Source organism: Triturus cristatus, chromosome 2_2 (assembly GCF_964204655.1).
Source record: "Triturus cristatus chromosome 2_2, aTriCri1.1, whole genome shotgun sequence".
Taxonomy (NCBI): Eukaryota; Metazoa; Chordata; class Amphibia; order Caudata; family Salamandridae; genus Triturus; species Triturus cristatus.
This window is the reverse complement of record NC_140582.1, coordinates 380,443,514-380,587,692: the sequence shown is the minus strand read 5'-3', so window position 1 is coordinate 380,587,692 and position 144,179 is coordinate 380,443,514. Positions and strand designations below refer to the sequence as shown.

Below are 144,179 nucleotides of genomic sequence, written 5' to 3'. Positions count from 1 at the left end.
TCAAGTGGTGCCAAAGTTATTGGCAAAACAAAAAATGCTTTTCCTATTGAAACTTTGGTCCTAACTGTAACAACCTTATGGTGACTGTCAGTAGGTAATATACACATACATTACCTACTGACAGTCACCTGGGGTGGCAGAGTGGGCTAAAGAACGGTGATAGATCAAACCCAGATCTGTTGACTGGGTGTGAGTGTTTGATTGGTTCTGATGCTCCGTCCATCACCACCCCCTTTTGTACCGCTTTGTTCGCCATAAGTTGGCAGGGAATGCTCAGACGTGAGTCCCTTGCTCACTTTGCCACTGAATTCAAGCAAGCCTGGCTGAAGACGGCTGAAATGCCAGAAACCGGTCCTAGGAAGCTTGTTTCCGGTCCAGGGAAGGCATGGCTTGGCAGTTCGGGCTGGACTGTTCCCATGAGGCACAGGGTCAGACTGATTTGCATATGGCCATGTCTGAACTGGGGTGGCAGAGTGGGCTAAAGAACGGTGATGGATCAAACCCAGATCTGTTGACTGGGTGTGAGTGTTTGATTGGTTCTGATGCTCCGTCCATCACCACCCCCTTTTGTACCGCTTTGTTTGCCATAAGTTGGCAGGGTATGCTCAGACGTGAGTCCCTTGCTCACTTTGCCACTGGATTCAAGCAAGCCTGGCTGAAGACGGCTGAAATGCCAGAATCTGGTCCTAGGAAGCTTGTTTCCGGTCCAGGGAAGGCATGGCTTGGCAGTTCGGGCTGGACTGTTCCCATGAGGCACAGGGTCAGACTGATTTGCATATGGCCATGTCTGAACTGGGGTGGCAGAGTGGGCTAAAGAACGGTGATGGATCAAACCCAGATCTGTTGACTGGGTGTAAGTGTTTGATTGGTTCTGATGCTCCGTCCATCACCACCCCCCCCCTGTTGTACCGCGTTGTTCGCCATAAGTTGGCAGGGTATGCTCAGATGTGAGTCCCTTGCTCACTTTGCCACTGGATTCAAGCAAGCCTGGCTGAAGAGGGCTGAAATGCCAGAAACCGGTCCTAGGAAGCTTGTTTCCGGTCCAGGGAAGGCATGGCTTGGCAGTTCGGGCTGGACTGTTCCCATGAGGCACAGGGTCAGACTGATTTGCATATGGCCATGTCTGAACTGGGGTGGCAGAGTGGGCTAAAGAACGGTGATGGATCAAACCCAGATCTGTTGAGTGGGTGTGAGTGTTTGATTGGTTCTGATGCTCCGTCCATCACCACCCCCTTTTGTACCACTTTGTTCGCCATAAGTTGGCAGGGTATGCTCAGACGTGAGTCCCTTGCTCACTTTGCCACTGGATTCAAGCAAGCCTGGCTGAAGACGGCTGAAATGCCAGAAACCGGTCCTAGGAAGCTTGTTTCCGGTCCAGGGAAGGCATGGCTTGGCAGTTCGGGCTGGACTGTTCCCATGAGGCACAGGGTCAGACTGATTTGCATATGGCCATGTCTAAACTGGGGTGGCAGAGTGGGCAAAAGAACGGTGATGGATCAAACCCAGATCTGTTTACTGGGTGTGAGTGTTTGATTGGTTCTGATGCTCCGTCCATCACCACCCCCTTTTGTACCGCTTTGTTCGCCATAAGTTGGCAGGGTATGCTCAGTCGTGAGTCCCTTGCTCACTTTGCCACTGAATTCAAGCAAGCCTGGCTGAAGACGTCTGAAATGCCAGAAACCGGTCCTAGGAAGCTTGTTTCCGGTCCAGGGAAGGCATGGCTTGGCAGTTCGAGCTGGACTGTTCCCATGAGGCACAGGGTCAGACTGATTTGTATATGGCCATGTCTGAACTGGGGTGACAGAGTGGGCTAAAGAACGGTGATGGATCAAACCCAGATCTGTTGACTGGGTGTGAGTGTTTGATTGGTTCTGATGCTCCGTCCATCACCACCCCCTTTTGTACAAAATACATTATAAAGCATTTTTGGTAGCAGAAAATAGAGTAAAATATTGCAATAGATCAACAAATATATAAATGAAGATATATATATAAAATATATGAAAATCAGAGCCAGGGTAAAAGGTACAATTACACTGTGTGAGACACGAATGTGACCACAATGGCTAACGAAGGATAAAATATATAAAGACAAAAAAATATTGACAAGACAGGATAAAACATAATGGATAATCCAGCCTCACAGTGATAGGCTCAAACACCGTTAATGTCCTGAAATCAAAATGTGAATGCCATCACAAATAAATGCAAATACAAAAATCATTCAGCATTCCCTAGCTGATTATTGCAAACGAGTCCCTTCTCTGAAAGTGCATTGATGTGTGCAAATAGCAATAACTGAATTGGTGCAAAAATGTCAAAAAAATAGCAGCATACAAGCGAGAAACCTATAGTGCAATCAGTATACTATTGATAAACCAGACAGTAGTTAAAGAGCAAGTGCTAGATAAAACTGTGCAAAAGGGTGTAAATACTCAACATCAAATGATCACATAAATGGCAGCAAACCATGTGTCAAACAATGGTCCTCCCAAAACTGATATGCCAGTACATCAAATAGAAATAAGGCTCAGCCAGAAAAGAAAGGATAATGCCTATATATATATATTGTCTTCTTGCTTTGGCGTGCTGTCTCTGAGCTACAAGAACGCTGGTGATGCTTGTTTTGCACCGATCCGCCGCACGCTGCAAATTAAGTCAAAAACTCTGGTTCCTTGTGTCAAGTTTTTAAGAAACCACAGCACTCCAGTGCTGGTATATTCAATGTTCCTTTATTTATGGAAGAAGCATCTATGGATTTTGGTGCTCATGCACCTTGGTCACGATTTAGATTATTGCATTCTTTCCTTATATAATGAAACAATGCAATGATCTACATCCTGACCAAGGTGCATGAGCACGGAAACGCTTAGATGCTTCTTACATAAATAAACCACAGGAGGTGGCTGTCCCCAGGGCAGTGGGGGCATAGAGGCCCCCCATTTATAAAATAAGATGTCCCGAAAGGTGGACGTCCCTGGAGCAACAGGAGAGGCTGTATGGGTCTCCCTTGCATTTTTTCTAAAAGACGCCCCTGGGAAATGTTGCTCTCCTGGGAATTAGTAAGCCCCAGGAGGGGGGCCCTGCACCCCCCTCCTATAATTACAAATGCACCTGCAACAAGGCCCATCCAGGGGACAATATTGACCAAAACAAAAGAGCCCACACCTCTTCTTAAAAAAAAAATGTATATAGCAGATCCACAGATCCAGACAAAAGTTTTTAAAAATATATGCTTCTTTTACCCTATGGAGTCCCAGTGGGACCCCCTAAAAGACTTAGGGGGACAGAGTGTTTCTACCCTCCCCCTTTTCTTTTTTTATACATTTTTGTGGGACTCAGTTAAGATGGCTGCCAACACTTCCTGGTTGAAGTGTTGGCAGCCAATCAAATTTCAGTATGGTTTCCGTAGGATTTTGAGCTCCCAGATATCTATATTTTTTCAACTTATATGGTTCTGAAATTACTGAACAGATTTTCACCACATTACAAAAAAAGAGCTTTTTGGGCCAACATCTAGCTTTCTACCACATTTGGTGTAATTCTGTTTAGAGGTTCAGGCTGGAGTCGTATTCAAAAGATAAAAAATCCCCATAGACATACCGTGAGGAAAACACATTTTGGGACCCCCCTCTTTTCTTGACGGATCACCCAGATCACCCAGAAACTTATGAATCAGCAGCTGGACCAAAAAGGGGACGTTTTGTGAACATTTTGTGAAGATTCGTCAAGTGGTGCCAAAGTTATTGGCAAAACAAAAAATGCTTTCCCTATTGAAACTTTGGTCCTAACTGTAACAACCTACTGGTGACTGTCAGTAGGTAATATACACATACATTACCTACTGACAGTCACCTGTCACCTGTAGGCAGATAAAGTTAGGACCATGTTTCCATAAGAAAAGCATTTTTTGACTTGCCTATATCTTTTGGCGCCAGTTGGCGAATCTTCACAAAACTTTCCCAAAACATGCATGGAAAGTTTTGGAGTGATCCATCAAGTGGGGGCTGGGAAAAAGGGGGGTCAAAAAAGTGTGTTTCCATGTTAATTCCCATTGGGTTTTTGAACACGACTACAGCCCCAACCGCTGGATGGAAGTACACTGAAGAAAAAGCGCTGAACATCTTGTGATTCTGGGCAAATCTTTTGATCTCCCATGCCTAACAAAAATGAATGTGTTCTCATGTAACGCAACTGGTGCTCTGTAAAGCGCTCTGATACCCGATACCATCGGGTCAAGTTTGCGCTATATAAAACTCTGTATAGCAAAAAATAAAATAAAAATAGAAGGGGAGGGTATCAATCCCCTAATGCTCCAGCCTTAGTCCTGGAGTCCCAGAGGGAGCCCGTCAGAGCAAAAAAAAAATGTTTTAATTAATGGAGAAATTCACATATATTCATGAATATCTCTGTGAATTAAAACTAAAAACAAGCGCAGTCTCCCACACTTGTTTTTAATGTAGACCTTGTGTTGGCCAGGCCCAGGGGGTATGCAGAGATTTGTAAAACTTGGAGTGGAGCGCATGGGACACCCCTCCAAGAGCATATTTATGCCAGGGGGACCACCACCTCCCCGTAGCTTAAATTAATTATAATCTGGGGGCCTCACACACCTGCCAGGCCCCAGTGACCACCACCTCTCTGGGTCTATAATTTAAAAAATAGACAATGGATGACCACGAAGACCACCTGGGCCCCAGGGACCACCACCTCCCCAGAAGTACAGTAAATATTAAAGAGGGGGTCCATGTAATTATGATCGGGGGTCCCATTGACCCCCCAGACTCCACAGACCACCAACTCACGGGGTCTATAATTTTAATACTAGACAAAGGAGGAGCGCGCAGACCACCCTGGCCCTATGGTCCATCAACACCCCATGGCCAAATATTCTTTTTAAATGAAGGAGGGGGGCTGTGCACCCCCCTTCCTGGGTCATATACAGCCCCGTGGATCACCACCCCTCAGAGCCTGCCATGTCCCAGGCTGCCAACCCCTGGGACATAGCTGTTTGCTTTTGCTTGGCGGCAGCAAGCTAAAGCAAACACTCCACTTTCAACAAGCGGCAGCTGTCAAACCTCTCTCGCTTGATCGAAGTGGAGTTTTTATCTCTTTCCTTGCCCACAGACATGGAGGCAGGGAAAGAGATGAAAGGATTGCTCTTGAATGCAGGGAGATGCATTTCCAGCAGCTCCCTGTGTGCGACAGCAATGCTGGCTCCCTCTGGAGGAGGGGAGCTGGCTGGAACTGCGGGGGCCTTAAGGGTTCCCCTGTGAGACCAGTAACCCAGGGACACATGGAGGGGCCCCAGGAGAGGGGGTTCCCAGGGCCGAAATCAGCCGGTGGGAGGGGGCCATGTGACTCCCCTTCCCCTTTGAATTAAGGCCCGGTCCCGGGGAATGGGATCCATGGGCCACAATTGGCCTTGGGAGGGGGGACGAGCGGCCCTTGTCCCCCATTAAGTTTTGGCTGGGTCCTGGGGGATGGAGTCCCTGGTGCCTTTTTGGCCCTAATACACATTCCACAGAAATGATACCTCAATGGGAGGCACTTACAAATATAAACACACCAGGTGCCCCCGCTGAAGCTCCACTTCTGTAAAGGACATATGATCCTTACTCCTGGGCTTTGTGGAGGCAAAGCAAGTATGTTTTCTCTGCAATTCCATATTGAAAAATGATCTGAAATGCTTTGTGGAGGTGAATGCACCATTGATGTAGTGGGACACAATCTGTATGTGACTGTGACAAGTGGGTTTCTTTTTGTCCTGTCCTGGTGAGAGCAGAGTCCATCGTTCTCCCTTTAAATGACTACAAATATGTAAATGTGCAAATCATTTGGAAGCTTCGCCCATTTGGCCCCACCCAGCCTAGTATTATGCAAATGTCTTCTCAAGTGGCTGACCAGCACATTTCCTGCCGATTTTGGTGAGTTCTAGATGCCTAGGAATATGAGGACATCTCCACCAAACAAAGAGGCAACTTGCTTCATATAGTTAAGAGGAAGGGCCTTCGTTTTGTGGAGATTCACTTCTTTGTACTCCGCTTGTGATAAACTGTGGACTCTTTTTGGATAAAGCAAAAGGTGTGGTTGGGTTGTGGCCCAATCAGGGGCCCAATCAGTGGCACAGCTATTGAGACACCCACACATTCACACACCCAGGCACTCACATACCCAATAACAGACCCAAATAACTAGTTGGTTTGGAGCACTATTCAGTTGGTGTTATATAACCACAATCACAAGGTCACGCTGCTGGTTCTGGCACTAAAAGTTTTAAAATTATGCATAGAAACATGGAGCATTGTAGGTTTGCTCATTTTAAATTTTTAACTTATTTATTATATTCTATTAGTGTTTGTTGTTTTTTTAGTTGGTTTATGCAGATGGATGGTGTTAAGCTGGGGTGCACTGCAGGCACGGGGTTAGAGTATGTATATTGCTGCATTGCATTATGTGAATACAAGATACGATTTGGATTTTTGGGCACACATTTTTCTGGTGGTGGAACTAGGGGCATGTTGAGTTTGTGAATATCGATTTTGTGCACAGCATATGTATGGTCTTAAGGGAATATCTACGCACGTAATTCTGGGAGATTGAGTATGTTCTCTGATAGTTTTTTTATATTACAGCTACCCCTGATGAAGAGCTGGGCAGCGCAAAATGCATTGGGTAAATTCTAATTTCATCTGAAATGTGTCGTGAATTTGAAAAATGCTTTTGAAAAAGGCATTTCTTGAGCATTTAAAGTTTACAAATCATGTTGTTTTTGTGTGTACTCAGTAAGTACTGACAAACTTGGATAAATATCAGCTAAAAATTGATTAAATTTGGATTATGGACAAAAAATGTTTCAAGTAGATTGAAGCTTATGGCTTTTACCTACATAGCTGTGTGGTTAGTTACTGGAGCACAAAGACGTAACATCAAGTTTTGCAATTCCTCAATGTTCTTTTGGGACAGAGCACTAAGACGAGCCACAACACTTATACCTTTGCCTTTGAGCATCTCCAATCAATGGTCAATTCATGAAAATATGGTGTGCTTTCTGTCATTTGCTTCAAGTATCATACTTAACTCTCTGTTTCATATCTTTGTTCCAGATTCAAATGTTTTCCTACCAATTTTATGTTTGTTTAGCCCAGAAGCATTTCAGTCCAGTGGCGTACTGAAACTTAAGGGGGCACCCCTGCAAAGAACATGGAGAAGGGGGCCCAGGGACCGTGTCAAGAGCTTTCACCCATGCACAGTGCCGGAGGACACCCCCTGGAGTTCAGGGGCTGTGGGTGCTAATGTTACACAACTATTAAATGGTTGTTTTTGTACCACACAGAACCTGGTGGCTAACAAATTCCCAAAACTTAACGGAGAGAAGGATAAGGTATTGGTGTCTTGTCAACTGGTTTTTAGGCCAGTTGTTTCTTTCTAGTTTTGTTCAATGAAGATCTTGCAACATCCATGTGCAAAATGCCTGGGCTACAGGTATTCTGCAGCTTAAATCTCTGCTCAGAGGGTTACTTTCCCTGCCCCTTCTCTGTGTTCCACATTAGTAACTACACGATTTGTGTTGTCACTTCTAGACTGCTGTAATTACATCTACCTATCGCTTACTGATAAAGCTGTCGACAAACTTCAAGGACTGCAAAACCTTACACCAGGTTAATGGGTGGGGACTGCCGTCATGATCATGTTTCTGTAGCATGGTGGGCTTTGCATGGGCTGCTAGTCAAGTAACGAATACAGTTGAAGACATGTTATGGTGCTGTAACCCCATGTGCAAGTTTGGACTGGGCTAAAAAATAGACCTGTGTGTTGAAATAAAATGTGCCCACATTAGTGAACCAGATAGGTAAAGAAGATGCCCCATTTGCAAATCAGGCCATTTTTGAATTTGTTAAGACACGCTGTATGAGTATTTTGTAGTATATAGGAGAGTGAATGCATTTGTGTTTGCTGCAGGCAATGTTTCTCTTAATATCAGAGGAATCAAAAGTAAAAATCTGCCCACTTGGCCATAAAACAGGCCCAAAAAGGCTAAAAAAACAGTACACCCACTGATTTGTGACAACAGCCTATCGGGCACTGCCTGATTTCCCTATAGACCAGTCAACCCAGCACATATGTTCTTAGGAGAGCACCACTGCCTACTGAGCTGCTCCCCATTCGACCATGCCTGTTGCAGCACAAGATCATTTAGAGATCTGTGGGCTGACAACCTCACTCCAGCCTAATAAGGACACTGTCCTTTCACCTACAAATGATAGTTCGCAGTGTAATATTCTAATTAGTGCAATAGAGGAATATTGGAAATGGGGCTCCCTAGTTGACAGAGGTAGGTGCCTTTGTCCAAGTAGGGACCCTTCTTCCTAGTCAGGGTAAGGGGGATAGACTTCTAAAATAACCCCTGCTCACCCCCTTGGTAGGTTGGCACAAGTAGACAGGCTTATGTCAGAGGCAGTGTATAAAGCATTTGTGAACACATAGAGTAAAACAGTGAAAACACTACAAATGGACACCACACCAGATCAGAAAAATATCTAAACTTTATCTAAACCAACAAGAACAAGAACGACAAAAAAATCCAACATACAATACCCTTAAAAATAGTTACTGTGAAGAATAACCTTGAAATTGCAGGAAAAACGTTAAAATACTGTTCCTCCGACTTGGTAGCTCAGTCTGGGGCTACCGCGATACGGAAAACGACAGAATCTAACAATTCCAGCCAACCACGTCACTACGAGTTAACAACAGTGTCAACAGACTCAGAGACAGTACCTTTTGTTCTTGCGGCCAACAAAATGGTACGACACGGTCCGGGAAACCATTGTGGTTGCATTGTGAGATGGAAGCGTTTCAGCCCGCGGTCTCCTCAAGGCTCGGTGCAGGCAGCGGCTCATTGACGGAGATGGTGAGACCAAGGCTTGGGTTGAGGGTGAGGCAGTGCTGTATCCGGTGCTGGCAGATCACGATGCTGCAACGGAGCCAGTCAACTTTTGAGTCGGGCAGCGACAGAGTCGATAACATCCGGGAAGCGTGTAGCGAAACATTGTGGAGTGTGATGCTCCCATGACGCGGAGCAAGCAGCGGCTCCTTGACAGAGTAAGTGAGACCAGGTTTGCATTTTGAAACAAGTTGGTGATGCTCTCTACGGTGCTTTCAGGACACAGAATACTGCAACTGACTTGATGACGGAGTCGGTTACCCTTTTCTTCCCCAGGCAACTGAAACCAGAGGTCCCAGAGATGGTGCCCAGAGGTTTGGTGAGGTCTTTGATGTTCCTGAGACCTGCTGAACAGGGGGCAAGCTCAATTCAAGCCCTTGGAGATCTTCCTCAAGCAGGGGGACACAGCAAAGTCCTTATCTCCTTTCCTTGGCAGCAAGCAGCCATTGCAGGCCAACGCCAGACAGCAGACAGCACAGCGGCAGTATTCCTCCTTAGCAAAGGTTCCTCTTGACTCCAAGAAGTGATCTAAAGTACTGGGGTCTGTGCCCCAATATTTATATCACAAAATCATTTGTTCTCTGGTGGCAGAGAAGCGCTGTGCTTGGTCAAAACCGGTTCTATCCTCTCTGGTGCAACTTCCTGAACCTACACAGAGAACCCAGAACCAACTCCAGAGCCATTAACAAATCCAACCTTAAGCAAATTCCCATCACTCAGTGGATACTAATCTATACATAAAATGCAAGCTACTCAACTGCAGATGAGCAGTGAGACACACGGAGGACATAGTTGACCTCATCCTTGCACATTAGCTTGACCTCTTAATCCTAACTAGTCTCACTTAGCTATGACATCATAAGATTAGAAAGATCTAGCAGACCAGGTGGAGGTGTTGCCTGCATACACAATAACAGTCGCACAGTGAAACAGTCACAAACTGTTGATCTGTCCTCTTGCCAGTACCTATGTATGAACATTATGAGTAACAACAGGCCACTATGAAAACTGCAAGGGATATACCATCTACCAGGACACAACCTTTCATTCATAGAATAAATTATCGAAATCATCTCAACCATTGTGGGACACCAATGCACCCAGATCTCCCTCAAAGTTTTCAACCTTCACAGGAACGACCTGAATGATGCTGCTGTGAGCAGCCACAACCCCTTCCTAACAGACCTCAACCTGACCCAAATCTGCAACAATCCTACACACATCATGGGTCAACCCTGAATCTAATTATTGCTAAGGTCAAGTGCATTCAACTTGAATCCATCATCCCCTGCAACTGGACAGACAATTACTTCATCACCTTCCTTATCAAAGAATTCACGAGGAATAAAATACTCAACTAAAGAAACCCAGACACTGGGAAAGGAGTATGCGAAACATAAACTTGAAAAACATTATATCCCTAAGCAATACCATCTTGCTTCCTCCTTTGGACATGTCACATGTCCAAGACCTTACCGATCACTACAATATCTCCATGATGAACATTCTTGATTAGATTGCACCAATACAGCTAAATAGAATGCCAACTAAAGACTCCAAACCTTTGTTCAGTGGTAGCCTAAATTCTGAAAGATGCAATCTGAGACTAGCTGAGAATTTGTGGAGACTCTCATCATTCATCAAACACCTTAAAAACTTGTGATTGATTAGGAACATTTATAGCAAAACACGTCAGAAGCTGGAAAGCAAACTTTTTTAGAAATCAACATGATAAAGCCAGAAACTGCCCCAAAAAATTTGAACTAGTCAAACTACAATCTAATAGGCAACACAACCTTTCCCAAATTGGTTCCAGTCCACAGCCAAACTGCAAGGAATTTGCCTCATTTTTCCTGGAAATGACAAAACAAATTGAAAGTGATTTGTGGTCTGCATTGGAGCGCCTTCTTCTCATACTACATATCAGCCCCCCTCCCCAGGGCAATCAGCCCCCTTGTTTACCAGGGCACATCCCAAAAACAATGCATCATGTAACATATTAAAAACCCTTTGATAAAATTGCCATTCTCAATATTCTAACATCACTGAAACGTTCAAAGCACTTCAGTGACCCTCTGCCACTGAACTTCTTTAGTGAGATGAAAGCATCTATACTTCCCCTTTGGATCAAGATAGCAAATGCCTCCCTCTTTCAGGACACTATTCCAGACTGCCTAAAGGTAACCCCTGATGTGAAAAAAAAGATGGCAGATCACAAGGACCTAAACAACTTCTGTTCACTCTCTAAAATTCTGACTCTGGTGAAGCTTTTTGAGAAATGTTTCCCTATCCAACTATGCAAAAACATTGAACAATTCTGTATTTAGGATCAATTCCAATCCGGCTTCTGTCAGGGCCACAGTATGGATATAGCTCTCACTCACATAGTTGACGACACACTAAAAATGCTGGATCATAACAAATCTTGTTTTCTAATCCTCCTTGACCTCTCAACAGCTTTTGATACAGTCAAACATGACAGCCTCCCAGACCTACTGGAACTCAGGCAGGGGTTTTCAGGGTCCGTCCTAAACTGGTTCTCCTAGTATCTCCATAACAGAATGCAAAGAATCACGATTAATCAGTCCCTGTCTAATTCTACACCGGTCACATTAGGGGTCCCACAGGTGCCCATGCTCTCACCTACTCTGTACAACCTGTTCAGCCTTTAACTGAAATTCTTGAAATTATCTAACATCCGCTAGCACAAGCATGGCAGTGACTCCAAACTATTCTTTAAAATCTCTTTCTCAAAGATATCAAGGGCCTGATTTAGCTATTGGAACTCACAAACTCTACGCATGGGCCCACAATTTGGTGCAATGTTTACACTCGTTCAATACTCTCCTGTTAAGTCCTTGTTTGTGAATCTGTCGGCCTGGTCTTTGTGGGGGTCTCTTCTATCACTTTGGGTGTGACTAGATCATATACCGGTCTCGAATAAGATTGTTTGTTGTGTTTAGCTCTACCTGCTTCACCTTTCCTGACTACTTGTAAACAGGGTCAGATTGGGATCACAATTCGGCCTGGGCACTCCGCAAAAAAATTGACTCATTACTGGATCACACCCGTTCAGGAAATAGCATTTGGCTAGTCTGATCTGGCTCATTTTTAGAGAAATGTTTGATAAATTATGTATTTTAAAGCTCAAAGAGCGAGAAACATTGGTGAAAACTAGAAGCACTACATTTTGGCGGGGCAGGCAAAGTGAAATAAAGTGGCCCAAAGGCCACAACTCCTGATATGGCTATGTTTGTCACCAGGCCCTTTTTTTAAACCAGCAATGCCAGTATTGTAATGCCCTTGCCAGTACGAAAATGAAGAAAAACACCTAAAGCTGGTATTTTCTCCAGTGAGCGATATGTACTTTAAAGTTTGAACAGTAAATATAATGTGAAAGGAGTTTAAAATGTGGTCTGAAGCTTTTTTAATGATCTGTGACTGATAGTTAAAACTAAACAAAGGAAGAAAAGCCATGTTAAGAAGGAATACAGACTTTTTTATTATTGAATAAAGAATCATCTCTCATTATTAAGTTCCAGCCTTTGCGGGTTCTTACAAAATGAGCAAACAGAAGGTTATGTTTTCTATTGTAGTTTCATATAGAGTAAACTTGGCCGAAGTGCACAATTATATCAGCACCAGTTACATTACAGATGATCAAATTCATTTTTATTTTAGACCTTGCACAATTAAGTCATTTGCCCAGAATCACAGGATGTTGAGGCGAGGCTGGGACTTGAACCTATTTCCATAGTTCCACATTCGGCAGCTCTGACCCTAAGATTACATTATCTAAATTTTCTGCACTCGGAAAGGTGCTTTACAGCGAGGTTTATGCTAACATACACCACCAACAACCCCTCCCCACCCCACCTTCACACACACCACCACCAAGGTCTAAAAGATACTGTGGCCGAGGTGCCAATGACAGGCCCTCAGCAAGGCCATTCACTTACTCACCCCAGCCAACTGTAGCCACAGAGTGATGGCCTAGCAGGGGAGGGGTGAAGAAAAGCACTGAGCTGTGGCTGCTTCAGGGGAGCAGAGTTGATAATGGCCCACAGCAAGGGAGTGTCACATTGCTTCAGAGCGTCTGTGCCAGCCCCACAGAAGGCCAAGATAAAGTCTGCAGTGGACAGAACAATGTTGGCCTAGCGAGGCTGCTGAAAGTAACCCCCTCAGAGCCTCCGTGCTCATGATGCTGCCCCCCCTTAGAGTGGCCTGGTGGGGAAGACAATAAAGCTCTGTGGGCCGGTTGACAAAAACCGGCCCACTTGTGACCCTTAGGCATCGGCCCATTGTCCAAGGCCCGACTGCCCGCCTTCCCAAACCCATGCTGCTTGTAAAGCACTCTGATACCCTCAAGGGTCATGTTTGCATTATATAAAACTTTATAAATAAATAAATAAACCAATGTTCACAATGGGCAAATGTTAATGCATTAGTATGTCCTGAATTATAAGTGGACAGCATTTATGAAAGATTGTTTCATTTTTAGACACAGATTGGTGAATTTTTGAGGTGCTTCAAAACAGAGTAAACTGTTATCAATGTCCCACCAATATGTATCATCTACAAAGTGATATATCACATTTGTTTTGAATAGCTTAGTGTTTCCTATAGACATTAGAAAATATATATTTGTGTCTGGCCGTTTTTATGATGTTGCTTTCCATTTAAATTCATACTTATTGTTGTGTTTCATACATTCATATATTCAAAGCGCAACCAACTTCAGGGTGTGAAAACGCATGGAAACACCCACAAACTCTCAGTTGTGTAGTTGTGTTCAATATGTGACGAGTGTCAAAGCCTGTAACGTCCGCTCTCCATGCATTAAGGCAGATTTACTGCCCACTAGTATTACACCATTCTGTAAACTATGAAGTGTAAGTAAATGGAATTACAAGTGTAAATTCAAGTTTTGTGACTATAGAACTTAATTTGCTCTCATCAATCAAGAGTCTTGTGTTTTAAAGTCGAAATTAGAAAAAAACGACTTAGTGATTAGTGTTATTAGAATGCATCGTAGTAGAGATTCACAAACATCCCAGTGGGTATTCCTGGAAGTGTATAACAATGTGCCTGAATTAATATGGGAACAATGTGAATTTAATAAATGTAACTTTTATTTTCTCCAGAAAGGCATTTGTTTTTCCTCTAGAGTAACGTCTCGTCTCACCCATGAGAATCTGTAGGTGTTCCCTTGTCAATCAAACCCTGGAAAGATGGTTACTCCGATCTTTTCTTACAGCAGCATCATGAGAGCTTCCTGGACGTGAATGGCCCTTCAAAAATGTTTGTCTGTACTAGGCCTGGGCGAAAATTTCGTTCCGTTCGCGGAAATTGCGATAATTTGACGTTTTCGCGTTCTGCGGAAAGCGCGAAAATGTCAAAATTTCCGCATTCCGCAGCTTGGCGATAATTTGTTTCTTGCTCGCGCTGTAAAATAGTACATTCTCGCGGGCGCGCAATCGCCTTACCTGAATCCCTACGTTCGCCGACAAGTTTTCTTGATCCGGTCGCGTTCTCCATGAGATGTTGTATTGTTTTTAGCCATTTGTGCTGTCTCGCGACAGTTCGCGCCCGCAGTGACGTCATGCGTCGCGCGATCACGTCTTTCTTCTCGCGATAATGCACCACGAGACAACTGAAAACAAGATGGCCGCGCCCGCGAGCAACCACATGGGTAAGTTGGCGAGCCGCAACCATGCAGAAAATCTCGCGAACATGCGGGAAAAAAACATCCGCATCTTCGCGATATTTCTGCGTGTTTGCGATAATTTTTAACATTTTCGCGATAATTTGCGAAAGTGGATTTCGCAAATTCCGCCCACCCCTAGTCTGTACTCACAAACATACTGATCCTTCTACTGGAAGGAGGTACTCAGGAAAAAGGGGGGCTGGCATTGCTTATATCCCCCACATAGATTTCCAGACAGAAAGGCCTTGCTGCCAAATGCAAAGGTGTATTCTAACCGCCCCACCCAAATGAACCCTCCATGGTTCAGCTCCCCCATATTGCCTTGTTTCTATCATTCCTAGCATCCCCAATATTTATGGTAGGGTGCAGTCTGCCTATTCAATATTCACTTCTCCATGTTGGTCATCCATGGACTTGTTTGAGCAGTAAATGGTGGATGACTAGTGGGACTGAGCCTTTAAACGACACATCACATTCTCATAGGAAAATTGGAAAAAAACCTTATTACCCATAAGCATGATTTTCAGGACTTAGCCTGCCTACACTTGCGTCATTACTGTGCATTGTTGTGCACAATACTAGAAAATAATGTATGCATCGGTTCCTTTGAGATCTATTATCAACTGGGGGCTCCTCTGCTAAGTTGGAGGAGCATCGCCCACAGCTATTTAAGCAGTGCAAAAAAGAAAAAGAAAATGACATTACCAGGATATTAATATTATTTTATTTGTCTATGCAGGAGTGGGGAGGGGCTGGCTATGTGACTCCAGAGAAGGGGAGGAGTGATTTGCACTCTTCTAAGTGCACATGACAGTTTGGTCGGCCCACTAGAGCCGGCAAACCGATAAGCGCACTTGGTAAGTTCTCCGTTGGACAGTGTGGCACAGCCCAGTGAAGAACATGCCCAGCCTCCCCAGGCACTGTCTGAGTGTCCGTACAGAAGGCTCAGACCAATCACGATGCGTGTTGTTATTGGCTGGGAGAGCCCAGAAGCCTGAGTGCTTCCGGTCCTGTAGCAGACCTCAAGAGGACGGAGGAGAGGAAGCGGCGGCGCCGTGGCGCGGTGGAGAAGGTAAGCTTATTTTTGTATTTGCTTTTAATCCACCACCCCAGTCCCGAGTGACTCGCAACTGCTATTATGCTAATATCTCAAAATACCTTTGTACAGGGTATTCAAAGCGTCTACGTTCTGCCCATCATAAAAACATACTATGATTGCTTCCAGGCATTATTGGAGTATAAGTGCCCCAAAGGTGGAACATATTGAAAACGTCTGTACTGCTCAATATCAACCACAGAAATATTGCGGCATCCTAATATTGAGAAAGAATATCAAGGAACAAAATATCGAAAGACAATTGCATGAAGGGAAGTACAGATTTATTATTCCTCTCCACAACTATGTACCTTGAAGATATATGTGCCTGGTAGATACATATTTATGTGGAATTAGGTATAGAAAATCCAGATTTACCTGTTACTATTTCATTTCCAATACTCTGTCCTCACAGTTCTGCCCCACCAATATTGTTTATTCAATGTTCAAGGAGCACACCATTATAAACAAACACTGTAGAGGCTTATTTACAAGCCCCTTGCGCTGTTGGTATATCTCCATTTCCCATATTAAAAATGGAGCACCAGCGGCGCAAGGGGCTTGTTAAATAAGCCCTGTAATTTTTTTAGCATCTTTGCAATGCTTGCGTCAGGCACGCCAGCTAATTAGAATACAAAAAGTAGGGCACCTTAGAAATCAGGGTCGGACATGCTTATAGGTTAATTAGGCAGTGCCCGAAGGCTAGTAAAATAGATTAGTGTGTGGGTCAGTTTCTTTGAGGTTTTTGGGCCCTTTTATGTCTGGATTTCTCTGTACATTTCCCCACACATTGCCTGCAGCAAGCACAAATGCATTCAGTCACCCATACCTTACCAAACACTTATACAGCGTGTCTTTAAATGTTCCAAACTGCCCTATTTGCAAATATGGGCCACTTTTTTAGCTGGCTGATACTTTACTGGGGGCCATTTTTCTTTTGATGCCCGGGCCTATTTTCTGCTCCAGTCCGACCCTGGTAGTAATCCATATGTGTATCAATGATTGCTGAGGCACTAAGCTCGTCTGTAGCCAGGGCTCAGCAGCTCTCTCTTCCTGCTTTCGCATCGATACTCACCATAAGGATGATTCTAAAAGGCCATTGTTGCATGATTTTATTATTTTTCAACTGAATAACAAATGGGAGTCATATAGGATTCCCGTGTGCTATTTAAAAGGATACTTTTGTACTGCGTGGATCGTCTTTTGACTACCATACAGATTTATGGACAAACCGTGACGCAAATGAGAGATTCTTCAGAGGGGAAATCTGGGGCCAGGGTCTGTCTTGGAGCACGAGAAAGCCTGTGCAAGAAACTTTAAATAGGTAGGTTCAAGCTCCTAGGTACTAAGGACTGCAAGGTAATAATAAATGTATTGCAATGAGGATCATATTAAAGTTAATTGACTTTCACAACCTTAGAGGTAGTTTTCATTTTAAGGAATGAAAATAGTCACAGTAAATGCACCCTTTCATTTATTACAACACGTAGCAGAATGTTCAGACTGTGCAGACCAATCAGCATGGTTAGAACCAGGGCATTTCATTGCTCTCAGTTTCCACTTTCTAATATTCTTTAATGCGGAAATAAAGTTACTCCAGCAATCAGAATGTAACTCTCCTGAACTAGGTCGCTGCTGCTTTGCTCAACTCAAGGAACACATTAAGATATGATAACACTCTGCTTAGCAACTGAAATGGCTTATTGTTACTAGGCAAATGTAAGACACAACAGAATAACATTGGTTGCCTTTTCTATACGGTAGGACTTACTAAGACACAGAAAGAATGTGTTAAACTGTTACTTGTGTTCCATTAATGTGTGGATATTCATTACCTTTTTCTTGACCCCCTACTAGCCTGAAAATAGTTGAGGCCCAATTTTGAGTTTGACGGTGCGGCGCACCGCCAAACCCGGGAGAGGACCGCCCACCCTATAATGAATTATTTTTTATTGGTGAGCATTTCCTTTGCCCTTCCCATGGTGTTGCCTAGAAAATAGGCACTGCAATGGGAACTTCGAAGGAAATTCCACCATGGCATGAACTGAAAAGTCCATGCTGTGGTGGAACTTCCGTGCATGCATACAGGAGGGCACATGTTGTGCCCCCCTGTGTGTATCCACAAGACACGAGACACAAGGGGACCCTGCAGGGCCCCCTTTCTTTCCTCACCGCCATTCTTTTCATGGAGAAAAGACCTCAATGAAATCAGTAGCAGTGATGAAAGTTGCAATATCTTGGTGGGACTGCGGCGGACCCGCAAAGCATATAGATGCCTCTGGACTACCGCTCCACTGCCCGGGAAAGTTTTCTGGTGGAGTCGGTTGAACCAGGGTGGCAGGACCACTAGGGTCATAATGTGGCGTCCCAGTCCAGATTCAGATGAAACCACATCACCGAGAAAGCCCTCATCGGCGCCACAGACGACATCCTCCTGGACCTGTCAGCTGCCTTCGACACGGTCTGCCACCGCACACTAAAGACACGCCTCCAAGAAGCCGGAATCCGAGAGAAGGCCCTGGACTGAACCACGTCCTTCCTCTCTGACAGAACCCAGAGAGTCCGCCTCCCACCCTTCCGATCTGAAGCCAACATCATCTGTGGCGTACCCCAGGCCTCATTCCTCATCCCGACCCTGTTCAACGTCTACATGGCCCCCCTCGCACAAGTGGCCCGCCCGCACTACCTCAACATCATCTCCTACGCCGTCGACACTCAGCTCATCCTCTCCCTCACCAAGGACCCGCACACTGCCAAAACCAACCTCCACGAGGGAATGAAGGCCGTCGCCGAGTGGATGAGGAGCAACCGCCTGAAACTGAACTCGGACAAGACAGAGGTCCTCATCCTTGGCCCCACCCCCTCTGCCTGGGACGACTCCTGGTGGCCAACCACAATGGGAACAGCACCGACACCCACGGACCACGCACGCAACCTAGGATTCATCCTTGACTCCTCCTTCTCCATGTCGAAGCAGGTCAACACCATCTCCTCAGCCTGCTACAACACCCTCCGCATGCTCCTCAGGATCTACAAATGGATCCCGACCGAAACAAGAAGAACGATGACCCAAGCCCTCGTCAGCAGCAGGCTGGACTATGGCAAGGCACTCTACGCAGGAATCCCTGCCAAACACCTACGACGACTACAACGCATCCAAAACACCTCCGCCCGACTGATCCTCAACATCCCTCGTCGCAGCCACATCACCCCCCCACCTGAGATACCTACACTGGCTCGCTGTCAACAAAAGGATTATCTTCAAGCTCCTCACCCACACACACAAAGCACTCCACAACACCGGACCAGCCTACCTGAACAGCAGACTCAGCTTCTACACCTCCACCCGCCAGCTCTGCTCTGCCAGCCTCGCCCTCGCAGCCGTCCCCCGCATCCAACAAACAACCTCCGGCGGCAGATCCTTCTCCTTCCTCGCCGCCAAGACCTGGAACACCCTCCCTACCCACCTGCGACAGACCCAAGACTTGCTCACCGTCAGAAGACTCCTCAAGACCTGGCTCTCCGAGCAGTAGCAGCATCCCCCTCCCCTCTGTGCCTTGAGACCCTCACGGGTAAGTAGTGAGCTTTACAAGTGACTGATTGATTGATTGATTGGAGGTCACAAGTGTACCATCACCACTCCACCAATCTGGTAGTTCAAGGACCACCAGAATCGTAATTGAGTCACAAGAGTTTTAATCTCATCAAACTATTGCCTGGGCGTGACTAGACAATCAACAATCCTACAATTGGAGGACTCCGATTGGAGGACCTTGAGCTATCCAATAATTGTGATGGTTAATATAGCACCACATGTCACTATGCATTTTTAGCTGTGTAAATGATATTCACATAAATATTTGCTAAGTTGGCAAAAACAAATCACTGCAATGGGACAGTATTGCTGGACAGTCCACAGGATGAGGTGATTGCTATTCTGTCCACGCTTGCAAGCAATTGGTGTGTATTGGTTGTCTGAGTGGTAGTTCGAATCACCCAGTACTTTGAATGACCATGTTGGTAATATAAACTCTGGGCCAAATGTATGAACATTTCATTTTGTTAGTCTCTGAAGGAGACATTTTGAGACTTTCAATTAGAGACTTGCAAAATGAAAAGTACTAATGTGCAATTAATTTGCGACTGCATTCCGGTCTCGAAACAATCGTACATTCCCCTGTGACTCGCCTTTAGGAAAGGACAGCCTGCGCATGGCCATTCCTAATAGCTACTCGCAAACCCTGTATTGCGAGTTGTTCATAGGTTACCAAATCACAAAATATGGTTTGTATATGTGACCGGTAAAATGTGTCGTTCATCTGGCCCTTTGTCCAATGCAAATTCTGCCATTGGGACATGGTATTGTCTGCTTTGTATTATATGACGGACTCATGTTCAAAACAGTGATATCAAGCAAAGGAAGCCATGGCAATTACCAGGCATTCACTGTAGTACTATCCCCTCAAAGTATAGATTTGCCAGAAGTGGCTGCTTATACCTTTGTATGATTTTTTCAAGATGGTGGTAAACTATGCCGTGCCAAATGCTGTTAAAGGCTCTATAGTTAGGGATAAAAGGCATATTTTGTCAACTGACCTTTTCATTTAGATTAAATGTTTGATTTATTAAAACTCAAAAATGTATCCTGCTGTGACTCTTTTGGGACAAATCTTACTGAAGACTTTTGATACATTTCTAGCTACATGAGTTTAATAGAAAATAATGATCACTGCTCAAGTTTAAAAGAATAGTTTTGTATTTGACATTTTGATCACTGCTCAAGTAAAAAAAAAAATAGTTTGGTATTGAACATTTTAAATATTGTAACTAAATGCAAATCATCTACAGAACACTGCAGAACATTTTATGGTCAAGACTTTTGCAAAAATAACATTCTTGTTTTCTTCAAATAATTAATTAGTAGAGGAAAGATGACACAACATGCCCTATGAATGATAATTCCATAGGATGCAATGAGGATGATTAGGATATTCAGGTGTGTAGGTTAAAATAGGTTTACCATTTAAAATCCCCTCATTTAAAACAAAAAAATAAGACGGCGAAAAGGCAGAATAAAAGGTGTAAATACTACCTAAAATAAAAATGCAATTCGCCATTTCTCCCCATCTTCATTAGCTGTAAATGATGGCTTAGAAAGAACCAGTGACCTTTTGTTGTTTATTCCTAAACGGTGAGCAAGGATGCTGCACTGAGCACATTGACAGACAAAATACAGAATACTGAAAAGGTCAAAGTAGTATGGCATGCTACTAGTCTGTAATTAACAGAGCACTTTCTCTCATCTCAGCATGATAGCTCATCCCCGTAGTTAATGTAGCTCTTACTAACAACATGTGGAGATTAGGAAGCTGTCAGGGAAATATCATGAAAAGTCCAGAGAACTCGCTTGGGAGCAACACAGTTTTCGAAACCTTTTCCATCACTTTAAAAAGTACAAGTAAACTATCAGCCTCATACATGCAGTTAAAGGGGGAATGCATAGTTTATAGGAAACTTCGAAAAATGTAATTTAAAGTAGATACAAGCTATGTGAGTGCAGCAGGCTGAGGTCGACTCAACTTAATGAAAAGTATTACACAAGTACGGTGAATCTATTGGCAAATGTGTGTATGAAGGTGTAATGATATGTATATTTTATTGGTTTGGGAGTTCGACAAAAAAATATGGTATTGCAAAATTTGATGCCACCAGATAGGTTCAAACTCAGCACGACACCCAACAACTCTGTGTACAATGACCCTCAAGGTGGCAGAATCTTTCCCACTTTCCTGTGATCACAGAAGCAGACAAACATGACTGACTTTAAAAGATTTATTAATTGACTATTTCTGCAATAACTGATGGCCTATTCTTTTCTTATCTGTTTGATTGTTTGACAAAACATTGACAATTGTAATGTCTAAAAACACCAATTAAAGGGCAATCGTGGTCTGGACTTTCCTCAAGACATAGGGCCTTATTATGACTTTGGCAGTCTTAGAGCAGGGCCGCCATGTCGCCGTCCTACTCCAAGACCACAAAAGCCATAAGAAACCGCCCAGCAGATTACATATTTTTTGTCTCTGGAGAGCGGTTCTTTGGCAGTCCCACTGCAGCGCCTATGAAAAAGGCACCGCAATGGGAACATCAAAGGCAGTTCCCGCAGGGCATGGACTGTAAAGTCCATGCCCTGCAGGAACTGGGAGCGCATGCATACAAGGGGCCCACCATGTGCCCCCTGCATGCATCCCCTGGCACAGAGCCCAAAGTGGGCCGTATAGAGCCACCTTTGTATCCTCACCACCACACTTTTTATTGCAGGTTCACCGCCATGAAAACTGTGGCGGAGAGGAAACTCCTAATATGCCCGGCGGCGCCGCAGCGGCACTACCAGCATAGTAGGGGCCTCAGACCACTGCAAAACCACCAGGGATATATGGCGGCCTGACCACCTTACTTGTTATAGGGCAGTCGAACCACAGGTGCGGCGGTAGCTGAACTGCCACCGTGGGTCTGGGCATCCATCGGACTGCCAAATTCATAATAAGGCCCATAGATTTAGCCAATGTATTGAAATAGTCATGTACTGGATGTGGTTTTAGGAAAATAGCAGCCATCTAGATGTTTAAACATGCCTTCTGATTTTGCCTGTACATACCTTATCCAGCGCCAATGGGTTTATTTGGGGGGATGAAAGGTATACATTAATCAAAAAAATATTCCATGAAATGAGAGTACCTTCCATGCTGACGCACATCATCTGTGTCATGCTTGTCAGGAACTCTGAGCCTCAAATTGGCAGAAATAAAGACTATGTACAGTCTAATCTTCACTACATGGCCCAACTGGAGAAAAGGTAGAGAAAGATTGAATAACGGTCTTTGTTTTACTGCTGTTCTAAGCAACTAAACAAATTGAACTTGGAACATAGGTGGAGCCTGAATAGAGGAATGCAACGTGAAGGAACAACATGAATAGTAAACCCGCACTTTACCAATTAGGCAACCTGCAAAGTCAAAGTTCAATGTTGGGACAGAAGAGTCCTTCGCATGGTAACAGGCATGAACCCTTGCATTGAGAGCCCCAGCTGTGGTGATATGTGGTTCCTTGTAACAATGATTGAACAAGGATCATACATGTACACTATGACCAAGGACTGTCTCATGGATTGCGGTCTTAAGACTAGGGCTGACAAATAACTTGCTGCCCTCATAGGGGAGAAAGGCTACTGCCTTTATCCAGAGCTAAGTAACATTAACACAGGAGTGGCACCATACTGTTTGGATGGGACAGATAAGGAAATCATAAAGAGCAGGGCTAGGGGCCTTTGTAATCTTTTGATAAATGAAAATCATTGATGTTGACATCCAGGTTTGGAACTCAAGTCATGTCTATGCCTGTGTCTGGGGCTACCAGATTTGGAGACACTCCTGCTGTGACAGACTGTTCTCCGGAGAAAGACCCAAACAGGGAAGTTGGCACTTACAAGTCCCCCAGAACACAAACTTCAAAGACAGAGACATTAAATCGGATTTGTGTCTGGAAAAGGATTATAAAAAGGGGGGCTTGAGACTCCCACATTGTCACATAAAGCTGTGCATCAGCAAGGAGAAGCTCAGCACAGCTCCTACCTAGTATGATGTGGACTTGGGACTGAGGGTCTGCCAGGGATCTGACCTGAGACTAGTGTATCTGGTGAGGAGAAGGAGTTCCCCTAGGGAATGAGGTATAGTGAGGATCCTGCCGAGATTCTGGTTCATCAGTATCAGCATACCGATGAGGAGGGCTACTTGTATGTGCTGTTGTGAACCCTGTACATCTTGGTGAAGACTGGACAGCCACACTGATCAAGCTGTCTCCCTTTATGCACTGTGTGACCCCAACATGCTAGGTGGGATATGAATAAGGCTGCTGCTCCCATTTAAAACACCTCACCCCACCTAAACTCCACCATCCCTGAAACCTAAAAACACACACTGTCTTTAAACACCAGCCATCCATGACCCATACAATCTCCTAATCCCCCTAAACTACTCACCCCTGAACCCTAAAAGCCATTTTCTGCATCTAGACTCCACCATCCCTGAATTATAAAGACTCTTCACTACCCCAGCCTCGACCCATAACTGAACCTTAAAAACCTTCACCAGCCCTTAACTCCACCCATCCATGAGACCTAAAACCCCCCAACATTCCCACACTCCACCCATCCCTGAAACCTAAAAATACCTCACACACCTAAACACCACTCATCTATGAACCCCAAAAATCGCTCCATCCATCTCTGACCCTTAAAACCCCTTTCTGTGCCCAAAATCCAATTATTCCTGGCCCCTAGAGAAACCCTCATCACCCCAAACTTTACCCATTCCTGAACCTGATAATCCTACAACAGTCCTTACCTCAACCTGTTTATTGTAGTTTAGATTTTTCCTTAAAATTATGTTTCCTTAAAAATGTTTCCTTTAATTTCTTTTTTTTAATTTCCTTGAAATTGTCTTTCCTTAAAATTGTTTTATCATGATTTGGTTTCCTTTAATGTGGTTTCTCAGTTTTCATTTTCCATTAATTCACACACATCACTTGGATCCTGCTTGCCTTGTGGCTCTCTGAATGGGCTTCTGATACTGAATAAAATCAGGATACTTTTAAGGTTAAATAATATGTTGCAGACAGTTACTCATGTACCCATCCCTTGTTTGGAACAAAAGCAACGAAAAATCCAAGCCACTTTGTAACATTGCACAGTATTTTCTGAGAAAAAAATTGCCACTGTGAGGTAAAGCCCTATAGAGGCTGGCACTTGGATGATGTGCCAAATGTGTCACTTTGTAGCCCATTCTAACTCTCAGTTGCTGTTTTTTTCTAATTTAGGGATATTTCCCAAGAATGCATCCAAGACATATTACATGGGATTATATGTTCACATTAACCAAATTGTCCAGTTCCAAGGAGCTTAATGTCTTCATTTCCTCAGATATTCTCAGACCTCACAGCCATGCATGATTCCAATCCAGATGTTGTCAAATGCTCAAACAGCACCCCCTTTTTAAAGAAAGTTTTGCAAGTACTATGTTACAATTATCTAGTCAATTTATAGCATCCTGACTTGATGATGCTGTAACCTCCTTGCTAAAAGAATGGCCAGTCACAATGATTAGTTACAAGACAAATATTTTCATCACAATATGTGCATAGTAAAAAGTTAAGTGAACAAAGGAGAACTCACACAACATAAATAATTGACAAAGTATTTGTAATAAATACCAAGTGTCAACTAAGGGTACTAAAATTGCATTTTTAGTACACAGTTATAAACTTCAACTTATCACCAACAGAGTGCTATTTGTAATCAAGCATTCACAAACAAGAATGGTGGAACTTTCTTGCAGGAAAGCTAAGACAAATTGCATCTTAAGTGAAGATTCTGACTTGGGCCGATCACTCAAATAAAAATGATGGCTTATAGTGTGCAGGCCAGGATCACATAGTACGATGAATCTTCCTCAAAGAAATGATAGACTCTTGCTATAAAAAGATGAAACATATTAATAACAGGTTCTCTAGCTAAAATCTTACAACACTTTCTATACTGTATGCAGTCACTATTGATATCAGTTACCTTATAATTGCGGTACACATAATTCACAGAATGAAACATGTGGACACCTCGAAATTACATTGAGACGTCCATTTCCAAGTGTACATTTTTGCTTCCAAGTGTTTTTCCTCTGCCAATCTGCTTTGTCTCTTGGCTTATGGTTACTCTTTCACAGAGCATTCAACATTTGGATGTATTGTACTTTTAAGTGTAAAGGCTCACACTGCAAGGAATGACCTTGTCAATGAAAGAGGTTAGTTGGGTTCTCACCATTGAATAATTGCTGTCGAACACACAAGGATAAATGGGATGCATATGCTCACCAGTCAGAGTCAACACTCAGCTCACGTGCACATGTAGGATTCATATTAATATTGAGATACATCCCTCTAAATTTGGGGATGTGTAAACAGGGCTTCTTGGACTTGTAGATCAAGGTCTCTTGTCTCCTTGGGTAGAAGCTGGCTTTCACATAAGCTAGGAAGAAGTAGCAGCAAGGCAGAACATCAGATTTTTAGCAGTGCATTTGACTAAGACATCCCCTAAAGAAATTGGATAGCACAAGATTTGCATTCAGCACACACCTAGACAAGGTCCATACAGTTCAATTAAGTGCTGTTTTGTAGATTAGGATCTTATGTCCAGAACAGACCCATTCATCAGCATTTCCGTGCTATCAATAACTATGATATTGCTAAGTAGTACTGGCTGCTATGTGACACCAAGTAAGGGCTTCTCATGCCAAGAAACACATGTATTACCTCCAGACCATGCCTGATAAAATATGTATGGATTAAGCTTTAAAGTTGTTTGTTTCATTTCTGTGGGAAGTACACATTGACAATGTTGTTCTTATCAAAACAATGTTTGTGGTGATCTTTGAATGGGTCTTATCGCAGGTGTACTAGGTATGATTGAGATAAAAGTACCAATTGCACTTACTTTAGGGATGGGATCATAAATGTGATATCAAGCACTGGCCTTAATAATAAAGGAAAATAGAAAAAAGCTGATTAATATCAGAACTCACTTGACTAAATTTAAATGGAGACAATAGAGGTCATCCCTGGGGGACTGCAAATCAAAACTCTGATATAGTGGTATCAGTCATGATGAATGATAAAGGACTGAGCGATATAACTCCTCATGATTATGGGCTAGGATACTGGTGTAGGATCATGTCTGTTCCAGATCTTTCAGGGTCCTGTTGAGAACCAGATTTGCAGATCAAATGGTGGTTTGGATCATGAGATCCTCAAGTCCAGCCAAAAAGCCAAAAAGCAAAACATTCAATGTTCCTTTTGGGAACATGTTGAATAAGTGGCGAGATACTACTAGCACCCAGCTATGGACTTTGAACCTCACAGATGTTTATATTTTTGTTATGTGTGTGGTATTCAGTACTATATTTAAGCAGGCGTTTGTTGATGTTTTTTTCTATCCTTGATCAGAAGAATTGTGAGTGGTGTATTTGCCAAACATATATATATATATATATATATATATATATATATATATATATATATATATATATATATATATATATATATATATATATATATATATATATATATATATATATATATATATATATATATATATATATATATATATATATATATATTCACTGAAAAAACCATAGGTTTCACACACGTTATAGTTAGGAATTAGCATTTAAAAAACCTTGCTAATTCACTTAAAAAACCATAGGTTTCACACATGTTATAGTTAGCTGGACATTTCACTCGTGAAAAACCATTGAAATTCCCCCGTTATAGTTAGTGCAGGCAACTATAACTCACGCGACCGCAATCCTCTGCTGATGACGTCAGATATTACATCACTGTATTTAGACACTTATTTACCCATGTCTTCTTCCATTAATCTTTAGATATACATATATTACAAATATTTATTTTTCAGAAAGACACATATGTCATCAGTGATGTAATATCTGACGTCATCAGCAGAGGATTGCGGACACAAAGAAGTCATTAGGAAGCATTGGTAATGTGAATATTTGGTCATTCTTTGAGTACAAAGAACTCACTACCAATATGAGACAAGCAAACAATGAAGAATATGGAAGTATTCTAAAAGATATCAGAATTGCAATAAAATTCCAAAGAGACAGGAATGATTATATGCAAGGTAGAGTGTATACCTTCTCAAAAAAATTTGAAAACATACGAAGACAACAATTATCTAATACTGCCGAAACACTACACTAACACACAGACCCTAGTGTGTCTGAATTGAGCTCTGAAGTGGAGTCAGAAACGGAACAACTGAGTGACATGGCTTTAAGACGCAAACCGCCGACAGTAATCCAGGAATTGGGTTTTTTACGTATAGAAAGACTGACAAGCCTGCGCCCGCGGCCCACACGCCAGGACAAACAAAAAGAAACATCCCAGGAACAACAAAGAGTAGAAAGAGAAAAAACAGGTGCTGGGGCAAGCGGCACACAAACACAACAGAAATCAAACAAACAACAATACAGAAGAAACAAGCGCAGATAATGGACAAAGATAATTATCATGCAAGCAGAGACAGCGAAAACACAGTTATAAATCTAACAACGATGGATCTCACTGAAATTGAAGAAAAAACTCTTGCACTTGGCTTATCATACTGCGAAAAATCTAATTTTGACTATTCACAAACACGGATAGACCTTTTTCAGTTTGTGATAAAATTAAAGCTGCAAAAATACTTTATGAATAGTAGCAACAAAGACTCACAACAAATGGTCTTCGATGTAACTCACACGCAAGAATCAATGACGGACGAAACTCTGTTAAGGGATCTTCTACTTATGCAACAAGAAAATCATGAAACAACAGATGTAGATACGATCATTGCCCTTCAAGAAATACGTAACCCCATCCCCACACCTTTCAAACCTAAATCCGTATTTACACCGATGATGCCCAAGGATGGTTTGGATATTTTTGCGGAAAACGTGATAAAAGATCTTAAAACATTGGCGCTCAAAAGTGATAAAGAATTCGCCAAGACACACAATACTAACAGAACGAACTACAACAAAGTTATGAGTAAAATCAAGGAACATCAAGATATAGTAGTCAGATGGTCAGACAAAGGGGGTAATGTCGTTCTGTGGCCCCTAGAGGACCATAACCTGGAGGCAATGAAACAGCTTAATGACAAGGATTGCTATTGCAGGATAGCGCCGACGGTTATAGTAGGCATTAAGGAAAAATATCATAAAACCTTATACGAATGGAAGAGTGTGAATTTAATCACTAAATCGGAATTCGACTATCTGAAAATAGACTATCCAGTAACACCGCAACTGTATCTAATTCCTAAGATTCATAAAAACGCAATCAATCCACCTGGCAGGCCAATCATTGCAGCTATTGGGAGCCTATTTGAAAACACTTCTCGTTTTATCGACTTCTTTTTACAACCACTGGTCTGTGAATTACCATCCCACATCAAAGACACTGGTGATTTCCTAAGCAAGATATTCGATGTAAACTGGAAGGAGGACTATGTTTTGATGACCCTTGACGTCAACTCGTTATATACGAGCATTAGACATAAGGATGGCCTTAATGCTTTGAAGCATTATCTAAACACAAGACCAATTCACATGCAAGAACATTCCCTTATGTTACTCTGTATGGCAGAATGGTGCCTGGACAATAATGTGTTTATTTTTGATAAACTGTTTTACAAACAACTACAGGGCACGGCCATGGGTACTTGCTTCGCCCCCAGCTATGCTAATTTGCATATGGGCTGGTGGGAGGACCAAGTACTCATGAAGGGACACAAAACTGCCATGACTGAAAATGTGAACATCTATGTACGTTACATCGATGATATATTCATACTGTGGCAGGGAACTGAGGAAAGTGCAAAAGTCTTTGCTAACGAATTGAATAACAACAGTCTGAACTTATCATTCACTAGTCACACCAGTAAATACTGCATCCAATTTCTTGACATTGAAGTATACATTGAAAACAACTGTCTACAGACCAGAACATATAGGAAAGACACCGCAGGGAATGCCATCCTTCACGCAGATAGTTTCCATCATAACAGCGTTAAGGAGGGCATTCCTTATGCAGAATGTCTCAGGATGAGACGTAACTGCAGTACAACAGAAGGTCTTATGAAATCTACTAACGAATTGTTTAGTAGACTACAGAGCAGAGGGTACAAAACAGAAACCCTAGAGAAAGCCAGAAACAGAAGTGAGTTAAAGACACGGGAAGATCTTCTGTTTAAGAAACAAGAACAGAGTGCAAGCAAAGAGGCAGGCATCCCGAGATTGATCACAGGATTTATTGCATACCACACTACACTGAGAAAAATCCTGCACAAACATTGGCAGACAGTCCGTAGTGATCCGGTTTTGGGACCAAAATGCCCCAAAACCCCGGCAATTAGTTACAGAAGAGCTAAATCCATGCGGCAGGAATTGGTACGCAGCGCACCTTCTGTAGCGAAAAGTCAATCTTGGCTACAATCACCTAGAGGCTTTGTTAGGTGTAGTAGATGCAAAGCCTGCAAACACGGCAATAACACCAAGTCTGTTATAATGCCTTTCAGACATTCACCATACGTTATCCGTGGCAGCTTCAACTGCAAAACGGACTTTGCCGTGTACGTGCTACAATGCACATGCCCAAAACTGTATGTTGGCAGTACGATCCACCAAGTCCACGTTCGCATTTTGCAACACCTGAGAGCAATTGCGAATGATGACCAATCATACCCAGTGGCACGCCATATCAATCTGTGCCACGGTGGGAAGACCCAGGACCTCTCCTATTTTGTGATTGATAGTGTCCCTAAAAATCCTAGGGGAGGTAACAGGCAATTGGCATTGAGGAGATTGGAATCAAAATATATCATTCTCCTCAACTCCAAAATCCCACATGGGATGAATGCCGATGAAGCGCTTAATGTCCATCTCTGATTCATTATTTGAGAAGATTGGCCTCTTCGTTTGAACCCTTTTCTCGGAGCATGACTGTTCTAAACCTTAAAAATCTTTTCCATTTTTTATGACATTTCACATTTACCTGTAAATACCACCCCACTATACATGTGCCTCTATTCCTGTATATTCTTTGTTCAAGTACAGTAGGAGGGCAATAGGTAATTCATTTCCATTTCTGGCCTGCCAATACAGATCGTATTTATTCTTTTTGCCCACTTGGGCGGAAGAATCCCTTAGCTTTGTATGTACTCCTTATCCCCTGGATTAGCACTAGGGGCTCTTTATGGTGATATTTAACCCACCCTTTTCCTTTTAATCTTTAAACAGGTAGTGGCACTTGTCATCTACGCTGTTCCCTTCATGTGGATGTAAGGAAATTCTCCAAGTGGCAGTCCCCACATTCTTTACTTTGCATTACGATGTATTTGTGGTCTTGTATTCTGAGACTGTACATACTAGCGTAGACTGTGCAGGCCGGTTAAGTTCGCCTTTATGGTTGTATGATAATCATATGTCACATTCCCTCCTCTGCACGCCAATACAGCCACATTGGTTTAGAGCAAATTACATGGGACACACTGAGACTGGATGTTCCACCTCTATTCGAGCGGTACTCCTAATCACTTTTGTGTTTTTCTATTTTTAGAGTGACTTTCAAACTCGATCTTTATTTAGGAAATAATTTGCCTTAAGATGCGAATATATATTGTTTAAATTACCAATGTATGTTATTACATATGTTCACGCACAAATGTATTTTGCAAAGTCACGGTGAAAAAACTTTTATGTCTATGACATGTACTGGTTGTCTAGTCAACCACAGGTAAATGGTGGAGGTATTTGTTTGGCTGACACTGACAGAACATTTCATGCAGTGAGCAAGGCGGTTTTACCGCCGAAACGCGTCTGACCTGAATTTGAAATAAATCGCCGTCTGTGCCATAATTCTTCACGGTGTTGGTGCCTGTTTGTGGAAAGACGATCAGGGTGTTAATATATATATATATATTCACTGAAAAAACCATAGGTTTCACACACGTTATAGTTAGGAATTAGCATTTAAAAAACCTTGCTAATTCACTTAAAAAACCATAGGTTTCACACATGTTATAGTTAGCTGGACATTTCACTCGTGAAAAACCATTGAAATTCCCCCGTTATAGTTAGTGCAGGCAACTATAACTCACGCGACCGCAATCCTCTGCTGATGACGTCAGATATTACATCACTGTATTTAGACACTTATTTACCCATGTCTTCTTCCATTAATCTTTAGCTATACATATATTACAAATATTTATTTTTCAGAAAGACACATATGTCATCAGTGATGTAATATCTGACGTCATCAGCAGAGGATTGCGGACACAAAGAAGTCATTAGGAAGCATTGGTAATGTGAATATTTGGTCATTCTTTGAGTACAAAGAACTCACTACCAATATGAGACAAGCAAACGATGAAGAATATGGAAGTATTCTAAAAGATATCAGAATTGGACTACTCACAGAACATGCCAGAAAAGCTTTACAGAGTCGATTGCTACATAATTTATTTCCAAGTGAAGAAATAGTTGAAACTATAACGTCTGTGAAACCTATGTTTTTTTCAGTGAATATATATATATATATATATATATATATATATATATATATATATATATATATATATATATATTATCTACTGGCGGTCGCCAGTAGATAGTTATAGTTAGGACCGTGTTTCCATAGGAAATCCGCAACATTCTATTTGGAATAACTTTGGCGCCGATTGACGAATCCTCGCGAAATTTTCAAAATAGGTGGGGCGCTCCGCTCCTTCCCTGAAAGTCTCGGGGGGATACATCAAGCGGGGGCTGAGAAAAAGGGGGGGTCCCAAAACGCATTTTCCCCATGCATTTTTCCATAGGACCTTTAGTCCAAGCTACAGCCCGAACGGCTTTGAAATTCTCCAAGTAGTTCGTCCTCTGAACGCCATGGATTAAACAACTGTAAAAGTGCCAAGTAGTAAAATTCCTTTTTGTCAGTAGTGTCACAACTCAGCTTCCTGTGATTAATCAAACTTCCTTTTTTTTGCTTCACTAAACATCCTTCCTCACCAATGACTTTATATTTTCCATTGTTGATGTCTTCTGTGGCTTTCCGTGAAAAAATGTAGTTCTGCAGCACTTCATAGAGACACATGTTCTCAAGATGATGACTTCTTTTTGGGTAATATGTGTCCAACATGTTTGTTTTCAAAATATCTGTACTTTCTGGGTCGTTTTCGGCCAAATATTCAATTTCTCCAACAGATTTCAGTACCCGATTTCGCATTCCTGCAAGGCCTAAACTGACCCAAATTATTCTCCTGGATTTCGAGTAAAGACTTGCAGAAGATAATCTATCTGAACATTCGTAGGATCCAATTTCTCGATGTGATAACATCTTTAAACTAAAACTGTACAGCTTCTTACTGACAGTCTTCTCGTGAGAAATCTCTTCCCACATTTCCTTCAATTCCGTTTTCTCAGATTTAGTAATGTACGATGTGACATACCGAGCAACAGCAATAGAATTGTCTGCCACATACTGAATATCCATGTTTGCATTCCACATGGATAAAATGACTGGGTTGTAGTCATTTATATATTTTGACTCTTTTTTTCTTCTCAGGTTGTACGTATTTTTGGGAGATTTTCTTGTAATAGTATGTCGCACAGCTGACATAAAACTGTTGACTCTTCCTTTTGAAAGAACAGGTCTAGGAAATCCAAATCGACATTTTGTGTAGAATTTATCTTTGGTCTTGTACAACGACAGTATTTTCCACACCGATGACTTTGGAAACGTAAAACTTGCTGTTTTAACTTTTTCTCCTCTGTGCTTTTAGGTATAGCACCTGTTGCATATTGTTCAATGAAAGATAACACTGCTTCATCAGCATCTGTTCCAAATTTTGGCGCATCCTTGATCCACAACAGCATATGAATGTGAGGAGCACCTCTTGCTTGGTACTCTTTTCTCGAAAAGAAATCCAAAACTTCTCCAAGTGGTGGATTTTTTTTGTTGCAGATAAAGGACATCATAGCCTCAAATCTATGATTGAAATATCTGCAAACATTAACCGGATCCAATGAGCACAGTTCTCCTGCTGTCTTGTATTCAATGTTTTTAATGTTTGAATTTGCCTCTCGTAGAAAATCCAGTAAATCATCCCAAGCGTATTCGGCGCAGCTTAGGGTTAGGAACCATGTTGGAATTCCTAAATTCCGTAACATACATTTCAATTCTCCATGGCGTCTGTACCAATATTAATTCGTCCCACGCTGACAAGCCATCAGATTGATCAATTGTGATTCCAAATGATCATCTCGCTGCTGCACTTTGTTCATAAAATCCTTAGCAGACACATTATGTAGATGTGTTCCACTTTTTAAAATGTGGTTTACTGCATAAGATAGTACAGACAAGTCACTTTCAAATAACAGATGAAACAAATAAGGAATACTTTGACGAAATCTGGGATCTTCTGCATATAATCTTGTAGTCCGATACTCAGAAGCAGGAATCTGAACTGGACGTTCATCATATCGTCCACCTTCTCCTGTAGGAAACAGCTGGGGAAAACATTGAGCTTCCAAACTCTCCTCCCATACACTCACAGGAGTTCCTTGTGCTTTTTTCATTTGAAATAGATCAATGGTGTTTGCCATTACTTCTTTTGAATGAAGAGGATGTATGCTGAAATGTTCATAAATTTCTTCTTCTTTTGACTTGTCAACTTTTTCAATTTGCCCAGTTGGTGTGTCTGTGTCTCCTACTAATTCTTCTTCATCTTCATCCATATAAATGGCTTCATACCATTTATTATTCCTTTTCAAATATAAATTTGCTCTTTGTACTTTCCGAACATCTACCAATTCCTGCCAAATTTTCTTATTCTTTGTAGGTACACCATTAACCAGAATAACTAATGGTTCAGTTTCCAAATTTTCTGTGTCAATAGTTTCCATATTTTTTTTCAAATCCAACGGTAAATAGACAACTCTTCCTTTTAAACCTCTCTGTAAATTTGCCTGTTTTTGGCTCCATACGTACTATGGTCTGGAACGGATGAACACATTGAATGAGTATAGACTCGTACGTATTTAAATCAGAAAGTTCAGCAGGAACTTCAACCAATTCTAAATTATTATGTACAGCTCTAGCTGGCATTTTATTTTCTTCCAACTTGTTGTAACAGTATTTACAAATACGATGATCTTCACCCAAATCAAAACAATTGTCAAGAAATATATATGTTATGTTATGTTATGTTATGTTACTAGGTATTTGTTAAGCGCGCGGCTACTCCCAGGAGTGTCCCGGCGCTGAGCACGAGACCCGTAACAAAACCAAAAAGAAAGCTAGCTGAGAAAAGAGCCCTAGAAGATGTTAAAACAGCAGTGTCTTAAGTTTGCGGCGAAAGCATAAAAGATCTTTTTCCTGGCGAAGATTGACAGGGAGTTTGTTCCATAAAGACGATACCAAAACCTGAAAGGAACGGCCGCCCTGTCGTGAAAGGTAAAACCTGGGCGTACAGAGCAAGTGTGCAGAGGAGGACCGTAGCGAACGTATAGGCACGTAGTGAAGACAGCGGGCTCTTAAATAGGGAACACCGATGTTATGGGAGGCCTTAAAGGCAAGAACCAAAGCCTTAAAATGAATTCTTTTACGAATCGGCAGCCAATGAAGTGTTCTCAGAAGAGGGAAAGTATGTGTGCGTCGATCAGCAAGAAAAATCGCTCGAGCGGCAGCATTTTGAGCTACTTGGAGGCGGTTAAGAAGAAATTCCGGTATTCCCAGGTAAAGGACATTGACATAATCAAGTCGGGACAGGATCAGAGCCTGCACCACTGTCCTTCTATGGGATAGTGAGAGTAGAGGAAGAAAATTCCGCAACATCCTGAGCAGGGCAAAGCAAGTGCCTACCACAGACTATACCTGGGTGCTCATAGAAAGTTTATTGTCTAGTTTAACCCCAAGATTTTTTACAGTGGTAGCCAAATTTGTGGGCGGAAGCATGTTAGATGGCCACCAATCACGCCAATTTTCATCTGGAGGACCGCCATAAAAGATCATTTCAGATTTATCTGAATTGCATTTCAGGTGATTGGTATTGAGCCAACTGAAAACTGCTGAAAGGCAGAGCTTGATCTTGTTACCATCTAGGACTTGATCCCTGGCACAGGTGAAAAGTAATTGAGTATCGTCTGCGTTCGAGACGATTTTTGCATCGAATGATTCAACCAACGTTGCCAGGGGTGACACAAACACATTAAAAAGGGTAGGACCCAAGATGGAGCCCTGAGGGACTCCAACATTCATAGCATCTATGTGAGCCTCAAAAGGAGGGGACCAGACAGTTTGTTGTCTGTTTGTGAGATAAGACCGAAACCACTGCAAAGCAAGAAGCAAGATATCCGATATCCGATATGTTGCAAAATCCTTCCACTATAATTATCTTCTTCTTCACTTTTTTTGTAGAAATCAACATTCCTTGTTTGGATTTTGTAATGGCTTCTCCGGCAACAAATACAAGTAATATTTGGTCTTTCATTAGAGATGATAGCAAATTTTGTAATTTGATCTTCAAATTTCTTACTTACGGAGGGTTCTACATTCTCTTCCACATTTTCCTCAATAACTGTGTCATTCCCTGCACTTTCTTGTTCTGGCCCAAAGTAACAAAACTGAATCTCATCAGTAACCTTCTCAACATCTGATACAGATCCACGAAACAGAGCCTTATTCAACTCATTTAACTTTAGTGCTGGACTTTTAGCAAAATACAATCTTCTTACAAATTTCCTAATTTCAGTATGATGAACTGCCAGCATCCTAAAATGATGAAAAACACTTTGACAAACTTTCCTAGATAAACAAGCCAGAGAGTGACCTTGCAAACCAGTATTCTCTCTCACTCTGCATGGATCTAGTCCTTGAAGCACCTTAATCTTCTGTTTTACACCCTTTTTACTATATTCTCTTAAAAACTCACGTAATTTATCAATAGATTCCTGTCGCAAAGTACAAATACTACTACATGTCCAAGTATACACTGGAGCTTTAGGACGTCTACCCATAGCCTCATCTGCAATCACTTCTTCCTCATTTCTTGGAACCATTTTCTCCTTTTCCATTATACAACCATCCTTAACTTCATATGCTCGACCACTGGTGTCAACTGCATGCAGCAAACTATTACTTTGAAGATAACTCTCTTCATTAAAAAATGGTTCAGTACTTGAACTATGCATCCATTCTCCTAAAAACACTTTACAAAAGTTATTTCTTTTTACTACTCTTTTCTTTTTGCTTTGTGACTTCATTACATTAACTATTTTTTCTAATGTACGCATCCTGTTCAAAATTAAAATGAATAGTTTCCTTTTTAAATTTAAAGCCTTTTCTACAATGGCTTCAATATCTTTTTTTCTCTTTAAAAATTTTGCTCTTTTCTTATATTTTTTCACATCTTTTAGCAAATTGGACATCACTCTTCTCTGAAACATTTTCCTACGGATCTCTTTAAATGCTGATTTTTTTTTCAAGTTAATTATTTTAGCTTCTGCTTGTACATTAGCATTTTGTAAATGTTCACTATTCTCCAGTTGTTTTCTACTTGAAACAGTTTTTCCAATGGGGGCATTTTTAAAATGTTTCCTTTTTTTGAATATATTTTTAAAAAATTCCTTTCTCTGCTTACCAGAAGACTTTTTCTTTTTCCCAACATGAGCATCTTCAACTAACTTGGGTCCTCCAGTTGTCTTCAAATAAACCTTTTTTTTCTGTTGTTTTCTTTGTCTTGATTTTATAGGCATCTTTTATTTTCTTCACTGCTCTGCAGCAATACCAGAAACAAACTAAAAAAAAATACCTTTTTTGTAATTTAAATATATTACTATTTTTGTTATGATCATTTCTTTTCAAATAACACTATCTATCCCTTTCCTACAAGTGAAAAACACAAGAAAACCAACATGAATGTAATCTTTAAGATCTATTCCTGTTTGCACACAGACTCTTGGTGAAATTCTAGACAGAACACGATATTTCTTTTGCAATTCAAAAGCACACTTTTTTTTTTTTGCAATTATTAATTACTCTAACAGTCTGACACATTTTCTTTATAGTTTACAGAGGCAAAAAACCGCACATGTGCAATCTGCTTTTTCCGAGCATATACATGTGTAACCTGGCATACTGACGGCACTCCTGCAAAGATAATGAACCTTGGTGATGATGAATGCATTAGCATTTGTCAGGGGGTCCAAAAATGCCATAAAAGACTCATGCTGTGACTTTACGCAGAAAATCAAATTTGCTTGCCAATTTCAAAGCACAGTTACTACTGATTTTTTCCTGCAAGCGTTAATTACTCTAACAGTCGCATACATTTTCATTACAGTTTTCAGACACAGAAAACAGCACATGTCCAAACAGCTTTTTCTGACCATGAATATGTGTGACCTTGGTGACTGACTACACTCCAGCAAAAGAAATCAGCCTTAGTGATGTTGAATGTATTAGCGTTACTCACTGCTACCTGAAACACCAGTCACTTGTGAATACTCAGCCTGATTCTACAGGATAAACTGCTGGGTGTGTGCTAACAGTCTGCTTATGCAGACTGTGTATTTTCAGTTGCAAGAGACATACGCATGGTTACTTCCCAAAAGAACCAGAGAGACTCCAAATACCTCTGTGACAGCAATTCCACTATGCTCACAGCCTCATGCTGTGATTTTACGCGTAAAATGAAATTTGCTTGCCATTTTCAAAGCACACTTACTACAGTTTTCTGTGTTATTAGGCAGAAAACGAAATTTGCATGCCATTTTTAAAACACACTTAGTACTGTTTTTTTCCTCCAAGCGTTAATTACTCTAACAGTCTGATACATTTTCATTACAGTTTTCTGAAACAGAAAAGAGCACATGTGCAAACAGCTTTTTGAGACCATGTACATGTGTGACCTTGGTGACTGACTACACTCCAGCAAAATAAATCAGCCTTAGTGATGTTGAATGTATTAGCGTGACTCACTGCTTCCATGAAACACCAGTCTCTTGTGAATACTCAGCCAGATTCTACAGGATAAACTGCTGGGTGTGTGCTAACAGTCTGCTTATGCAGACTGTGTATTTTCAGTAGCCAGAGACATACGCATGGTTACTTCCCAAAAGAACCAGAGAGACTCCAAATACCTCTGTGACAGCAATTCCACTAAGCTCACAGCCTCATGCTGTGATTTTACGCGTAAAATGAAATTTGCTTGCCATTTTCAAAGCACACTTACTACAGTTTTCTGTGTTTTTAGGCAGAAAACGAAATTTGCTTGCCAATTTCAAAGCACACTTAGTACTGTTTTTTTCCTCCAAGCATTAATTACTCTAACAGTCGCATACATTTTCATTACAGTTTTCAGACACAGAAAACAGCACATGTCCAAACAGCTTTTTGAGACCATGTACATGTGTGACCTTGGTGACTGACTACACCCCAGCAAAAGAAATCTGCCTTAGTGATGTTGAATGTATTTGCGTTACTCACTGCTACCTGAAACACCACTCACTTGTGAATACTCAGCATGATTCTACAGGATAAACTGCTGGGTGTGTGCTAACAGTCTGCTTATGCAGACTGTGTATTTTCAGTAGCAAGAGACATATGCATGGTTACTTCCCAAAAGAACCAGAGAGACTCCAAATACCTCTGTGACAGCAATTCCACTATGCTCACAGCCTCATGCTGTGATTTTATGCGTAAAATGAAATTTGCTTGCCATTTTCAAAGCACACTTACTACAGTTTTCTGTGTTTTTAGGCAGAAAACAAAATTTGCTTGCCAATTTCAAAGCACACTTAGTACTGTTTTTTTCCTCCAAGCATTAATTACTCTAACAGACGCATACATTTTCATTACAGTTTTCAGACACAGAAAACAGCACATGTGCAAACAGCTTTTTGAGACCATGTACATGTGTGACCTTGGTGACTGACTACACTCCAGCAAAAGAAATCAGCCTTAGTGATGTTGAATGTATTAGCGTTACTCACTGCTACCTGAAACACCAGTCACTTGTGAATACTCAGCCTGATTCTACAGGATAAACTGCTGGGTGTGTGCTAACAGTCTGCTTATGCAGACTGTGTATTTTCAGTTGCAAGAGACATACGCATGGTTACTTCCCAAAAGAACCAGAGAGACTCCAAATACCTCTGTGACAGCAATTCCACTATGCTCACAGCCTCATGCTGTGATTTTACGCGTAAAATGAAATTTGCTTGCCATTTTCAAAGCACACTTACTACAGTTTTCTGTGTTATTAGGCAGAAAACGAAATTTGCATGCCATTTTTAAAACACACTTAGTACTGTTTTTTTCCTCCAAGCGTTAATTACTCTAACAGTCTGATACATTTTCATTACAGTTTTCTGAAACAGAAAAGAGCACATGTGCAAACAGCTTTTTGAGACCATGTACATGTGTGACCTTGGTGACTGACTACACTCCAGCAAAATAAATCAGCCTTAGTGATGTTGAATGTATTAGCGTGACTCACTGCTTCCATGAAACACCAGTCTCTTGTGAATACTCAGCCAGATTCTACAGGATAAACTGCTGGGTGTGTGCTAACAGTCTGCTTATGCAGACTGTGTATTTTCAGTTGCAAGAGACATATGCATGGTTACTTCCCAAAAGAACCAGAGAGACACAAAATACCTCTCTGTCAGAAATTCCTCTTTGGTCACAGACTCATGCAAAAATCACCACATACATCCCCTCTCAAACTCATAACTCACCTTTTAAAATATTTAGTTGAGAAAGAAATGTGGCACTCAAACTGCAGACTATCAGACTCAGAATATCAGAGCTGTACACCTCTCTCCTCTGAGCAGAACCAATTAATGGCAATGTTTCCCTCTCTTTTTTCACACATATACATGTTAATTACAAATCTCAGTGCTTCCCACTTTTTTTCAAATGAAATCACACATTTCTATTGGTTGAAAACTTCAACCCTTTTCCAAAAGTACCCTTCCCCCAACTTGAATTCTGCCTGCTACCATAGCAACAGCTCATGGAACACTGCTGTGAGGAGTCAGGTCAGAAGTTCACCACACAATGTTTCATTTCGAAAGAGCCAGAGTGCTTCACCTTTACAACCTAACAGCAAATCCAAACTATTCTTCTGTGGGAACACAATTTTCTGAACCAATACAAAACATGCTTCTATAAATTTACACATACAGCCTAGTTTTTAGTGTAGAATGGTGTGAAACAGCCAATGAGTTCTTTTTATTTTAAAAAAATATGTATGCCTCCATTTCCAAACTGTCTTTCATTTAATTTTGCCATTCTACTGAAAGACACCTTCAGAGTGCATCCAGATCTCCTTGAAAGATGTTCACAGTGTGGATTGTAGGTCACAGCTATGTCTTCTGGAGTGAAAAGTTTGCAGAAAAAAGAGGTATGGTGAGAGACCTTGGTTTGCCAAATGTAGACATTAAATGGATTGGTCAGAGAGGGTTAAAGTGGCATCAATTAATGCCTTTGGTGAAAACCTTTCTACATCTCCCACACCCTAACCTTATTATTGTGCACTGTGGTGGAAATGACCTAGGCACTTTAACTGGTGTAGGTCTGGAAATGCTTATTAAGGACACCTTTGTGCAATTGATGTCTCTTTTTCCTCATTCTGCCTTTGTATATTCTAACATATGCCAAAGGCAAAAGTGGAACTGGTCCTACCAATTTTGTCCGCAGATTGGCAAAGCAAGGAAGCACGTCAACAAATCTGTTTCTGCTTTCCTCAGAGACTATGGTATGGGTTCTATATACCACAACAACTTGCGTTACAACATGCAAGACATTTATAGAGGAGACGGTGTACATTTCAATGATGAAGGGAACAGAGTCTTCCTCTTAAACTTTAGACTCTGCATCGGTACTTACTTGTAGGTACCAAACGCGTACGGTAAGCTTACCATACGCGTACCCCGCGATTTAAAAAAAAACCATTTAAATGTATTTTTCATTCTTTTATGGCCTTCTTGGACCCCCTGACAAACGGTAGGGGGTCTGCAACTCTCTTCGTTGCCCCCTTTCCACATTCTCCTCCTTTTTTTTTCAGTGTGAGACACACAAAATGGAGGCCGACACTTCTTGATTTCGACCGATTCGAATGTTTACTGTCATTTAACCACCAATCAGAATTGAGCTCGCGCATGGCACCGTGCGCGTACGGTAAGCGCTCGGAGCTCGCCTATAGATATATATATTGTTTCAAATGCTATTTACTCAGCAAATACTGAACACATTTACACCAGACCTACAAAAGGCACATCCCTGACCTGAGGACTACCTCTCTGCCAAATTTCAAGGTTTTCTGTTCAGCCGTTCGGGCTGTAGCGCGGACTAAAGGTCCTATGGAAAAATGCATGGGGAAAACGCGTTTTGGGACCCCCCCTTTTTCTCAGCCCCCGCTTGACGAATCCCCCCGAGACTTTCAGGGAAGGAGCGGAGCGGAGCGTCCCACCTATTTTGAAAATTTCACGAGGATTCATCAACCGGCGCCAAAGTTATTCCAAATAGAATGTTGCGGATTTCCTATGGAAACACGGTCCTAACTATAACTACCTACTGGTGACCGCCAGTAGGTAATATATATATATATATATATATATATATATATATATATATATATATATATATATATATATATATATATATATATATACAAGCTCCAAGTGTTCCCACCAGTTTGCCATGCACTCCAGCAGCAGAGATTCCACGCAGGTCACACAATGCACAGGCTGTAGCCGACGCGTTTCGGAGAGATTCCTTTTTCGAGGCTGGTTCACCGGATGCACAAAGTTTCCAAACCGCACCTCTTATTGCCATATCCGCCTGCTGATAGACTGATCGGTCAAGCTTTAATGAAGCAATGCCCCAAGGTCTTCTGGGACTTGAAGTGCGGTTCTTGCTACCGCAATCGGTCGAGTGCATCTGGGTCCCCTGATCAAAACCCTTGGATGGGTCCCGTGATATGTGGGCCTGATGATTCTGGGGTCTGCTGTTCCCAACAGGCTTAGCTGGATGCTAAACCATGGCCCGCTGTTTCCGCGGTGGTGCACGGACCGCGGCTGGGAGGCCGCGTGAAAAATACAAGCTCCAAGTGTTCCCACCAGTTTGCCATGCACTCCAGCAGCAGAGATTCCACGCAGGTCACACAATGCACAGGCTGTAGCCGACGCGTTTCGGAGAGATTCCTTTTTCGAGGCTGGTTCACCGGATGCACAAAGTTTCCAAACCGCACCTCTTATTGCCATATCCGCCTGCTGATAGACTGATCGGTCAAGCTTTAATGAAGCAATGCCCCAAGGTCTTCTGGGACTTGAAGTGCGGTTCTTGCTACCGCAATCGGTCGAGTGCATCTGGGTCCCCTGATCAAAACCCTTGGATGGGTCCCGTGATATGTGGGCCTGATGATTCTGGGGTCTGCTGTTATATATTCACTGAAAAAAACATGGGTTTCACACACGTTATAGTTAGGAATTAGCATTTAAAAAACCTTGCAAATTCAGTGAAAAAACCATAGGTTTCACAGACGTTATAGTTAGCTGGACATTTCACTCGTAAAAAAACAATGAAATTCCCCCGTTATAGTTAGTTAAGCTAACTATAACTCGCGCACCCGCAATCCACTGCTGATGACGTCACATATAACATCACTCATGACATGGTCACTGACATCACTCATGACATCACTGATGACATCTCAAATGACATCACTGATGACATCACTGATGACATCATCCAGTGAATGTGTGTTTTTCTGAAAATTAAATATGTTTTATATATGTATATCTCAAGGTCGATGGAAGAATAAATGGGTATATAAGTGTCTAAATGGATGATTTGTTTTTGAAAAATTGATTGTGTAACTGACTGATTAAGTGTATCATAGTAAATACATGGCTTAATGAGTAATGTTTAAATATGTAAATATCTGTATCAGTCTCTCACTTTGTGTATAAGTGGCTGCATGGGTTGGTGAGTAGCTACATGGGTGTCTCTATAGGTTAGTAGTTGGCTTTTTGAGTATCAGTCTCATGCCTGCATGGTTCGGTGGGGGGTATTACATAGTGCATAGGTGCATGAATGAGTGACTCACTGTTTGTATGTGTTGAAGACAGCATGTGTGCAGGACTGTATGGGTGGATGAGTGTGTGTATGGGTGTGTTAGTGAGTGAATGACTGTCTCAATAGTGTCTTTAAGAGTAACTACATATGTTTTAAACTAGTATATGTGACTATTGGTGTATATAAGTGAGTATATGTGAGAGTGAGAGATTGAAAGAGTTCCTGTATGAATAAGTATGTGTTTCTATAAGTGATTGTTTAAAAGACTAAGTATGTGTAAGTTTCCGTAGAAGTGAGTGTGGTGGTGTGTGTATAACTGTATATGCAAGTAAATGTATGTTTGATTCTTTATTAGCATGAGTGACTATGTGTGTGAGTAACTGTATGGATGAGTGGCATTGTGTAACAGGATGTATAGGTGTATGAGTACATATGATGAGTGAGTACATGTATCAGTGACTGTATAGGACTGTTGGTGAATGAGTGGATGTGTATGTGGATCTTAGAATTACTGAAGAGGTTGTTGTAACTGGTATTGGTATGTCCATTGTTTTGAAAATTTTAGTCTCTATTTTTGAATGTGTGTATCAAAGGTTATATTAGGGTGAGAGGAGGTTTGCCACTCTATCACAAGGATGTTGTCATCAGTGATGTCATTTGAGATGTCATCAGTGATGTCATGAGTGATGTCAGTGACCATGTCATGAGTGATGTTATATGTGACGTCATCAGCAGTGGATTGCGGGTGCGCGAGTTATAGTTAGCTTAACTAACTATAACGGGGGAATTTCATTGTTTTTTTACGAGGGAAATGTCCAGCTAACTATAACGTCTGTGAAACCTATGGTTTTTTCACTGAATTTGCAAGGTTTTTTAAATGCTAATTCCTAACTATAACGTGTGTGAAACCCATGGTTTTTTCAGTGAATTTGTATGGTTTTTTAAATGCTAATTCTTATATTTAAAGTGTGTGAAACATTTCTTTTTTTTAATCTTTGCAAGGTCTTTTACATTTTTTTTAAAACTTTTTTTTTCCCTTTAAACACTATGGTAAAATGTAATGCATTCGGCAATATATAAATTTTCACCTTTTTTAAAAAAAACAGGTAAGATATAGTAGTAAAACATAGTGAATCTTTTTTAAAAAAAAGAATTTTTGAAAAAAACTAAAAAATTCCGTGCGCGTTCGGTAAGCTTACCATAAGCGCACGTTTTGCTTTATGTACGTAATATTTCTACTCTGTTTGCGTATGGTTACGCAATTTGCGTAGACGTCCGTACTGCGTACGTGACGCGTAAGCGCATACTCACGCGTACGCGCGCGCGCACGTTACGCGGAAGTGTTCGAGCGTGCCTGTTATGCGCATTCGTACTTTTACCGTAAGCGCTCCGTAAGCGTAACGTACGCGCACGGTTGGTCATGTGATCAAGAAACAACACTTTTGATGGGTTTAAACTACTTTCAGTTCTAGAACCTTCCTACACCACACCCATTCCCCTCATTTCTGCTTGTGATCCCTTAGGAGAAGGAGCTGAGTTGTCTTTGTGATACGATGGCAGAACAGCAGTCCTCTTCTGAGAGTGAGCCTGGTAGCAGCATCATCAGAGAGAGAAGGAGGAAACAAAAGACTTCTTTTGTATGGGAATATTTTACCTATCCAGAGGGGCAGAAAAAGGTAAATGCTCCTTTAGTCACCTGCTCACTTTGTGAGCGTGTCTTATCTAGAGGGAATCCAAGGAAGAAGTATTCCTTTGGAAATCACTCTATGGTTAGACACATTAAGGATAAGCATCCCAGGACTTATGCTCGACATACTGGAGAAACATCTCCAGTAAGTCACCCGAGCACACCTGCAGAAGCTCAGCCGAGTACATCTTCGGCAGCTCAGCTGAGCCCTTCCTCTGCGGTGGGAGCATCACCCTTTTCTGCTCCTCTGGATATAAACCCTCGTTTTGGGAGGGTTACAATGAGGTGCACAAGATGTCATGGCCTTATTGTTCATGCGGAGACCAGTGTTTCCCTCATAAACAATTGGATAGACCAGCACATCTGTGGTCCTTGTTAGTATTCCCATTCTTTCTTTCCTCTTTCCCTTTATGAACACAACGGTTCTTTTAAGAGCCAACCTTACCTCTTAACTTTTTTTTAAATTTTTTAAATGACTTTTTTATAAAAAAAAAATTTTACCGTACGGTACGCACATTTTTTTTTTTTTTTTTTAAACAAAAATTTTTTAAACACCCTACAAGGTCCTTGAGGGACTACTACAGAAATGAGAAAAGCATAGAGAAGAGTAGTGAAAAAAAGTGAGCATTAAAGTAAATGTGTGATAATTCCAGAAATTTCACACTTACCTGACAAGGAAAATAACTTAATTAAAAATAAGTGATTTATTTAACTTTATATAAAGAAGATTATTTTTCATATTTTTCCTTTCTCAATCTGTAAAAAAAGAAAAAGGTATTAATATTTAACAATACATTTTAGAATACAGTGCACATATTTTCATATTTCAACAATCATTTTTTTGCCCTTTTTTTGCTGTTTTCAGAATATATTGCATTTCACTGTAAATCGTAAAAGCAATTGCATTCATCACTTAACAGCGGGCAAAAAAAAAAAAACAATCTGAAAGATTGTTTAAAAAAAGCCCAGAATCTCTTCTCACTAAAACATACCGTAATAGAAATGTAACATTTGCAATAAAAATCTCACCTAAGAACAATAACTAATTCCAGTAAATATCGTCTGAAAATTGTGTTGCATAAGCATAATCACCAAATTAATTTGAGTCAAAGAAGTCCACAATGCAAATTATTACCTTTCCTTTAGGCCAAATGGTAATTTTTAAAATATTTTTGGATGACATTTCCAATGGTAATCCAATTAAATTGTAATAATGTTTTGTACAGATGTTGCAATTTCTGTCTAAAATTTTGGTTTCAGAAAAATTAAATAGGAATTTGCTAAATCAAAAGGCAAACGTTGCTTGAAAACCAATTGAGAATCATTACACAGTGTCCAGCCTTTTTCACATTTAAGAAAAACTGTGTAATGACCAGAAGTTACAATAGGTCCATCATGGAAAATTATTGCAACTGTGACAAAAGCTTTTCCAGAAATTGATAATTGCTGTCCTGTAAATTTCTTTATTAAAGTGTCCAATTTTGTTCCATCAGCTCTACAACGTTGCATCATTAAAATTACATACTGTCCATATTTCTTTAAAAATAACTTTGAAAACATGTCTGATTTACATTTAGAACATTCCATGTTGTGATTGGCATCTTTAACTAATTTACTAAAAGTCACTGATTTAGTCTCTGGCAATGTTAAATAGATAAACCTTTCTGAATCAACATTAGAGCTGCATGTGTAGAAACAGTTTCCACAACTATGTTCTCATTTATAACAGAGACCAAACAAATTTTCAATTTCTATCCCTTCATCTTCAAGTACCAAAAGGATATACATCAAGAATTCCTGTGCATCTTGCTGGACATTTTGAGAAAACTGTATTCGTCCTGAACAAACATCTAATAGATTTCTAATTTCAGTCGCACTTTCTCTTTTAGATTTATCAATACTCAGCTTCTCATAAAGAAGACTTAGCACAGAACAGAATCTTTTTTCATGATTTTCTATTATCTGCTCTTGCAAACTTTCAAGATAAAATACAACATTCAGCACTACATTTGCGTAGCAGTTGACACCAGAGCTATTTTCAAAATGGCAACCAACAACCTCTTCAACATTGTCCTTTTTCTTTTTGCTTTCAATCACATGACTCTCTTTTTGTTTTCTCTTCTGTACATCCTCATTACAGATATTCTCAATTCTCCTTTTCCGACAAACAACATGTTTCTCCAACACAGGATACTGACCTAAATGAGGAGCATAGGTTCTTCTTAATCTATTATACTCCTTAACACAATTTGCATCAGCACTAACTTTTGAGTCATCAAAGTCTATCATGAATAAACCAGATAATGTTTTCACTCGTGACAAAGCAACATATGCCATACCTTCTTTGAACACAGTAGATCCAATGTTTACAAATGCACTATCAACAGTTAATCCTTGACACTTGTGAATAGTTACAGCATATGCTAGAGAAAATGGAAACTGCTTCCTACGTACATATAAGTCTTTCACAAGCAAAAAATGGACTGAACAACAACTAATGTCTTTTACCTCTTCAATCTGATCAAATTTTATTTTTAAAAACTCAATTCCTTCTTTTTTCTGGTAGTTAACAAAACCCACAACTTTACCCATAGCTCCATTTACTAAACCTTTTTCAACATCCAAATTTCTCCTTAAAAATACTCGACAGTTCATGCAAAGATATAGATTTTTTCCTAATCCAGCTGTTTTCGAAATGTTCTTCTCTAGAGAATCCAATTTATTTTTCAGTTCGCCTGTTAATGTAATAGTAATTCTTTCATGTTGGATTTTGTCCACTGCTTCCATTTTCTTAATCTCTTCCTTTTCCAATTTCAAAAGTTCCTCATTAAATATTGAGCATTCACGTAGTGTTGGCATTAAGCAGATTACAGTATTTTTTTCTGCAATGTTCTTGTATATTTTCTCTGCAACTATTTCTTCACTTGGAAATAAATTATGTAGCAACCGACTCTGTAATGCTTTTCTGCCAACTTCTGTGAGCAGTCCAATTCTGATATCTTTCAGAATACTTCCATATTCTTAATCATTTGCTTGCCTCATATTGGTAGTGAGTTCTTTGTACTCAAAGAATGACCAAATATTCGCATTACCAATGCTTCCTAATGACTTCTTCGTGTCCTCATGTGTCACAGTATTAAACACTGGTTGTCCTTTAACTGGAGTGAGCTGCATGAGATCCCCAAAAACAATAACATGTTTTCCACCAAATAACACGTCATAGTCTCTTTTTAGAATTTGCTGCATTCTTAAATGCAGAAAGGCAAGCATTAAGTTTGATACCATGCTTACCTCATCAATAATGAGAACTTGCATCTTCTTCAACACTCTTGAAACTTCAAAACATGCTTCGCCAGTTAGCTTGTGATATTCTATTTTGTTCTCATGCTCCACTGGTAACATTAGCAAGCGATGGAGAGTAATTCCTTTAATATTATATGCTGCTAACCCAGATGGAGCAGTAACAACACAAGATAAAGTTGAATCAGTTTTTTGCTGTAGGTAGCTTCTGATGACTTTAATTAAGAAACTTTTCCCAGTTCCAGCTTGTCCACTCACATACAACCTAATTGGTTCAAATGATGTGCATGTGCACTCTTTATTTTCATGTAGTAATCCGTGATCAATTTTTTTTCTGACTTCTTCATAAATTTGTCGTTGTTCTTCATTCAGTTGTTGTTCCAAATCTGGTAAGTCTATTAAATCTTCCTGAGCTTGATTCATAGCCGTTTCCACTTCAGTCATGGCTATTGCAGCTTCATTTTCTACGATTGGCTGTCCTAGTGGATCTTGACTGAGCGTTCCAGAACTTTGGCTGTCTTGAGAACTGTCTCTAGCTACTTCAGCTGCAATTGTAGCTTCCTGTTCAATTTCTTTGTTTAACATTTGGACATAATTCCTGAAAATACTGCATTCAATGGTATCTTTACATGCATTAAATGAATCCTCATAGCTTTGAAATTCTCCAAGTAGTTCGTCCTCTGAACGCCATGGTTTAAACAGCTGTAAAAGTGCCAAGTAGTAAAATTCCTTTTTGTCAGTAGTGTCACAACTCAGCTTCCTGTGATTAATCAAACTTCCTTTTGTTTGCTTCACTAAACATCCTTCCTCACCAATGACTTTATATTTTCCATTGTTGATGTCTTCTGTGGCTTTCCGTGAAAAAATGTAGTTCTGCAGCACTTCATAGAGACACATGTTCTCAAGATGATGACTTCTTTTTGGGTAATATGTGTCCAACATGTTTGTTTTCAAAATATCTGTACTTTCTGGGTCGTTCTCGGCCAAATATTCAATTTCTCCAACAGATTTCAGTACCCGATTTCGCATTCCTGCAAGGCCTAAACTGACCCAAATTATTCTTCTTGATTTCGAGTACAGACTTGCAGATGATAACCTATCTGAACATTTGTAGGATCCAATTTCTCGATGTGATAACATCTTTAAACTAAAACTGTACAGCTTCTTACTGACAGTCTTCTCGTGAGAAATCTCTTCCCACATTTCCTTCAATTCTGTTTTCTCAGATTTAGTGATGTAAGATGTGACATACCGAGCAACAGCAATAGAATTGTCTGCCACATACTGAATATCCATGTTAGCATTCCACATGGATAAAATGACTGGGTTGTAGTTATTTACATATTTTGGCTCTTTTTTTCTTCTTAGGTTGTACGTATTTTTGGGAGATTTTCTTGTAATAGTATGTCGCACAGCTGACATAAAACTGTTGACTCTTCCTTTTGAAAGAACAGGTCTAGGAAATCCAAATCGACATTTTGTGTAGAATTTATCTTTGGTCTTGAACTTCCGTCGACAGTATTTTCCACATCGATGACTTTGGAAACATAAAACTTGCTCTTTTAACTTTTTCTCTTCTGTGCTTTTAGGTATAGCACATGTTGCATATTCTTCAATGAAAGATAACACTGCTTCATCAGCATCTGTTCCAAATGTTGGTGCATCCTTGATCCAAAACAGCATATGAATGTGAGGAGCACCTCTTGCTTGGTACTCTTTTCTCCAAAAGAAATCCACAACTTCTCCAAGTGGTGGATTTTTTTCATTGCAGATGAAGGACATCATAGCCTCAAATCTATGATTGAAATATCTGCAAACATTAACCGGATCCAATGAGCACAGTTCTCCTGCTGTCTTGTATTCGATGTTTTTAATGTTTGAATTTGCCTCTCGTAGAAAATCCAGTAAATCATCCCAAGCGTACTCGGCACAGCTTAGGGTTAGGAACCATGTTGGAGTTCCTAAATTCCGTAACATACATTTCAATTCTCCATGGCATCGGTACCAATATTCATTCGTCCCACGCTGACAAGCCATTAGATTGATCAATTGTGATTCCAAATGATCATCTCGCTGCTGCACTTTGTTCATAAAATCCTTAGCAGACACATTATGTAGATGTGTTCCACTTTTTAAAATGTGGTTTACTGCATAAGATAGTGCAGACAAGTCACTTTCAAATAACAGATGGAACAAATAAGGAATACTTTGACGAAATCTGGGATATTCTGCATATAATCTTGTAGTCCGATACTCAGTAGCAGGAATCTGGACTGGACGTTAATCGTATTGCCCACCTTCTCCTGTAGGAAACAGCTGGGGAAAACAACGAGCTTCCAAGCTCTCCTCCCATACACTCACAGGAGTTCCTTGTGCTTTTTTCATTTGAAACAGATCAATGGTGTTTGCCATTACTTCTTTTGAATGAAGAGGATGTATGCTGAAATGATCATAAATTTCTTCTTCTTTTGACTTGTCAATTTTTTCAATTTGCCCAGTTGGTGTTTCTGTGTCTCCTAGTACATCTTCTTCATCTTCATCTATATAAATTGATTCATACCATTTATTATTTTTTTTCAAATACAAATTTGCTCTTTGTACTTTTCGTACATCTACCAGCTCCTGCCAAATTTTCTTACTCTTTATAGGTACACCATAAACCAGAATAACTAATGGTTCAGTTTCCAAAGTATCTGTATCAATAGTTTCCATATTTTTTTTCAAATCCAACGGCAAATAGACAACTCTTCCTTTTAAACCTCTCTGTAAATCTGAAGGAGGTAATTTGCCTGTTTTTGGCTCCATACGTACTATGGTCTGGAACGGATGAACACATTGAATGAGTATAGACTCATACGTATTTAAATCAGAAAGTTCTGCAGGAACTTCAACCAATTCTAAATTATTATGTACAGCTCTAGCTGGCATTTTATTTTCTTCTAACTTGTTGTAACAGTATTTACAAATACGATGATCTTCACCCAAATCAAAACAATTTTCAAGAAATATATATGTTGCAAAATCCTTCCACTTATAATTATCTTCTTCTTCACTTTTTTTGTAGAGATCAACATTCCTTGTTTGGATTTTATAATGGCTTCTCCGGCAACAAATACAAGTAATATTTGGTCTTTCATTAGAGATGATAGCAAATTTTGTTATTTGATCTTCAAATTTCTTATTTACGGAGGGTTCTACATTCTCTTCCACATTTTCCTCAATAACTGTGTCATTCCCTGCACTCTCTTGTTCCGGACCAAAGTAACTTAACTGAATTTCATCAGTAACCTTCTCAACATCTGATACAGATCCACGGAACAGAGCCTTATTCAACTCATTTACTTTAGTGCTGGACTTTTAGCAAAATACAATCTTCTCACAAATTTTCTAATTTCAGTATGATGAACTGCCAGCATCCTAAAATGGTGAAAAACACTTTGACACACTTTCCTAGATAAACAAGCCAGAGAATGTCCTTGCAAACCAGTATTCTCTCTCACTCTGCATGGATCTAGTCCTTGAAGCACCTTAATCTTCTGTTTAACACTCTTTTTACTATATTCTCTTAAAAACTCACGTAATTTATCAATAGATTCCTGTCGCAAAGTACAAATACTACTACAATTCCAAGTATACACTGGGGCTTTAGGACGTCTCCCCATAACCTCATCCGCAATCACTTCTTCCTCATTTCTTGGAACCATTTTCTCCTTTTCCATTACACAACCATCCTTAACTTCATATGCTCGTCCACTGGTGTCAACTGCATGCAGCAAACTATTACTTTAAAGATAGCTCTCTTCATTAAAAAATGGTTTAGTACTTGAACTATGCATCCATTCTCCTAAAAACACTTTACAAAAGTTATTTCTTTTTACTACTCTTTTTGTTTTGCTTTGTGACTTCATTACATTAACTATTTTTTCTAATGTACGCATCCTGTTCAAAATTAAAATGAATAGTTTTCTTTTTAAATCTAAAGCCTTAGCTACAATGGCTTCAATATCTTTTTTTCTCTTGTAAAATTTAGCTCTTTTCTTATATTTTTTCACATCCTTTAGCAAATTGGACATCACTCTTCTCTGAAACATTTTCCTACGGATCTCTTTAAATGCTGATTTTCTTTTCAAGTTAATTTTTATAGCTTCTGCTTGTACATTAGCAGTTAGTAAATTCTCACTATTCTGCTGTTGTTTTCTACTTGAAACAGTTTTTCCAATGGGGGCATTTTTTAAATTTTTCCTTTTTTTGAATATATTTTTAAAGAATTCCTTTGTCTGCTTACCAGAAGACTTTTTCTTTTTCCCAACATGAGCATCTTCAACTAACTTGGGTCCTCCAGTTGTCTTCAAATATACATTTTTTTTCTGTTTTTTTCGCTGTCTTGATTTTATAGGCATCTTATATTTCCTTCACTACTCTGCAGCAATACCTGAAAGTAAGTAAAAAAAAATACCTTTTTGTAATTTTAATATATTACTATATTTGTTATGATCTTTTCTTTTCTTATAACACTATCTACCCCTTTCCTACAAGTGAAAAACACAAGAAAACCAACACAAATTTAATCTCTAAGACTCTTGGTGTGATTCTAGGCAGAACACGATATTTCATTTGCAAATCAAATCAAAAGCACACTTATTTTTTTTTTTTGCAACTGTTAATTACTCTAACAGTCTGACACATTTTCTTCATAGTTTAGAGAGGCAGAGAAGAGCACATGTCCAATCAGCTTTTTTAGAGCATGTACATGTGTAACCTGGCTGACTGACTACACTCCAGCAAAGATAATGATCTTTGGTGATGTTCAATGCATTAGCGTTCCTCACTCCTACCTAAAACACCACACAGTGCTGATTAGTAAGCATGAGTGTACAGGAAAAACAGCTACCTCTCTGCTAATAGTGTGGTTCTGAAGACTGTCTACTGTCAGGTGCAAGAGTGACTTGAATGGACCCTTACATAACTGCATAAACACTGTAAACATGTATATAAGACTACATGTGTGGTAAGGGTTAATATGAGTTTTTAGCATGTAGCAACTACATGACCCATTGCAAGAGTGGAAGAAAAATCTACCATGTTGATTTCAAATATGTTAGCATTTGCCTCTTATTTGAGAAACTGTTTTGGGCTGAATGCTAACCACCACATTTCCAGAAAACAAGCTTCCCCTTTCACACGAAATACATCTCTGACAGCAATTCCTCTGTGCTCCCAGACTCATGCTGTGATTTTACGCAGAAAATGAAATTTGCTTGCCAATTTCAAAGCACACTTACTACTGTTTTCTGTGATTTTAGGCAGAAAATGAAATTTGCTTGCCAATTTCAAAGCACACTTACTACTGTTACTGTGATTTTAGGCAGAAAATGAAATTTGCTTGCCAATTTCAAAGCACACTTACTACTGTTTTTTCCTGCAAGTGTTAAGTACTCTAACAGTCGCATACATTTTCATTACAGTTTTCAGAAACAGAAAAGAGCACATGTGCAAACAGCTTTTTGAGACCATGAACATGTGTGACCTTGGTGACTGACTACACTCCAGCAAAAGAAATCATCCTTAGTGATGTTGAATGTATTAGCGTTTCTCACTGCTACCTGAAACACCACTCACTTGTGAATACTCAGCATGATTCTACAGGAGAAACTGCTGGGTGTCTGCTAACAGTCTGCTTATGCACACTGTGTATTTTCAGTTGCAAGAAACATATGCATGGTTACTTCCAAAAAGAACCAGAGAGACACGAAATACATCTCTGACAGCAATTCCTCTGTGCTCCCAGACTCATGCTGTGATTTTACGCAGAAAATGAAATTTGCTTGCCAATTTCAGAGCACACTTACTACTGTTTTCTGTGATTTTAGGCAGAAAATTAAATTTGCTTGCCAATTTCAAAGCACACTTACTACTGTTTTCTGTGATTTTAGGCAGAAAATGAAATTTGCTTGCCAATTTCAAAGCACACTTACTACTGTTTTTTCCTGCAAGTGTTAAGTACTCTAACAGTCGCATACATTTTCATTACAGTTTTCAGAAACAGAAAAGAGCACATGTGCACACAGCTTTTTGATACCATGAACATGTGTGACCTTGGTGACTGACTACACTCCAGCAAAAGAAATCAGCCTTAGTGATGTTTAATGTATTAGCGTTTCTCACTGCTACCTGAAACACCACTCACTTGTGAATACTCAGCATGATTCTACAGGATAAACTGCTGGGTGTGTGCTAACAGTCTGCTTATGCAGACTGTGTATTCTCAGTTGCAAGAGACATATGCATGGTTACTTCCAAAAGAACCAGAGAGACACGAAATACATCTTTGACAGCAATTCCTCTGTGCTCTCAGACTCATGCAAAAATCACCACATACATCACCTCTCAAACTCATAACTCAACTTTAAAATTAGTTAGTTGAGAAAGAAATGTGGCACTCAAACAGCAGACTATCAGAGTCAGAATATCAGAGCTGTACACCTCTCTCCTCTGAGCAGAACCAATTAATGGCAATGTTTCCCTCTCTTTTTTCACACATATACATGTTAATTACAAATCTCAGTGCTTCCCACTTTTTTCAAATGAAATCATACATTTCTATTGGTTGAAAACTTCAACCCTTTTCCAAATGTACCCTTCCCCCAACTTGACTTCTGCCTGCTACCATAGCAACAGCTCATGGAACACTGCTGTGAGGAGAGAGGTCAGAAGTTCACCACACAATGTTTCAAATCGAAAGACCAAGAGTGCTTCACCTGTGCAACCTAACAGCAAATCCAAACTATTCTTCTGTGGGAACACAATTTTCTGAACCAATACAAAACATGCTTCTAAAAATGTACACATACAGCCTACTTTTTACTGTAAAAAGATTTGAATCCGCCAATGAGTTCTTTTTATTTAAAAAAAATATGTATGCCTCCATTTTCAAACTGTCTTTCATTTCATATTGCCATTCTACTGAAAGACACCTTCTGAGTGCATCCAGATCTCCTTGAAAGATGTTCACAGTGTGGATTGTAGGTCACAGCTATGTCTTCTGGAGTGAAAAGTATGCAGAAAACAGAGGTATGGTGAAAGACCTTGCTTTGCCAAATGTAGACATTAAATGGATTGGTCAGAGAGGGTTAAAGTGGCACCAATTATTGCCTTTGGTGAAAACCTTTCAACATCTCCCACAGCCTAACCTTATTATTGTGCACTGTGGTGGAAATGACCTAGGCACTTTAACTGGTGTAGGTCTGGAAATGCTTATTAAGGACACCTTTGTGCAAATGATGTTGCTTTTTCCTCAATCTGCCTTTGTATATTCTAACATATGCCAAAGGCAAAAGTGGAACTGGTCCAACCAATTTTGTCCGCAGATTGACAAAGCAAGAAAGCACGTCAACAAATCTGTTTCTGCTTTCCTCAGAGACTATGGTATGGGTTCTATATACCACAACAACTTGCGTTACAACATGCAAGACATTTATAGAGGAGACGGTGTACATTTCAATGATGAAGGGAACAGAGTCTTCCTCTTGAACTTTAGACTCTGCATCGGTACTTACTTGTAGGTACCAAAAAACACTCAATGAACACAACGGCTCTTTTTAGAGCCCCCTAATATCTTAACACTTAAATTTGTTTTTTTCTTCTTTTTTTTTATTTTCTTACCGTACGCGCACCCCGCGATTTAAAAATAAAAAATTAAATGTATTTTTCATTTAATTACCCTCTCCAAAATAATTCATTTTTACATTGAATATATCAAATTCAATTTACAACACATATGGGCAAAGCGCCTATTGAAAGAAAAAGTGCATGACATATATCACATTACAAATCGCATGACATAAACAACACAGAATATATACAACAAAACCAATAACCCTATGATAATTTATTCGTAATAGTGTCCCCCTTAGAGAATTCTGGGCAATCCACTTAGAGGTAGTCAACACGTGAAACACTGCAGGGCTAATAACTAATTAACCTAGATCATAGTGTGTCACTGGACTATTAGTGATTCTTGAAATCCTTGCTGTGAAAGTGTAAATATGAATATGAATTATTTTGGAGAGGGTAAATAAATGTGCTCGACTCATATAATTGATCAGTATTGGTTCCTTGATACGTCTGTTTTTTGTATATAATTTGCTATGGCAGGGCAAGAGCACGGCTCCTGCCCTGCCATAGCAACAACTGCTTTGCTTCTTGGAAGCGATGCAGGATCCGGCTCTCACTTCCATGAAGCAAAGCAGAATTGCTTTTGGGCAAAGGGAGCTGCATGTTAGCTGTGCACTTATAAAATCACCCAGGCACTTCCTATGTACTCTTGTAAGCCCCAGAAATTACCCCTTAACTCATGCAATCACCCAGGCATTATCTATGTACTCCTGAATCCCCCAGACATTACCTTTGCACTCATGCAATCACCAATGCATTAGCTCTAGACTGATTCAATCACACAGGCACTACCCTTGCACTCCTTCATTCAGCCTGTCAGGATCTATGCACTCTTCCAATCAGCCAGTACCAATGCACTTAGAAAATCACTCAGGCACCACCTATGCACTTATGCAATCACCCAGGCACTGCCCTAGTATTCCCTCCAATCATCCAGGCACTATCCCTGTTCTCATGCAATCACCCAGGCACTACCCTTGCACTCTTTCAATCACCCAGCCACTACCCCTGAAGTCATTCGATCACCCAGGCACTACTTTTGCACTCCTTGAATCAGTCAGTCTGGCACTACAATAGAACTACTCCAATCAACAAGGCAGTATCTATTTACTTATAAAATCACCTAGGCACTTCTTATGTTATCCTGAAATTCCCCTGACATTAACTGTTCACGCATGCAATCAACCAGGAACTATCCATACACTCCTTCATGCACCCAGGCACTACCCATGCACTCCACAAAAAGAGGAGAATACCTGCCACACATTGATAAAAGAACAAGGCCCTAAATAGGGTCCAAGCAGTTAATAACCACAGCCGATAGGCAAACCAGGACAAAGAACAAACAAGTGGAGATACAGATAGATTTATAGATCTTTTAATAATTTTTTTATTATTTAATCATTTTTGTTTATGTATATACCGTAATTTTTTTGCGTGTGTTGGTTAACATTAAAAACCAAAGATGAATATCAAAACATAACACAATTCCTATACATAAACTTGCGAACAGTCCCACAAAGCTCCTTCAAAACAACACGATCATACTAGCACTCATTCGACAGCGACATCATGCACCACATCACATTAGTACACAGAAATAAAAACATATACGTAGTTGAATAGTAATTCCACAGTTCAAATTCAGTGAATAAAGTTAAAACAGCCCGGAGGGCTAAAAAGCGCCAATGAGCACAATTTAAGCAGCCAAAAATAGGCTTAAGAACGCCAACGCACGTTTCGGTGTACAAGCCCCAGCAGGGGCTGCACCTTCATCAGGGCAAAGGAGGGCAGGAGTAGTAGGACAGGCACACCTGTAGACATAGGAAAAAATAAACAAAATGGGAAAAAATATATGTACAGATGTATGTATGTACAAGTTCAATAGCCCAAGTATTATTAAGGGTCAAACAATGAATAAATGATACAGTATAAGGCTATGGTTCAAAGTCTGTCAGGGAGGCATGCCAAAAAGATCAATAAAGCCTATATGTAATAGATCAATTGTCACGAGAGGTTTGGCATCGGTCAATGGGGTTAAATATGAAAATGTGAGAATTACATCTAAAAATTCGAATAAGGTGCAAGAACAAAGAAAGGACAGAACACATATCTGTGTGTTTTTTTTAAAAAACAATGTGCACATATATATGGGTCAACGTGCAACCAATGAGTAGGGATTGGGAAAGCTTCTCCCTGGATCAAAGCAATTGTGAAAGCACAGAGTGCAAGAAACAAGATAGACCCAGATAAGAGACTAATCAGGGCCTGGACAACAACCACAGAAATTAACCTTTAGTAGTGCAACCTTATAGCCCATCAAGGAGGAAGAGATAGCATAATCAGTGAGTGAAGATTACTGAATGCTCTCAGGGTAAAGGGGCCAACCAGTACCTAGCGGTCAAAGGATTTTCCGCCAAACGGCAAATATGGTGGTTCTCAAATGGAGAGCTGGCTTCTAGGAAAGGATGAAGGCCTGGGGAGGTTATGTATCTGAAAAATTACAAAGGCGACATTCACGAGTTCAACCCGATATTCGTCTATTATGAAATTACGATAAACGCAAAAGGGCGATGGGCACTATCAGCCACCTACCCGTGGGTCGTCTGAGGATCAATCCTTATTTGAACGGGGTGGAGAATGACTCGTCACCGATGGATTAAGGCAAGTGGAGGTTTTTCTTTCGTCATTCGGAAAATGGAACACAGCAGCCTCCCCGTCAGTTGAGCAAGATGGAAGAATTTAGAGGCGAGTAGCAAATGCGTCGAAGCCTGCGGTGACAAAGGAAATCGACATCAAACGCACTATCAGCGTATAAAGGGCTAAGAGTAAGGATGAGGGAGTCCAGATAGGTAGAGGGCCGCTTACCTGTATTTGCCGGCAGGAACAACAGATAAACACGGAGCAAAGATCTCTCGGGTACACAGCGGATGAAAAGCTTCCATGCATGGGAGTGTCAGGGGAGACACCGTCTCCTCATAAGTCCATGCCGGGAGTCGGCTAGCCAATAGACGGGCAGGAATGATCAACGCGAAGAAATGTGGTAAAAGTAAAAATAGGACAGAGGGGAAGGTAATGAAAAGCAAGCACGGCGGCCATGTTGAGCGAGTAAGATACATCCTATGCAGGCAGACGATTTCTAGCTAATCTCAACCACAAGGGGGGGGTAGAGGGTAACAGGAGTAAAAAAGGGGGGGGCGAAGAATAAAAAATGAGGGAATGCTGAACAAAAGACATAGCGTCCATTTTATAGGAGTAAGATCAGCTTGAATCCAGAACTAGAAGAGGGCCAAATAACCTCAATTACAGAACGAAAGGATCAGAAAACCTAGTGGGGATTCATGAAACACAGCGATTAAAAATAGTAAAAGGGATCCCGAGATGTAACAGGGAAAAGGCAAACATGGACATTAGCCAGTGGGGTTATGTTATAGCATTCTCCCAGGGGCAATGTTCATTTAGGCCTTTATTCACTGCGTTAAGGAGGTAGATCCAGAATACCTCTCTTTTTTTGCGGGTCTGTGCGGGATCTTTTCCGGGGTGGGTCACAATTCTCTCTAAGATCGACCACTTGAGATCCTGTTCAGTGTGGTTCTTTTCAAGCCAATGCTGGATCAACGGGGCAGGCAATTTCCTAGTTCGAATATTGGACTTGTGTTCCCCAATTCTGGTCCTGCATTCCCGTCCAGTCTCTCCAACGTAAATCATGCGACATGGACACAAAATCAAATACACAATGTTGGAGGTACGGCAGTTCGTCATTTTAGATAGTTTGATCTGGCGTTCCGGGGTGTCAATGGTATCTCCTGTAATAGCATTGGGGCAGGCCTGACAATTGCCACACCGGTGGTTGCCCAAAATAGGTCCGGGGCCAATGATGGCTTTTTGGTGAGGGGAAGGAGGTCCCTGAAGTTTACCTTTGACCAGATGGTTCTTAAGGTTCTTGTTCCTTTTAAATGCAAAGATAGGTTTCGGGAGTGTGTATTCCTCATTGCCCATGTTGAGGAGACCCATGCACTCTTCCATGCATACAGGCATTACCCATGCACTCCTCCAAACACCCTGTCAGGATATATGCATTCCTCCAATCACTTAGCCAGTACCCATGCTTTTATAAAATCTCCCAGGCACTACCTTTACACTCCTCCAATCACTGAGGCACTACCACAATACTACTCTCATCACCTGAGCAATACCGATGCACTTATAAAATCACCTAGGTACTTTCTATGTACTCCTGTAGTCTCCCAGATAATACCCCTGAACTCATGCAATCAACCAGACATTACCTATGTACTCTTCTATTCCCTTACACATTACCTTTGCACTCATGCAATCACCAATGCATTAGCTCTACACTGATTCAATCACACAGGCACTACCCTTGCACTCCTCCAATCAGCCTGTCAAGATCTGTGCACTCCTCCAATTACTTAGCCAGTACCCAACCACTTATAAAATCACTCAGGCACTACCTATGTACTCATGCAATCACCCAGGGGCTACCCTAGCACTCTTCCAATCATTGAGGCAGTACCTTTGTTCTCATGCAATTGCCCAGGCATTACCCCTGTACTGCTTCAATCACCCAGCCACTACCCCTGCAGTCCTTCGATGGAAGGTCCTTTTGAGTTGGGTAGTGATCAATGTATTTCTAAATATTGTTATAACAAATTAGAAGAGAACAAAATGCCAGCTAGAGCTGTACACAATAACCTAGAGTTGGTAGCTATTCCTCTGGAGCTGGTAGATTTAAATACGTATGAGTCCATTCGTATTCAATCTGTGCACCCGTTTCAGGCTATAGTTCGTATGGAGCCATAAACAGGTAAGCTGCCTCCAACAGATTGACAAAAATGTTTAAAAGGAAGAGTTGTGTATTTACCTTTAGATTTTCAGAAAAATATTAAAACTGTTGGTGTAGAGAAAGAGGAAAGTGAACCTGTAGTTATTCTAGTTAATGGTGTACCAACAAAGAGTGGAAAATATGGCAAAGTTAGTAGATGTCACCAAACTTCAAAAGGCTACTTTCTATCTTGTACAAAACACTATTTATTATAAAAATTATTTTGTGGAAGAGCAAGTAATAGCTTTAGAAGATGAAAGAGAAATTTCAACTGGCCAAATAGAAAAAGTGGATAACTCCAGGAGTGAAGAAATGTATTAACCTTATAGTGTACATCCTCTATACTCAAAAGAAGTGATAGGAAACACTATTGAATTAAACCAAATGAAGAAAGCAAAGGGAACTCCAATGAGTGTATGGGAAAAAAAGTTTATAAGCTTGTTGTTTTCCACAGCTCTTCCGCACTGGAAAAGGTGGACGATATGATGAACGACCAAATTCCAGCTTCAGAATATCGTACAACAAGATTGTACTAAGATTTCAATAGCGTATTCCATATTTATTTCATCTTTTGTTTGAAAGTGACTTGTTTGGACTTTCATATGCAGTGAACCACATATTAAAAACGGGAGTTCATCTTACACATGATTTGCAAAGGAATATTTAAACGAAGTTCAACAAAGAGACGATCATTTAGAATCTCAGTTAATTAATTTGATGGCGTGTCAACGTGGTACTAATGAGTATTGGTATCTTCATCACGGAGAACTTAAATGTATGTTAAGAAACATAGGAACCCCTACGTGGTTTGTTACACTTAGCTGTGCTGAATAAGCATGGAACTATTTACTTGAATTTCTACAACAAGCAAATTCAAATGTAAAAAACAATGAACTGAAGACACCTGGAGAACTGTGTTCCTTCGATCCTGTAAATATGTGCAGATATTTTAATCATAGGTTTCAAGCTATGATGTCTTTTATCTGCAATAAAAATAATCCACCTCTTGGAGAAGTTATTGATCTCTTTTGGAGAACAGAGTACCAAGCCAGAGGTGCAACTCATATACACATGCTGTTATGGATCAATAGTGCACCAAAATTTGGAACTGATACTGATGAAAGTGTTTTGTCTTTCATTAAAGAGTATGTTACCTGTGCCATTCCAAAAGAAGGAGGAGAAAACAACCTGAGACAACAAGTTTTATGGTTTCAAAGTCATTGTCGATGTAAATACAAGTCAAAGGGACAATTTTATACAAAATGTTGTTTTGGATTCCCACGGCCAGAAATTTCAAAATTAAGAGTCAACAGTTTTATGACAGCAGTAAGGCATACTATAACTCCTAAATCTCTGAAGAATACTTACAACATAAGATTCAAAGTATATTAATGACTACAATCCAGTGAGTTTGACAATGTGGAATGCAAATATGGATATCCAGTATGTTGCAGATAATTTGATTGCTGTTGCTTACTATGTTACGTCATATATAACCAAATCTGAAAAGACAGAGCTGAAAGAAATGTGGGAAGAAATTTCACAAGAGAAGACTCTTAGTAACAAATTGTACAGCTTTAGTTTGGAGATGCTTTCCCATCGAGAGATTGGATCCTATGAATGTTCTGATTGGTTGACCTCTGCAAGATTATATGCAAAGTCAAGAGGAATCATTTAGGTAAGTCTAGGTCTTGCTCCAATACGAAATCGAGTATTGAAATCTGTACAAGAAATTGAATAGTTAGCATTGAATGAACCAGAAAGTACAGATATTATTAAAACTAACATGTTGGATACGTACTATCCTGAAAGAAGTTCACATCTGGAAAACATATTTCTCTTTGAAGTACTGCAACATTACAGTTTTAAGAGAAATGTTACCGAAAATATAAACAAAGAAAGATATGCAGTAATTTGATGTGAAGGATGTTTGGTAAAACATGCCAAAAGAAATCTTATTAACCACAGGATACTCAGTTGCAGATTAAAGGGAATTTTTCTTTTTCGCACTTCTGCAACTTTTTAAGCCTCTTGGCATAGTGCAATGGAATTACTTTGAGATTTTGACTGCTATGAAGATTCTTTTAATGCATGGAAAGATGGCATTCAATTCACAATTTTTCCAAATTATCTCTAAATGTTAAATGAAGAGATTGAACAGAAAACTACTATTGCAGCTGAAATAGCTAGAGACAGTTCTCAAGAAAGTCAAAGTTATGCTCCACTAATTCAAGATCCTTAAAGACAACCAATTCCTGAAAATGAAGCAGCAATAGCCATGAATGAAGTAGAAACGGCAATACAACAAGCACAGAAGGTTAATATTGAGTTGGAAAACTTGGAAGAACAACTATATATTGAACAAAAAGTGACACAATAGATACAGCATGTTTAACTGCATGAAAAAAAGAATGCAAATGCACATCATTTAAACCTATTCAAATGTATATCAGTGGTGAAGCCGGAACAGGAAAAAGTTTCTTAATTCAAGTTTTGACCAGTTATCCACACAAAACCACTGAATCACATTTATCTTGTGTTGTAACCGCTCCAACTGGGTTAGCTACACACAACATTAAAGGGATTACGTTACATCGATTACTCATGCTACCAGTTGAACATGAAAATACGTTGGAATATCACCAGCTATCTGGGGAATATTGTTATGAATTCTCAAGAGTACTAAAGAGAATGAAACTTCTGATCATTGATGAGTTTCAAACTTAATGCTTGCCTTTGTACATTTAAGAATGCAACAGATTTTAAAAACAGATTATGATATTTTATTTGGAGGAAAACATTTAATTGTATTCTGCGATCTACTACAACTTACTCCTATAAAAGGGCAAATAGTTTTTAAAACAATTGTCCATGAAGACAGTAGGAAATCTTTGGGAAGTATTGGAAATGTAAACATTTGGTCTCATTTTGAATGTAAAGAACTTATTAAGAATATGCGACAAGCAAGTGATGAACATTATGGAAACATTCTTCAAGATATAAGAATTGGTGATTTGACAAAACATGGTAAAGAAGCTTTACAAAGTTGGCTACTAACGGACTTACTTCCAAATGAAAAAATTGCACCTGAAATAATGTACAAACATTTTGGAGAAAAGAAGTCTATAGGTTGCCTAATGCCAAAACTGCAAGAGTGTTCTACATTCAATAAAGAACTTTTGAAACTGGAAAAACATACCAATAGTGAAAATAGAAGCCATTGATAAAATGGAGCATAAAGGAGTTACTATTCTTCTCTCAGAGAAATTACAGTCAAAATCGGATTCTTTGGAGAAGTCTGTATCTATGACTGCTGGTTTAAAAGATACTTTATATGTATGTGTAAACTGTCGGATAATTTTACGGCGTAATTTGGATGTAGAAAAAGGTTTAATAAATGCAAAAATGGGAAAAGTTGTTGATTTTGTTAATTATCAGAACAGAGATGGAATTTAATTTTTAAAGAATAAATTTGATCAGATTGAAGAGGTAAAACAGATTGGATGTAATGATGTTTACTTTTGGCTTGTAAAATACTTGCATGTTCATAGAAAACAGTTTCCTCTTTCTTCAGCATATGATGTGACCATTCATAAATCTCGAGGTTTAAGTGTAGACAGTGCTTTGGTAAATATTGGAAGTACAGTGTTTAAAGAGGGCATGGTATACATTGCATTGTCTTGGATAAGAACATTATCTGGTTTGTATTTGATTGATTTTGACGAGAATAAGATTAGTGCTGATGCAAATTGTTTAAAAAAGTACAATCGGTTAAGAAGACTTTATGCTATAACTTAGGTGAATATCCCATATATGAGAAACATGTAGTCTGTCCAAAACAGAAATATTTGTGATTAAAAAAAAAAGAAAACTATTCAAGAGAATGATGAAGCTGCAAAGAAAATGAAAATAGACACTGTTGATGATATTGTAGGATACCAGTTAGAAAATAGATGAGGAGCAGTGGGGTAGCCCCCGCCTTGGCATCCAGCGACGGCATTTCGGCATTCGCCGCTTTCATCCTTCGGTGCTGCCACTCTCCAACAAAGCAAAAGCAGACTGGGGGTCAATGGAGGTAGGCGCAGCTGTCTTTCATTTTTTCGCTCATGACGCCCGCCAGCCCACCAGATAAACGTGTTACTAAGAACTGCGTGATGTATAGGATTGATACCATTATTCACAAGTGTGAAGACATTTTAGGTGCAGATAAACCAACCCCTAACACTAACACGCAACTACCATCCCAGAGCCCCAGCACGCCACTTATTCCCTTAATTTTCCAAAGGAAGACAAAGACAAATGTATTGGAGAATAGTGAAGATTTATCGCAAGACCTTACAGAGGATCAGACAACTGATCAGGCCAACCAAGCTACATCTTCACAGCTACCAAATTCGCCACCGGTAACTAGTCCATTAGGCCCCCAGATTCACTGTATGAACAGGTTTGCAATTTTAGCAGATGTAACCAATATATCAGTGGCCCAGAACACACCATGGCCATCCCAGCCTCAAACTGTAAATAGGGAGGAGGCGGCTTTATCCTTGCAAGGATTATATCAGCTTATGGCCTCCCTCAGACAAGACATAGGCTCAATGAGAGTTGAGGTTAACAAACTTGTTGAAAAATTCTGACTTCGAGTCATATTCCCCTTAAGTATTGTCACCCTCAATGTCCCAGGGCAGGTGAACGCCTACACATCAAGAAAACCCATCCCCCTGTTCACACTGGGAGAAACCAAACGGAAGGCCAATCGCATGTTTTCTCATCCAGAAGGCATGCTATAGCGCCTTCATTGCCTTTATTGCCATCTACAGGACAGCCTAAACCTATAAAATCTTGTCGCCTGGATCTAACCCCTACCCCAACCACTGCAAATTGCACCACCCTCACTAGTATATCAACATCAACACATCAACTGGCCACAAACCCACCAAACAGGAACGATCAACCAAACAGGAACCATCCCTGGCAGACGTCTCACCTGGAAGGGAAAAAAGTTTTTATAGTTAATGTTCCCAAATTAGACGCAGCAGCTGGCTATGAAAGTGAGGATTCACTAATCAATAAATCCATACACTGGATCTGCCATGTCAGGGGATGTCGCTCCCTTATCCGGGAGGACATTGTTAGGGCTAGAAGACACACAGCATTCACGCAATCATTAGATTACATTGAGCTTATTCTGGTCAACACTAATCTGGCAGAAGAATTTCACACTTGCTCCCCTGACCCTTCAACAATACAGCTCAGGCGGTTTCCAGTGGCTCTCCCACTTGAAGGATTAAGCAACAATCACCAGATAGGGATCCTAAGAGATTCAACTTCCCTTGAATCTAATGATTGACTACGAAATGAGAATCATCCAGTACAGCTATCATGGGTCCCCTCCCCAATCACTGATCATAATTGCCCAAATGATATCATCGAACTGCATGCACCTATTACAGTTTCTACCCAAGCTTCGCCCTCCCTGCGTAAGTTAAAACTCATTTCATGGAATGTCCTGGCCTTTATAGCAAACTATTATTACCCCATTGGAATGACCAACTTGAGGGCTACGACATCTGTGCTTTTAAAAAAATATGGAGCCTTGACCCTCTATATAAACAGGGCTACAGCTGCTACCATATACCAGCCACTACCACAGGGAAGGGTCGCCCGTCGGGAGGGCTAATTATATGGGTCAATATTGCCCTTAATTACAGAATTTCTAACCATCAAATTCTAAGCCGAGATATCCTGAGAATAACCATTAAGGGCCAAGGCTGGGGGAAAACGTTGGATTTGTTCAATGTTTACATAAGGGGAACAGCAGGAGGCAAAGCTTCACCTACCATTACTTTACTTGAACAAATTGTTCATCCCATTCCAAAGTAGGAGTTGCAGGGGACTTTAACTGCACTTTTGAGCCTCTCAGCTCTGATGATATACCAGGAATAGAGGAGGAAGATAGCAAATGGGGTGTTCCATCATTAACCATACCCCCGGTAAGAAGATGGTCACAGATGGCCATCCAACTAAATGCACTTACTATCGAATATGGTTTAAGGGCAGCGAATGGTAGAACTAGATCAGATGCCCGGGGAACTTCTACTTATAACAGAATCAGATGCCCATCTCGTATCGATTATATGTTAGTAGACATTAGATTTTGGGATCATGTCTTAGATATGGAAGTAGGGACTACAACCGATAGTGACCATAATCCCCTCTGTATGTCACTCAGGTCTCCATGGGCACCTACTTGCCCTACATCAACTAATAACACGCTTCTTGTAACAAAAGAGGTGATACCATCAAATTCCAATAGAACCCTAATATGGCACAGGGTTGCCATACAAGAAGCAAAACTAGAGGCCATTAAGCAAATACTGATTAAAATTACCAGCGAGCTAAGAGAAGGACTAGCAGTAGGCCCTGCTCATCCCCTTAGCATACATAAGCGCACTATTGAACAGATTGGTATCCATTTCCAAGAACCAAGCAAGCTCGCTAAAGCTGGAGTAGTACCCAGGAGAGGCCAAACATGGTTTAATAAAGTGTGCAGACTTAAGAGGAAAAACCTGGCAATAGCCATTAGAGATAGGAATAGCGTAGCTATAAAAACTGGTAGGAAGGATTATAGAGAGGCCCAGCACCATGCAAAGCTGGATTGGGATGAAACTCGATGGCAAGATTTCAAAAACGCGAGCTTCACAAGAGACACACATCTCTTTTAGTCACTATTTAGGTGTTCAAATAAGGGAGATCTTGACCAAATTTCCAATCATATTCCACCTCAGGTCTGGCACGATCATTTTGGTGATCTATATTCTGGGTCTACTGATGTAATTGCTGAAGGGCATTTTTACCATCTCCCACTAAATCTAGAGAACAGCGAAAGTGACCCATTTACACTACAAGAAGTTGAGTCTGCAATAAACAAAATAGTCTCTGTTAAAACCCCGGGCCCTGATAGTCTTCCCGGGGACTTGTTCCTCGCCGAACGGGATAAATGGGCTGAGTATGTCCTCCTTCTCATTAATTTCATCTCCAGAGGGTGCCCAGTCCCAGAATCGTGGAAAGGGCGCAGAGGTAGTTCCTATCTATAAAAAGGGAATTAGAGAGGACCCTTCCAACTATAGGCTAATAAGTCGCATAGATACAATGAAGAAGGTAGTACAGAGAGTACAGTCTTGGGCTGAGGAGGCGGATATTCTTTCTCAATATCAGGCGGGCTTTCGAAGCAATACGGGAACGATTGACCACGTTTTTAGATTGCTTCTGATTTACTGATTTACTGGAAGGTGGTGGTGATCGGCAAGGGCAGTCTTTACCTCGCTCTTACCGACCTAAAGACTGCCTTTGACCTGGTCCCCAGGAATAAGTTGTGGGAAACCTTGCGATCTATGGGTATTCCTCCACTGATCCTTAACCTTCTAGTAAGGCTCCATGAGGGCAATTATGCCCAGATTAGATGGAGCTCTCAGGGACAACTCACAGACAAGATTCCAGTAAACAGGGAAGTACGGCAGGGCTGCGTGATGGCACCCACCCTGTTCTCATTATATGTGAACGGGGTGGTCAGCTACTGGAAGAAACACCAGCTGATGCCCCGACCCTGGCAGGTAACAAAGTTCTGACTCTCCTGTTTGCTGATGACACGTTACTGATCTCAAAGACCCCGGTAGGTTTACAAAAACTCCTCAACGGGTTTCAATTATTCTGTAACAATCAGGGGTTGGTCATAAACACAACTAAAACAAAATTCAGGACATTCAATACCCAAAAAGACTCAGGAGTAATATCACCTTAAATGGGACGCATCTCAAGAGGGTCACTACCTTTGACTATCTCGGGATATGCCTGTCAGAAAAAATGCAGTGGAGACAGCATCTAGACAAGATGTTTCTGAATCACAAATGAGTTGCCGGGGTATTGAGCAAAGAACATCGCTCATCATTTAGTAGACCGATTGCCCCAGCACTCATTGTGTAACGTGCCAAGGCAGTCAACTCGTCTCTCTATGGAGCCGAGTTGTGGGGTTTCGATAACCTTGATGAGATCAGTAGATCGGAACATAAGTTCTTTACAGACCTGGGCATGGTACCACAGGGTACCCCCCTAACCTCCTTGATATATGACCTAGGTAGGCGACATATCAAAGATCTGGCCAAACTTCGCCCATTGTTATATTGGGCCTGCCTAAGAAGAACTCCCGAACTTGCAAATTATGCAGAGGCATTTGAAGAAGTAATGGGGTTAGATACCTGTAAGAGGATCAAATGGATCGCAAATGTCAAGGCACTGACGAAAACCCTTGGTCTCAAAGAGTGTTGGGTCACTCAAAGTCCACCGAGTAAAGTGGACCTTAAAATAAAAATAATCTACTGGGAGTGGTTAGATGCTAGAGACCTCAGCAATCCAAATTGGGGAAGGCTCACGGAAGAATTCTTCCAACACAAACAATTGAGAAGCCTTGAACCATACCTGGACATTATCCAGATCCCCAGCGATAGGTCATTATATATCCAACTTAGACTTAGTTCCCTCCCGGTTCATGAATTTACTGCAAAGTGGCATCCCCCCATCAGACCACTGAGGAATGCCCCTCTTGCGGGACCTCAAATGAAAGTATTGCACACCTCACTTTCATTTGCCCTACCTATGCTAGTGCTAGGACCAGCTGGCTTATACCAATCTGCAAACAACTAGGTACTCTTGACCATCGAGTTGCCTTGCGTATATTGAGAACTGATTCAAGAACTATTTATGTTTGCTGTATTGCTAAGTTTTTATGCCGAGCTTGGACAATTAGGCGTAGGGCTATCTGCAGGGCGACTCACAATTGACCTAGGACGTCTATTAGTATGTATATAGGACAGTCGTATTTTATATCCTATTTTTATCATGTTTTATCTTATATTCTGTATCATGCAAATGAAATTCTTCTTATATACAGGAAATAGCTTTGTTTTTAAAATACTAGATTATATTTTACCATCCTACTTGGAATGTAATATTTCCTCCTCCTGTAATACTTCTGAATCGTGATGCTTTTATGATATTTTTATCAAAATTAAGCTATTTGATTGATTGAATAATTGAGTTAGAAAATGGTCTTGGTATCAACAGCTATGTCAATGTAATTGCGAATGTTGTCTTTTATCTAGAAGATCTTCATCATGAAATTATGGAAAATCAAGAAAAATATTCTGTTCCTTCCTACACTATATTTTTCAAAAGTTGGTAACTGATAGAACTAAAATCCATACTGCTTCTAGCATTCAGCATCTTTTGGATGTATGTACTGGTTATTCGCAATTTACACTCAATATACAACAAGATGCACAGGAATTTCTTATGTTTATGCTTGCAGTATTGGAAGATGAAGGAATGGAAATTGAAAATTTGTTTGGACTATGTTACAGATGGGATCATAAATGTGAAGAGTGTTCTTTTTCTTCTACCACTGGAATAGACACTTAATGATTCATATATTTGAGAATACCAGATTGCAAAACAGTGCCGTCTAACAAATTAGTAAAAATAGCTAATCAAGATATGAAATTGCACTCATTGTAAATCAGAAATATTTTCAACATTATATATAGAAAGATTTGGAAAATATGTAATTTTAGTGCTACAACGTTGTAGAGCTAATGGAAGAAAAGTGGACACCAAAATAAAAAATGTGTGGCAAGTCAACTATCAATTTCAGGAAGAACTTTTAAAGCTGTGGCTATTATTTTCCATGATAGACCTACTACAATATCTGGACACTATACTGAGTATTTAAAGTGCAATAAAGGATGGGTACATTGCAATGATGCCCATTTGGAATTCAAATGCAGGTTGCCTTTTGAATTACCAGATTAATATCTGAAATTTTTTATGCCAAAGTTTTGAAAACATCATTCGGCCTATTGGGAAGATGTGAACACCAATTTATGAGTTTATATTGGATATTTTCAATCCAAATGGATTTGGAAACATTGTCCAGCCTATTGGGAAGATGTGAACAATTACTGTTTGGGTTATTGTTTGTGCTAATTCTTAGTGCATTTGCAAAATTGTGTTTGAAAGAAGTAGTTTACATGTTTGATATTTATTTTATACGCAATGTAAATGAGAGTGTATATTTTAGAAATTGTACTTCAGAGAAATAAATGATTTAATGTAGTTGAAGAATGTAATTTAGAAACTGTAGATAGGTGAACAGATATTAGAACTTGTTGTAAATATTTTCAACACAGATTTGTTTGTTTTTTACAATGTCATTGATTGTATTTTTTCCCCACGTTTTATGATGATCTACATTCAAATCACTGTGTATGGTGGAATTCAGTAGAATATGATAACAGCCAAAAAGTGAAACTGAATATGTTATGTAATTCTAAAATTATGTTGTGTTCTTAAAACTGTAATCTTATATGTAATAACAGTTTTTCCTATTTTTATTACGGAAAGTAATACTAAATTCAAAAATGTTAAATTTAGTTCACAACAAAACTACTGTAAAATAGTTTCACTGAGTTTTGTATCTACTTTAATAAAGAAGGTTAAATGAAATAATGTAATACACATAATAATATGAAGTAATGTTTACAGTCACTTTTATTGCACTCATCCATTTTTTCAAACACTACCCATGCACTGATCTATACAGTTAGGCACTATTTTCACACTCCTGCTATCATCCATGCACTATCCATGCATTTTTCCAATCCCCTAGCCTGTATCCACACAGTTATAATATCACCCAGACACTACCTATGCACTCTTCCAATCACCCAGGCACTATCTCTACACACATGCAATCAGCTAGACATTACCCGTACACTCTTCCAATCACCCAGGTAGTACCTATACACTTCTCCAATCCCCTAATCTTTGTTCCTGCACTGAGGCAATCACACAGACACTACTGTTGCACTCTTTCAATCATCCAGGCAGTATATATATAATGCTCTATTCATTCAGGCAGTACACATACACTTATAAAAGCACCCAAGCTCTATTTATACCATCTTCCAATCACCCAGGTACTACTCCTGTACTCCTCCAATCACCAGGCCAGAACCCTTCAAGTTTTAAAATCACTCAGGCCCTATCTCTGCACTATTTCAATCACCTATGCCCTACCTCTACACTCTTGCAATAAGCAAGACATTATCCCTACACTCATGAAATTACCGAGGTATTAACCATGCATTCCTCTAATCCCCTCTAATCCCCCAGACATTACGCCTGCTCTCATGCAATCACCCAGGCATTACACATGCTCTCCTTCAATCACTCAGGCAGTACTTGTGCATTTATAAAATCATACATGCACTACTTATGCACTTGTGCAATCACACAGGCACTACTAATGTACTCCTCACTGCACATAGGCATAACCCATGCACTCCTCCAATCAGTCATGCACTATCTATGTACTCCTTCAAGCAGCCAGTCATTACCCTTACAGTCTTCAAATAACCCCAGCAGTAGCACTGTACTCATATAATTACCCAGGCAGTACTCATACACTTATAAAAACATACAGACACTACCTATGCACTCATGCAATCACACATGCACTACTGATGCACTCCTTGTTGCACCTAGACATTACCCACGCACTTCTCCAATCATCCAGCCAGTACTCATGCACTTAAAAAATCACCCAGGCACTACTTACACACTTTTACAATCACCCAGACACTACCAGTACAGTCATGCAATGGCACAGACATTACCTTGCACACATGCAATCAGTCACACATTTCTCAAGCACAGCTTCAATTACCTACACATTACCCCTGCATTCATGCAATCACTTATGCATTACCTATCCACTACTCCAATGACCCACACATTATCCCTGCACTTATGCAATCACCCAGGCACTACTCATGCACTCGTACAATCACCCAGGCATTACCCATGCACTCCTTCAATCACTCAGGCATTATGTATGCACTCCTCCAATCAACCAGGCACGACCCCTGCACTCATGGAATCACCCAGGCACTACCTATGCACTCATGCAATAACACAGACACTATCCATGCACTCCTCCAATTACCCAGGCACAACCCATGCACTCATATACTCACTCAGGCACTACCCATGCACTCATACAAGCAGTCAGGCACTTCTGTAGCACTCATTCAAACACCCAAGCAGTACCCATGCAGTTTTCCAATCATCCAGGCACTACCCATGCAGTCATACATGCACCTAGGCACTACCCATGCACTCTTCGATGTGCCCAGGCATTACCCATGCACTCCTTCAATCACACAGGTACTACCCCTGCATTCATGCAATCACCCAGATACTACCTATGCACTCATGGATTAACCCAGACACTACCCTTGCACTCCTCCAGTCATCCAGACACTATCCATGTACTCCTCCAATCACCCAGCCACTACCCATGCACTTATAAAGTCACCCAGGCAGTACCTATGCACTCGTCTAATCACCCAGGCACTACCCATGCACCCCTCCATTCACCAAGACATACCCCTGCGTTCATGCAATCACCTAGGCATTACCCATGCACTCCTTCAGTCACGTAGGCAGTGCCCATGCACTCCTCCAATCACTCATACATGCACTCAGGCACTTCTGCAGCACTCATGTAATCACCCAAGCACTACCCATGCAGTCTTCCAATCATCCAGGCCCTAACCCTGCACTCATGCAATCACCCAGGTACTACTCATGCACTCCTCCAATCACCCAGGAGCTCCCCATACAGTCCTACATGCACCCATGTATTACCCATGTACTCCTTCAATCACCTAGACATTACCGCTGCACTCATGCAATCACACAGGCATTACTCATGCACTGCTTCAATCACTCAGGCAGTTAGCATGCACTCCTCCAATCACCCAGGCATTACTCCTGCACTCAAGGAATCAAGCAAGCATTACCCATGTACTCCTTCAATCACTTAGGCAGTACTCATGCTTTCCTCCAATCACCAAAACATTTCCCCTGCCCTCATGCAATCACGCATGCAAAACCCATGCACTACTTCCATCACTCATGTAGTACCCATGTACTTCTCCAATCACCCAGACATTACATCTGCACTCATGCAATCACCCAGGTATTATCCATGCACTTACAAAATCACCCAGGCATTACCAATGCAGCAACAAAAGCTCCTTCAGTCACTCAGGCACTACCCATGCACTCCTCCAAACACCCTAACATTACTCCTGCACTCATGCCATCACCCAGGCAATACCCATGCACTCCTTCAATCACTCAGGCAGTACACATGCACTCTCCCAATCACCCAGGCACTACCCATGCACTCCTACAATCACCCAAGCAGTTCCAATGAAATAATCCATGCACTCAGGCATTACCCATGCACTCATGCAATCACCCAAGCAGTACCCATGCACTCCTACAATCACCCAGATACTACCCCTGCACTCATGCAATCACTAACACACTACCCATGCACTCCTCCAATTACCCAGGCACTACCCCTTGATATATGCAATCACCCAGGCACTACCCATGTCCTCCTCCAATCACCCAGGCAGTACCCCTGTACTCATGCAATCAATCATGCACTACTTATGCACTCCTTTATATATTACACTTGCCGCAATTCATGCAACACATAGAAGTTTGTCTATTTTCAATCAAATTGACGGTTCTAAAAATAACTATATTTTTCTTCTTTTTTTCTTTTAAAATTGTTTGTGTTTTTTTAACTCTTTTATGTATTTATGGTGTTTAAAATTTTTTTTAAAAACATCAGAATAAACTGAGAAACCTCTCCCAAACATTTTGCAGTTAAAAACTCATTGCAAAAACAACAAAAAACTAACAACGTGGTTTTTCGCAGCAACCACAAGAGCATCCACAGATTGCTCTCCACAACAAAGAACTTTCTTGCACTTAATGCACCGTTGCTCAAACCCAGCAAACTCAGGAATTATTTGGGCTCTTTGGGTCGATGCAGAAGAACCTGCCAAGATGCTAGGCCCTGCAACCTGATCATCTTGCTGACTTTGTTTCTGTAGTTCGCAACAATGTTGCTCTCACGCCAGATGACGTGAAGGCATTGTGTGCAGGTGTGTTATCATAGATGAAGTGCCACAGGAGTATTTTTGTTGTATCCCCGAGAGAGGACCCTTGGAGATAAAGTGCAGCTCGCCTTGCATGCATTCACCTTTTTTTGCCTGCTGGAATTGTAAAAAAGCCCACACAACACTTTCATAATGCTACTAAACTGGTTCTTCCAAATCTTTTTCTTCTCCAGGAATGTCCTGTGGTGAAATTGAAGAAGCAATTTTACCAATGGATTGAAAAAAACACTGAAAAAATGCAAAAAAGAAAAACAGAAAACACAAGAGCTGTGTCTCCTGAAGATGTTCTTTGAAGACTTAAACATTTGGGTGAGGTGCTGCAATTTCTAGAATAAAAAGCTTCTTAACCAATTAAATGCTTTCTTTTGAAGTCACATGGAATTCGCACACCCAACAAGTGACCAGTTTGCAGCTGACGTGATTCCGAAAAAATATATTTAACAATAATATATCTTTACTCCAGTTACAAATATATGATTATATATTCCAACACTCACATATACTGTCTTTCACATATGTAGTTACTTACACATGTACCACTGAGACATCCATTCACTCAGCAACCCACACACCCAGTGAATCACTCACTCACACATCTATGCGGAGTCACTAACCCCACATCTACCCACACAGAAACTCAGGCACACATACAGATACTCAGACAACCAATCAATAACCCATATAGACACTCATGTAGCTACTAACCAACACTGGTACTGGTACTGGTGGTAACTGACCTTGACTGACCCTGGGCTCTACCTAACGAGGTCCAGAGCCAGTGCTATGCTGAAAGATACTTAGAATACATTGAAAACACCTACATACCCTAGGGTACACTATGGGCTGGGGTACCCCTGTGATTGGCAGAACCTTTCCTGTAAGGCCCTAGTACATAATAGAGCAGGGGGTTAAAACTACCTCTAAGTCCCTAGCATATAATAGTGCTTGGCAGTTTAGATGCCAGCAGCCCATTTCTGCACTTGTTTGTGTGCACTGCTGAGCCTGAGGTCAAATTAAAAGTAGCCCTGTGTGTGCAGAAAGAGGCAAGATAGGTGCTGAAAGAGGCACGAGAGGTGCAGAAAGAGGGAAGAAGGGTGCAGAAAGAGGCAAGAGGGGTGCAGAAAGAAGCAAGAGAAGTACAGAAAGAAGCAACAGAGGTGCAGAAAGAGGGAAGAGGGGTGGAGAAAGAGGCAAGAGAAGTGCAGAATGAAGCAACAGAGGTGCAGAAAGAGGCAAGAGAATTTCAGAAAGAGGTGGCAGAGGTGCAGAAACAGTCAAAAGAGGTGCAGAACGAGGGAACAAGGGTGAAGAAAGAGGGAACAGGGGTGCACAAAGAGAGAAGAGGGGTGCAGAAAGAAGCAAGAGGGGTGCAGAAATTCACAAGAGAGGTGCAGAAAGAAGCAAGAGCAGTGAAGTAAGAAAAAACAGAGGTGCAGAAGGAGGCAGAGTGGTACAGAAAGAGGCAAAAAAGAGCAGAAACAAGCAAAAGAGATGCAGAAAGAGACTAGAGCGGTACAGAAAGAAGCAAGAGGGGTACAGAAAGAGGCAAGAGAAATGCACAAAGAGGGAAGAAGGGTGCAGAAAGAGGCAAGTGGGGAGCAGAAAGAGAGAGGTGCAGAAACAGGGAAGAAGGGTGTAGAAAGAGGCAAGAGGGTGCAGAAAGAAGCAACAGAAGTGCAGAAAAAAGCAAGAGAAATGTAGAAAGAAGCAACAGAGGTGCAGAAAGAGGCAAGAGGGGTGCAGAAAAAAGAAGAAAAGTGCAAAAAAGAAGCATCAGAGGGGCGGAAGGAGGCAAGAGAAGTGCAGAAAGAGGCAAGAGAGTTGTATAAACAGGCAAACGAGGTGCAGAAAGAAGCAAGAGCAGTGCAAAATGAACCAACTGAGGTGCAGTAGGAGGCAAGAGGGGAGCAGAAGGAGGCAAGAGCAGTGCAGAAAGAACCAAGAGACATGCAGGAAAATGAAAGAAGGGTGCAGAAAGTGGCACGAGGGGTGCAGAAAGAAGGTAGAGAAGTGCAGAAACAAGCAACAGAGGTGCTGAAAGAGGCACGAAGGGTGCAGAAAGAGTCAAGAGAAGTGTAGGAAGAAGCAACAGAGGTACAGAAAGAGGCAAGAGGGGTGTAGAAAGAGGGATGATAGGTGTAGAAAGAGGCAAGAGAGTTGCACAAAGATGGGAAGGGGTGAAGAAAGAGGCAAGAGGGGTGCAGAAAGAAGCATGTGACATACAGAAAGAGACAAGAGAAATGCTGAAAGAAGCAATAGATGTGTAGAAAAAAGCAAGAGATGTGCAGAAAGAGGCAAGTGAGATACAGAAAGAGGCAAGAGAGGTGCAGAAGGAAGCATGGGAAGTGCAGAATGAAGTAACAGGGGTGCATATAGAGACAAGGAAAGTGCAGGAAGAAGCAACAGAGGTGCAAAAAGAAGCATAGGAAGTGCAGAATGAAGCAACAGAGGTGCAGAAGGAGGTAAGAGAACTGCAGAAAGAGTCAAGAGAGTTGCAAAAACAGGCAAGAGAGTTACAGAAAAAAGGAACAGGGGTGCAGAATGAAGCAACAGAGGTGCAGAAAGAGGGAAGAAGGATCCAGAAAGATGCAAGAGGAGTGCAGAAAGAAACAACAGTAGTGCAGAAAGACCCAAGAGAGACGTGCAAGAAATGGAAGAAGGGTGAAGAAAGAAGGTAGAGAAGAGCATAAAGAAGCAACAGAGGTGCAGAAAGACCCAAGAGACGTGCAGGAAAATAGAAGAAGGGTGCAGAAAGAGGCACAAGGGGTGCAGAAAGAAGGTAGAGAAGTACAGAAAGAGGTAAGAGATGTGCAGAAAGAAGGAACAGGGGTGTAGAAAGATGCAAGAGAGGTGCAGAAAGAGGGAAGAGAGGTGTAGAAAGAGGGAAGAAGGATGTAGATAGAGGCAAGTGGGATGCAGAAAGAAGCAAGAGAAGTGCAGAAAGAGGCAAGAGGGGTGAAGACAGAGAAAGAGAGGTACAAAAAAGAAACAACAGAGGTGCAGAAGGAGGCAAGAGAAGTGCAGAAAGAGGCAAGAGAGTTTGAGGAAACAGGCAAAAGAGGTGCAGAAAGAAGCAAGAGCAGTGCAGAAAGAACCAACAGAGGTACAGAAGGGGGCACGAGGGGTGCAGAAAAAGGCAAGAGCAGTGCAGAAAGAACCAAGAGACATGCAGGAAAATGAAAGAAGGGTGTAGAAAGAGGCACGAGGGGTGCAGAAAGAAGGTAGAGAAGTGCAGAAAAAAACCAAAGGTGCTGAAAGAGGCAAGAAGGGTGCAGAAAGAGGCAAGAGAAGTGCAGGAAGAAGCAATAGAGGTACATAAAGAGGCATGAGGGTGTAGAAAGAGGGAAGAGGGGTACAGAAAGAAGCAAGTTAGGTACAGAAAGAGACAAGAAAGGTGTATAAAGAGGCAAGAGAGGTACAGAAACAGGCAAGAGAAGTTCATAAAGAATCAAAAGAATTGCTGACAAAAGCAACAGATATGTAGAAAAAAGCAAGAGAAGTGCAGAAAGAGGCAAGTGAGATACAGAAAGAGGCAAGAGAGGTGCAGAAAGAAGCATGGGGAGTGCATAATGAAGCAACAGGGGTGCAGAAAGAAGCAAGAGGAGTGCAGAAAGTAGCAACAGTAGTGCAGAAAGAAGCAACAGAAGTGCAGAAAGAGGAAAGAGGCAAGAGACAAGAGGGGTGCAGAAAGAGGCGCAAGGGATGCATAAAGAAGTAAGAGAGGTACAGAAAGAAGCAAGAGAAGTACATTAAGAGGCAAGTGGAGTGCATAAAGAGGGAAGAGGGGTGTGAACGAGGTACGAGGGGTGCAGAAAGAAGCAGGAGGGATACATTAAGAAGCAAGAGAGGTGCAGAAAGAAACAAGAGAAGTGCAGAAAGAAGTAACATATCTTCAGAAAGAGGCAGGAGGTGTGGAGAAAGAGGGAAGAGGGGTGCAGAAAGAGGCAAGAATGGTGCAAAAAGAAGCAATAAAGGTACAGAAAGAAACAAAAGAAGTGCAGAAAGAAGCAACAGAGGTGCAAGGAGAGACACAAGGGGAGCAGAAAGAGAGAAGAGTAGTGCAGAAAGAGGCATACGGTTTGCAGAAAGGAGGGCCAGAGGTGCAGAAGGAGGCAAAATAAGTGCAGAAAGAAGCAACAGAGATGCAGAAAGGGGAGGAGGGGTGGAGAAAGAGGCAAGAGAGGTACAGAAAGAAGCAAGAGAGTTGCAGAAAGAAACAAAAGAAGAGCAAAAAGAAGCAACCAAGGTACAGAAAGAGGCAAGAGGAGCGCAGAAAGAGGGAAGCGTGGTGCAGAAAGAGGACAAGGGGTGCAGAAAGGGGCAAGAGAGGTGCAGAAAGAAGCAAGAGAAGTACATAAAGAAGCAACAGAGATGCAGATAGCGTGAAGTGGGGTGGAGAAAGAGGCAAGATGGATACAGAAAGAAGCAAGAGAGTTCCAGAAACAAACAAATGAAATGCAGAAAGAAGGAACAGAGGTGCAGAAAGAGGCAGGAGGGGAGCAGAAAGGCGAAGGAGGGCTGCAGAAAAAGGCACGAGGGTTGCAGCAAGAAGGGACAGGGGTGAAGAAAGAAGCAAGAGAAGTGCAGAAAGAAGCAACAGAGGTGCAGAAAGAGGGATGAGGGGTGGAAAAAGAGGCAAGAGTAGTGCAGAAAGAAGCAACAGAGATGGAAAAAAGGGGAACGGGGGAGAAAGTGGCAACAGGGATGCAGAAAAAGCAAGAGGGGTGCAGAAAGAAACAAAAGAAGAGCAGAAAGATGGAACAGGGGTGCAGAAAGTGGCAAGAGGGGTACAGAAAGAAGCAAGAGGGGTGCAACAAGAAACAAAGAAGTTTAGAAAAAGAACAGAGGTGCGGAATGATGCAACAGAGGAGCAGAAAGAAGCAAGAGGTTTACAAAAAGAGAGAAGAGGGGTGCAGAAAGAGGCATGAGAGGTGCAGAACGAAGCAAGAGAGGTGAAGAGAGAAGCAACAGAGGTGCAGAAAGAAGGAACAAGGGTGGAGAAAGAGACAAGAGAGGTGCAGAAAGAAGCAACAGAGGTGAAGAAAGAGGGAAGAGGGATGGAGAAAGAGGCAAGAGGGGTGCAGAAAGAAGCAAGGGAGGTACACGAAGTAACTGAAGAAGTGCCGAAAGAAGGAACAGAGGTGCAGAAAGAGGCAAGAGGGGTGCAGAAAGATAGGAGGGGTGCAGAAAGAGGCACAAGGGGTACAGAAAGAATCAAGAAAGGTACAAAAAGAGGCAAGATAAGTCCAGAAAGAAGCAACAGACATGCAGAAAGGGACAAGAGGGGTGGAGAAAGGGGCAAGAGGGGTACAGAAAGAAGCAAAAGAAGTGCAGAAAGAATGAACATAGGTGCAGAAAGAGGCAGGAGGAGTGCAGAAATAGGAAGAGGGGTACACAAAGTGGAAGGAGAGGTGCAAATTGGCAAGAGGGGTGCACAAAGAAGCAAGTGAGGTTCAGAAAGAGGCAACAGAGGTGCAGAGAGAAGCAAAAGAGGTGCAGAAAGTAGAAGAGATGTGCAGAAAGAGGCAAGAGAAGTGCAGGAAAAGAAAGAAAGGTGCAGAAAGAAGCAACAAAAGTGCAGAAAGAGCCAAGAGAGGTGCAGAAAGAAGCAAGAGTGACTTGCACACTATTAGTACCAATTTAACATCCACATTTAGCAATAAGTAACAGGTGACCATTCTATGTTCACAACCACCACACTGTAACACTTGTCACCACATTTTTGGTAACGTTTGAGCCATTTGAGCTAGAAACAAGGCTTTTTTTGTTTAAATCTGCAGATTAGGCAGCAGATGATGAATTATGTGGCTAATGCGTAAAATGTATAATTGTGCAAAAGTTGGTGCAGCCAAACAGCTAGAGTGATCAGAAATCATAGCTTCCCTGCTTAAGAATCTACTGATCTTCTTGATTCTGCGCAGCTGAAAGAAGCCAGTCGAGACGACTGAGCTGATCTGGGCCTTCATGGACAAATCATTGCTGATAATAATCCCCAAGCTTTTAGAGGAGGCAGCTGGCACAGGGGGATTGCCCAATTTGGAATGCCATGGATTTGCTAACCCAACCATGACAATCAGCTCAGTTTTCTCCGGGTTTAGCTTCAACCGGTTGCTGTTCATCCAGTCACTTATGAAAACCATAGTGGCTTGAACATTAGACTCTGATGAAACAGATGAGTCAATATTGACTACCAGTAGAAGATCGTCTGCATAGTTGAAAATTCCAACATTCCTTTCTCTCAAAGAACGAATCAGAGGAAGAAGGTAGAAATTAAAAAGGAGCGGAGCGAGACAGGAGCCTTGAGGAACCCCACAGGTAATATCTCTTTTATTAGATGAAAAAGTAGTGAGGCGCATTGATTGGGACCGATTAATCAGAAAGAACAAAGCCACTTTAGTGCCAGACCCTGAATTTCGGCATTACTGACACGGTCGATGAAGATACCATGATCGACCGTGTCAAAAGCTGCTGAGAGAACCAAGAGAATCAGGGCCTGGCTAGTGCCTATGTCTGCTCCCCCTCTGAGCACGTCCAGGAACCCCACAGGTAATATCTCTTTTATTAGATGAAAAATTAGTGAGGCGCACTGATTGGGACCGATTAATCAGAAAGAAGAAAGCCACTTTAGTGCCAGACCCTAAATTTCGGCATTACTGACACGGTCGATGAAGATACCATGATCGACCGTGTCAAAAGCTGCTGAGAGAACCAAGAGAATCAGGGCCTGGCTAGTGCCTATGTCTGCTCCCCCTCTGAGCACGTCCATGTTAGTAAGATTGACCGACTCAGTCGAGTGTGCGGGTCTGAATCCGGCCTGATGGGCATCCAAAACCTGCAAATGTTCAACAAAGGAACTGAGGCAGTTAGCTACATAAGCCTCTAAATCTTTTCCCAGGTAGGGCAGCAAGGAAATAGGATGATAATTACTAAGAGCCAACGGATCGGCACCCGGTTTCTTCAGGATTGGGATCATTTCTGCCCTTTTAAAAGAGTCGGGAACAATGCCATGCTCAAGCGAATTGTTAAGAAATGATCGGGGTGGGTCTGGACATGTAGTAAAAGCTTCTCGGAGAATATAGGGGGGACAGTAATCCATGGGAGAGCCAGAGCTGACCTTATTTAGTAAGTTCAGAAAAATCTCCTCCGAAATCGGAGGGATTTGGTCAAGACAGTGTGGACTCAAATCAATGTTTGGATCCTGTATAGAACAGGCCGCAGAAGGATTACTAGCCTTGATGGTGGCTATTTTCACTAAGAAATATGAATTGAGAGAATCACATAGAGACTGTGAGGGAACAGGTTTTTGCGTAACTCTATCTGGTTTAGAGAGTACATCAAATTTAGCGAAAATCTCTTTAGATTTGTTTGATGCATTAACAATTTTTTGAGAAAAATATTTTGCCTTAGTCTGAATAATCACATTTTTGTATTCTTTCATCAAGACTAGATAAGAGGCTTTTTTATCCGGGAGATAATGACGGTGCCATCGACGTTCTGCTTGTCTAAGTTCAAGTTTCTTTATTTTTAGATCATCGGAGAACTACCGTTGAGAGTCGTGGGGTCTCATGATCTTTGATTTTTTGAGGGGGCGACACAATCGCTGGCCGATTCCAGCCATGATTTAATGTTCTCTGCCTGAGTCTGAAAGACTTCCAGTGTGGAGGGGAAGTGCTCGTCAAAAGTGACCAAAAATAGTCCATATCTGCACGTCTCCAATTTCTGGACATTTGATTCTCTGTTAGTTGGGGTTTCAGTGAAGGAATACATTGAAGAGTAAATCTAATCAAATAGTGGTCGGACCAGGCGCATGGAGCTATCAAGGGAGTGGAGATCTTCAAATGTGATGACCAGACTTGATCCAGAGTATGCCCTTTTATGTGGGTAGCTTCCCTCACGTGCGAAGTACAATTCATCCCAGAAAGAAGATCAACAAATTCCCTTGAACTAGAGCTCTCCCAATCATCTCTAGGCCAGTAATTGAAAGCCCCAATTATATGAATCCTAGCATGATTAATAACAAGGTGAGATATCATCTCACCCAGTGCTTGAGGGAGTGTGGGCATATTACCAGGGGGTCTATAAAAAAGGGCACAGACAAAGGATAACTGAGGAGAATCAAGCTTTACAATTAGAAAGTCAGTTGAGGGCCAACCAGTAGCTCTTAAGGTTGTAAACTGATGTTCCTTGTGGATAATGGCAGCAACCCCACCTCCAACTTTCCCTGGAGACCGGTTTGCCTGGAGGATATAGTAGCCTTCTGGAATTGCTGCTAAAATATTCGGGGCACAATCCTCGGTCAACCACGTTTCAGTTGGAAGAAGTATGTCGGGATTTTCAGATTGTAAGAGCAGGGAGATTTTGACTTGGTGTTTCACCAAGGATAGGGTATTCAAATAGCAGACTGTGAGTCCAGTAGGTTTTTTAACCTTAGGTCAAGAGGGGATGGACCGAGACGTATTCTTGAGGGGAGGGGAATCTAGAATTAGTTCCGGGAAATTACATCTATATGTAAGGATATCCAACTGCTCCAGATTGTGTGATGTGATCTAATATGTGAGGTTGTAAGCCGTGCATTGCGGAGGCAAAAGTTATAGTTAGCTCAGCTAACTACAACTGCTGCGTTTCACTAGTTTTGTATGAGTGAAACTTGAGCCTGACTATTAAGACACTGTAACCTTTGTTTTTGTTAGTGAAAATACGTGGCAAGTCCTGAGCACAGTTTTTGTTAAAAAAAAAAGCCTAGGAATTCATGAAAAGACAAAGGATAAGGAAATGTTATAGTTAGGTGTGATAAAATGATCTGTTTTTGTTTACAAAATATGTAGAAATTCACTGAAAAAACAAATGTTAAAGTAATGTTATAGTTAGTTGAATGAGTGCCTTTTCCATGCACTGCTAATTGATCCACATATTGCATCACTCATGACATAATTAATAAAATTAGTGCAACATTTGCTGTACAATTATTGATCAGAAAACTGTGCATGGCATGAGAACACATTATGGTTACCTTAGGGCATGATTTATAGTATATTAGAATATCTATTACTATAACTGCTGAATTTCTATGGCTCTGTGTGGGTAAAATCTAAACCTAACAATAACTTCCCTGTGACCTTTGTTTTTTTTAGTAAAATTCCTAAGGTTTTTTAGTACTATTTGTTTACTATAATCACCTTGTAACCTTTGGTATTTTATCTACAGAACTGAGCAATTACAGCCATTTAATGTTTATTCGTAATTATGTACCCTGGTGATATTTTGAAACATCCCTATTAGAGGTCAGATGCTCTATTTGTCACATTTTGCAGTACCTTTTAAGAAAACAAGGACACTGCCATTTGGATTGATATATATGTGTTACATGCAAATATAACTCAACAACAAGAGAGGGAGGGAAGGTACTGGAGCCACTCTTGATCCCCCTGGACTATATGGATCAAACAACAAAAGAGTGTATCCTGGAACTGAAATGAACTAACAAAAAAGTACTCACTGTGTTTTAAAAGAACCCTAACTCACCAACCTAGTTGGTGACATGCTTCATCATTGGGTTCCCACCAGAGAGGCTGAGTGCCTCTCCGGTGTGCTACAACGCCTGAATTACAGCGGAGCTGGATTTTGTGAAGTCAGTGCAAGTTGTGAATAGTGTAGGAAGTGAGGTTAAATGGTGTCGCAATTTTATCCAAAAATAATTTTAATGGTGGAAAACTGGACACGGTTAAAAAGGTGTGTCGGAAGTGTTAAAGCTGGTTTTCTTAGACCAGTTACATCCTAATATATGTGAAAGTGGTCAACATGTTTCTGCTTCTAAAAGTATTAGGCGAAGCATTCGTCAGGACCTAAGAGGACTATCACGGCGGTGTGCGCTCGCTAAGGTGCACCCTAACCTATGGAGTCTAGGACCTCTTAAACTCACGGTTCTTAAGTAACCTTCAGGACTTCTGAAAGCTTTTGATCTGTGTTGGAACAAAGAAAGAGAGACAAACGAACATAGTAATTCACATATATATCGATAATTGGCAATGAGTACTAGATGACTCTCATGCATGCCATCTGTAGTGCTGTCAATCGACAGTGGTGTGATTTTGCTAGCAAGCAAACAGTAACTGGCAGTGTCACTATCTGATTTCTATTCATTCAGAGAAATCAAAAATGCAATACACTCTTACAGTCTAAGAGGCAGGAAAGACCATTAAATTTGGGTCAATGGACCTATTAAAAAATATGCCGTTTGGGGGTTCACAACCCGACAATTTCATGGTTGGAAATTTAGAAAAATCGATTAGAAAGGTGCCGTCAACAAAGCTCAGAAGGTGATTGATTACTGAGTAAAGGAGGCGGTGGCGGAGGCGGGCTTAGTGCATATAGAAAGGAAAATTGTAGGGCTTTGTATTCATAGTCAAGTGGTGACAGCGGGAAAAGGGGAGCAAAACATTAGAGCTTATGTGAAGTAAGAATAAACCTCACAACATGAGTCCTGGTGGGGGGCGGGACTTGTAGTCAAACTCTAAGTAAATAAAAGAAGGCTTTTAGAAGACGGTTAACCACAACAGCCTTTCGAATAGATTGTATCGTGGGCAACAAAGAAAAACTTACTTCGTCAAAGCCTGCCACCCGCTGGACACCTGCCTGTCCCCTCCTGAGGACTCGAAAGACAACAGGTCCCACAACATGGAGATGTAATATAGGAAGTGCCCAGCTTGTGTGGAGGTGTGGTCACGTAGGTGCGATGACGTTGTTACGTAAGTCCGCTCATGAATGAGAAAGACTAGAGCGCTAAAGATTCTGCAAATATGTATGCCAACAACATGCCGAAGACTCTGCATAAAAGACTGATCAGTTACAGTGGCATTGTAAAGTAAAAAATCACATACGCACAATAGCAAATGGGATGCTGGAAATAATCATTGTTACATGTTATAGGGAAATATATGGAAAAATAGACCATGGGGTGCTCAGTCTGCAAACCCATACATTTCTATCGGAAGACGCTTGTTAAGTCAAGAAAGTGCTGGGAGTCATCCGTGTCTGACGTTCACTAGCTCAATCCGAATCGGGGCTAAATAGAAAGCATAGCTACCCTGTTTGTTCTAGAGGTGGTTGGCCCATACAGTTTTAAAAATGGGTTTCTTCAGACTTTGATAATTTTTGGCTAATCTATTAGCATATGAGATTTCGAAGTGTGACAGTGGTTTAGGTGGTAGTACCCAGTCTGCTGGTTTGTGGACAGTAGGACTGTATTGAGAATGTCAGCCAGAATCATGGTTAAAAAATGCCTGAGCAAAACCTTTATATAAAAAGGCCAAAACTGTTTGATCACACTAGTGATAAGAGGCAATGAAACTGTTTTAGAGATATTCTAACTGAGTATTAAATTTAGCGTCTAAGCCCAGAGCCCCAGGGGATATTATCATTAAATCCCTGTGTGTTGGTGGAAAGGCAATAAATCCATCTCTGTTCTTTCTCAAACAGTACGCTGGCTGACCTGTTCCCTGGTTTAATCTGTTCGATCACCGTCCAGTGGAGGTCATTCACAGTATGGTTAGTTTGAGCAAAATGTTTGGTTAGTTTGGTGATGTTCTTTTTGCACCGGATGTTACTCCGGTGTTCCCCGAAACGTTGCTTTATTTTGCAGGTAGTCATACCAACATACCTGGTACCACAGGGGAAGTTTATTAGGTATACAACATTTGACGAATTGCAGTTGGTCTGTGCACATTGCGTCCAGACTTTCCTGTGTTCCAGCTTAAGTGTCTTTGTTGCTGTGGTCAGATGACAAACGTTGCATGACCCACAGGGAAAATGCCCTGTGACTTTTGGAAGACCCCAGGATTGAAGGATTGATGGAGCATTGTCATTCACGGTTTGCCTAGGTCTCGTGTGGACAAGGGCGTCCTTCATACTTCTGACTTTTTTAAACGAAAATAATGGTTTTTCCCATTTTATGTTGTTGCTTTCTAAAATTCGCCAATGTTTGTGGATTGATTGTGTTACTGCATTAGATGCAGTACTGTATGTGGTAACACATGTCAGTGGAATTTCCTCCACGGGTTTAGGTGTTTCCTCAAGCAATGCTTCTCTATGCTGGTTTTTCGCACTTTTACAGCTCCTCTTGAGGATCTTCTCAGGGTAACCTCATTTTTGTAGTTTCTCAGTAAGGCCCACTGACTGTGAGCGGTAGTCTTCCATCTTGCTACAGTTGCGCCTTATGCGGAGATACTGCCCAAAGGGGAGGTTCTCTCTTAAGGGTATGGAATGGAAACTAGAAAAGGCTAGAAGGTTATTTTTTGCAGTGGGTTTATAGTGTGTCTTTGTTATCAATTCTACTTCTGATTTTGTTATGACCAAGTCCAGGAAGATCATCTCCTTCTTGTCATAGGAATTGGTGAACTGAAGATTAGGGTCACAGTTGTTGATCCAGTCAAAGAATTTCAAAAGTTGACATTCATGCAAATATGGCCGCAGTAAGCAGAGGGTTTGATTGTTTCCTAGAATAAAACCTGTTGGTGCCTGTATTTTACCCTGCATTTATATATATATATATTCACAGAAAAAACCATAGGTTTCAGGCACGTTATAGTTAGGAATTAGCATTTAAAAAACCTCAGAAATTCACTGAAAAAACCATAGGTTTAAGGGGTGTTATAGTTAGCTGGACTTTTCACTTGTACAAAACCATTGAAATTCCCCCGTTATAGTTAGTTCAGCTAACTATAACTCGCGCGCCCGCAATGCACTGCTGATGACGTCACATATTACATCACTCATGACATGGTCAGTGACATCACTCATGACATCACTGATGACATCTCAAATGACATCACTGATGACATCACTGATGACATCATCCAGTGAATGTGTGTTTTTCTGAAAATTAAATATGTTTTATATATGTATATCTCAAGGTCGATGGAAGAATAAATGGGTATATAAGTGTCTAAATGGATGATTTGTTTTTGAAAAATTGATTGTGTAACTGACTGATTAAGTGTATCATAGTGAATACATGGCTTAGTGAGTAATGTTTAAATATGTAAATATCTGTATCAGTCTCTCACTTTGTGTATAAGTGGCTGCATGGGTTGGTGAGTAGCTACATGGGTGTCTATATAGGTTATTAGTTGGTTTTTTGAGTATCAGTCTGAGTGTCTGCATGGTTCGGTGGGGGGTATTACGTAGTGCATAGGTGCATGAATGAGTGACTCACTGTTTGTATGTGTTGAAGATAGTATGTGTGTAGGACTGCATGGGTGGATGAGTGTGTGTATGGGTGTGTTAGTGAGTGAATGACTGTCTCAATAGTGTCTTTATGAGTAACTACATATGTTTTAAACTAGTATATGTGACTATTGGTGTATATATGTGAGTATATGTGAGAGTGAGAGATTGAAAGAGTTCCTGTATGAATAAGTATGTGTTTCTATAAGTGATTGTTTAAAAGACCAAGTATGTGTAAGTTTCCGTAGAAGTAAGTGTGGTGGTGTGTGTATATAACTGTATATGCAAGTAAATGTATGTTTGATTCTTTATTAGCATGAGTGACTTTGTGTGTGAGTAACTCTATGGATGAGTGGCATTGTGTAACAGGATGTATAGGTGCATGAGTACATATGATGAGTGAGTACATGTATGAGTGACTGTATAGGACTGTTGGTGAATGAGTGGATGTGTATGTGGATCTTAGAATTACTGAAGAGGTTGTTGTAACTGGTATTGGTATGTCCATTGTTTTGAAAATTTTAATTTCTATTTTTGAATGTGTGTATCAAAGGTTATATTAGGGTGAGAGGAGGTCTGCCACTCTATCACAAGGATGATGTCATCAGTGATGTCATCAGTGATGTCATTTGAGATGTCATCAGTGATGTCATGAGTGATGTCACTGACCATGTCATGAGTGATGTAATATGTGACGTCATCAGCAGTGCATTGCGGGCGCGCGAGTTATAGTTAGCTGAACTAACTATAACGGGGGAATTTCAATGGTTTTGTACAAGTGAAAAGTCCAGCTAACTATAACACCCCTTAAACCTATGGTTTTTTCAGTGAATTTCTGAGGTTTTTTAAATGCTAATTCCTAACTATAACGTGCCTGAAACCTATGGTTTTTTCTGTGAATTTCAAAGGTTTTTTAAATGCTAATTTCTAACTATGCCTACAGAGATAGGACATGTGAAGAAAGAAGAAAAAATGCACAGAAAGAAACAAAAGAAGTGCAGAAAGAAGCAACAGAAGTCCTCAAATACGAAGATAAGTGCAGGAAGAAGGATAACGTGCAGAAAGAACAAAAAGAAGAGCAGAAAGAAGCCTTGTTGCAAAATCATCCTGTACCCTCAACTTTTTCAGACGGATACTGGTGGTAACTGAGTCTGACTAGCCAGTCCTAGAGCCAGTGCTATGTTAAAAGACACTTAGAATACAGTGAAAACACCTACATACACTAGGGAACATTATGCGTTGGGGTCCCCCTGTGATTAGCATGACCTCCTCTGTAAGCCCCTAGTACATAATAGGGCATGGGGATTAAAACTACCTCTTAAAACAGGCCACAGGGCGTTTTTGCACACGTTAACTCAGGCCCCGTCCCCTCCCTTCACCACTGTGTAAACACGCCCTGTGTCCATTTTTAGTTGGGAGATTAAGTTCATTTGAATCCTGAGGGTCCCTAGGGTCCAACTAGCCCACTAGGTACCTCCAGTAAATGCCACAGAGCTGTGTTGCAGAGAGGTGTAAAAAGTGGCACGGCCTGGACCACCTCCTTGCAATGCAGCTCAGTGGCGCTTACTGGAAGCACTTGGTGGGCTAGTTAGCCCCCAGGGGCCCTCAGTATTGAAGGGAAATTATATCCCCAATTTAAAACGTGCCATAGTGCGTGTTTGCACACGTCACCTCAGGCCCCGTCCCCTCCCTTCACCACTGTGTAAACGCGCCCTGTGGCTGTTCTAAGTTGAGAGATTAAGTCCCCTTGAATCCTAAGGGTCCCTAGGGTCAAACTAGACCACTAGGTACCTCCAGTAAGCGCCACAGAGCTGCGTTGCAGAGAGGTGTAAAAAGGGGCTTGGCCTCAGAACACCTGTCTGCAGCGCAGCTCCCTGGCGCATACTGGAGATGCCTGTTGGGGGCGCGTTTGCAGAGTGCTGCACGGAGGGGGCATGGCCTCCGGCACGATGCCAGTCTTTTATTTATTTTAATTTTTTAAGAAGGGGGGCTGTGTGGTTCCCCTTCTTATTCTAATTTATTGGCCCTGATGACCCCATCCCCCAGGGCCTGTCTCCTAATTATATTTTTTTGACCCCAATCCCTAGGGCCGGCCACTGTTTTTTATTATTTTAAAAAAATATTTATTTATAGACACACCTAGGACATGCTGGACAAACCGTACGTACCTATCACCATGACGATTTGCGGGATATTCATTAAAAGGCGACTATGCATGCAATGAATCCACGTGAAATGTATTTACACTACTAGTGAAGCTCTGACATGTCTGATGCCCTACCGTGCCTAATCCCGGTAGACACCCTTGTCGTTTATTTATACAAACATGGGTAGCTATTGACGGGCACATTTAATACACATGCACACCAAGCCATTCAAAGGGGATTCGACAAAAATTCGACCAAAACTATGCAAGAAACCCCCCTCACGGTTAATAAAACACACATCCACTGCCGGATGTGTAATACTTTTTATTTTACTCTCTGGAAAGGGGACGAACATCACTTGAGAGTCACAGCGCGCTCCTGACAGAGCCCAATGCTGTGTTACACCCACCATTGCCTGCCGAGTGCCACACACCTCTGTGTTGTATTCCACTAGCTAGTGCATATGCTATGACACTCTCTAGCCCATGTGCACTGTAACACCACCCCGTGAATATGTCATGCCACACTTGTCTTCGCACGGGTTATATTGCCCCATCTAACGTGCCTTCCTCGATGCCTATGTTATAACGCACAGTGCTATGCCATACATATTACAATCTGCGATCCATATCTGTGTCACAGTGCATATGCAACGTTACACTCCCCAGCACATATTTTATATTACAACTTTAGAGACTAGTTAGGTTACACAACACTGCCCTGTGCATATTACACTCCAAGGCGCATATCGCATAGCACGCGCTAGTGCCTGTGCTATCTCGCGCTCTCCAATGAATCTGTCATTGCGCACAATGTATTGCATATTATATTTCACACCCGGTTCATCTTATATCACACTTTTTGGTGCATAGTTTATACCATACACTATATCTAGTTTTAATTTTCAATCGTGCTCTCAGGACTATGTTCTATATAACACTGTGTTCACCTACCCTTTTCACGGGCATTACATTTTGCGATAGGGGGTGGAGGGTCAGGGGGGGTTTCTGCCAAGTGAGCCCGGAGTCACAGTCACAAACGTCCTCTTCTTCCTGAATAAAAGTGAGATTATGCTGCATACTTGTTCATATTTTAAGTAGTTCGCACAGACTCAATGTTTTAAAACAATAAAGTTCCTAATACCCGCCTTCTCTGAACAGTTAGCTTGCTGCCCCATCCCCCTCCTCCCTATCCTCTGTTGTGTGAATCCATGGAATAGCCTCCTCCCTCCTGCCATGCATGGTCTGATGTGCTGCCACTGCCCTCAATTTAGTATGATGTACCAGTCCACTCCTCCTGCCCTCCATTGCCCAATTCTATGCCCCATCATCGACCTCCTGCTTAAACTCTGTGCTTAGCTTGCTGCCCCTATTCTCCTTCCCCCTGCCCTCCGATGTCTTTGTGCATGCCCCTGCTCCATCCTTTTTGCCCACCATGTCCCATGGACCTGCCACTCCTATCTACTCTGAGTGTTCTGTTGAGCTGCCACTCCCCTCCCACCTGCCTAGCATTGTCAGATGACTGTAACCTGTCCCTGCCACCTCCACCCTGCCTGTCCACATGCCATGCCCCTATCCTCTTCCTCCTGTCCTACATGGTCCATTGTACTGCCACACCCTTCTGCCCTCCCTGGTCTGTTGTGCTGCAACTGCTCCTCCTGCCTGCCCGGTGTGGTCTGTTGTGAGGTCCCTTCCCCTGAACTTTCTTGTCTGTGCACAGGTCCTGACCCTCCCTTCTATCCTCCATCGTCCTTTGTGCATGCCCCTGCACCCTCCTTCTTGCCCATCATAGCCATTGGTCTTCTGTGCTGCCATGGCCCCTCCCACCTTCCCTGTGTGGTCAGTTAGCTGCCCCTGACCCCCTCCCACCTTCCCTCCATGGTCTGTGTGTATGCCATCACAGTCTCACTGTTGCTCTTCATGGTGTGTCTTGCTTCTAGTGCCCATCCTGCCTGACCTCCATGGCTATCTTGCTGCTCCTGCCCTGCCCCCTTGCCCCCAGCCCTCTGTTTACATGTGAAGACCCCTACTCCCTCCCTCCTGGCTTGTCTGTTCCATTGTAATGCCCCTGATCCATCCCTACTGCCCATTATGGTCTGTAATGCTGCAGCTTTCTCTCCTGTCTGTCCATTATGGTCAGCTAGCTACCATTGCCTCTTGCCCCTCTGTTCTCTGCTGTCCATGTGCATGGTCCTGTCCCCTCCCTCTTGCTTTCTATGGATTGTTGTGCTGCACTCCCGTCCTGCATGCCCTGTGTGGTGTATTGTGCTGCTGCAAACCCTGATGCCTGCCCTGCAGGGTCAGTTTGGTGCACCTCTCCATGTCCCTCTTGTCCTCTGTTATCCAAGTCCATGTCCCTATCCCATTTCCTTCCATGATCCAATGTACCATACTTGCGAACATTTTGAACTTGGTAAGAGGGAGATTTTGAAAAAAAACTGGGGTATTGATTTTCCCCTTTGAGTTACATTGAAAAAGAGGATATTGTAGACAGGAGACAGATCAAATAAAGCCCATTTGAGCTTAAAAACATTGGACGTTTCCTGGCTGAATCGGGTCTGTTGGCATGTATGGTTGTACTACCATTGCCTCTTCCTTCTGCCCACAATGGTCTATTACATTGCCACAGCCTTGAAGGAGGGTAGATTTTGTATCACAGGGGGCCCCTGGCCCGTTCTGTCCACACCTGAAGTATGAGACCCTTGTCCTTGCCCTGCCAGCCGCATTTGTAGGCCGTATTAAATTGAACAGCGGGTCCTGTGTTGCTATATAATTATCCTGAGACATCCTTACCACTCAGCCAGCATAAAACCCCTGTGTAGGCCCTTCTGTTCAATATGTAGGCCTCTTTGTTAAATTGACCATAGCTCTGCAATTTTAGTGTATAGCAGTCTGAAGGCAGGTCTGCGAGGCCTTCTGCTCCAAACTAGTAGCCCCCACCCTTCCCGAGTGCTCCGTGCTCGGTATCAAAGTTCAACATCCCACTGAAGCGGTCGACATACAGTAGGCTGCATCCTGGACTGGTACTTGCTTCCTGGGCAGGTTTCCCACTTTTAAGGAAGTGGCAACCGCAGAGCGTCAAGTTAGGAGAACTGAGGAGATTTTGTACATGAATATATTGAATTCCCGTACAATACCCATTATTTTCTGCTTGCTCTATGGAACTTACGATAAGCGATTGGCCTGAGAGACTGACCTTTTCACCCAGTCCATTGTCAGCATTAAGTGGGTAAATGACGAAATGTCTCGTAAAATCTGCAGACGAAGCTTTTGGGTAGCATACGTAGGTAGATGTAGCGTGCAAAGGAGCCCACAAAATGATATAAAAAAGGAGCACCCACAGATATCGACGGACTACCTCGCCGTCTGTATGTAGGTTAACAGGCTGTGCAGGTTTTCCCCAAGAGCTGGGAGCTCTTGTCTTCCTTTGCTTAAAATGTCTTGCTCTGCTTTGCTTGAAGTATCTTATTCTATTTTACCTATATGAAATGTCATGTTATGTTTAACCATTGTTCTCTTTACTTTTGCATTTAAAAGATTTTGTATTGTAATTGCAGGAATGCTTGCTCTAAGAGTAAACGTGAGTGTTCCTAGGTAACATTTTCTTTGGTGTAACTTGTTTCTCATGATGCATTTATAGATGTGTTTTCTCTCTCTCTCTGTCAGTACATTAATTGAGATACAGAGAATATCATGACAGCTGTATGATTATCTGGATTCTGTATTTTGTACTTTATGTCTCTATTCTGTGGTTTCTTTGAAGTTGTATCTTCTCATTAAACTGCCATTGTATTCTGCCACCAATTCCATGTCTCATATGTCTGTTTTCTTCATTTTTGGAGCAAGCGTTCCTAGGCACCCCGGCTCAAATTAAGGTGCCCCTTTTGTCCCTGACTCACTCTCCTGCTCAGTTCTGTGGTGGCTCCCGGGGCTCTGGGGACCGCCTCTAGCTTCCTTGACCCGTAATAGATCTTCCCTCCAACAGCCTCTCTTGCAAGTCCTGTATTGTTGGTTTGTTGCCCCTGCCCCCCTTTCCACTGCCCTCCATAGTCTGTTGTGCTTCCACGGCCCTTCCTGCCTGCTCAGTGTGGTTAAATTGTTGCCTTTGCACTCTCCTACCTGCCTTCAATTTTCAGAGTCCGTGCCCCTGGCCTTTGCCTCTCAACAGTATCCCAATGAACAACTAGATTGCTAACATTCTATATTTATTACAAAAGTGTGGAACGCCTGACATCATCTTGATGTAATCAAAACTGTAATACCTAGAGCATTTCCTTTAGAAATTACATATATGAGAGGGTCTTATTGGCATCAAAATTATGGTTAGTGCTCTAAAAGACTAAAATAAGGACATTTTGTCTGAGTTTTCAAATAGCGACAAAGCACTTTTAAATTATTTGTTATCTTTATGTTTTTTTATCCAGTTGACCACTTGATTAAATGTTGCACTTAGGGGAGAGGATGTGGTGTTACTTCCAGAACTGCAGACTTTGCAACTGGGGAACCAGGTTGAAGTTTCTGCTTCAGCTCGACATTCTGTGATTCTGGTCAAATCACTTAGTCTCCCCATGTCTACAACCAAAATGAATATGTGCTTGTGTGATGTAACCAATGCTCATGTAAAGCACTCCAATACCTGACAAGTCTGCACTATATAACACTGCAAAAACACTAAATAATAAGTGTTTTGCACACTTCTGTCATTGGGCTATATTTGGGCTACATCTGGGTGATTTTGGGCAACATTTGGGCTCTTTTGTCTCCGGTGGCCATCTTGGGAGATTTATTTGTTATGAAGTTTCCTAATTTCCTCATGTACTGCAGTCTCCTCAGTAGGAAATGCTTTCAGTTTTTTACGTTGATTCCATCATGAAGGTATTCAGATATGTCACACATTTGCCATATATTCTGAATGTTAGCACTCTAGTTGCTCATTAGATCACTGTAGTAAAACTACTGTTCACCATGGAAGTCTGCTCCTGGTATTAAAAGTGCATGTTTCAGTCTGCATGTCAGAATTTTTTAATGAAATAGAAGAGGATTTGAGAAGTCACTCAAAATGTGCCCTCATTTTCTTTCTTCAGCATTAATGATAATTTCTATGGCAAAATGAACCCCCTCATTGTGTTCCTTTTTAAATTAAATGTTTTAAGTGTTACCAGTTTATTCCAATCAAGATGGCTTCAGGTGTGCCATACTTTTGTCATAATGAAGACAGTAAGCGCTCTAGTTGTTTTTAAGAACATTCTGGGACATTCTGTCATTGGGCTATACTTGGGCTACATCTGGGTGATATTTGGGCTACATTTGGGCTCTTTTGTCTCTGGTGGCCATCTTGGGAGACTTATTTGTTATGAAGTTTCCTAATTTCCTCATTTACTGCAGTCTCCTCAGTAGGAAATACTTTCAGTTTTTTACTTTGATTCCATCAAGAAGGCATTCAGATGTGTCACACATTTGCCATAAATTCAGAATGTTAGCACTCTTTTTGCTCATTAGATCACTGTAGTAAAGCTACTGCTCACCAGGGAAAACTGCTGCTGGTATTGAAAGTTCATGTTTCAGTCTGCATGTCAGAATTTTTTAATGAAATAGAAGAGGATTTGAGAAGTCACTCAAAATGTGCCCTAATTTTTCTTTCTGCAGCACTAATCATACTTTTTATGGAAAAATGAACCCCCTCATTTTGTTCCTTTTGAAATTAAATGTTTTAAGAGTTACCACTTTATTCCAAGCAAGATGGCTTCAGGTGTGCCATACGTTTATCATAGGTAGGACTGTTAGCGCTCTAGTAGTTCTTTGGAACACTCTGGGAAGCTGCAGTAGAACACAAAGGAATCAACTGACAGTCTCTGCCCTTGTTGGATGTACATGTTTTACTGAGAATGTCAGACTTCATTCTCACATGACTGAGAAAGATAATGTGAATTTACAGAAAATAAGCTCTCAGTTTAGCTTATAGATCACCTTCCAAACCTCTGTGGTAAAAGCATGAGAAAATATTTTTCTCTCAATCATGATATCCCAGCAGAAGGCTTTTTCACATGGTGAAATCACCTTAGAACATACCACAATTCCTAAAATGAGTATGGTACCATCAACAAATGATTTATAATGTAACTAAAGTCTTAAAACCTTCTATTAACTGCAATGCTTTTTAATGAGGTGCTATCATGTATATTGGTCCCAAGATGGCTGCCAACACTTCTTGGATGAAGTGCTGACAGCCAATCAGATCTCAGGATGAGATGTGTGGTTAGGCTCCGCCCACATATTATATGCTTTTAAATGCTATTTTCTCAGGAAATACTGAACAGATTTACACCAAACCTACAAAAGGCACTTCCTTGACCTTATGGCTACCTCTCTGCCAAATTTCAAGTAAATCTGTTCAGCCGTTCGGGCTGTAGCCCTGTCTAAAGGTCCTATGGAAAAATGCATGGGAAAAACGCGTTTTGGGACCCCCCTTTTATCTCAGCCCCCGCTTGACGAATCCCCCCGAGACTTTCAGGGTAGGAGCGGAGCGTAGCGCCCCACCTATTTTGAAAAATTCGCGAGGATTCGTTGACCGGCGCCAAAGTTATTCAAAATAGAATGTTGCGGATTTCCTATGGAAAAGGGGTCCTAACTATAACTACCTACTGGCGACCGCCAGTAGGTAATATATATATATATAATCACTGAAAAAACCATAGGTTTCACACACGTTATAGTTAGGAATTAGCATTTAAAAAACCTTGCAAATTCAGTGAAAAAACCATAGGTTTCACACACGTTATAGTTAGCTGGACATTTCACTCGTAAAAAACCAATGAAATTTCCCCGTTATAGTTAGTTAAGCTAACTATAACTCGCGCGCCCGCAATGCACTGCTGATGACGTCACATATTACATCACTCATGACATGGTCAGTGACATCACTCATGACATCACTGATGACATCTCAAATGACATCACTGATGACATCACTGATGACATCATCCAGTGAATGTGTGTTTTTCTGAAAATTAAATATGTTTTATATATGTATATCTCAAGGTCGATGGAAGAATAAATGAGTATATAAGTGTCTAAATGGATGATTTGTTTTTGAAAAATTGATTGTATTACTGACTGATTAAGTGTATCTTATTGAATACATGGCTCAGTGAGTAATGTTTAAATGTGTAAATACCTGTATCAGTCTCTCACTTTGTGTATAAGTGGCTGCATGGGTTGGTGAGCAGCTACATGAGTGTCTATATAGGTTATTAGTTGGTTTTTTGAGTATCAGTATGAGTGTCTGAGTGTCTGTATGGTTCAATGGGGGGTATTACGTAGTGAATAAGTGCATGAATGAGTGACTCACTGTTTGAATGTGTTGAAGACAGCATATGTGCAGGACTGTATGGGTGGAAGAGTGTGTGTATGGGTGTGTTAGTGAGTGAATGGCTGTCTCAATAGTGTCTTTATGAGTAACTACATATGTTTTAAACTAGTATATGTGACTATTGGTGTATATAAGTGAGTGTATGTGAGAGTGAGAGATTGAAAGAGTTCCTGTATGAATAAGTATGTGTTTCTATAAGTGATTGTTTAAAAGACTAAGTATGTGTAAGTTTCCATAGAAGTAAGTGTGGTGGTGTGTGTATAACTGTATATGCAAATAAATGTATGTTTGATTCTTTATTAGCATGAGTAACTATGTGTGTGAGTAACTCTATGGATGAGAGGCATTGTGTTACAGGATGTATAGGTGTATGAGTACATATGATGTGTGAGTACACGAATGAGTGACTGTACAGGACTGTTGGTGAATGAGTGGATGTTTATGTGGATCTTCGAATTATTGAAGAGGTTGTTGTAATTGGTATTGGTATGTCCATTTTTTTGAAAATTTCAGTCTCTATTTTTGAATGTGTGTATCAAAGGTTATATTAGGGTGAGAGGAGGTCTGCCACTCTATCACATGGATGATGTCATCAGTGATGTCATCAGTGATGTCATTTGAGATGTCATCAGTGATGTCATGAGTGATGTCACTGACCATGTCATGAGTGATGTAATATGTGACGTCATCAGCAGTGCATTGCGGGCGCGCGAGTTATAGTTAGCTTAACTAACTATAACAGGGAAATTTCATTGGTTTTTTACGAGTGAAATGTCCAGCTAACTATAACGTGTGTGAAACCTATGGTTTTTTCACTGAATTTGCAAGGTTTTTTAAATGCTAATTCCTAACTATAACGTGTGTGAAACCTATGGTTTTTTCAGTGAATTTGCAAGGTTTTTTAAATGCTAATTCCTAACTATAACATGTGTGAAACCTATGGTTTTTTCAGTGAATTTGCAAGGTTTTTTAAATGCTAATTTCTAACTATAACGTGTGTGAAACCCATGGTTTTTTCAGTGAATTTGCAAGGTTTTTTAAATGCTAATTTCTAACTATAACGTGTGTGAAACCCATGGTTTTTTCAGTGAATTTGTATGGTTTTTTAAATGCTAATTCTTACCTATAACATATGTGATTCCCATATTTTTTTTAATTGATTTTGTATGATTTTTTTATTATAAATTCTTATATTAAATGTGTTTTTTTTTTTTTTAAAAAACAAGTTTTTCTTTTAAACTTGTTATTCTCTTAAAACACTATGTTTTAAAAAAAAAAATCTGCAATATATCAAGTTTTCTCTTTTTTTTTTTTACCAAACTGGTAAGATATATTAGTATAACATAGAAAATATATATATTTTTTTTTTAGTGCGCGTACGGTAAGCGTATGGTAAGCGTACGGTTTACGCAATGTCCGTAATTTATCTACTCTGTTTGCGTATAGTTACGCAATTTGCGTAGCCCCGCGTACTGCGCGTGGGGCTCGTAGGTGTGTACGCAACACGCGCACGTTACGCGGAAGTGTTGTGGAGTGACTGTTTTGCGCAGGCGCGCGAGTGCGTGTCTTTTTTACGCGCATGCGTACTTTTACCGTAAGCGCACCGTAAGCGCACCGTAAGCGTAACGTACGCGCACAGTGGGTCATGTGATCATGAAACACAACTTTTGATTGGTTGAAACTACTTTCAGTTCTAGAACTCTCCTACACCACACCCATTCCCCTCATTTCTGCTTGTGATCCCTTAGGAGAAGGAGCTGACTTGTCTTTGTGATACGATGGCAGACCAGCACTCTTCTACTGAGAGTGAGGCTAGCAGCACCACCATCAGGCAGAGAAAGAGGAAACAGAAGAGCTCTTTCATATGGGAGTATTTCAGTTTTCCAGAGGGTGAGAAAAAAGTCAATGCTGCCTTGGTGACTTGCAAGCTGTGCCAGCGTGTACTTTCGCGAGGTAATCCCAACAAGAAGTATTCCTTCGGGAATCACACTATGTTGAGACACCTTCACGACGTACACCCTAGGACACATGCTAGACATACTAGGGGCAACCCTAGAGTAAGTCAACCAAGCACATCCACAGCAGCTCAGCCGAGTTCTTCTTCGGAAACTCCGCAGAGCCCTTCATCTGTGGGGGCACATTCACCTTTTTCTGATCCTGTGGAAACGAACCCTCGGTTTGGTAGGGTTACTATGCGGTGTTCATTTTGCCATGATCTAATTGTTCATAGGGAGACCAGTGTTTCCCTCATTAACAACAAAATAGACCAGCACAAATGTCCAACCAGCTAATGTTCCCATACTTCCTTTCCTCTGTCCCTGCATGAACACAACGGCTCTTTTAAGAGCCAACCTTACCTCTCAACTTTTTTTTATTTTTTCTTTAAAACTTTTTTTTTTTATTTTTTACCGTACGCGTACGGTAAGCGTATTTTTTTTTTTAAAAACACTAACAATCAATTACCACATCTCAAGATCCTTGAGGAATTAATAACTAAATACTAAAAATCTTTTTGAGATAAAGTGGAAGAAAGAGACCTTCTAATTTCTCAGTTACCTGACCCACCCAACAATTTAATTTTTAATTAAAATGTAATTGAAATTACTTGAAAAAATGGTTGGTTTTTTTTGAAAATTTTCTTTCACAATCTGAAAAAAAAGAAAAAAGTATTAATATTTAATAAATCAATATATAACACAGTACACGTATTTACATATTTTTCCCAAAAAAATGTTTGCCTTTTTTTTGCTGTTTTTAGAATATATTGCATTTCACTATAAATTGTGAAAGCAATTGCATTCATCATTTAACAGCGGGCAAAAAAAAAATAACAATCTCAAAGATTGTTTTAAAAAAGCCCACAATCTCTTTTTACTTAAACATTACATTATAGAAATGCATAATATTCTAAAAAAATATCATCTAATATCAATACTTATTTCTTTAAAATACCGTCTGACATTTTTGTTACAGAAGTATAATCACAAAAATATATCTCAAATAACTCCACAATACATCTGGTTCCATTTCCTTTAGGCCAAATAGTAATTTTAAAATTCTTTTTTGATTAAATTTCCAATGGTAATCCAATAAAATTCTAAAGTTTAAATTGTACAGATCTCACCGATTCTCTGTAACATTTTGGTTTCCGAAAGATTAATTAATAATTAAATAAGTCCACAATACAATTGTTTACCTTTCCTCATGGCCAAATAGTAATTTTAAAAATCTTTTTTGAATAAATTTCCAATGGCAATCCAATAACATTCCAAAATTTAAATTGTGCAGATGTTATCGATTTTGTCTAAATTTTTGGTTTTCCAAAGTTTCATTAAAAATTTAAAAAGTCCACATTACAATTGGTTACCTTTCCATTAGGCCAAATGATAATTTGAAAAATCATTTTTTTTGAAAATTCCAATGGTAATCCAATAAAATGGTAAAATTGTTTCGTACAGATCTTGCCAAGTCTCTCTAAAATTTAGGTTTCAGGAAGATTAGATAGGAATTTTCTAAATCAAAAGGCAAACGTTGCTTGAAAATCAATTGGGAATCATTACACAGTGTCCAGCCTTTTTCACATTTAAGATAAACTGTGTAATGTCCAGAAGTAACAGTAGGTCCTTCATGGAAAATTATTGCAACTGTTACAAAAGTTTTTCCTGAAATTGATAATTGCTGTCCTGTAAACTTCTTTATTAAAGTATCCAATTTTGAACCATCAGCTTTACATCGTTGCATCATTAAAATTACATATTGTCCGTATTCCTTTAAAATTAACGTTGAAAACATTTCAGATTGACACTCACCGCATTCCATGTTATGATTAGCATCTTTAACTAATTTAGCAAAAGTGACTGTTTTACTTTCTGGCAATGTTAAATAAATAAACCTTTCAGAATCAACATTAGAGCCACATGTATTGTAACAGTTTCCACAACTATGTTCCCATTTATAAGAGACACCAAACATATTTTCAATGGGAACCCCTTCTTCTTCCAGTACCTGAAGAAAAAACATCAAGAATTCCTGTGCGTCTTGCTGTACATTTTGAGAAAACTGTGTTCGTCCTGAACATACATCTAAAAGTTTTCTAATTTCAGTAGCACTTTCTATTTGAGTTTTATCATTACTCAGCTTTTGAAAAAGGAGACTCAACTCAGAACAGAATCTTTTTCTCTGATTTACTATTATCTGCTCTTGCACACTTTCCAGATAAAATGCAACATTCAGCACTACATTAGCGTAGCAGTTGACACCAGAGCTATTTTCAAAATGACATCCTACAACCTCTTCTTCATTTTCCTTTTTCTTTTTGCTTGCAATTATATCACTCCTCTTTTTTTCCTCCTCTCTACATCTTCATTACAGATATTCTCATTTCTCCTTTTACGAGAAACTACACGTTTCTCCAACACAGGATACTGACCTAAATGAGGAGCATAGGTTCTTCTTAATCTATTATACTCCTTTACACAATTTGTATCAGCACTAACTTTTGAGTCATCAAAGTCTATCATGAATAAACCAGATAATGTTTTCACTCGTGACAAAGCTACATAAGCCATACCTTCTTTGAACACAGTTGAACCAATGTTCACAAAAGCACAATCTACAGTCAATCCTTGAGACTTGTGAATAGTTACAGCATATGCTAGAGAAAACGGAAACTGCTTCCTACGTACATATAAGTCTTTCACAAGCATGAAACGAACTGAACAACGACAAATGTCTTTAACTTCTTCTATCTGATCAAATTTTATTTTTAAACATTCAATTCCATCTTTTTTCTGATAATTAATAAAACCCACAACTCTTCCCATAGCTCCATTAACTAAACCTTTTTCAACATCCAAATTTCTCCTTAAAAATACTCTACAGTTCATGCAAACATATAGATTTTTTTCGAATCCAGCTGTTTTGGAAATGTTCTTCTCTAGTGAATCCAATTTATTTTTCAGTGTGCCTGTTAATGTGATAGTAATTCTTCCATCCTCAATTTTGTCCACTGCTTCCAATTTCCTGATATCTTCCTTTTCCAATTTTAAAAGCTCCTCATTGAATATTGAGCATTCACGTAGAGTTGGCATTAAGCAGATGACACTTTTCTTTTCTGCAATGTTCTTGTATATCTTCTCTGCAACTATTTCTTCCTTTGGAAATAAATTATGTAGCAGCCGACTCTGTAATGCTTTTTTGCCAACTTCTGTGAGTAGTCCAATTCTGATATCTTTCAGAATACTTCCATATTCTTCATCGTTTGCTTGCCTCATATTAGTAGTAAGTTCCTTGTACTCAAAGAAGGACCAAATATTTGCATTACCGATGCTTCCCAATGACTTCTTTGTGTCTTCATGTGTCACAGTATTAAACACTGGTTGTCCTTTAACTGGAGTAAGTTGTAGAAGATCCCCAAAAACTATGACATGTTTTCCACCAAATAACACGTCATAGTCTGTCCTTAGAATTTGCTGCATTCTTAAATGCACAAAGGCAAGCATTAAGTTTGATACCATGCTCACCTCATCAATAATGAGAACTTGGATCTTCTTCAATACTCTTGAAACTTCCAAGCATGCTTCTCCAGTTAGCTTGTTGTATTGTATTTTGTTCTCATGCTCCACTGGTAACATTAGCAAACGATGTAAGATGATTCCTTTAATGTTATATGCTGCTAACCCAGTTGGAGCAGTAACCACACAAGACAAAGTAGAATCCGTTTTTTGCTGTAGGTAGCTTCTGATGACTTTTATTAGGAAACTTTTTCCAGTTCCAGCTTGTCCGCTTACATACATCCTGATTGGATGAAATGATGTGCATGAGCACTCTTTTTTTTCATGTAGAAATCCGTGATCAATTTTGCTTCTGATCTCTTCATAAATTTGTTGCTGCTCTTCATTCAGTTGTCTTTCCAAATTTTGTAAGTCTATAAATTCTTCTTGAGCTTGATTCATAGCCGTTTCCACTTCATTCATGGCTATTGATGCTTCATTTTCAACGATTGGTTGTCCTAGGGGATCTTGACTGAGTGTTCCTGAACTTTGGCTGTCTTGAGAACTGTCTCTAGCTACTTCAGCTGCAATTGTAGTTTCCTGTTCAATTTCTTCATTTAACATTTGCAGATAAGTTGAGAATGTACTGCATTGTATGCTGTCTTTGCAAGCATTAAAAGAATCTTCATAGCTTTGAAATTCTCCCAGTAGTTCATCCTCTGTACGCCATGGTTTAAACAGCTGTAAAAGAGCCAAGTAGTAAAATTCCTTTTTGTCAGTAGTGTCGCAACTCAGCTTCCTGTGATTTATCAAACTTCCTTTTGTTTGCTTCACCAAACATCCTTCCTCACCAATGACTTTATATTTTCCATTGTTGATGTCTTCTGCGGCTTTCCGTGAATAAATGTAGTTCTGCAGCACTTCATAGAGACACATGTTCTCCAGATGATGACTTCTTTTTGGATAATATGTGTCCAACATGTTTGATTTCAAAATATCTGTACTTTCTGGGTCATTCTCGGCCAAATATTCAATTTCTCCAACAGATTTCAGTACCCGATTTCTCATTGCTGCAAGGCCTAAACTTGCCCAAATTATTCTTCTTGATTTCGAGTAGAGACTTGCAGAAGATAACCTATCTGAACATTCGTAGGATCCAATTTCTCGATGCGATAACATCTTTAAACTGAAACTGTACATCTTCTTACTGACAGTCTTCTCGTGAGAAATCTCTTCCCACATTTCTTTCAATTCAGTTTTTTCAGATTTAGTAATGTAAGACGTTACATATCGAGCAACAGCAATGGAATTGTCAGCTACATACTGTATATCCATGTTAGCATTCCACATGGATAAAATGACTGGGTTGTAGTCATTTATATTTTTTGATTCTTCTTTTCTTTTTAGGTTGTAGGTATTCTTAGGTGATTTTCTTGTGATAGTATGTCTCACAGATGACATAAAACTGTTTACTCTTCCATTTGAAAGAACAGGTCTAGGAAATCCAAATCGACATTTAGGGGCATATGCATCAACATTAGCATTTGCGATTCCTTATTAGCGAAAAATAAGGATTCGCTAATAAGGAATAGCAAAAGGCTATGCATGTAGGAATCGCTATTCAAATAGCGATTCCTTAACTTTCCTTAATTTCTACTAGCAAATAGCGAGTAGCAATTAAGGAATGCCGTCCCAATCATTCCTATGGGCCTTCAGGCCCATAGGAATGAATCGGAGATTGCATGAGCAAATAGCGAGTACCAGTAGGTTCTCGCTAATTGCTCATGCAATTTCAAGGGTGCAAGGGTGTCAAAATGACACCCTATAGCACCCCTGAAAATGATATGTGCACATATGTTGCACACACACATGCTCTAAGGGCATGTGTGTGCGCAACATGAAACTTTGAAAAATGCACAAAAGTGCATTTTTCAAAGTTTTTGCAAATTACCATGCAGTTCATCTTCATGGTAATTTGCTCCCCCTATTAGCGAAATCGCTAATTTTTTTACTTTGATGCATTGCATTTAAGGAATCTCACTTTGGGATTCCTTAAATGCAATCCCTATTTAAGGAATCGGTATTTAAGGAATCCCTATTTAAGGAATCGGTATTTAAGGAATCCCTATTTAAAGAATCAGTATTTAATGATTCCTTAAATAGCGATTTCTGCTTTTGGGTTGATGCATTGGGATTGGGTATTTTTAACTTAATACCGGGAGCTATTAGCGAATCTGTATTTTACCGACTGGATTTTGGGTTGATGCATGATGCTGTTAGTGTAGTATTTATCTTTGCTCTTGTATTTCCGTCGACAGTATTTTCCACACCGATGACTTTGGAAACGTAAAACTTGCTCCTTTAACTTTTTCTCTTCTGTGCTTTTTGGTATAGCACATGTTGCATATTCTTCAATGTAAGATAACACTGCTTCATCAGTATCTGTTCCAAACTTTGGGGCATCCTTGATCCACAACAGCATATGAATATGAGGAGCACCTCTTGCCTGGTACTCTTTTCTCCAAAAGAAATCCACTACTTCTCCAAGAGGTGGATTTTTTTTATTGCAGATGAAGGACATCATAGCCTCAAATCTATGATTGAAATATCTGCAAACATTAACCGGATCCAATGAGCACAGTTCTCCTGCTGTCTTGTATTCGATGTTTTTAATGTTTGAATTTGCCTCTCGTAGAAAATCCAGTAAATCATCCCAAGCGTACTCAGCACAGCTTAGGGTAAGGAACCATGTTGGTGTTCCTAAATTCCGTAACATGCATTTTAATTCACCATGGCGTCGGTACCAATATTCATTTGTCCCACGCTGACAAGCCATCAGATTGATCAGTTGTGTTTCCAAATGATCATCTCGGTGCTGCACTTTCTCCATAAAATCCTTAGCTGACACATTTTGTAAATGTACTCCACTTTTTAAAATGTGATTTACTGCATAAGATAGTGCAGACAAGTCGCTTTCAAATAAAAGATGGAACAAATAAGGAATACTTTGTCGAAATCTGGGATCTTCTGCATATAGTCTTGTAGTCCGATACTCAGAAGCTGGAATCTGTTCTGGACGTTCATCGTATCGTCCTCCTTTTCCTTTAGGAAACAGCTGGGGAAAACATCGAGCTTCCAAGCTCTCCTCCCATACACTCACGGGAGTTCCTTTTGCTTTCTTCATCTGAAACAGATCAATATTGTCTCCCATAACTTCTTTTGAATGTAGAGGATGTATGCTAAAATGTTCATAAATTTCTTCTTCCTTTGACTTGTCCACTTTTTCAATTTGTCCAGTTGGTGTTTCTGTGTCTTCTTGTAAATCTTCTTCTTCTTCTTCTATATAAATTGATTCATACCATTTGTTATTCCTTTTCAAATACAAATTTGCTCTTTGTACTTTCCGTACATCTACCAGCTCCTGCCAAATCTTCTTATTCTTTGTCGGTACACCATTAACCAGAATAACTAATGGTTCAGTTTCCAAAGTATCTGCATCAATAGTTTCCATATTTTTTTTCAAATCCAAGGGCAAATACACCACTCTACCTTTTAAACCTCTCAGTAAATCTGAAGGAGGTAATTTACCAGTTTTGGGCTCCATACGTACTATGGTCTGGAACGGATGAACACATTGAATAAGTATAGACTCATATGTATTTAATTCAGAAAGTTCGGCAGGAATAACATCCAATTCTAAATTATTATGTACAGCTCTGGTTGGCATTCTATTTTCCTCTAACTTGTTGTAACAGTATTTACAAATACGCTGATCTTCACCCAATTCAAAACAATTTTCAAGAAATATATATGTGGCAAAATCCTTCCACTTATAATTATCTTCATTTTCACTCTTTCTGTAGAGATCAACATTCCTAGTTTGTTTTCTATAATGAGTTCTGCGGCAACAAATACAAGTTATATTTGGTCTTTCATTAGAGATTATTGCAAATTTTGTTATGTGATCATTAAATGTTTTACTTACAGAGGGTTCTACATTCTCTTCCACTTCTTCCTCAATTACTGTGTCCTTTTCTGCAATGTCTTGTTCAGGACCAAAGTAACAAAACTGAATTTCATCAATAACCTTCTCTACATCTGATACCGATCCACGGAACAGAGCCCTATTCAATTCATCTAACTTTATTGCTGGACTTTTAGCAAAATACAACCGTCTCACAAACTTTCTCATTTCAGTATGATGAACAGCCAGCATCCTAAAATGATGGAAAACACTATTACACACTTTTCTAGATAGACAAGCCAGAGAATGACCCTGCAAACCAGTATTCTCTCTCACTCTGCATGGATCTAGACTTTGAAGCACCTTAATCTTCTGTTTTACACTTTTTTTACTATATTCTCTTAGAAACTCACGAAATTTATCAATAGATTCCTGACGCACAGTGCAAATACTACTACAATTCCAAGTGTACACTGGGGCTTTAGGACGTCTCCCCATAGCCTCATCCGCCATCACTTGTACCTCATCTCTTGGAACCATTATCTCCTTCTCCATTATGCAACCATTTTTCACTTCATAAGCACGACCTCTGGTGTCAACTGCATGCAGCAAACTATTACTTTGAAAATAACTCTCTTCATTAAAAAAAGGTTCACTACTTGAACTATGCATCCATTCTCCTAAAAACACTTTACAAAAGTTTGTTCTTTTCACTACTCTTTTCCTTTTGCTTTGTGATTTCAGTACATTAACCATTTTATCTAATGTACGCATCCTATTCAAAATTAAAATGAATAGTTTCCTTTTTAATTCTAATGCCTTTGCTGCAATGGCTTCAATTTCTTTTTTTCTCTTGTAATATTTTGCCTTTTTCTTATATTTCTTCACATCCTTTATCAAATTGGACATAACTCTTTGCTGAAACATTTTTCTACGTATCTCTTTAAACGCTGTTTTTCTGTTTAAGTTAATCTTTGTTATTGCAGAAGGTATATTTGCATTAACTAAATTCTCAATTTTTTCCTGTTCTTTTCTATTGAAAACATTCTTTCCAGTACAGACATTTTGTACATTTTTCCTTTTTTTGAAGCTGTTCTTTAAAAAATCTTTTGTCTGCTTACCAGACTAACTTAGGTCCTCCAGTTGTCTTCAAATATAGTTTTTTTTTTGGTTTTTCCTTACTCTGGATTTTGTAGGCATCTTAAATTTTGTTCACTGCTCTTCAGCGGTCGCCAGTAGATAGTTATAGTTAGGACCGTGTTTCCATAGGAGATCCGCAACATTCTATTTGGAATAACTTTGGCGCCGGTTGACGAATCCTCGCGAAATTTTCAAAATAGGTGGGGCGCTCCGCTCTGCTCCTACCCTGAAAGTCTCGGGGGATTCGTCAAGCGGGGGCTGAGAAAAAAGGGGGGTCCCAAAACGCGTTTTCCCCATGCAATTTTCCATAGGGACCTTTGGTCCAAGGTACAGCCCGAACGGCTGAACAGAATTACTTGAAATTTGGCAAAGAGGTAGTCCTCAGGTCAGGCATGTGCCTTTTGCATATATGGTGTCAATCTGTTCAGTAGTTCCTGAGAAAATCAAAAGTAAAATCATATACATATCTGGGCGGAGCCTAACCACACATCTCATCGTGAGATCTGATTGGCTGTCAGTACTTCATCCAAGAAGTGTTGGCAGCTATCTTGGGACCAATATACATGATAGCACCTCATTAAAAAGCATTGCAGTTAATAGAAGGTTTTAAGACTTTAGTTACATTATAAATCATTTGTTGATGGTACCATACTCATTTTAGGAATTGTGGTGTGTTCTAAGGTGATTTTACCATGTGAAAAAGCCTTCTGCTGTGATATCACGAACCATGTTTGAGAGAAAACTATTTTCTCATACTTTTCCCACAGAGGCAGGGGTGGGGGAATCATATCGCCCAACGCCCGAACCATGTTGTTTATATTGACGGGCAAGAAGATTTATTGTCTATTTATGTCTGAAGGACATGTAGACATTAATCACGTTTTAATCACGTTAAAACAACAGGCTGTGGGCACTCTGGGGCTCACAGCCAATCCGAAGCTTGCAGAGAGCCTTTGGCGGCATCTGATTGGCTAGCAGCCCATGACTGGGCTCTAGCCAGTGATTGGCTGGGGGAGTGAAACGTCACTCAGCCTCTGCATGCAGTAGTCTGTGGCCGCCACGAGGCTTGCAATAAGCATTCAGGTAAAATAAGCAGTTTTGCCCGCTTGAATTGTGTGATATTGTGACGGAGGTGCTGCGATTTTCTTTTATTTATATTTTTAGGAACCGTGCGTGTGTAGATTAATTAGTACAAAAGTCTAGGCCAGGCCCGCCTCGGCACCTCAGATGAGGACGTCAAAAAAGCGTATCGCAAGCAGGCGCGCTGCGCTACCACCGCTTCATGGGGGAAACACCCATTACAACGAATTCAGATTCACGCGCTGCCATCGCAACGCGGGTTTAACATCGCGGGTCCGGAGCCTTCATACCGCAGATGGAAACAGATCTGCAGATTAATGCTTTCAAAAGAGACATCCGTTGGTGACTTGCAATTTATAACTTAAAGTCCTAATATAGAATAGTGAGCTATTAACTTTCAGCCCAGAACTGCATAAACACACCGACAAATATACATTACAAAATTGATTAATGTTGCAAAGAGGGTACATTTGGCAAAAAAACGATTCTTATTATTAAAGGAAGCTCCCAACTTTGCTGTTTCTTTTTCGACTCTGCGTTTGTGCTTCTCCACACCAAGCACTCTTAAACTACTGCCTACCAGTATGGGTGACATGTGACTCCTACACTTTCACTCCTTTGGCTTATGGGCAAAAAAACATTGTCGCGCACGGCGCAGCCAGCACTAAAAGCTTTCGAAGCACCTGCTGCAGCGTTTCTTTCCGCCGGCAATTACCAGGCCTCACAGAAATGTGTAGGAAACTTGTGTGATGAATTACCATCCTGGAAAGAGATCCGTGTTTTGTATAGTTGAGGTTGTGACCTCGGTGAAGTTAGTGCAGAGGGTTAATATGCCTGCTGCAAAGAACATGTACGAAGTCGATTACAGAGTTCATAGGATGGAAACAGATCTGCAGATTAATGCTTTCAAAAGAGACATCCGTTGGTGACTTGCAATTTATAACTTAAAGTCCTAATATAGAATAGTGAGCTATTAACTTTGAGCCCAGAACTGCATAAACACACCGACAAATATACATTACAAAATTGATTAATGTTGCAAAGAGGGTACATTTGCCGAAAAGATCCGTGTTTTGTATAGTTGAGGTTGTGACCTCGGTGAAGTTAGTGCAGAGGGTTAATATGCCTGCTGCAAAGAACATGTACGAAGTCGATTACAGAGTGCATAGGATGGGAACAGATCTGCAGATTAATGCTTTCAAAAGAGACATCCGTTGGTGACTTGCAATTTATAACTTAAAGTCCTGATATAGAATAGTGAGCTATTAACTTTCAGCCCATAACTGCGTAAACACACCGACAAATATACATTACACAATTGATTAATGTTGCAAAGAGGGTACATTTGGTGAAAATACGATTCTTATTATTAAAGGAAGCTCCCAACTTTGCTGTTTCTTTTTCGATGCAACTTACCGATTCGCAATGAACGTAGGGCTCACGTCTGGCCAGCTGCAAAAGTGAGGGGGAAATGGCAGGAGGCACGCTGGCTGACACCTTTTATATCCCACCCATACGTTTTTACAAGGGTGACGGTAAATTAGTACATTACGTATGGTTTGAAATGTATGTATTTTGTGGGAATAAATACACAGCCAAGGGTGACGGTAAATTAGTACATTAAGTATGGTTTGAAATGTACGTATTTTGTGGGAATAAATACACAGCCAAAAAAAATGGAAAAAAGGGGAATAGAAATAAAAGAATTGCCGTCAGGGTTAAGGGGAGGGGTGCAGGGGGGCAGGGACACGATAATATCGCTTGACAAGTTTTCCTTTAGCATTATTATTGCACAGCATTCAATGGTTTACTGATTTTAATAAAGCAAAAATATATTAATGTTTCTCTGTCAGCCGGAGCCCTTAGGTTTGATGTGGAATGGTGGTAGGTGGGACAAGTGGATTTTACAGGACATGTAGATCTCAGTGGCATTTTGTCCATTGGACAACTAGATTATTTGGAAAATTCCACACCCCTGCAGAGGTTTGGAAGGTGATCTATAAGCTAAACTGAGAGCATATTTTCTGTAAATTCACATTATCTTTCTCAGTCATGTAAGAATGAAGTCTGACATTCTCAGTAAAACATGTACATCCAACAAGGGCAGAGACTGTCAGTTGATTCCTTTGTGTTCTACTGCAGCTTCCCAGAGTGCTCTAAAGAACAACTAGAGCGCTAACAGTCTTACTTATGACAAAAGTATGGCACACCTGAAGCCATCTTGAAAGGAATAAAGTGGTAACACTTAAAACATTTAATTTACAAAGGAACAAAATGAGGGGGTTCATTTTGCCATATAAATTATGATTAGTGCTGCAGAAAGAAAAACTAGGGCACATTTTGACTTCTGAAATCCTCTTTTATTTCATAAAAACATTCTGACATACAGACTGAAACATGCACTTTGAATACCAGCAGCAGATTTGCCTGGCGAGCAGTAGCTTTACTACAGGGATCTAATAAGCAACTAGAGTGCTAACATTCAGAATTTATGGAAAACGTGTATCACATCTGAATGCCTTCTTGATGGAATCAAAGTAAAAAACTGAAAGTATTTCCTACTGAGGAGACTGCAGTAAATGAGGAAATTAGGAAACTTCATAACAAATAAATCTCCCAAGATGGCCACCAGAGACAAAAGAGCCCAAATGTAGCCCAAATATCACCCAGATGTAGCCCAAGTATAGAACAATGACAGAATGTCCCAGAGTGTTCTTTAGAACAACTAGAGCGCTTACTGTCTTACTTATGACAAAAGTATGGCACACCTGAAGCCATCTTGTTTGGAATAAACTGGTAACACTTAACACATTTAATTTAAAAAGGAACACAATGAGGGGGTTCATTTTGCCATAGAAATTATGATTAGTGCTGAAGAAAGAAAAATTAGGGCACATTTTGAGTGACTTCTCAAAACCTCTTCTATTTCATTAAAAAATTCTGATATGCAGACTGAAACATGCACTTCTAATACTAGCAGCAGACTTCCGTGGTGAGCAGTAGCTTTACTACAGTGATCTAATGAGCAACTAGAGTCCTAACATTCAGAATTTATGGCAAATGTGTGACATATCTGAATACCTTCTTGATGGAATAAAAAAAAAAACTGAAAGCATTTCCTACTGAGGAGACTGCAGTAAATGAGGAAATTAGGAAACTTCATAACAAATAAATCTCCTAAAACGGCCACCAGAGACAAAAGAGCCCAAATGTAGCTCAAATATCACCCAGATGTAGCCCAAATGTAGCCCAATGACAGAAGTCTGCAAAACACTTATTTTTGGTGTATTTGCAGTTTTATATAGTGCAGACTTGTCAGGTATTGGAGTGCTTTACATGAACATTGGTTACATCACACAAGATCAAATTCATTTTGGTTGTAGACATGGGGAGATTAAGTGATTTGACCAGAATCACAGAATGTTGAGCTGAAGCAGAAACTCCAACCTGGTTCCCCAGTTGCAAAGTCTGCAGCTCTGGAAGTAACACCACACCCTCTCCCCTTGGATGCAACATTTAATCAAGTGGTCAACTGGATAAAAAAACTAAGATTACAAATAATTTAAAAGTTCTTTGTCGCTATTTGAAAACTCAAAAAACATGTCCTCATTTTAGTTTTTTAGAGCACTAACCATAATTTTGATGCAAATAAGACCCTCTCATATATGTAATTTCTAAAGGAAATGCTCTAGGCATTACAGTTTTGATTACATCAAGATGACGTCAGGCATTCCACACTTTTGTAATAAATATAGAATGTTAGCAATCTAGTTGTTCATTGGGATACTGTTGAGAGGCAGAGGCCAGGGGCACGGACTCTGAAAATTGAAGGCAGGTAGGAGAGTGCAGAGGCAATAATTTGACCACACTAGGCAGGCAGGAAGGGCAGTGGCCGCACAACAGACTATGGAGGGCAGTGGAAAGGGGGGCAGGGGCAACAAACCAACAATACAGGACTGGCAAGAGAGGCTGTGGCAATATAATAGACCATTGTGGGCAGAAGGAAGAGGCAGTGGTCATACAACCATACATGCCAACAGACCCGTTTCAGCCTGGAGGTCAAATGGGATTTAATTGATCTGTTTCCTGTCTACAATCTTCTCTTTTTCAATGTAACTCAAAGGGGAAAATCAATACCCCAGTTTTATTTCAAAATCTCCCTCTTACCAAGTTCAAAATATTCGCAAGTATGGTACATTGGATCATGGTAGGCAGGAGGAATTGGGGTAGGGACATGGACTCGGATAACAGAGGACAGGAGGGACATTGAGAGGTGCACCAAACTGACCCTACAGGGCAGGCATCAGGGTTTGCAGCAGCACAATACACCACACAGGGCATGCGGGATGGGAGTGCAGCACAACAATCCATAGAAAGAAATAGGGAGGGGACGGGACCATGCACATGGACAACAGACATCAGAGGGGAAAGAGGCAATGGTAGCTAGCTGACCATAATGGACAGACAGGAGAGAAAGCTGCAGCATAACAGACCCTAAAGGGCAGGGTGGACGGATCAGGGGCATTATAATGGAACCAACAAGCCAGGAGGGAGGGAATAGGGGTCTGCACATGGAAACAGAGGGCTGGGGCCAAGGGGGCAGGGCAGGAGCAGCAAGATGACCATGGAGGTCAGGCAGGATGGGCACTAGAAACAAGACACACCATGGAGAGCAACAGTGAGACTATGATGGCATACACACAGACCATGGAGGGAAGGTGGGAGGGGGTCAGGAGCAGCTAGCTGACCACGCAGGGAAGGTGGGAGGGGCCATGACATCACACAAGACCATGCATGGCAAGCGGGAGGGTTAGTGGCAGCACAATGGCTATGATGGGCAAGAAGGAGGGCATGCACAAAGGACCATGGAGGATAGAAGGGAGGGTCAGGACCTGGGCACAGACTAGAGAGTTCAGGGGAAGGGGCCTCACAACAGACCGCGCAGGGCAGGCAGGAGGAGCAGTTGCAGCACAACAGACCAGGGAGGGCAGAAGGGTTTGGCAGTAAAATGGACCATGGAGGACAGGAGGAAGGGGATAGGGGCATGGCATGTGGACAGGCAGGGTGGAGGTGGCAGGGACAGGTTACAGTCATCTGACAATGCTAGGCAGGTGGTAGGGGAGTGGCAGCTCAACAGAACACTCAGAGTAGATAGGAGTGGCAGGTCCATGGAACATGGTGGTCGAAAAGGATGGAGCAGGGGCATGCACAAAGACATCGGAGGGCAGGGGGAAGGAGAATAGGGGCAGCAAGCAAAGCACAGAGGCTAAGAAGGAGGTCAATGATGGGCCATAGAATTGGGCAATGGAGTGCAGGATGAGTGGACTGGTACATCATGCTAAATGCAGGGCAGTGGCAGCACATCAGACCATGCATGGCAGGAGGGAGGAGGGAGGAGGCTAGTCCATGGATTCAGACAACAGAGGATAGGGAGGAGGTGGATGGGGCTGCAAGCTAACTGTTCATAGAAGGTGGGTATTAGGAACTTTATTGTTTTTAAAATGTGTGTCTGTGCGAACTACTTAAAATATGAACAAGTATGCAGCATAATCTCACTTTTATTCAGGAAGAAGAGGACGTTTGGGACTGTGACTCCGGGCACACTTGGCAGAAACATCCCCTGACCCTCCACCCCCCATCGCAAAATGTAATGCCCGTGAAAAGGGTAGGTGGACGCAGTGTTATATAGAACATAGTACTGAGAGCACGATTGAAAATGAAAACTAGATATAGTATATGGTATAAACTATGCACCAAAAAGTGTGATATAAGATGAACCGGGGCGTGAAATATAATATTCAATACATTGTGCGCAATGACAGATTCATTGGAGAGCGCGAGATAGCACAGGCACTAGCGCTTGCTATGTGATATGCGCCTTGGAGTGTAATATGCACAGGGCAGTGTGGTGTAACCTAAGTAGTCTCTAAAGTTGTAATATAAAATATGTGCTGGGTAGTGTAACATTGCATATGCACTGTGACAAAGATATGGATCCCAGATTGTAATATGTATGGCATAGCGCTGTGCTTTATAACATAGGCATCGAGGAAGGCACGTTAGATGGGGCAATATAACCCGTGCGAAGGCAAGTGTGGCATGACATATTCACGGGGTGGTGTTACAGTGCACATGGGCTAGAGAGTGTCATAGCATACGCACTAGCTGGTGGAATACAACACAGAGGTGTGTGGCACTCGGCGGGCACTGGTGGGTGTAACACAGCATTGGGCTCAGCCAGGAGCACGCTGTGACTCTCAAGTGAGGTTTGTCTCCTTTCCAGAGAGTAAAATAAAAAGTATTACACATCTGGCGGTGGATGTGTGTTTTATTAACCGTGAGGGGGTTTCTTGCATAGTTTGGTCGAATTTTTGTCGAATCCCCTTTGAATGGCTTGGTGTGCATGTGTATTAAATATGCCCGACAATAGCTACCCATGTTTGTATAAATAAAAGACAAGGGTGTCTACTTGGAGAGTACCCACCAGCGGGGGCGCCGGGATTAGGCACGGTAGGGTGTCAGACATGTCAGAGCTTCACTAGCGGTGTGAATACATTCTACGTGGATTCATTGTATGCATAGTCGCATTTTAATAAATATCACGCAAATCGTCATGGTGATAGGTACATACGGTTTGTCCAGCATGTCCTAGGTGTTTCTATAAATATATATATATATTTTTTTAAATAAAAAACAATGTCCGGCACCGGGGGATGGGTTCCCCGGGGCCATAAGTGGCCTGAGGAGGGGGGCAACACAGCCCCCCTCCTAAAGAATAAAAAAATTTAAAAAAGGCCATGACATGGGAGTTGGGGTCCCCGGGGCCGATTAAGGCCTTGGGAGGGCCAAATTAATTATATTTCAACAAAAAAAATTAGGGTGCATGCCCTGGGGGATGGGGTCCCCAGGGCTAATAAATTAGAAAAAGAAAGGGGGCCACACAGCCCTCCTTCTTAAAAATAAAAAAATAAAAGACCGGCATCGCGCCGGAGGTCACGCTCCCTCCTTGCAGCACTCTGCAAACACGCCCCCTGGCCAGTTGTAAGTTGAGGAATTAATTCCCCTTCAATACTGAGGGTCCCTGAGGGCCAACTAGCCCAACAGGTATCTCCAGTATGTGCCAGGGAGCTGCGTTGCAGACAGGTGTTCTGAGGCCACGCCCCTTTTTACACCTCCATGCAACGCAGCTCTGTGGCGCTTACTGGAGGTACCTAGTGGGCTAGTTTGACCCTAGGGACCCTTAGGATTCAAGGGGACTTAATCACTCAATTCAGAACGCCCACAGGCCCTGTGGTGCGTTTTTAAGTTGGGGAAATAATTCCCTTTCAATCCTGAGGCACCCTGGGGTCCAACTAGCCCACCAGGTGCTTCCAGTAAGCACCACTGCTCTGCGTTGCAGAGAGGTGGTGCGGGCCGTGCCACTTTTTACACCTCTCTGCAACGCAGCTCTGTGGCGCTTACTGGAGGTACCTAGTGGTCTAGTTGGACCCTAGGGACCCTCAGGATTCAAGGGGACTTAATCTCCCAACTTAAAACGGCTACAGGGCGTGTTTACACAGTGGGGAAGGGAGTGGACTAGGCATGAGGTGACGTGTTCAAACACGCCCTGTGGTGCGTTTTAAGAGGTAGTTTTAATCCCCTGCCCTATTATATACTAGGGGCTTACAGAGGAGGTCATGCTAATCACAGGGGGACCCCAACACATAGTGTGCCCTAGTGTATGTAGGTGTTTTCACTGTATTCTGAGTGTCTTTTAACATAGCACTGGCTCTAGGACTGGTTAGTCAGACTCAGTTACCACCAGTATCCATCTGAAAAAGTTGAGGGTACAGGATGATTTTGCAACAAGGCTTGTTTCTGCTCTTCCGTTTGTTCTTTCTGCACGTTATACTTCTTCCTGCACTTTTCTTCGTCTTTGAGGACTTCTGTTGCTTCTTTCTGAATTTCTTTTTTTTCTTTCTGTGCGTTTTTCCTTCTTTCTTCACATGTCCTATCTCTGTAGGCATAGCTAGAAATTAGCATTTAAAAAACCTTTGAAATTCACTGAAAAAACATAGGTTTCAGGCACGTTATAGCTAGGAATTAGCATTTAAAAACCTTAGAAATTCACTGAAAAAACCATAGGTTTCAGGGGCGTTATAGTTAGCTGGACTTTTCACTGGTACAAAACCATAGAAATTCCCCCGTTATAGTTAGTTCAGCTAACTATAACTCGCGCGCCCGCAATGCACTGCTGATGACGTCACATATTACATCACTCATGACATGGTCAGTGACATCACTCATGACATCACTGATGACATCATCCTTGTGATAGAGTGGCAGAACTCCTCTCCCCCTAATATAACCTTTGATACACACATTCAAAAATAGAAATTAAAATTTTCAAAACAATGGACATACCAATACCAGTTACAACAACCTATTCAGTAATTGTAAGATCCACATCCACATCCACTCATTCACCAACAGTCCTATACAGTCACTCATACATGTACTCACTCATCATATGTACTCATACACCTATACATCCTTTTACACAACGCCACTCACCCATAAAGTTACTCACACACATAGTCACTCATGCTAATAAAGAATCAAACATCAGTTTACCTGCATATACAGTTATACACACACCACCACACTTACTTCTACAGAAACTTACACATACTTAGTCTTTTTAACAATCACTTATAGAAACACATACTTATTCATACAGGAACTCTTTCAATCTCTCACTCTCACATATACTCACTTATATACACCAATAGTCACATATACTAGTTTAAAACATATGTAGTTACTCATAGAGACACTATTGAGACAGTCATTCACTCACTAACACACCCATGCACACACTCATCCACCCATACAGTCCTGCACACATGCTGTCTTCAACACATACAAACAGTGAGTCACTCATTCATGCACCTATGCACTACGTAATACCCCCACCGAACCATACAGACACTCAAACACTCATACTGATACTCAAAAAAACAACTAATAACATATATAGACACTCGTGTAGCTACTCACCAACCCATGCAGCCACTTATACACAAAGTGAGAGACTGATAGAGATATTTACATATTTAAACATTACTCACTAAACCATGTATTCACTAAGATACACTTAATCAGTCAGTTATACAATAAATTTTTCAAAAACAAATCATCCATTTAGACACTTATATACCCATTTATTCTTCCATCGACCTTGAGATATACATATATAAAACATATGTAATTTTCAGAAAAACACACATTCACTGGATGATGTCATCAGTGATGGCATCAGTGATGTCACTGACCATGTCATGAGTGATGTAATATGTGACGTCATCAGCAGTGCATTGCGGGCGCGCGAGTTATAGTTAGCTGAAATATATATATATTCACTGAAAAAAACTCTGGGCCCGATTCACAGAACTAACTTAAGACAAAATCCTAAACTTACTACCATTTTGGTATTCACAGAAGGCACTTACTCATTTTGGTATTCACAGAAGGCACTTACTCATTTCGGTATTCACAGAAGTTAGGAGTCCTAACTTTAGGACTCCTAAATGCCTTCTGTGAATACCGAAAGTCTTAAAATTAGGATTTTTCTCAGTTTAGTAGTAGTATAGTTAGGACTCCTAACTTTAGGACTCCTAAATGCCTTCTGTGAATACCGAAAGTCTTAAAATTAGGATTTTTCTCAATTTAGTAGTCCTAAGTTTAGGACTCCTAACTTTAGGACTCCTAAATGTCTTCTGTGAATACCGAAAGCCTTAAAATTAGGATTTTTCTCAGTTTAGGAGTCCTAAGGTTAGGACTCCTAACTTTACAACTACTAAACTGAGAAAAATCCTAATTTTAAGGCTGTCGGTATTCACAGAAGGCATTTAGGAGTCCTAAATTTAGGACTACTAAATTGAGAAAAATCCTAATTTTAAGACTTTCGGTATTCACAGAAGGCATTTAGGAGTCCTAAAGTTAGGAGTCCTAACTATACTACAACTAAACTGAGAAAAATCCTAATTTTAACGCTTTCGGTATTCACAGAAGGCATTTAGGAGTCCTAAAGTTAGGAGTCCTAAACTTAGGACTACTAAATTGAGAAAAATCCTAATTTTAAGACTTTCGGTATTCACAGAAGGCATTTAGGAGTCCTAAAGTTAGGAGTCCTAACTATACTACTACTAAACTGAGAAAAATCCTAATTTTAAGACTTTTGGTATTCACAGAAGGCATTTAGGAGTCCTAAAGTTAGGACTCCTAACTTCTGTGAATACCGAAATGAGTAAGTGCCTTCTGTGAATACCAAAATGAGTAAATGCCTTCTGTGAATACCAAAATGGTAGTAAGTTTAGGATTTTGTCTTAAGTTAGTTCTGTGAATCGGGACCATAGGTTTCAGGCACGTTATAGCTAGGAATTAGCATTTAAAAAACCTTAGAATTCACTGAAAAAACCATAGGTTTCAGGGGCGTTATAGTTAGCTGGACTTTTCACTCGTACAAAACCATAGAAATTCCCCCGTTATAGTTAGTTCAGCTAACTATAATTTGTGCGCCCGCAATGCACTGCTGATGACGTCACATATTTCATCACTCATGACATGGTCAGTGACATCACTCATGACATCACTGATGACATCTCAAATGACATCACTGATGACATCACTGACGACATTATCCAGTGAATGTGTGTTTTTCTGAAAATTACATATGTTTTATATATGTATATCTCAAGGTCGATGGAAGAATAAATGGGTATATAAGTGTCTAAATGGATGATTTGTTTTTGAAAAATTGATTGTGTAACTGACTGATTAAGTGTATCTTAGTGAATACATGGCTTAGTGAGTAATGTTGAAATATGTAAATATCTGTATCAGTCTCTCACTTTGTGTATAAGTGGCTGCATGGGTTGGTGAGTAGCTACATGAGTGTCAATATAGGTTATTAGTTAGTTTTTTGAGTATCAGTATAAATATCTGATGTCTGTATGGTTCGGTGGGGGGTATTACGTAGTGCATAGGTGCATGAATGAGTGACTCACTGTTTGTATGTGTTGAAGACAGCATGTGTGCAGGACTGTATGGGTGGATGAGTGTGTGCATGGGTGTGTTAGTGAGTAAACGACTGTCTCAATAGTGTCTTTATGAGTAACTACATAAGTTTTAAACTAGTATATGTGACTATTGGTGTATATAAGTAAGTATATGTGAGAGTGAGAGATTGGAAGAGTTCCCTTATAAATAAGTATGTTTTTCTATAAGTGATTGTTTAAAAGACTAAGTATGTGTAAGTTTCTGTAGAAGTAAGTGTGGTGGTGTGTGTATAACTGTATATGCAAGTAAATGGATGTTTGATTCTTTATTAGCATGAGTGACTATGTGTGTGAGTAACTCTATGGATGAGTGGCGTTGTGTAACAGGATGTATAGGTGCATGAGTACATGTATGAGTGACTGTATAGGACTGTTGGTGAATGAGTGGATGTGTATGTGGATCTTAGAATTACTGAATAGGTTGTTGTAACTGGTATTGGTATGTCCATTGTTTTGAAAATTTTAGATTCTATTTTTGAATGTGTGTATCAAAGGTTATATTAGGGGGAGAGGAGGTCTGCCACTCTATCACAAGGATGATGTCATCAGTGATGTCATCAGTGATGTCACTGACCATGTCATGAGTGATGTAATATGTGACGTCATCAGCAGTGCATTGCGGGCGCGCGAGTTATAGTTAGCTGAACTAACTATAACGGGGGAATTTCAATGGTTTTGTACAAGTGAAAAGTCCAGCTAACTATAACACCCCTGAAACCTATAGTTTTTTTGAGTGAATTTCTAAGGTTTTTTAAATGCTAATTCCTAACTATGCCTACAAAGATAGGACATGTGAAGAAAGAAGTAAAAACGCACAGAAAGAAAAAAAAGAAATGCAGAAAGAAGCAACAGAAGTCCTCAAAGACGAAGAAAAGTGCAGGAAGAAGGATAACGTGCAGAAAGAACAAACAGAAGAGCAGAAAGAAGCCTTGTTGCAAAATCATCCTGTACCCTCAACTTTTTCAGACGGATACTGGTGGTAACTGAGTCTGCCTAACCAGTCCTAGAGCCAGTGCTATGTTAAAAGACACTCAGAATACAGTGAAAACACCTACATACACTAGGGAACACTATGCGCTGGGGTCCCCCTGTGATTAGCATGACCTTCTCTGTAAGCCCCTAGTAAATAATAGGGCAGGGGATTAAAACTACCTCTTAAAACGCGCCACTGGGCGGGTTTGCACACGTCACCTCAGGCCCCCGTTCCCTCCTTTCCCCACTGTGTAAACACGCCCTGTGGCCGTTTTAAGTTGGGAGATTAAGTCCCCTTGAATCCTGCTGGTCTCTAGGGTCCAACTAGACCACTAGGTACCTCATTAAGCACCACAGAGCTGCGTTACAGAGAGATGTAAAAACGGGCACGGCCTAGACCACCTCTCTGCAACGCAGCGCAGTGGCGCTTACTGGAAGCCCTTGGTGTGCTAGGTAGCCCCCAGGGTCCCTCAGGATTGAAGGGGAATTATTTCCCCAACTTAAAACGTGTCATAGGGCGTGTTTGCACACGTTACCTCCGGCCCCGTCCTCTCCCTTCCCCACTGTGTAAACACGCCATGTGGCGGTTTTTTAAGTTGGGAAATTAAGTCCCCTTGAATCCTGAGAGTCCCTAGGGGCAAAATAGCCCACTAGGTACGTCCAGTAAGCGCCATTGCAGAGAGGTGTAAAAAGGGGCACGGCCTGCACCACCTCTCTGCAACGCAGAGCAGTGGCGCTTACTGGAAGCACCTGGTGGGCTAGTTGGCCCCCAGGGTCCCTCAGGATTGAAAGGGAATTATCTCCCCAACTTAAAACGCGCCACAGGGCGTTTTTGCACACGTCACCTCAGGCCCCGTCCCCTCCCTTCACCACTGTGTAAACGCGCCCTGTGGCCGTTCTAAGTTGAGAGATTAAGTCCCTTGACTCCTAAGGGGCCCTAGGGTCAAACTAGCCCACTAGGTACCTCCAGTAAGCACCACAGAGCTGCATTGCATAGAGGTGTAAAAAGGGGCGTGGCTTCAGAACACCTGTCTGCAACGCAGCTCCCTGGCGCATACTGGAGATACCTGTTGGGCTAGTTGGCCCTCAGGGACCCTCAGTATTGAAGGGGAATGAATTCCCCAACTTACAACTGGCCAGGGGGCGCGTTTGCAGAGTGCTGCAAGGAGGGGGCGTGGCCTCCGGTGCGATGCCGGTCTTTTATTTATTTTATTTTTTTAAGAAGGTGGGCTGTGTGGCTCCCCTTCTTTTTCTAATTTATTGGCCCTGGGGACCCCAACCTCCAGGGCCTGAACCCTAATTTTTGTTTGCTGAAAAAAATAAACTTGGCCCACCCAAGGCCTTAATCGGCCCCGGGGACCCCAATTTTTTAAAATTATTTAGGAGGGGGAGTGCGTTGCCCCCCTCCTCAGGCCACTTATGGCCCCGGGGACCCCATCCCCCGGGGCTGGCCTTTGTTTTTTATAATTTTAAAAATATGTATTTATAGAAACACCTAGGACATACTAGACTAACCGTATGTACCTATCACCATGACTATTTGCGTGAAATTCATTAAAAGGCAACTATGCAATTCATACAATGAATCCACATGGAATGTATTTACACCCCAAGTGAAGTTCTGACGTGTCTGACGCCCTACCGTGCCTAATCCCGGCACCCTCGCCGGTGGGTACTCTACAAGTAGACACCCTTGTCGTTTATTTATACAAACATGGGTAGCCTTTGACGGGCACATTTAATACACACGCACACCAAGCCATTCAAAGGGGATTCGACAAAAATTTGACCAAACAATGCAAGAAACCCCCCTCACGGTTAATAAAACACAAATCCACAGCCGGATGTGTAATACTTTTTTATTTTACTCTCTGGAAAGGAGACAAACCTCACTTGAGAGTCACAGCATGCTCCTGGCTGAACCCAATGCTGTGTTACACCCAACAGTGCCCGCCGAGTGCCACATACCTCTGTGTTGTATTCCACCAGCTAGTGCGTATGCTATGACACTCTCTAGCCCATGTGCACTGTAACACCACCCCGTGAATATGTCATGCCAAACTTGCCTTCGCACGGGTTATATTGCCCCATCTAACGTGCCTTCCTCGATGCCTATGTTATAACACACAGCGCTATGCCATACATATTACAATCTGGGATCCATATCTTTGTCACAGTGCATATGCAACGTTACACTCCCCAGCACATATTTTATATTACAACTTTAGAGACTAGTTAGGTTACACAACACTGCCCTGTGCATATTACACTCCAAGGTGCATATCGCATAGCACGCGCTAGTGCCTGTGCTATGTCGCGCTCTCCAATGAATCCGTCATTGCGCACAATGTATTGCATATTATATTTGATGCCCGGGTTCATCTTATATCACCCTTTTTGGTGCATAGTTTATACCATATACTATATCTAGTTTTCTCTTTCAATCGTGCTCTCAGGACTATGTTCTACACAACACTGCGTCCACCTACCCTTTTCACGGGCATTACATTTTGCAATGGGGGTGAAGGGTCTGGGGGTGTTTCTGCCAAGTGAGCCCGGAGTCACAGTCACGAACGTCCTCTTCTTCCTGAGTAAAATTGAGATTATGCTGCATACTTGTTCATATTTTAATTAGTTCGCACAGACACCCATTTTCAAAACAATAAAGTTCCTAATACCCACCTTCTAGTTAGCTTGCTGCCCCATCCACCTCCTCCCTATCCTCTGTTGTCTGAATCCATGGACTAGCCTCCTCCCTCATGCATGCATGGTCTGATGTGCTGCTACTGCCCTCCATTTAGCATGATGTACCAGTCCACTCCTCCTGTCCTCCATTGCCCAATTCTATGGCCCATCATTGACCTCCTGCTTAGCCTCTGTGCTTAGCTTGCTGCCCCTATTCTCCTTCCCCCTGCCCTCCGATGTCTTTGTGCATGCCCCTGCTCAATCCTTTTTGCCCACCATGTTCCATGGACCTGTCACTCCTATCTACTCTGAGTGTTCTGTTGAGCTGCCACTCCCCTCCCACCTGCCTAGCATTGTCAGATGACTGTAACCTGTCCCTGCCACCTCCACCCTGCCTGTCCACATGCCATGCCCCTATCCCCTTCCTCCTGTCCTCCATGGTCCATTTTACTGCCACACCCTTCTGCCCTCCCTGGTCTGTTGTGCTGCAACTGCTCCTCCTGCCTGCCCCGTGTGGTCTGTTGTGAGGCCCCTTCCCCTGAACTCTCTTGTCTTTGCCCAGGTCCTGACCCTCCCTTCTATCCCCCATGGTCCTTTGTGCATGCCACTAACCCTCCCGCTTGCCATGCATGGTCTTCTGTGCTGCCATGGCCCCTCCCACCTTCCCTGTGTGATCAGCTAGCTGCCCCTTACCCCCTCCCACCTTCCCTCCATGGTCTGTATTTATGCCATCATAGTCTCACTGTTGCTCTCCGTGGTGTGTCTTGTTTCTAGTGCCCATCCTGCCTGTCCTCGTTGGTCATCTTGCTGCTCCTGCCATGCCCCCTTGCCCCCAGCCCTCTGTTTCCATGTGCAGACCCCTATTCCCTCCCTCCTGGCTTGTCTGTTCCATTGTAATGTCCCTGATCCGTCCATCCTGCCCTTTATGGTGTGTTATGCTGCAGCTTTCTCTCCTGTCTGTCCATTATGGTCAGCTAGTTACCATTGCCTCTCTCCCCTCTGTTCCCTGTTGTCCATGTGCATGGTAAAGTCCCCTCCCTATTGCTTTCTATGGATTGTTGTGCTGCACTCCAGTCCTGCATGCCCTGTGTGGTGTATTGTGCTCCTGCAAACCCTGATGCCTGCCCTGTAGGGTCAGTTTGGTGCACCTCTCCATGTCCCTCCTGTCCTCTGTTATCCGAGTCCATGTCCGTACCCCAATTCCTCCTGCCTACCATGATCCAATGTACCATACTTGCGAACATTTTGAACTTGGTATGAGGGAGATTTTGAAAAAAAACTAGAGTATTGATTTTCCCCTTTGAGTTAGATTGAAAAAGAGGAGATTGTAGACAGGAGACAGATCAAATAAAGCCCATTTGAGCTTAAAAACATTGGACGTTTCCTGGCTGAAACGGGTCTGTTGGCATGTATGGTTGTACTACCACTGCCTCTTCCTTCTGCCCACAGTGGTCTATCATATTGCCACAGTCTCTCTTGCCAGTCCTGTATTGTTGGTTTGTTGCCCCTGCCCCCCTTTCCACTGCTCTCCATAGTCTGTTCTGCTGCCATTGTCCTTCCTGGCTGCCCAGTGTGGTCAAATTGTTGCCTCTGCACTCTCCTACCGGCCTTCAATTTTCAGAGTCCATGCCCCTGGCCTCTGCCTCTCAACAGTATCCCAATGAACAACTAGATTGCTAACATTCTATATTTATTACAAAAGTGTGGAACGCCTGACGTCATCTTGATGTAATCAAAACTGTAATACCTAGAGCATTTCCTTTAGAAATTACATATATGAGAGGGTCTTATTTGCATCACAATTATGGTTAGTGCTCTAAAAAATTAAAATAAGGACATGTTTTCTGAGTTTTCAAATAGCGACAAAGAACTTTTAAATTATTTGCAATCTTTATGTTTTTTTATCCAGTTGACCACTTGATTAAATGTTACACCTAGGGGAGAGGATGTGGTGTTACTTCCAGAGCTGCAGACTTTGCAACTGGGGAACCAGGTTGGAGTTTGTGCTTCAGCTCAACATTCTGTGATTCTGGTGAAATCACTTAATCTCCCCATGTCTACAACCAAAATGAGTTTGATCTTGTGTGATGTAACCAATGCTCATGTAAAGCACTCCAATACCTGACAAGTCGGCACTATATAAAACTGCAAACACACAGAAAATAAGCGTTTTGCACACTTCTGTCATTGGGCTACATGTGGGCTACATCTGGGTGATATTTGTACTGCATTTGGTCTCTTTTGTCTCTTTTGGCCATCTTGGGAGATTTATTTGTTATGAAGTTTCCTAATTTCCTCATTTACTGCAGTCTCCTCAGTAGGAAATGCTTTCAGTTTTTTACTTTGATTCCATCAAGTAGGTATTCAGATATGTCACACATTTGCAATAAAGTCTGAATGTTAGCACTCTAGTTGCTCATTAGATCACTGTAGTAAAGCTACTGCTCACCACAGAAGTCTGTGGTTGGTATTAAAAGTGCATGTTTCAGTCTGCATATCAGAATTTTTTAATGAAATAGAAGAGGATTTTAGAAGTCACTCAAAATGTGCCCTATTTGTTCCTTCTTCAGCACTAATCTTAATTTCTATGGCAAAATGAACCCCCTCATTGTGTTCCTTTTTAAGTTAAATGTTTTAAGTGTTACCAGTTTATTCCAATCAAGATGGCTTCAGGTGTGCCATACTTTTGTCATAAGTAAGACAGTAAGCGCTCTAGTTGTTCTTAAGAACACTCTGGAACATTCTGTCATTGAGCTATAATTGGGCTACATCTGGGTGATATTTGGGCTACATTTGGGCTCTTTTGTCTCTGGTGGCCATCTTGGGAGATTTGTTTGTTATGAAGTTTCCTAATTTCATCATTTACTGCAGACTCCTCAGTAGTGGTGAAGGGAGGGGACGGGGCCTGAGTTAACCTGTGCAAACAAGCCCTGTGGCGCATTTTAAGTTGGGGAAATAATTCCCCTTCAATCCTGAGGGACCCTGTGGCCCAATTAGCCCAGCAGGTTTTTCCAGTAAGCGCCACTGTGCTGCGTTGCAGAGAGGTAGTCTAGGCCGTGCCCCTTTTTACATCTCTCTGCAATGCAGCTCTGTGGCGCTTACTGGAGGTACCTAGTGGTCTAGTTGGACCCTAGGGACCCTCAGGATTCAAGGGGACTTATTCTCCCAACTTAAAACGGCCACAGGGCGTGTTTACACAGTGGGGAAATGAGGGGACGGGGCCTGAGGTGACATGTGCAAACACGCCCTGTGGCGCGTTTTAAGAGGTAGTTTTAATCCCCTGCACTATTATATACTAGGGGCTTACAGAGGAGGTCATGCTGATCACAGGGGGACCCCAACGCATAGTGTTCCCTAGTGTATGTAGGTGTTTTCACTGTATTCTGAGTGTCTTTTAACAAAGCACTGGCTCTAGGACTGGTTAGTCAGACTCCGTTACCACCAGTATCCGTCTGAAAAAGTTGAGGGTACAGGATGATTTTGCAACAAGGCTTCTTTCTGCTCTTCTGTTTGTTCTTTCTGCACGTTATCCTTCTTCCTGCACTTTTCTTCGTCTTTGAGGACTTCTGTTGCTTCTTTCTGCATTTCTTTTTTTTCTTTCTGTGCGTTTTTTCTTCTTTCTTCTATCTCTGTAGGCATAGATAGAAATCAGCATTTAAAAAACCTTTGAAATTCACTGAAAAAGCCATAGGTTTCAGGGGCGTTATAGTTAGCTGGACTTTTCACTCGTACAAAACCATTGAAATTCCCCTGTTATATAACTCGCGCACCCGCAATGCACTGCTGATGACGTCACATATTACATCACTCATGACATGGTCAGTGACATCACTCATGACATCACTGATGACATCATCCTTGTGATAGAGTGGCAGACCTCCTCTCACCCTAATATAACCTTTGATACACACATTCAAAAATAGAGACTAAAATTTTCAAAACAATGGACATACCAATACCAGTTACAACAACCTCTTCAGTAATTCTAAGATCCACATACACATCCACTCATTCACCAACAGTCCTATACAGTCACTCATACATGTATTCACTCATCATATGTACTCATACACCTATACATCCTGTTACACAATGCCACTCATCCATAGAGTTACTCACACACATAGTCACTCATGCTAATAAAGAATCAAACATACATTTACTTGCATATACAGTTATACACACACCACCACACTTACTTCTACGGAAACTTAAACATACTTAGTCTTTTAAACAATCACTTATAGAAACACATACTTATTCATACAGGAACTCTTTCAATCTCTCACTCTCACATATACTCACTTATATACACCAATAGTCACATATACTAGTTTAAAACATATGTAGTTACTCATCATAAAGACACTATTGAGACAGTCATTCACTCACTAACACACCCATACACACACTCATCCACCCATACAGTCCTGCACACATGCTGTCTTCAACACATACAAACAGTGAGTCACTCATTCATGCACCTATGCACTACGAAATACCCCCCACCGAACCATGCAGACACTCAGACTGATACTCAAAAAACCAACTAATAACCTATATAGACACCCATGTAGCTACTCACCAACCCATGCAGCCACTTATACACAAAGTGAGAGACTGATACAGATATTTACATATTTAAACATTACTCACTAAGCCATGTATTCACTATGATACACTTAATCAGTCAGTTACACAATCAATTTTTCAAAAACAAATCATCCATTTAGACACTTATATACCCATTTATTCTTCCATCGACCTTGAGATATACATATATAAAACATATTTAATTTTCAGAAAAACACACATTCACTGGATGATGTCATCAGTGATGTCATCAGTGATGTCATTTGAGATGTCATCAGTGATGTCATGAGTGATGTCACTGACCATGTCATGAGTGATGTAATATGTGACGTCATCAGCAGTGCATTGCGGGCGCGCAAGTTATAGTTAGCTGAACTAACTATAACAAGGGGAATTTCAATGGTTTTGTACAAGTGAAAAGTCCAGCTAACTATAACACCCCTGAAACCTATGGTTTTTTCTGTGAATATATATATATATATATATATATATATATATATATATATATATATATATATATATATATATATTTATAATATACATATGAATATATATATATTTTTTTTCCCCCTGATTTATAATACCTACTGCCGGTCGCCAATAGGTAGTTATAGTTAGGACCAAGTTTTCATTTTCTGTTTTGCTTATAACTTTGGCGTAGTTTGATGAATCTTCAGGAAATTTTCCAAAATAATTCTTTGTTCATATCAGCTCCTATGTTGAAAGATTGGGGGTGATTTGTCAAGGGGGGACCAAGAAAAAATGAGGGTCCTAAAATGTGTTTTCTCCGTGTTAATTTCCATAGGAAACTTTAAACAAGGCCACAGGTTGAACGGGTGAATGAAATTACCCCAAATGTGGGAGGGAGAAGGGTATTTGTCTAGAAAGCACACTTTTGTTTATTTGGTGTAAATCTGTTCAGAAGTTTTTGAGAAATATCAAAATTTACAGATATCGATATTTGGGAATTCTGCCATCTGATTGGCTGAGGCTTTACGAGCACAAGCTTGTTGCTTATTGGTTGGGAGAGCTGCAAACAGTTGCAACTAGTAAGTGTTGGCCACCATTTTAGTGATACTTTCGAAGTGAGTAAGGGTAAAAAGGGCAAAAAAGTAGGAAAGAGGAGGGTAGGAGCACTTAACCTCTGTGGGGTGTTTAGGGTGTGCTATAGAGGGGGTGCGAAGTGAACTACTCATCCCTACCGGTCTGAAAGTGCTGGGTACGGAAATTAAGTGAGGTATTGCATAGAGTTTGATGCTGCTAAGGTGAGCTGCTTTGGGACTCGGGGATTAAAGCGTGAGCCTAAACTGTGTGTCCTATTCTGTGAAGTCATGTGCTCTGGCCGCTGTGCCACATCTGTGCAAGTAGTGTCAGCATGTAGTTATACCTACTCGGAGGAACTTTTGTTTCGAATATTGTAAGTTGTGTATGGTGTTTAGGGGTGTTATACAGTGAGTGCGTAGGTAAATTTGTGTGTATCAAATCAATTTGGTATTTGGAAAGTGAAAACGACTTACTCGTACCGGTCTGATGGCGCTGGGGGCATAAGCTGAGCTGCTGCCAGACTCGGGGATGAAACCGTGAGCCCGAACTCTGTATCCTATGCTGTGAAGTCATGTGCTCTGGGCGCTGTGCCACACCTGTCCAAGTAGTGTCAGTAATATTTTATACGTAGTAGGAGAAAGTTTTGTTTGAAACACGGTAATTTGCATGTGGTGCTTAGGTGGTGTTATACAGGGAGTGCAAAGGTAAATCAATACAGTGTTTGTAAAGCGCAAACTACTCACCGCTATGGGTCTGAAGGCCCTGGATGCAAACAGATTTTAACCAAAGGCAACAATTGGTGCCACTTCAATCCTCTCTGTGCAAACCATTTAATGTCCACGTTTTGTAAACCTAGGTCTAAGTCAATATGTCTCTGTTCTGCATATCTCTTGCACCAGAAAACATAGCTATGTGCTCCGATCCACACAAGCATTTTGAAGGTATGGCTGGAAGGTATGGAAAGATGTCTGTAGCTCATGCAATTCCTTCGTAGAGTAAGAGATATGTTTAAAGATGGGGAAAAATCTTCTTTTTCCACAGAAAACGATAATTGATTGGAAGATAAGAAGCATTGGGTACTAAAATCTAGGGTGCATATTAGTTGCGTGAAAAAGCATGTTTGTCATTGGTTAATAAAGAGCAGTCTAAATGTGGAGTCCATACGATAGGATGAAATGTGCTCAGCTCAACCAGACATGCTACTTGCATTTGGAAGGTACATTTGGAACTTAAAACAATGGTGAACTTTTGAGCCACAGGTGTTGTTAAATGTACGAGAATATGCTGAAAAAAAACCCGTTATGTTTAAAAGAATCATGAACTTTTAATCTGCAGGTGTCGTAGAATGTTCCAGAAAGTGTGGTGATAAAATAGGTTGAACTTCTGACCTGTATGTGGCGCAGAAAATTAAGTAGCTTTTCAGATGGAAAATTCAAAAATAACCAATGGAGATAAGTTTTGGAATGTCGATGAAGGAATGAAGTATTCTGATTTGTTCTTTACATGCATTTATATGTGGAGCGACAGAGAAATTGTGCCATTACTGGTTCCATTCTTGATGAAAGCGGTGCATTGCATGTACTGTGTGACAAAGAAAGAATTGCATGCGTGTGTGACATTTGAAATCTGCATACCAACTACAAAGGTGAGGTAGAAATGAACAGGGTGTGTTATGTGTTCTGTTGTAGTGATTAAGTATTTGAGGTGATATTTTTATGTTTGAAAGTATTTTTTATTTCTGAATAATATACTGTTAGTAAAGTGTGGTGTTTCACATTGGTTACTTTATATATGTTTAGGAGTTTTTCACAAAGAAGAAATGTAGTTTGTCATCTGTAAAGGACTGTATGGTTTTGAAAATGAGGTACAGGGTTAATTTGGGTTTGCTAATGTATTCAGGCGAGATAAACGTTTGCAAATTATACTTTTTGTGGAAGTAGTGGGGAAGGGGGGTTAGGAGATGTATGTGTTATTAAGTTAAAAGCGATAAAACCAAACCCAGAAATGTTATGTGGACAGGTTGTGGTCTCATTTTTGACAGTGAGAGGTAGATTTGAATATAAGTCTAGGTAGGTTGTTGTACTGTGAGGCCGTCTATAGTGTTTGGAGATTACATGGAGAAGAGATTAAGATAGTAAAAGTGATACGTTCCTTTTATATGTACGCATAGTTTGAATCATTTGATCATAGGTTGAGATATAATATGAACATGGTTTCTGGTTTGCATTTGGGTACAGTTAATAGTTTTAGTAGTTTGTGACTAGTGAATAATAAAAAGGTAGATATACTAAAATGTATGCTAGTTAACGTATTATTGATTGTTCTCATGAAATAGAAGTGGTTGGGGAGTGTTTCTTTAGAAGAGATGTTTTATAAATGTGTGAGAGATAAAAAAGAAATGAAAATGTTCGGTATATTTTCTGTATGATTTTCTTGACATTAGTAAACTACATGTGATTATAAGTGATACTGATTGTCAGGCTGTGTCCCTGTGCTGAATATACGTAATTAGTAAACTACATGTGATTATAAGTGATACTAATTGTCAGGCTGTGTCCCTGTGCTGAATATACGTAGGTGTTTAAGTGGTCCAGGTTTTACAGGGTGCTCAGCTTCACTATCCCTTTTGAGACACTCGTCAATTTTTTCATTCCATTTAATGTCCTTAATATACATACAGTAAACGGGCGGTATATCAAAAGTTTGGGAATTAGAACTTTGTTTACTCTCCCCATCCTCTGTTATACACTCTACAGAGTGTTTGAAGGGCTTTATTAACATACAGATGTCTAGCTAGTAAAGGTGGTGTAGTGCCAATGGGCCCATTTATAAACCGTGCTATGGGATTTTACCTGTAAATTTGCATGTTTGAATACTTTTTGCTGATAAGCGTTCCGGAAGACACCTGTTAAAATTAAGCCCGTGTATGTGTATAGTGGCGCTATTAGGAATGGTGGGGGTTTCTGTTTTATGTTGTATGGTTAAGCAAGGGCGGGGGTGGGTGTGGGGGAGGTGGGTATGTTGGTGATTAAAACACAGACTTTAATAACGTGCAGATGTCTAGCTACTAAAGGGTCTGTAGTTCCACTGGGACTATTTATAAAGCACCCTATGGCATGGTATGTTTTACCCACATATTTGCATGTTTTAATACGTTTTGCTGATGAGTGTTTCAGGAGACATCTGTTGAAATTAAGCCTCTGTGTGGCTATAGTGGCACTTCCAGGTTTGCTGGGGCTCTTTGTTTTATTGCGTAAAGTTAAGCAAGGGCAGGTGTGGAGGTGGTGTAGTGGTACTAGGACTATTTATAAACCGCCCGATGGTATGGTGTATGTTTTACTTGCAAAGTTGCAGGTTTCAATACATTTTGCTGATGAGCGTTCCAGCAGACACATGTTGAAATTAAGTCTATGTATGGCTATAGTGGCGTTAACAGGAGTGCTGGGGCTCGTTGTTTCATTTTGTAAGGTTAAGCAAGGACATGGGTGGGGGTGGGAGAGGTTGGTATGTTGCTGATTATAACACGGACATTTGTAACGTGCACATGTGTAGCTAGTAAAGGTGATGTAGTGCCATTGCGTCCATTTATAAAGCGCTCTATGGCATGGTATATGTTTTATCCGGAAATTTGCATGTTTTAATACCTTTTGTTGCTGAGCTTTCCGGCAGACACTTGTTGAAATTAAGTCCATGCATTGGTATAGTGTCTCGACCAGGTTTGCTGGGGCTCTCGTAAGGTTAAACAAGAATTTTGTAAGGTTAAACAAGAATGGGGATGAGGGTGGTGTAGTGGCACTGGTCCCATTTATGAACCGCTTTATGGTATGATATATGTTTTACTCGCAAATTTGCATGTTTTAATCCCTTTTGGTGATGAGTGTTCCAGCAGACAGCTACGCAAATCACACAACATTTCTGTAGATAACAAATCTTTGTGCTGATAGACACTCTTGCACTGTGGTAGAAGGCTGCCAGCGTCCATGGCAAATTATGAAAGTTGGTGGCATTGTACATTTAAATGGAAGCTTGGACCATTTCTTTGTTACTATGGTGCAGTCAGGGCTTTAAGTTTGAAAAAAACTGGGGGTGCTCTAAAAGGGGCGGGGCAAACCTGTTAAAGGGGTGTGGGCTATCCAAGTAGGGGCGTGGTCTACATCAAGATAACTAGCATTGTGTGCTTAAGAAAATCCCCTCCAATTATCCTACGTTCGGAAAACACGCTCTTTAAAGGATTTCCCTTCCTCCTACAACGTGGCTCAGCTAGCATGGTGTCTCCACTTCTCAGTAGTGAGCAAAATGAGCATGCGCACATCGATGTGCATGCTTTCACTGCAGTCCAATAAAAAAAAAAAGAAAACTGACTACTATTTTTGCGAGGGCCGAAAATAGAGTCCGATAGAGACCCGTTTCGAGGCCTCCTGAAAATAACTGCCGGTGCTCAGACCTGGCCCACTTAAAGCCCTGCATCCATCCATCCTAAGCACTGCGCCATCCAACCATCTTTCAATTCATCCATACATTCCTACCTACATACATACATACATCTGTCCCTGCACTTATTCTAAGCATCTATCAGCCCACTCGTCTATGGTAAGCACTGTGCCATCCATCCAGTCATACGCCCATATATCCATACATACATCTGTCCCAGAACCAATCCTATGCATCTATCAGACCACACGTCTATCCTAAGTACTGGTCCATGCATCCATTCATCCTTCCATCCATTCATACATACATACATACATCTAGCTATCCATTCATCCATCTGGCCATCCATCCTCTCGCACTTTATTCAACTATCCGTCCTTATTTCCGTGCACCCTCCGCCCCAGATCCTAAATACCGCGTATTATACTCATCCACCCAGCCTCTTAAGGGGCCGAAAAGGCTGGCGATAATTATTGACAGGCAGATGTTTCTGATATAGAACAAGAAAGCTTTGAGTTGCTCTTTGTGGACCATAGTTCACCACCCTTCTCTGGTGGTGTTTTAAACAAAGGTTGATCCAGAGAAAGAAATGTAAATCAGCTTTTCAGTGTAAGACGTTAATTTAGAAACATAATGGGGCATATTATCAAGAACGGCGTTAAAATTATTGCTGCTTTAGTGGCAGGAAACTGCCGCTAAAGCAGTGATAATGGGCTTGATAATATGCCCTTGTGAAATCCCATAGCAGCCCAGGTTCTGGTGTGAAGCTGGGCTTCTATGGGAATTCACAAGGGCATATTATCAAGCTCATTATCGCCACTTTAGCAGCAGTTTCATGCCGCTAAAGCGGCGATAATTTTAACACCGTTCTTGATAATATGCCCCTAAGAGAACCAGGCAAAGCGTGTGTTTTCGTAGCCCTACAACAAGACACTGTGAAAGGTGAGAGCAGGGTTGTGCTGGAGTTGGCTGTGTGTGGTTGTCTCCAAAGGCGCTACCAGAGTGAAATTTCGGGGGAGGCTAATTCTTTCAGCAATAGGCAGAGTGGGGATGTAGGGGCTCTAAAAAGGGGGGAAAAAGAACAGAGCATCATTTACAAGTAAATGGTCTTTTGAAGACCTGTGAAGTACTCGGATGTGGCTCTCTGTGTGCGATTGGGAAGCTTTCTCAGGGAGTCCGGGGCAATGGGTGTTGAGCGCCTGGTGGTCTCTCTGCTAATCATGCCACAATGATATTGCTACTGCACTGCAAATAGATAAGGGAAATCGTGAGAGAAAATGGCTCTCTTTACTGGATTTCTTTTCTCCAACAACGCGACTCACCTGGCATGATGTCTCCACTTCTCAGTAGTGAGCAATGTGCATGCTCTCACTGACTCACTACAGTCCAATAAAAATTTTTAAAAACGGACTACTTTTGCGAGGCCCGAAAATAGAGCCCCATAGAGATCCGTTTCGAGGCCCCCAAAAATAAACTGCCGGTGCCCAGTCCCCCACAGACTCCCCCTATTTAAAGCTTTGGGTGCAGTATTATGTTTGCGAAGTTGCAGATAAAATTGTTAGGCTAATAATGGTAATTTTTCTGTGTTCCGTTTATTTGATAATATCATCCTAAGTATATAGCTTGCAATTTTTACAAATACTATCTATAAAGTTGTCTACGGTGGGTTGCAGAGGGAGTGCTGTGGAGTGGTGCGGTGCGGTGGAGAGGTGAAAAGTACGAGGTAGTGCAGTTACATTTAAATTGTAAAGGTGTATGTAAATAATTAAATAAATACTTGCTGTATGTTCTATGGCACTACCAGTCATCCTACTGCTCCCCTGCTCTGCTCCATCACGTTGCAGCACTGCCTCTGGAAGCCGTCAGTAGAACTTATGTAATTGTATGTTATTATTTTATTACACCAATAATTATTTATTGAACTGATGTAAAAAATCATTGAATCTATTTTTTTTCCAGAAAATTATTTAGTTTAGATTAAAATTTGAAGATGTCATCAGTGATGTCACTGACCATGTCATGAGTGATATAATATGTGACGTCATCAGCAGTGCATTGCGGGGCGTGATGTAAAAGTTAGCTCTGCTAACTATAACGTTCTAATTTCTCTGTTTTTGTACGATTGAAACGACCAACTAACTATAACGTCTTCACTGAACCTATGGTTTTTTCACTGAATTTTAAAGGTTTTTTAAATGCTAATTTCTACCTATAACGTCCCTGAAAGGTTTTGTAAATGCTGATTTCTAACTATAACGTATGTAAAACCTATGGTTTTTCAGTGAATTTCAAAGGTTTTTTAAATGTTGATTTCTAATTATAATGTTTATTAAACCTATAGTTTTTCAGGGATTTTAAATTATCATTCAATTCTCAACCTGGTTAAAACAGCCGATATCGGCAGTTTTCAAGCAATAGCTCCCACCCAAAAACATTGCCACAAATGAGAGTAACAACTAACGCAAATAATATGCAGAGTAATGCGTTCCTGTACAAAAATAACACGTAAACACCACTTCCCGATATTTTCAATGAGCAGTCAAATCTGCGGTGCGTTCCAAAAACAGGCGATAAGCTGTGTTAGCAGTAGGAATGTAACATCTGCCTTTTACTGGTGTAAAGTAGGACGACTACCTACAGTTTGAAAGGGAGCCCAGCCCTGAATCACATTTGAAGACCAACCCATGTCATAGAGCCACCGTTCATGCCCCTCCGACACCCAAGAAGGCCACATAACCCATTGCCACCACCCTCAGGACCTCCCACCAGACCACCCCCCGCACTACCACCTCGGCAGCGCACAACAGGACAGCGGAACTTCCAAAACCGACACGGCCCCTCAGCCACACAATAGCTGAATGTAGCGAGATGTGAAAACCAAACATGTGTGAAGAACGCAAGTCACCCACCAATAATAATGCACACAATACCAAGAGTACAGGATGACACATTGGCGCTTGCGACCCGGGCCGCGGCACCACTACAACAGGGACACCCGCATCAATTGATTCCTCATACAGCTCAGGACGGACCCACACCCAGAGCTCCGGAGTCATTGTTCACAACCTCACGCAGGACTGGCATATGCCAGGCCAGCCCAATCTGTTTACACATACAGGGAGGGACAACAACACTACATGGCCCAGCTTTTCATTGTAGTGATCTGCTGCTCACAGGCCTAGTTCTCAGTACGCCACAGCCACTCCCTGATGGCCGGTTTACACCCACACCACATCCATCAAGCACAGGCATCACAGGACACGTGACCCTGCCAATAAATATGACCAGACGCACGTGCTCCAAGCCATTTCCATTTCAGACTTGGTGCACCAGATGCAATGCGGGTGTACAGGCACACTGTAACGGGACGTGAATTTTGGTCCACTGAGGTAGGGCATTGTAAGTGCTTAGCGGTTGTGCCGCCTGCGATGATGCCCTGTCCCAGTGGTCCGGACAGCTCATGTTTTGTGTGCCCTGCTGGACGGCAGTGTTGGCCTGAGCCATTGAACAGCGGGGGCCTACCGCCATGTGCGTGGCCTCACTGGTCACTGAGTTAGTGGCACCACAAGAGCTGAGCGGGTGTGCATCCTGCGTTTATGGTGGGTGCACTTGTATGTCCTCTGTCATGGTAAAATCAAGACGCAGCACCAAATGTGAGACCTGGTGGCCTGCGAAGCGGGGCTGCATGATGTGGAGGATGCCCTGTCCACGAAAAGGTAAGTAGTGAGGCCTGGGTGCGCAGGTGCAAGAAGACACCTCTGGGCGGCAGGAGTGGATGGGGTGCAGCAGCCTGGGTGCGCAGCAGCAGGCAGACATCTTTGGGCAGTGGAATATGTGCAGCAGCCTGGATGCACAAAGGCGGGAGAGCGATTTAGGCGTGCACAGTCGTATATACTCTGCCATTCCTGATTCTGTACTGTTTCAGATGTGGGAGCTTGAGGACTCCACGAGGTCCCGGCACGTGGTTGGAGACATAGGGGTGGTGTGAAGGTGAGCTGTGAGGGTTTTGTCCACAGTGTGGGCACTCACTGTCCCTCCTCATCTCTTCCTTTCTCTCTCCCTCACATTCTTTCTCTCTCTCTTCCTCTCTCTCACACTGTTTCTCTCTTTTTCTCTCTCTTCTTCTCTCTCTCACTCTTTCTCTCTCTCTTTCTCTCTCTCTCTCACTCTTCCTCTGTTTCTCTCTTCCTCTTTCTCACACCCTTTCTCTCTTTCTCACTCTCTCACTGTTTCTCTTTCTCTTTGTCTCTCTCAGTCTTTCTCTCTTCTCTCTGTCTTCCTCTCAATCTTTCTTTCTTTTTCTCTCTCTCTTCCTCTCACTCTCACTGTTTCTCTCTCTCTTCCTCTCTCAAACTTTTTCTGTCTCTCTCTCTCCTTTGATGAACGCATGATGCACAATCTTATCTTGTTTTTTGTCTAACAGGCTGTGATTCACGGATTGACGTCCCCCCAACACAGAACTCCCGCCACTCAGTGCCACCAGAGCTGAACGCATGTGCAGCCTCCGATGATGCGTTGCCATTCTGACAATCAAAACCCAGAATTGTGAGCTCTGCTGAACCGCATTTACGCAACGCCTGAGAAGGTTGCTTCAGCACATGGTGCACCCTCCTTTACACACAGGCGGAAGGTGAGCAGAGAGGCTTGTTTCTGAAGCAGCGGGCGGTCACCTCTGGGCGGTGGGAGTGGATAGTGTGCAGCAGCCTGGGTGCACAAGATTGGACAGACACCTCTGGGCACTGGGAGTGGATGGGGTTCAGCAACCTGGATGCGCAGGAACAGGCAGTCACCTCCGGGCACTGAGAATGGATGGGGTGCAGCAGCCAGGCTGCACAGCAGTGGGCAGACCCCTCTGGGCAGTGGGAGTGGATAGGGTACTTCAACCTGGGTGCGCAGATGCGGGCAGACACCTCTGGATGGCAGGAGTCGATGGTGTGCAGCAGCCGGAGTGCACAGGCCAGACAGACACTTCTGGGTGACGGGAGTCGATGGGGTGCAGCAGCATGAGTGCGCAGGGGCGAAACAGAGAATTAGGCGTGTGCAGTTGTATGCACTCTGCCATCACTGTTTCTATACTATGTTTCAGATGACTACACTTGAGGGCTGCATTATATCCCGGCACGTGGTTGGAGACACACTGGTGGCAGAAAGGTGAGCTGTGAAGATTTTCTGCACAGTGTCAACACACACTCTCCCTCTTCATCTCTTCTTTTCTGTCACTCACACTTTTCTCTCTCTTATTCTCTATCTCTTCCTTTCTCTCTCTCTCACACTTTCCCTCTTTCTCTGTCTCTTCCCCTCTCTCTCACTCTTTCTCTCTCTCTCTTCCTCTCGCTCACACTGTTTCTCTTTTTCTCTCTTCCTTGTACCTCACTCTTTCTCTCTCTCACTCTTTCTCTGTCTTCCTCTCTCTCTCTCACTCTTTCTTTCTTTCTCTCTCTATTCCTCTCTCTTTCTCTCTTTCTCTCTCTCTCTCCTTTGCTGGATGCATGACACACCATCTTATCTTTCTTTTTGTCCTGCAGGCTGTGATTCACAAATTGTCGAGGGATGACACGCCATACCTGTACCTACTTCTATTTTCTTCTTTTGTTTAAATAAAATGTTTACTATGTAAATCCATACATGACTAAGATTCTTATTTGTCCAACCTCACAAGCATCTTATTAATAATTGTATTACATTAGCCAATTTTTTATGTTCCAGATTACCTAACGTGACTGTGACATTTGGTTGTGGGGGGTGGGTGTGAGGGGGGATGGCGGACAAGGAGCTGCTGCTGGGGGGTGTCGGAGCAGTGTTGGGTATCCGACCTGCATGATTGTTGGCTCCATTGCATCTGTTCTCAGAGACTTGCGAGCCGACAGGCTGGGTCGTAGATGAAGAGCTGCAAGCCGACTGGCTGGCTCGTAGAGGGAGAGCTGCGGCCCATCAGTTTGCAAAGGGAAAGCTGCGGGCCAGCTCACAGAGGAACAGCTGTGGGCCGACAGGTATAGGGAAAGGTGTGGGCCGTCGGCTTCCAAAGGGATAGCTGAGGAACAGTGATGTGGGGAGAGGGAGCGTGAAGGGGGTATCTCGCAGACAGTGACCTGCAGTATATTTCCAGTCTTTGCTTCACAGATACAACTGCGGGCCCAAGAAGTCACACCCAAAGAGCTGCGAGCCGACCGGTGGTTTGCAGAGGGAGACTTGCGGGCCCAAGAAGGTTGTTGGGGGTATGCTGGTGATATGGGAAGAGGGTGCATTACCTGCTGATGTGGGGAGAGTCAGCATGAAAGGGGTATTTCGCACAGACAGAGCTCCGGTATGTTTTCAGAGTTGCCTCAGACAGATGCGAACTGACGGACTGAATCATAAAATGGCATTTCAATGCTCATATAGTGTGACTTATCCACAGTTTGCACCCAGGCTCGCAGAGGGACAGCTGCGGCCCGTGGGCTCAACTCACAGAGGGAGATTTACGGGCCGTCCGCTCCCAAAGGAACAGCAGTGTGCTAGGTTGCAGAGGTAGAGGCACCGCAGTGTACTAGCTCGCAAAGGTAGAGAGCTACGAGCCGACGGACTGGCTTCTAAAGGCATAGCTGCAAAGTGATGATCTGGGGAGAGGGAGCGTGAAATGGGAATCTCGCACAGACAGTGCTCCGGTATTGCCTCGCAGAGGTAGAATCCAGGAGAGATGCGAGCTGACGGACTGAATCACAAAATGGCTGCCAAGACTTCCCAGTCTCAACAGTTTGCAGCCAATGAGCTGCAAGCTTGTGCTTGTAACGCCTCAACCAATCAGATGTCGTCAGAATTCTCAAATATCGATATCTGTACAATATGATATTTCTCAAAAACTACTGAACAGATTTACCCCATTTAAACAAAAGCGTGTATTCTGGACCACAATCTTTCTCCCTGCCAAATGTGGCGCGTCTGCTCTCAAAGAGGCACAGCAGCATACTAGCTTGCAAAGGTAGAGAGCTGCGAGCCAACAGACTGACTTCTAAAGGCATAGCTGCGAGCTAGTGATGTGGGCAGAGGGAGCATGAAAGGGGTATAAACAAAAGCATGCTTTCTGGACCACGACCTTTCTCCCTGCCAAATGTGGCGCGTCCACTCGCAAAGAGGCACAGCAGCGTACTAGCTCGCAAAGGTAGAGAGCTGCAAGCCGATGGTCTGCCTTCTAAAGGTATAGCTCTGAGCTGGTGATGTGGGCAGAGGGAGCGTGAAAGGGGTATCTCGCACAGACAGAGCTCCAGTATATTAAATTGCCCCCGGCACCTTTGTTTTATATTTACACTGGATGCGAGGCACAAGATGGCTGCTAACACTTTCTGGTTTGACGTGTTAGCAGCCAATCAGAGGACACTTCCTGGTTTGAAGAGTTAGCAGCCAATCAGAGGCACGCTTGTGCTCGGGAGCTAGGCTCTGCCCAGATATATATATTTTTTTTCTTTAATATCTCAAAAACTACTGAACGGATGTACACCATTTCAACATAAGCGTGCTTTATGGACCAAGACCTTTCTCACTGACAAATTTGGTGTAATTCCGTTTAGCAGTTTGACCTGTAGCATTGTCTAAAGTTTCCTATGGAAAATGCATTGAGAAAACACATTTTGGGACCCCAAATATATATATATACATTACCTACTGGCGGTCGCCAGTAGGTAGTTATAGTTTCCATAGGAAGAGCATTTATTGTTTTGCTTATAACTTTGGCGTCGTTTGATGAATCTTCATGAAATTGTCCAAACTAATTATTTGTTCATATCATCTCCTATGTGGGAAGTTTGGGGGAGATTCGTCAAGGGGGGGCTGAGAAAAAACATGTTTTCTCCATGCTAATTTCCATAGGAAACTTTAGACAAGGCTACAGGTCGAACGGGTGAACTGAATTACCCCAAATTTGGCAGGTAGAAGGGTCTTAGTCTAGAAAGCACGCTTTTGTTTATTTGGTGTAAATCCATTCAGTAGTTTTGGAGAAATATCAAAATCTACAGATATCGATATTTGGGAATTCTGCCATCTGATTGGCTGAGGTGTTACGAGCAGGAGCTTGCTGCTTATTGGTTGTGAGCGCTACGAGCGGTTGCAACTAGAAAGCGTTGGCCGCCATTTTGTGATTCCATTGAAGTGAGCAAGGGGGAAGAAGGGCGAAAAGACTAGGAAACTGGAGGATAGGAGCACTGTAACCTCTGTGGGGGAGCGCGAAGCGAAGTAGTCACACCTACCGGTCTGAAAGTGCAGTGTTGCTCAGAGTGACATGGTGCTGAGATGAGATGGTGCTACAGTCGGGTATGAAACCTAGAGCCTAATCCGGGAGGTCATTCCTGTAAAGTGATGTGCTCTGGTGTTTGTAGGACACCTGTGGAAGTAGTATTGGTAGGTGTTTATACCATACAGGGAGTGGGAAGCGAACTACTGAGCTCTACTGTGCGTTTATACCATACCAGAAGTGGGAAGCGAAGTACTACGCCTACCAGTGTGAAGACTCGGGGATCAAACTGAGCTGAATGTTGTAAAGTGATAGGCTGTGGGTGCTGTAGCATACTGGCTGCTATAGTATAACTGTAAGTAGTGTTTGTATGCGCTTCTACTATACAGGGAGTGGGAAGTGAACTACTCACTCCTACTGGTCTGAAGACTCGGGGAGTAAATCGTGAGCTCATTGCTGTAAAGTGATGTGCTCTGTGTACTATTTCAATGTAAGTCATAGTACAATGTTAGTATGTAATGATACTATAATGTAAGTATGTAATGTTAGAATGTAGGGCTGTCATGAGGGGAATCTTGGGGAGTTTGTACACAGTGATGGAGAAGATGGATGCCTTGGTGTCTGGTCCTGTTGGTGGCTGTATAAGCTGTCTTCTTTTCCTGCAATAAATCTACTTATCGGATCTACTGCTGTCTTCCTGTTCACTACATAAATTTGTCAATGAGCAGGAGAAGGTCAAAAGGCAGCACTCACCAAGATTTTGCGCTTGCTTGCATTGTGCTGAAGACCCGTTTTCTTGGTGTATCTGTTTCTACTCATCCCAGGGTCATGTGCTGAAGACCCGTTTTCTTGGTGAATCTGTTTCTACTCATCCCTGGGTCATCGGCTGATCGAACTATGTGATCCTGCCTCTGGTAGGATTTATATTTTTAGATTTTGGACTTCCTCTGCTTCTTCACTACACTCTGGTTGCTGTACCACACGTGTGCAAGTAGTGTTAGTATGCGTTTATACTAATTCTGTAGTTATGCATTAAACAAAGCATCATGGTCCCATGGAGCATCACCTCCCAGGCGCAGGTCATACAATGTCCCGGGGTGTGCAAGCGCGGGAAATTTATGTTTGCTATTTCAGAGCGGGAGCATTGCTTGCACCCTGTGATAGTAAATTATTGTTTGCCTCGTTGAAGCAAGAGTAGGGAAACCTCGTATTGTTTCAATAAAGCGGAACCGGATGGTAAAAATGGAGGAAAAAAAATGAAGCGTGGTCTCACCTGTTCATTTAAATGAGCACGCTGGTGGGTAATGTTCCGGGGCCAATCCTATAATTATATTGCGGGATCTCTACAGCACTGGGGATCTTAATCTCACATGTAAATTAAGCATGGGAGGGCACGGAGACGTTTCACAGACTAGGGGATCGACACCTCCCCGGGTATTGTTTACGAATTGTTCGGGGGCTTCGAGGCCAAATCAAGACCGGCGATCGGCAAGCCCAGGGGCTTTATTTAAATATGCAGGGTGGGCCTCGCAAGTCCTTGAAGCCTCGGTGGCCCTAGGCAGTGCCTTATGGGTTCTGAAATCACACGGGCAGTACTCATGGTGTTATAAAGTGATACAATCATAGAACTCTTG

General features: G+C 41.4%; 1 long non-coding RNA gene across 1 annotated transcript; it reads left to right on the top strand.

Moving 5' to 3' along the window:
• Positions 1-75,304: 75,304 nt before the first annotated feature.
• LOC146862287 (uncharacterized) lies at positions 75,305-138,922 on the top strand. The gene is made up of 3 exons (XR_014978411.1): positions 75,305-75,415; positions 138,268-138,332; positions 138,766-138,922. It is a non-coding gene; the product is annotated as an uncharacterized LOC146862287 (long non-coding RNA).
• The last annotated feature ends 5,257 nt before the right edge of the window (positions 138,923-144,179 follow it).